The sequence below is a fragment of the Maniola hyperantus genome, chromosome 24 (assembly GCF_902806685.2).
Source record: "Maniola hyperantus chromosome 24, iAphHyp1.2, whole genome shotgun sequence".
Classification (NCBI taxonomy): domain Eukaryota; kingdom Metazoa; phylum Arthropoda; class Insecta; order Lepidoptera; family Nymphalidae; genus Maniola; species Maniola hyperantus.
Genome location: NC_048559.1, coordinates 4,391,640 through 4,501,523, shown reverse-complemented (window position 1 = coordinate 4,501,523; position 109,884 = coordinate 4,391,640). Strand labels below are relative to the sequence as shown.

At 37.5% G+C, this 109,884-nt stretch overlaps 4 protein-coding genes across 8 annotated transcripts; 2 read left to right on the top strand and 2 right to left on the bottom strand.

Moving 5' to 3' along the window:
* The first annotated feature begins 4,572 nt into the window (after positions 1–4,572).
* LOC117993406 (probable sodium/potassium/calcium exchanger CG1090) lies at positions 4,573–46,304 on the top strand. 2 transcript variants are annotated; one of them, XM_034981199.2, is made up of 16 exons: positions 4,573–4,942; positions 32,275–32,449; positions 32,896–33,029; positions 33,510–33,617; positions 34,427–34,568; positions 35,104–35,214; positions 35,295–35,472; positions 35,866–36,012; positions 36,731–36,825; positions 37,155–37,261; positions 37,972–38,088; positions 38,741–38,825; positions 39,253–39,417; positions 40,074–40,176; positions 40,518–40,648; positions 40,847–46,304. In XM_034981199.2, the coding sequence occupies exons 1-16, from the start codon at positions 4,928–4,930 to the stop codon at positions 41,044–41,046; spliced, it is 2,013 nt and encodes a 670-aa protein (XP_034837090.1). In that variant the 5' UTR covers positions 4,573–4,927; the 3' UTR covers positions 41,047–46,304. The 2 variants fall into 2 exon arrangements, with proteins under 2 accessions (XP_034837090.1, XP_069362985.1); XM_069506884.1 differs by lacking the exon at positions 4,573–4,942 and adding an exon at positions 31,478–31,629.
* An 887-nt stretch (positions 46,305–47,191) lies between these two features.
* LOC117993690 (casein kinase I-like) lies at positions 47,192–82,605 on the bottom strand. 4 transcript variants are annotated; one of them, XM_034981501.2, is made up of 9 exons: positions 82,126–82,603; positions 71,142–71,248; positions 61,620–61,741; positions 57,181–57,375; positions 56,628–56,727; positions 55,660–55,762; positions 55,230–55,316; positions 54,648–54,827; positions 47,192–50,935 (listed from the first exon to the last, which is right to left on the bottom strand). In XM_034981501.2, the coding sequence occupies exons 1-9, from the start codon at positions 82,255–82,257 to the stop codon at positions 50,933–50,935; spliced, it is 1,029 nt and encodes a 342-aa protein (XP_034837392.1). In that variant the 5' UTR covers positions 82,258–82,603; the 3' UTR covers positions 47,192–50,932. The 4 variants fall into 4 exon arrangements, with proteins under 4 accessions (XP_034837392.1, XP_034837395.1, XP_069363086.1 ...); XM_034981504.2 differs by lacking the exon at positions 47,192–50,935 and adding an exon at positions 52,025–53,384 and having other exon boundaries at positions 82,126–82,605; XM_069506985.1 differs by lacking the exons at positions 47,192–50,935; positions 82,126–82,603 and adding exons at positions 52,025–53,384; positions 77,653–77,910.
* Positions 82,606–82,924: 319 nt separating this feature from the next.
* On the bottom strand, positions 82,925–96,827 carry LOC117993685 (4-hydroxybutyrate coenzyme A transferase). The gene is made up of 10 exons (XM_034981494.2): positions 96,187–96,827; positions 91,774–91,936; positions 90,218–90,356; positions 89,551–89,641; positions 88,784–88,972; positions 88,307–88,433; positions 87,565–87,653; positions 87,208–87,327; positions 85,295–85,441; positions 82,925–84,491 (listed from the first exon to the last, which is right to left on the bottom strand). Exons 1-10 carry the CDS (start codon positions 96,374–96,376, stop codon positions 84,307–84,309), a joined length of 1,440 nt encoding a protein of 479 aa, XP_034837385.1. The 5' UTR covers positions 96,377–96,827; the 3' UTR covers positions 82,925–84,306.
* Positions 96,828–98,030: 1,203 nt separating this feature from the next.
* Vha55 (V-type proton ATPase subunit Vha55) lies at positions 98,031–108,567 on the top strand. Its single transcript, XM_034981493.2, has 11 exons — positions 98,031–98,211; positions 99,629–99,747; positions 100,016–100,145; positions 100,371–100,502; positions 101,233–101,357; positions 102,262–102,492; positions 102,866–102,968; positions 103,770–103,924; positions 104,296–104,433; positions 105,730–105,858; positions 106,474–108,567. The coding sequence occupies exons 1-11, from the start codon at positions 98,127–98,129 to the stop codon at positions 106,609–106,611; spliced, it is 1,485 nt and encodes a 494-aa protein (XP_034837384.1). The 5' UTR covers positions 98,031–98,126; the 3' UTR covers positions 106,612–108,567.
* Positions 108,568–109,884: the final 1,317 nt, after the last annotated feature.

The following is a 109,884-nucleotide window of genomic DNA, read 5'->3' as shown; positions in this document are numbered from 1 at the left end:
TAATACAGGTAAATGATGAGGAGGATGAAGATAGGAAGGAGGATGAGGAAATAAATGAATCAATAAAGACCGGCATAAATAAATTAGGCACTAGATACTTACCTACTTAATTTTAAATACATATTCAGTTCATTAGGATATCTGGTTTTTGGCATTTTATTGTTAAAAAGTACGCACCGAGGGTTCCGTACTACAGGCGTATTTTTCAGCATTTTGTACGATAAATCAAAACTATTTAGCATAAAAATAAAAGAAATCTATTTTAGAATATACAAGTAAAAAATCTCTTTCGAATGATACCACACTTGGTAAAGTAAAAATACTAATTATTTGTTCATGAACACATTTTAATGATCGGGTAGGGTATTAGATATAACATTGTGATGAAACCTGCATATTTGACAGTTCTCCATAATGTTTTCAAAGGTGTGTAAAGTCTGCCAATCCGACTATACTCAATAGCTCAACGATTAAAGGAGCGGACTGAAATCCGAAAGGTCGCTGGTTCAAACCCCACCCGTTGCACTATTGTCATGCCTACTCCTAGCACAAGCTTAGCGCTTAGTTGATGGGAAAAGGGGAATATTTGTCATCATGATGAACTTGTAATATTCTTTTAAAAAAATATAGGAGACTAAATGATGCCCGCGACTTCGTCCACGTGGATTTCGGTTTCTAAAAATCTCGTGGGAACTCTGTGATTTTCCGGCATAAAAAGTAGCCTATGTCCTTCCCCGGGATGCAAGCTATCTCTGTACCAAATTTCGTCAAAATCTGTTGAACGGATGGGGCGTGAAAAGCTAGCAGACAGACTGACAGACAGACGGATAGACAGACAGACACACTTGCGCATTTATGATATTAGAAGATGAATTTTGAGATTTTCTATAAAATCAGTTACACGAAGGGCTGTCAGTAGGGGCGGACGCGAAACCAACCCCAATAAATTAAATGACACCCAATAATAAAAATAACGCACACCACTAACCGCATCTGTTTCGGTACACCCATGCACTTATGGCGATATTCACTACTATTCACTAAACACCCAAATACTACAGCAAAATATGGTTAGAATATCTATCTGTGAGAACATTTTTTTAGTGGTTTGTCATGTTTCATTTTATAGGGTTCCGTACCTACCTCAAAATGAAAAAGGAACCCTTATAGGATCACTCAAACATCGTGAGGCAATCTGCATGCCTGAGAGTTCTTCATAATGTTTTGTTTGTAAAGGTGTGTGATGTCTGCCAATCCGCACATGGCCAGCGTGGTAGATTATGGCCAAACTCTGAGAGACCCGTGCTCTGCAGTGAGCCGGCAATGTGTTGATCATGATGATAGGATCACTTTGTTGTCCGTCTGTTCGTCTGTCTCGAAATGACAGATAAATATATCACAAAAAAATGTGTTCACGAAAAAATTAATTTACTAAAAATATTTTACATGGGTATATGTTGTACGATAGTACGGAACCCTTCGTGTGCGAATCCAACTCGCACTTGACTGTTTTTTTTGTACGTGACAACTGCGAACATTTTTCAATCAACCAAACATGCATTTTGCACATGACAACATTTTCATGTGCAGTTGAATACGATACAGTCCACTCTAACTTTGAATAAGTAATTGTAAAAAGTCCCGGGTTCGATTCCCAGCGGGGAAATTCGGAATTTGATAATTTCTAAATTTTCTCTAGTCTGGTCTGGCGGGAGGCTTCGCCCGTGGCTAGTTACCACTCCATAGAATGCCCGTGACTTCAAAGTCAAAGTCAAAGTCAAAACGTTTATTCAAGGTAGGTAAAAAATACGCTTTTTGATAGTCGGTTTACATTTGTAAGATGATGATATAGTGGTGATAGTTTTTACGCGAACTTAAAACTAAAGCTACGAGGGTTCCGAACGCGCCCAGGTCTGAGAAGAGCCCACAACAACTCAAATTCATCCGCGTGGATTTAGATTTTAAAACTCGTTCTTCGATTTTCCAGGATAAAATGTAGCCTATGTCACTGTCCTTGTGTTTGTTTGTAGGTTTGTTGGTGTGTCCTTCAATCGCGTAGGTACGTAACGGAGCAACAGATCGACGTAATTTTTTGCATGGATAGAGGTAGCTAAAGATAAGTCTTGTTTTTTAACTACCTATTTCCATGTAAAAAATCACGTCAGTCTGTTGCTCCGTTACCAGCGTGATTGAAGGACACACCAACAAACTTACAGAAAAGCACACTTTCACATTTATACTCCAGAGTATGGATAGTGATTGTTTACGTTTATATAATAAGCTCCCAGAACCCTCGACAAGTTCAAAGTTTTCATAAAACGAAAACTTATTGAAAAATCCTATTACAATGTAAAGGATTATTTAAATGATAAGAAAGATTGGGACTTGGGAATGAGTTACCTTTGACAGGTTTAAGTGATATTGTGAAATGGTGAAATTGAAATTGTCGTGGGCTTCTTCTCAGAACCGCTTAAGATTTTGCTTCAGTTTTAAGTTTACGTAATTTATTATCACCATTACATCATTCTCTAAAATCTTACAAATTCAACAATTGACTACCAAAAAGTGTACAATAATGGTAGTTACCAGGTGCCCATTTTGAATAAATATTTTGAGTTTGAGTTTAAATAAAATTTATTTATCACTGCAACCCAAGAGATGGCGTGTCTACTAATTCTTATAAGACGTGTTTAACGCAGTTAAAAACTTATCTTATTGGAAATCGAAATTCAAGGAAGGCATCAAGCCAGGATAAAAATCTGAATATGTAAAAAGAGTCACTTTTACTAACTGACAGACTGACATGACCGATTGACTGACTGATCTAGCATAGCACAGCTCATGCTACTGGATGGATCGGGCTGAAAGGCATGCAGATAGTCATCCGCTAACAAAAGATTTTTAAAAGTTCAAGCCCTAAGGGGGTAAAATAGTGGTTTAATCAAGTCGCAGGCATAACCTAGTATGATATAATTACAGTGGCTACCCCTACACTTTTTAGTATGTTTGAAATTGGAATACGAATATAATATTCTAGAATACAATAGATATGACAATAGAATATATTTCAGTTATTATTTTAGAGAGGGGGATTCCAACATCAATGATTTTAGTATTATACTAACTGTACCTTTCATCATACGGTGTAGTATTCTTTTGGAATTTACCCAGGGTCTTACAATTCTTTTACACATTCCTGTAAGTTTTTTCATCTCAAATTAATGTTCGTCATACCGCTATCTAAAGTATGGCAAGATGCCAGACGGCGTGACCTTCTGACCTTTGTGAGACATATGGGTCAAAAGGAATATTTACTTCTAATAGTCCAAAAATATAGATTATTATATTGGAACTTATTTTAATAAGTACCTACTTGCCTTTGCTCTCACTTTACGCGCGTATTTTGTTGTCTTTACTTATTTTATCAAACCTAAAGAGCTTTATTGGGAAGAAATACGAATTATTTTTATGCAAAAATCTCACAAAACTCAAGCCGGATAAATAAAATGAAAATAGAAAATAATATTCGCCGCAATGAATCCATGTAATCAAATAACGAAGCAGCAACACGCATGATGTAGCGAGGGGCTACGCGCGTAGCAATCCGACTACGATATAACGTAGCCCGTACGGCGTACGTAGCATGATTCAATTTCGTAACTTGGTTCCACTAACTTCATCGATTGCGTTATATCGGTTTAGGTAATTCGCTATTGATTTTATTGTTTAGACAAGATGTTTTTAAATCAATTGTTCTTACAGCTGTTTTTAACTACCAAAGCAAAATCAGGGTGTTTATATTTAAATTTTTAAAGAATAACTCCTCTCGGCGATCTCACCTGATAACAATGAGTGTGTAGATTATAGTCTAAGATGGAAGCGAGTTTTATTATTAAACCCACACCCATAATTATTTTGATAAGAATAATGAGAACTGGCCATTTGGACAGGAGATCTGTAGGGGAACTGGAGTAACTGACGTGGCTCAACCTGTTGTGAAGCTGAAGTCGCAATGGGCAGAGCACATAGAGCGATAGATGTTTGGGATCCTGAGCTGGAATAGCAGCCTCGCATCAGAAAACTCAGTGTTCTAAGACTCTCTGCTAGGTGGACAGACGATATCAAACGAGTCGCAGGAAGCCGCTGAATTGTGGCAGTACGAGACTGTAGCGTGTAGAACCCTATCGGTTGACAATGATGATGAAATCTAGTACTTATCTTTTACAAGGAATTCATATTAAAATAAAAGGGAAACAATTAATCACTATATTACTCGGGAGTCGGGACAAGTATGCCGACGCCAACATGTCTGTTTCATCAATTCTAGGACAATGGTGGCATCCAGTATCACCACATTATAAAACGTCATCTTTAACACAAATCTAACTCTAATTACCAATGCATAAGGTTTAGTGAAACTGCAGTTAAGTATTGCTAGTGACCGATATTTAGCAAAAATTGAATTTCAGCTGTACGATATTTAAATAAAGTTGGTAATCGAATGAATTCATATTTTTGTGTGGACGTGAAAAGCCGCGCAGTCGCCCGTTTTCCACCGTCAGTCGGCTTCGTGGCGCCACTGAGCACGGTTGTGTTTAGGGATATTTAATGTTAAGGCATTTCCCGTGATTCCCGTCAATTGTGCATTCAAATCTACCCAGTCAATTTTCGCCTTCCATTTAGACTATAGCTTCCATAATTCTTAATAAACTAGATATTTATTCGAGTCTTGTTAAAGTATAGGTTCGCTTTAGGTAGATATTATAGGGTTTGAACAATATCGAAATGTGCAAGATCTTATGAAAACCGGCAGCGTCAGGGGCGCCAAACTTTTGGTGTGTGTAAGTTACGTAACGGTTCCGGGGAAAATCGATAGCTGGGCGTAAATAGCGACCTAGGGTTGGAAACAGCTGGCCGGCAGCCAGCCATGATGCAGCCCGCGGTGAGTCGGAGTTTTTATTGAAACTGTTTCAAAATTAATAATATGTTTAACTTTAATTGCTAAAAGCCAAAGTCATTATCAAGTTACTGTTTTTTTTTAATCAAAGTGCAGTACTATTTACTGCACACTTAAACAATAGAATAGTCAACGTTTGAACAATTAAAGCGACCTTATAGCTAAAACAGTTATCTTTTCCAGACAACCTGAGAGGATTATAATTAAATATAGGGAACTATAACGTAAAAGAGGTACACAATAAATACTTCTATAGTTTATAAATCCCATTTAACCAATTAACAACGAAAAATCAAAATGTATTGAAAAGTGTCTCTAAGTTTTGCCATTTATGTAGGCACCTATTCGTTCAATACATATGAGGTCATCTATCGTTATAAACTACATAATATACTTAAACGTGGGTAGATTATATTTCTCGTTCCCTCTTTTATTACTTAGGTACTATCAATCTTATCAATACTTCATACATAAGAAGCTATAAAACCATAACATCTAAGGGTTTAATGATGAATATAAAAAGTAAATTTCTCCCACAAAATTAGTTTTAAGTTAACTATCCAAACAACAATTGTCTATCTTTTTACAAGGGCTGTCTGCTAATGACTAAGGTGCACTTACTAAACAATCAGGAGTACGAGTAAAGCACTAAAGCACGAATTACATATAAGGGGTTAAGCGAGAAGCATAATATCTTCAGGGCTCTGAGTATTTTTGATTGAAGATTGATATCCGGGAAAACCTAATGATTTAACATCTCCAGACTAACATGGAAAGTTACAATAAGTCCAAATTATTTATTACTACTTTGGATGACGTCTTTGCTACCTATTTTTCTTAGTTGGTAATTTGTATTTTTGACCGTGAACCTGTAGATTGTCATCGTTTCCATAATTAATATGAAACCTTGACCTCATGAAATGAAAAGGGCAAATTGGTCAAATTTGATAATAAAGAAGAAATAAAGCTTACAGGACTTATGTGACAAGTAGCGTAAATCTTTCATGTAGTATGTACCTACACGGAAATGGATATCAGCTCATTTAATTACAAAACAACACGTTAACTCAAAATAAATATATGTTATGTAATTTAATAGAGAAACTGACTGACTGATACAATATAACCGTACAGTTCAAATTGCTGGAACTAGAAACTTGTGTTTTTGCATGTAGGTACTTAGGTTTTTAAGCCTCCCAATATGAATGGATTTTCAAAGACTCCATCCAAGCAAAACCGATCTGTATTGGTGATATAATAAATCTGATCGCAGGTCTACAAACATTTTCAAATTATTTTGAAAAATCATTAATTAAAAAGTTAAATCCAAGCAACGAAGTCGCGGGTAAAAGCTGGTATCTTAATGAAAATCAATCGAAAATTCCATTTAAAAGGATGTGATTGTTATCAAAAGGCTTTCACGCAGATAGGATTACAAAAGGAGCCTTCGAACGCAGCCTGAAAATGAGATTTATTCAAGCGCTTTTCCTCTTTTTATATGCACTTATGAATCGACGAGATTCTTTCTCCTCGAATGTTGAATTTATCCAACTCGTTTTGAAGATGTCCTCATCCTATTTTATTTCCTTTTATTTGATTGTTGTGGGCTTTATAATCATGAAATCAAATTTAGTCTTTAGTACGTTTACTATGTGAATGACACCACGACGTTTAAAAAAATCCATATAGGTACCTGGACAAATATACAATCCTGGACAGAGAGGACATTTTCTAAAATACCCCTTAAAAGTACAAATAAATATAATGACCACCAAAAATACTTCGACACCGTAGCTAGGCTATCTTACCAAATATCTAAAATCTGATTATGAGTAGAAAGACGATGGCAATAGATATATTAATAATAGATATATTATAAATTTACCTGCTGGTCTACCAATAGTTTAACCCTCCTATTAGCATACAGCGTATTGTGTGTTGACAATAGTCCGATAATTGGGATTTCAACCAGCGCTCTTGAGAATTCTTGTCCCTTTCCCTATGCCTTCGAATACATGACTTACTCGAAACTTACAAGTAAATGCTTACTCATATAGGTATCAGAGACATTTAGATGTAGTCAATTGTCGTAGTCCTGTGCGTAGCTTCAATATTTCGTACCGTGTATCCGAGGAATTATCGAGGATCGATCTTGTTATTTCTAACTGTGCGCTTAGTATAAAAGTTTACGTCTCACCAAACGTTGCTAGAATTCGAGAGTCGAAACACAATACCGTGAAAGTAAAATGGACCTAAAGAGCCTTGAATTGTAGTCAAAAATTCATTGCCACTGATTCTAACTTCGCAACGTTTCAGCTTGGAGCGCTGGCTGTAGGTGTGTAGACAAACTTGAACTTTAAAACAAGGCTGCTAAGATCCAGTTTACTAAAATGCGGAAGTGTTTCGAAACTCGAATATTATCAACGTTGGTGAGACATAAAATCTTGTAATAAGCGTACTGATAGAGAATTTAAATTCTACTTAGACTAGCTAAAAATCTAGTGGGATTCCGCGATAATACTCGTATAACCACTAAGTACATTTATACACAGAGAAATGTAGGTAACATTTTCCTACAGCTACACTAAATCCTACCATTTCAATATTTTACTCTGTTCCAGTATTACAATGTGAAATAATTATTTCAATATATTTTATTCCCATTATAACTTCCAGTACGTGGTAGAAAATAATGTAGATTGACCTTTAGAAAGAGATGACATGATGATGAGTGAGAGAGACAACACTCTACAAAGCCGAAATCTCATTCAGGTCTGTGCATTATTTTCTGCCGCGTACCTAGATACCGGCATCTTTCCTTGCTCTTTATTTGCTTTAATTTTTTGCCTTGTCCTTTATATTTTACTCGATGATGCCCGCGACTTCATCCGCGTGGATTCAGGTTTTACAAATGCCGTGGGAATTCTTTAATTTTCCGGGATTAAAAGTAGCTTATGTCCTTCCCCGGTATGCTAGCTATCTCTGTACCAAATTTCATCAAAATCAGACAGACAGACGGACGGATAGACGGACGGACGGATAGACGGATGGACAGACGGGTGGACGGACAGACGGACAGACAGACAGATACACTTTCGCATTTATAATATCAGTGTGGATTTGTCGTGTTTGTCAGATAAAAGATATAAGTGAACTACAAACGACATCGCCAAAAGAAGCTTCATCAGATATTTATCATCCATAATATTATAAGCTTCACATTAAACATGGCGTAAAATCTCGCCACAAAGTCGCCCTCCCATTTACTGAGCCGGCGACCTCGTTTCCGAGAGACGTAAATATATACCCACTTAGTTCATGTGTAAACCTAATTCGACAATCCGTATTTAGGTCGTTTTATGATGCTTGACTTTATCCCACCTACTAAACCTTGAACCTTTTTTTAATTAAGCAAAAGCCAACGTAAGTTTTTTGTCCACTTACTGTATTGTGGGAAATTTTATTTTTACTTATATGTGTAATGTACTGTTATTAGTTATCTCTAGTCTCTTAGATGTATACCTATACTGCCAGGCCAGACTCACTTGTTCACGTGACCCAAGAAATATGCCTAGGGCGGGCGACGTGAACCTTCGACGGCTTATCTCATAAGAGAGATAGATAAAAGTTTACGTGATAGAAAGATAGTCGTTCGTTCAATTTTAGACTGCAGGGCTGTGCGAACTGAATTGCACTTTATTACATCGTAACAAGAGTAGCTATTTCCTCAAACGTCGTTTCGGAGAGAGCCTTCTATACCTGGAAAATTATACTATTAAATATTTGTCATAAACCTATGTATTTACAATACAGTATGGAAACCCCCAAACATTCGGAACTTCGCTCTCAGTCGAAGAGAACAGATGCGAAAGTGTGTCTGTCTGTTTGTCTGTCTGCTAACTTTTCATGGCCTAACAGTTTAACCGATTTTGATGAAATTTGGTACAAAGTCAGCTTACATCACGGGCAAGGCTAGGCTACTTTATATCCCGGAAAATTAAGGAGCTCCCACGGGATTCGTAAAAAAACCTAAATCCACGCGGACAAAGTCGCGGGCTTCATCTAGTTAAATATAAGTTAGGTTAAACGCAAAAAAAAATATCCGCTTGCGTTTTCCGCCAGATGTGTCCATAGTCCATACCCTTAGGTGGATAGCTGACGCGAACGGCATGATAACGAGCACGGGTTTATACTTATCTGCCATATCTAATAGGTACTTACTACGTACGGGCGTCTGCTAATGTGTGTTCACATCAAAAGTGCGGAAACATTTGTATTTAACTGCTCAACAGTCGCTTATGTCGCCTGACTCCATACAAAACAAATAAGCGCTTTGCACCAATATAACCCGAGAGACGGCGTCGTCGTCGCTGGGGGTGCAAGTCGCGCGGATTGCTGGTTCTCATATCTATGCGTTGTTAAAGCGGTTATGGTGCACTTAAAAATGTTACCGATCAGTTTATAGTCATTGTAGTGTTAGTACTTATGAGATTTTTGATCTCGTCAACTTTGGTAGAATTCGAGCGATGAAACCTTGAAACAAATGGATTTTGACAATCCATTGTATCCAAATGTATATGTTAATAACTCAAACATATACATTTTTCTTGCGCTTCGTATTCCGTGTTTAATTCATGATTCATCCAAGTAGGGAGTCAAGTTCGTCTATACATCGACAGCCAGTTTTCCAAGTGAATATCTTGCAAGATAATAATCGGTGGTGTGCCTGCTAAATCATCATCATCATCATGATCAACCCATCACCGGCTCACTACAGAGCACAGGTCTCCTCTCAGAGTGAGAAGGGTTTTTGGCCATAGTCTACCACGCTGGTCAGGTGCGAATTGGCAGACTTCACACACCTTTGAGAACATTATGGAGAACTCTCAGGCATGTAGGTTTCCTCACGATGTTTTCCTTCACCGTTAAAGCAAGTGATATTTTAATTACTTAAAAACGCACATGATTCCAAAAAGTTAGAGGTGCGTGCCCGGGATCGAAGCCGCGACCTCCTTTTGGAAGGCGGACGTCCTGACCACTATGCTACCACAGCTTCTAAATGTACGACTGTAAATCGAATGTGTGTATTTAATAACTCTGACATTAGTGTGGTTCGACGCTTCAAAACTATCTACGCTGGCGAGATGTAAATATCTCACGCGCACTTCTGCTGTTACCTACCGACTACTATTTGGACTATATATAGCTGTTCAAGCAATCAATCTAATGAAATAAATGTAGGTATGACGCGCAAAATTTTACTCCTCACGCGCCCATTTAACTTTTGGTCAAATTACATGTCAAAATTACGATTTTAGTCCTTATTTTGAAGTGAACCGTATTTTTGACATGACAGTTGGCCCATAGAATTAAGATGGCGCGTGATGAGTCATTTGGTACGAACTATATTCCATTAGATTGATTGGACCACATTCAGTTCGAAAAAACTTGGTAAGAAGTACAATAGAATAAACCAATGTAATACCAACTACAAGGATTTCTCAATCACACAACTACGACGCACGGCACATAATCGTATTTTCGGGACAATTCTATTCCCGACCCAAGGAGTACTCTCAAGATTGGATTGAAATACCTACTCGTACGTGTCTTATTTAAAAAATTCGAAACGCTACTTGACCACGTTCACATGGCATTTGCACAGCGCGTTTGTTGCAGTATAAATCTTACCGAATACATTTTAAAAATCCGTATCTAAATATAAAAAAGGAAAAGGTGACTGACCGACAGATTTATCAACGCACAGCTCAAACTTCTGGACGACTACAAAGAACACAGCCTCAAAATTTCATGTCTTTAGGTCCAGTGGTTTAGGCTGTGCGTTAGTCAGTCAGTCAGTCAGTAAGTCCGGACTTTGAATTTTATACTTATACAAAGGTAATTATATAAGCTTTATAAAATTGGCGACGAAATAAATAGAGACAATAAGTTTTTCCAAAGGCTTGGAAAAAATTAGTTTTCTTTGAGTTTCCGCCAGAATGTAGATGAACTGACGATGATGAACTGATTTTCTGACGTCAATTGTCAGGAAGTCACACTTCCTGGCTTAAGACAGAAAGTAAAAAGCTAAGCTATTTCCAACAAAATATAAAGAAAAGTAGTGTTGGAAACACACTTATTACTCGCTACTCGTACAGACGCCACGCAACGCGTGTTAAGTTAGAGTGAATTAAAGCGAGGAAACCCTCGGTTTAATCCTGAAATCGACATCTGTCAAATAGGCGAGAAATCAAAGAAATCTAGTCGTTTCATAGCCTACCTAGCGTCAAATGTACGTAACATTTGACGCCTGTCAGTGTAGTTGAAGCCTCGACGTTTTGTTAAAAGTTCTCCTCATAACGGGTTTCCGGCAGTGATCTAGGAAAGGCACCCAGTGACGTTAGGAATTTATGATTACTAAAAGGATGATAATAGGTACATATAATTGCGATATAGTCGCGATTGTCGTGATTGATTGGAATTGTGGAATTCTTCATTGATTCTTGACTTGTCCATGTCAACAAAGTGGGAAGATGAAGTTAATTGATTTGAAACTAGCTGATGCCCGCGACTTCTTACGCGAGGATTTAGATTTTTAAAAATCCCGTGGGTACTCTTTGATTTCCCGGGTAGTCTATGTCGCTCTCCAGGTCTTTAACTATACCCATGCGAAAAATTACGTCGATCCGTTGATCTGTTGCGAAGTGATTGAAGGGCAAACCAATTGTTAGAATTTCGGGGATAATTATTATTCTTATCACTTGCCAGTATACAACGTCATGAAACAACAGTGTAGCCACGTCAATATACCTTATTGAACATGTCATTATACTGTTGTCAATATACGTTTCATGACAAGACGTATATTGGCAAAAGTAATTATTATTGTCCGGAAGTGGATGTCATGAAAACTACAGTGTAGGCACGTCAATATACCTTATCAAATATGTCATTATCTTTTGTCAATATACGTTGCATAAAAAGACGTATATTGACAAAGGCAATTATTACTGTTTGGAAGTGGTAACGACTTGTATTTAATACAGATGTTTTGGATAACCAGGGCTCAGACTTTTGTCAATCATAGTTGTGTTCATACGTTAATTATGGTGCGAAAGTGTTTAAGTTATGAAGTTGTTATATTATGATTATGTGATTATATGATTATGAGATGAGATGAGAAGTAAAAGCATACAAAGAATAAAATATGAGTTTGATGTGATTCTCGAGTATTATTGCAAGGAAATATCCCCCTTAGCTTTCAGTTCAGAAGGTGGGATTCCGGGAAGGTACCTTTGTTATCATCCCGGTTAAGGACTACGCCCAAACAAAAAGGTGATGTGTTTTTTTTCTCTATTTATTTCTTATTGCTCGTTGTAAAGGTTTTCTTTTGTTTCAATGTGTTAATTTTTCTTTGTATCTGGGTGAAAATAATCTTAATAATTTTCCTATTGGTATTTTTCTGAATATGAGAATCACAATTATAAATTAAGGTTACCTACCTTGTTATTTAACTCAATAATATTCAATAACAGATTAAAAGCTTAGATGCATCAGTTTTAGTATTTAAAAGAATATATACCCTCTTCATTTTTGTTTTTCAGTGAAATATGGGCAACAAGCGATGGCGTAACAACCTCCTGGTCGGGGCAGAGACCGATGGGTCATCGCGCTCGCGTAGCAGTTAGTGAGGTATCAATGAAGGCGTCGCTAGGCAGTTCCTTGCGATGACGGGTCCGCAGCTGCTTGTACGTACTCGGTGCAAGTCAGGTACCACTACCGTCAACGATGAAGGTACTCAGGTGGTGTGTTTTAACGTTTGTCAAATTTATGCAAAGTAAGAATGATGGCTATAGTGAAAGTTGTTGTTGAAGGTAGCAATTTATTTTGATTTTGTGAGTCAGTGCACTAAGGTTTATGAAATTAATACGAAATTTAGAATTAATTTTGTTGACGGACAATTTGCCAGCCTTAGAGGATTAGGTAACTCGATATATTGTCTTGTTAAATGCCCTCTCGATAATTTGTTATACTACTACTCAATTAGACGTGCCTGTTGTGCCTCATAGCTATTTTTTTAAAGTCATTGCTAATCGGACAAAAGCAACTAAATATAAATTAATATTGGATAACTTAAGACAAATTAAAATGGCTAGACAAAATTACGCAACCTAAAGATCTAATCTTGCATATTATCCCAGGGTAATGTTCACTCTAAACCTGTTATTTGCACAGTTGAATTTTAATCCACAAAAATATTTAACATCGCATTAAATTGGGAAACAGAAAGGATAAAGTTGGTCAGGCATAAGGTACGTTTGGAATAATTACAGCTCAGTCATGAACAAAAATCAAGTTTATTTGTAAACCGAGATTCAAAGTAACAGTTAATCATTCAACCCCAATTATTTCTTGCAAATTTGGATTACATAGCGGTTTTATTCTAAACCTAGATGAAAATGAATCTTATGCTGCTTGGTTTAGCTTAGTGACAGACGGTGGTGTTAACATGTTTATTAGGTGAAGTCCATGTGAAGACTTAAGATGTTTTTTTTATGAACTGTATTTCATAAGAATTCTTATAACAGTATTATTTTCGAAATCTCCTATGCTATTTCTTAATTTAACGTACATGCATTTGTACCAACTTTCTTCCAACGGGATGCGTATGCAACCTACATTAATTTATTGAGGAATTGCATCTGTATGTTACTCTTAACGTGAACATGATACGTTCAAATCTCGACTCGTACATATGATAATAAAAATAAAAGAAAAACCCAAAATCCTAATAAATAAAAATACAAGTAATTATTTTTTTATGTAGGTAGATGTTGAAATTCAAACAAACAAATATATCGGCAATAAGAACTGATGAATAAGTTATATCAAAATATAGTGGTTAATGTGTAAATGTCTATACTAACTGAAACTCGTCTAGTAAATACTCTTTAATCAAATATCATTTTTTAGCAAAAATTCCGTAACTATTTCAGAGGCTATTACAGTTAAATGAATCATACAATAGAAAGTCTTGACAAGATTGAAAAGATAACTAATTTACTAAGAACTAAGTTTTGTGACCAGGGACAGAAATTGATATTTAGATTTGAGACTTCGCATCAGTAGGTTATCGCCCTTTCCATCTAGTTAACTTGGAACGAGAGCTACCACGAGAAATGGTTAATAAGTTGAATAAGTCTACTTAAGAATGACATCCCCTCTTTTATTAAATCGGAAATCACCGTCTATACATTGACAGCATAAATTTAAATCAGAAAATCGCTAATAAAATGATCTCTTCCCGCGAATAGATGACCAATTTTAGATAGTTCATCCGAGTAGCTAGTTAAAACGTTGGAACTAGTTCGTAAAGCCAGATGTTTGAGTGAAAATTCAGAAATTAGTTACCTTAGGCCTCTCATGTCGTTTTTTGAAATTGGAAACATAAACTTGGCAATAATATTACAATAGATAAACCCTACAATTATTCTATTCCTAATGCTCTGCATTCGTCCTATTCTCGCAGTAAGTTTTCTGAAGGTTTCGCTTCTACCACATGTGACATGCACTATATGTTTTTTAGTTATTTATAAGAAGCCAACGGTATACAAAACTGACTATACAATACCGCAGGTTCACTCAACATGCATAATCTAAATCAAATAAAATATAAAAAATAAGTACTTATAATAATTAAAAAAAATTATAATTACTAAAAGAAAAAGAAGTAAAATATTCGACAAACAACTTTTAACGTATTGCATTTATGTCAAAGATTATTAAAAGTTTGATAAAAGATACTTGAGATTAAATACAATCATCGAAGATTAACAATACTATACTCTGTGAAAGGTTACCAAGGTTAATTTAGCTCTGAAAACTTGCTAGTTCTTGTAAGGGATCTTGTGTTTTGCGTTGATACGCGATTAAATTTTGGACAGTCACTATCACCGTTAATAAATTTGTATTAGAAATAAATGTTTATCAGTTGACTTAAAGGGGTTTAAGCAATTTAACGAATCATTATGGCCATTCATTCCCAACAGTATACTTTCTTTGAAGGCTACGTGGCCTAGAAAACCTTCTTTGAGCTCTCTGTATCCTATCCTTATGCACTTGGTAGTACGGACTCCATGCAACAGGGTAATACTCTAATCTACTTTATATCGTTGAGATAAAAAGCGTAGTTTAGTCAGAGATCTTTTAAGTTATTTGGTATTTTCGTTTGTAACCAAATTATAAGTATAAAAGTGCTTTTTGATTCCCATCATATACTATATTTTGTATTTCTAAATCTGTGGTAACCATGATCCGGAGATCACTTATTAGTTCGACGTTTTCTATTATTTTGACTTCCATGCTGAAGTTGTTAATATTCTTTACTTTTCAAGTAACTTTAAGTTATTATTATCCTACCATGTGATATTAATAGTATTAATCTTACTAAACAATTCATGGTCATTCACACAAAGATGGAACTGACAGTATTAAAAGAAAACACTTGGCAATCTTGGTAATGAACATCCCAGATAACTCGAGGCCAATAACTGATCCCTACAGTATTCTTGATGTTGCAAAGAATGCATTAGATTATTCTCCTTCAATGACCATATTCATATGGCTCTTTGTTAAATATGATTCCGACCAATTAACAACACCTCGACAAAAGTGTCGCAAAGCGTTGCTAACACGATTTTGTCAGCCAAAATCGTAGTTATAGACTATATGTACTGTACCAACAGATTAACATAAAGGTAGGCAATTCTTCAGCTTGCTAGCTTTTGTTTATTAGTAAATTTTAAATGATTGCAGTCCGAAAAGTGAAATACTTCCCGAGTAATAGAAGTTTTAAAGACACTTCCCGATAGACAAAGTTCCTCAATGGTTAGTTTTTCTTTACGGTGAAGATTCTAATAACCAAATGCTATTCGCGCTAACCAATGCGCCGTCTACCGTTCAAGAGTAAAGAATCTATGATATTTTAGGTAACAATAGGTTTAAAGGAACCTTTGCATATTGTATGGATTAATTATTTATAATAGAGGAAGGTTTTCAGAAATTAGCTAATACATTATTTTGTTGATTAAGTGGGTTTTGAAGTTTTACTAGATCAAGTAAAATAAAATCGTCGTCGTAGATAATCTTACTGTACCAACTGACCAACAAAAGCAATTTCTTGGGCTTGCTAGTTTTTTTTTAAGAAAGTTCATTTAGAAGATTCTCTGCCTTTTGATTGAAAAGTTATGACATCTAAGTTTGATTACAGCGAGAATCATTTTGATTCTTTGATTGCTAAATTAATATTTCAATTGTTTAGATTGTTTTATAACATGAGTTAAGGAATGTAAATTAGATTTTATTGCAAATTTATTTGAATGGATTGTGCTTACATTAGAATTAAACGGTTATCAGTAAAAGTACATGATAGTGTAGAAGAATTAATTCTGGAGATATTCAAAGTTCCTTTAGTAAAGTGAACGTAAGGGATCACTTTGAAATCATGGGATTTTAATTTTAGTGACCAAAAGATTAAGTAAAGAGGTAAAATTGACTCAAGGTATTATTTTAGGTTGTGAACATAAAAGGGGTCACGCAAAGAAATATTTTAGTAGTCGTGAACAGGAAGGGGTCACTAAATGAATATTTTAGTTGGCGTGAACATGAATGGGTCACGCAATGAACTATTTAGTGTTGTGAACATAAGGGGTCACGCAACGAATGTTTTAGATGTTGGAACATGAAGGGGTCACTCAACCAGTATTCCAGAGATAATATTTTGCTAAGAGGAGCCACTCGATTGATACAATTATACCATGAATATGAAGAGTCACAGTTTATTTATTTAAGTTCAGAAAGTATAATGGAGAAGTAACTTTAAAGTATACCATGTAAGTCAAGTCAAAATCGAATCAGTTATGCAAGATGTTTTAAATTGTACCTACATGTAGATTGTAACGAAAATTCAAGTCAAATCATTATTCAAAATAAATGCAGTTGTACCCTTTAGATTTTACAACTAGATTGTACAAGATTAGAGAGATTTTAGTTTGTACAATTGTTGGATTTAAGTTAGATATAAAGATAATTGTTGAATTTTGTTAGAAAAGGGTTGTACCATACATGTAAATTGTGAAGTAAATTGAAGTAGAGTCGAATCATTTATTCAAATAAGTGCAAGTGTGCATTTTGATCATCATTGTTGATTTCAGGTTAAATATAATAAATAATTGTTGAAGTTTTGTTAGACAATATTGTACATGTAAATTGTAAGAGTAAATTTTAAGTAGATTCAAATAATTTATTCAAAATAAGTGCAATTGTATACTTTTGGTTATCAATTGTTGGATTTCAGTTACGATATAATTGATAATTACGGGATTTTGTGGACAAGGTTACTCGGTTGTTTCACGAGACGTGAAGACGGTCAGGAAAGGCCGACTGTTAGAATTTCGGGATAATTATTATTCTTATCACTTGCCAGTATACAACGTCATGAAACAACAGTGTAGCCACGTCAATATACCTTATTGAACATGTCATTATACTGTTGTCATATACGTTTCATGACAAGACGTATATTGGCAAAAGTAATTTTATTGTCCGGAAGTGGATGTCATGAAAACTACAGTGTAGGCACGTCAATATACCTTATCAAATATGTCATTATCTTTTGTCAATATACGTTGCATAAAAAGACGTATATTGACAAAGGCATTATTACTGTTTGGAAGTGGTAACGACTTGTATTTAATACAGATGTTTTGGATAACCAGGGCTCAGACTTTTGTCAATCATAGTTGTTCATACGTTAATTATGGTGCGAAAGTGTTTAAGTTATGAAGTTGTTATATTATGATTATGTGATTATATGATTATGAGATGAGATGAGAATAAAAGCATACAAAGAATAAAATATGAGTTTGATGTGATTCTCGAGTATTATTGCAAGGAATATCCCCCTGAGCTTTCACAATAAACCAACAAACCACAAAACCACAACAAACACACTTTCACATTAACAATTTAAGTGGCGTTTTAAAAGTATGAATCCATGTCAAAAGCCAGGCTTGAAGTGGAAAAGCAAAAAGCAATTTCAACAATAAGAAATATAAATTGTCTCATCTCATTAACGATTCCAAGCAACGCCGCGTCGCCTTTACACCTAAATTACAATGTTTCACAATGTTTAACGTTCAGTGTTTCATTCAATTTCTTTTCACTTCGTGTTTGCTTGTGGGGTATCTTCTTTGTAGGATCTACACACACAAATAAGTCAATTATGTTAAAAATAGCATGTTTGCCCTTGGTACCAAACGTACATGTTTGTTCACATTCTCTCTAAACTGTTTTTTAGAGAGATTGTGAATTTATCTCTATTCCAAATTTCAGCGAAATCCATCCAGTAGTTTTTTATTTTTTTATTATTATCTTTAATTTCAGAGGTTTTTTCCTATTGGAATATGCCACTCCGTAAGGCCTCACATATATTAACTACTTACTTACGTAATGCCTTCTTGGTACAACTGTAACAGAGCCCCAGCCTGATCCGACAGAGGTTGTGATAGGGCGCTGTTACAGCCGCAATCTGGCGAAGCATAGAAAATCGAGTAAATACCTCCCATCTCTCCCTCTCATAGTTCTTGTGTGAAAGAGTAACTAACATACACATACATATACAAACTTTCGCCTTTATAATAAGTTATAGCCAAGAATCGGCGACCTAAGTACGCATCGGATCGTAACAAACGAGTTGAGCCCGCCTTTACAGGGATAGTTAATTTAGATTCAAATCTTCCTAATGGGGGGCTGTCATTCTTTTGTTATGAAAAGGAAAATTTTCCATCAAAATAATAATGATTGCTGTAGACGTAAAGTATGTAAATAGGATCATATTCCTCCAAGTCCTCGAGACGTCAAACTGATCGCTAAAAGCCGCAAACGGCAGAGCATTGTGTGGACCGATGCCGAGTGACGTCCGAGAGCACTTGAGAAGACATCCGATCCTCCTAATAAAGGGGAGAGAGCGCTTTACCCCGACTACATTATTGCCGTTGATATTTTTATTTTTGCAAACTTTTACAAATATTTTACGAACGATTGTAACAAATATCCTATAATCAGAGTGACTAGAAGTAATTAAAAGTTTTGGTTTTGTACATTTTTGAAGTTAATCTTTAAAAAATGTTTTATTCCCGACAAGCCTGGGTAGATTAAAAAAATTGCTAAGTAGCTCCTGTTTGACTATAATATGGGGGATAAACATATTATTTTCTATTACTATGGAGCCCCTCCTCCCTTAGAACTTTTTTGACATTTTTACAAAAAAAAAATAAGAAAACAAGAACGAGTTAATGATTTTTAGATCATATTTAACATTTAAAACTTATTTCGCTTCATGTTTAGAATCCCAGAGTGGTTCTAAATGCAACTTTGTTATGCCTAAAGATTCTAAACAAGCATACCCATAGTCAATCATAAAATCAGACACGTTATCAACTAGCGGGACAGCGTGGAACAGAGCGACATAGATACCTACCCCTGAGCTATTGATCCGTTCTGAGTTTTCTATACAATACACGATATTGGGATATGAACTTTAAATACATGTATTTTAGAGTTTAAAATAACTTTGATTGTACAGTAACAGAGTATTATAGTATCTGTATTATTGTATGAAATAAAATGTTATGGTTAGCGATGAACACATGAACATTTAAAACTCTGCAGTTTGCATTGTAAAAACAGTAAGTGAAAAAATAGCTACGACTTTTGTGTAGAATGAAATCGCCATGATCAACCCATCGCCGACCTACTACAGAGCAAGGGTCACCTCTCAGAATGAGAAGGCTTTAGGCCACAGTCCACCACGCTAGCCCAGTTGGCAGACTTCATACAACTTTAAGAATATTTTGGAGAACTCTCAGGCATGCAGATTTCCTCTTAATTGCTTCATAATTCACATAGCTAGCTCCGAAAGTTAGAGGTACGTCTGCCCGGAATCGAACCTGCAGTACCTGAATATGAGGCCAACGTCTTAACCACTAGGCTCAGTGGCGAATTTTCAGTCTTGGCCGCCCTAGGCCCCAGGATTTCGTAAGTACCAGCCGCCCCTTTCTCAACCCCATTAATCATGTCGTAGCCATGAGTTGAGGGGGAAGGGGAGGGGGATTAAAAATTTACTTTTTGATTTGTCAGTAAAATACAATCCAATGACAAATAGGAGCTCGAGCGCAGCAGGCGCAATTTTTTTTGTTACTAAAAAAAAGTGATTTTTGTCATGATTGGCCGCCTCTAATATCTAGCCGCCCTAGGCCCGGGCCTACTGGGCCTTAGGGCAAATCCGCCACTGACTAGGCTATCATCGCTTTTGTATGCTGCAGTATGAGATTAGAATATCTAAATAGTCATTAGTCATACCAATATACTCGTAACGTCAAAATAAAGCTAGAAAAGCGTTTCATAGTTCAAACGACGCTCGCATCGTTCAAGCGACGGCCAAAATCCTTAATATGACCTTACAGCCCAATGAAGTCAAGGACGTATTCCGATTAAACTCGAAGGATCCGGCTCATAAAACAGTGTTTGTTGATTTCAACAGCGTTTTGACAAAGGAAAGAGTAATTCGTTACTACAGAAAAGCAAATAAAGACAAAAATCGTCCGACTACAGAGAAATTAAGATTGCCTGGGCCTTCTAAACCTATTTTCATATCTGAAAGTTTATCAACTAAAACAAAAAAACTGCTTTTCTTGGCCAAGGACTTGGCCAACACATATCAATATACCTATTGTTGGACATCAAGTGGTAAAGTATATTTACGTGAAAAAAGAAGGAGCTCCTGTCATTCTTATCAAGGCTGAATTAGATCTAGAAAATCTAAAAGTACAGATATGACTAGATATCGCAACTGCTCTTATTTGTAATAAATGTAGTCTTGAATTAGTAATTTTGACAGTATTTTTATATATTATTTTAGTCGATAAGATGTCTAATAAAAAATCATGACTTGTCCACTGTATACTTTAATACCTACATACCGACACCTTACACTAACACATTCTCACAACGATTACTACCAGTCACAATCAGCGTACATGGTCGCCAATTTTGCAATTTTCTTTAATTTTCCCCTGTCATATGTATTTGCGGATGATGACAAGAGATCCCTTTTCCGGTCAAATTAAAATAAAATGTTGGGTTAAAAATCTCTATTTTCAGTTAATGATGACACTTCCAAAATAAATAACGATATTGACGAACTATCAGTATCGGATTCTTTTGTTTATTCTCCTGATCAATGTGAACAATACCTAAAGAAGATAATCGGATTAAAGATTCTTCACGTCAATATACGCAGTATTAATTGTAATTTTAATAATCTTTTATCTTACTTCAACGATTGAACTATGAACTAGATGTGCTAATTCTATCAGAGTGTTGTTAAGCAAGATGTCTGTCATACCTGTATTAGCTGGTTTTTATTCTTATAAATCTGGTTACTCGAATCAAAATGATGGTGTTGTTGTGTATGTACGGGACTCACTAAACTGTTATGTAAAGGAACCTGACTTTTCTGAGGGAAACTGTTTAGTATTGAAATTTGGCCGTGATCTTGCGCTTGTTGCTGTATATCGATCGCCCTCGTATCCGAATATAACTTCCTTCATTAACAGTCTGGATGCAGTTCTAATTTCATTATCTAATGTTAAAACCACAGCTATCATTGGTGACATTAACATCAACCTACTTGCGTCTACTGATCGCCAAACTGAAGAATATCTTAATCTTGTTGCCAGTCATGGTATGCTACCTGCACACTATTTCCCACTAGGAAAAACAACTGTCATTGATCATGTAATAATGAGAGGTAATGTATCAGCCACCACTATATATTAGACTCTCTTATTACGGGACCATTCTCCAATCATATTATGCTGTAATTCAAAAACCTAAATATACAAAAGCAGTTCGTACTATCCAGCGTGTTGATGAGGCAGCTGTCATTCGAGACCTTGAAGAAACTGATTTTTCTGCCATCTTAATTTCAGAAGATGCAGAAGAAGCTGCTGAAAAACTTGTTACAACCTTATCCTCAGTCGTGGAGACCCACAACGTTTTGTGAATATACCTAGTAGAAAAAGAATAATTAAACCGTGGATTACCGCAGGTTTACTCCGCTGCATGCGTAACCGAGATAAAACTGTATAAAAAAATGAAGAATGACCCACAAACACTGATAAAAAAACTACTTACATGCGTTACAAAAATTTTTGTAATAACTTAATAAAAAAAGTAAAAACTGACTATGAACGTGAAGAATTTCGAAAGGCAAAAAATACGCTAAAAAACATGGGATCTTATCAATCTTTTCTCAAATATGCAAAAACATAGATCTAAGGATTTAAATGATCTGGTAACTCTTACAAGTGACCCAGTTCTTCGGCTAATAAGGTTAATGAATTTTTTGTAAATATAGGTAGGAACTTAGCATCTAATTTTAAAAAACGATCAACCAATGAATCTTCCCTTCGCAAAAAAGTCCTACTTTAGTCCCTAATTCGATGTTCTTAAATAGTGTTGACAACGAAGAGGTGGAAGCGCTCATAATTGGCCTAAAAAATAACTGTGCTGTGGGCTGGGATGGCATACCAACATCTATCATAAAATTAGCTAGAAAGGTTCTCTCACCTGTTTTAACTCACGTCTGCAATCTTTGTTTAACAACTGGTGTGTTTCCAAAAGTTTTTAAAAGAGCCATCGTACACCCTATTCACAAGAAGGGACCTAGAGACTGTGTCGATAATTATAGGCCAATTTCGTGCTAAGTGGTCTTTCTAAAATCCTTGAAAAGCTCCTTAATCGTAGACTGATATCATTCTTAAATAAAAACAACTTACTCGCAGACAATCAATACGGTTTCAGAGCAAATAAGTCGACTGAAGATGCAGTTATCAGTTTGTCCGAGACTGTGATACGGAATTTGGACGGCAGGAAAAAGACTATAGGTATATTCCTGGACCTTTCAAAAGCCTTCGACACTGTCTCTATTCCCAAAATATTAAATAAACTTGAAAGGCTAGGAGTGCGAGGTTTAGCTTTATCCTTTTCAAAAGTTACCCTCTCGGAGCGGACTCAATGCACTACCATGAATAATGTTACTAGTCAGGAAAGTACTCTCAACTTTGGGGTTTCCGCAAGGCAGTGTACTTGGGCCTACCTTATTTCTTGTGTATATCAACGAGCTTTGCCAACTTACATTGCCTAACTGCAAAATAATTACTTATGCCGATGACACTACTTTACTTGTTCATGGTGTTACATGGGATGATGCACGTAGGAATGCTGAGTTGGCTTTATCAAATGTCATAAATTGGCTGTCTAACAATTTACTAACAGTCAAGTTTGAAAAGACGAAATATATTGCATTTGGTTCAACGGGTTCCTTACCATCCGACTCTTTACAATTACTGCTCATTATTGCTCGGCCCCTCTTAACCCTGATTGTAGCTGTAGCCGTGTTGCTCGTGCGCAGAGTCTTAAATATCTTGGTGTCATTATTGACCAAAGCCTTACTTGGAACGAGCACATTGAATCTGTTATCTCTAGAGTTAGAAAGGTTTGTTTGTCTTTAGAAATCTCAGAATTCAGCTAGCTTTGAAACCTTGAAAACCATATACTTTGCGTTCGTGCAGTCTGTGCTGAGCTATTGCATCACAGTCTGGGGAGGTGCCGGCAAAACAATAATGCTGAGGCTGGAACGGGCTCAGCGAGCGGCTCTTAAAGTCATGTTGTCAAAACCTATCCTTTTTTCGACCACAGAATTATATAAACTGAGCAAGGTCTTAACTGTACGTCAGCTCTTCATACTTTTGTTAACCCTACGTAGGCATGCCAAAACCTTTTATGATCCTGAATTTGGCAAGAGTAAGCGTAGGTTTGACAAAGTCTGTCTAATTGAGCCGTGTAGAACCACTTTAGCGAGTCGTCACTCATACTACATCAGTTCATTAATCTACAACAAATTAACAAACTATTACACATCTACCCTCTCACATCAAGTAAATGTAAAGTGATACTGACTAATTGGCTACTCACCCTTAATTATGACCAGACTGAACTACTTCTAAAATCTCAAATATAAATTCTTACATTACACTCACACTTACAACACACACACCCATACACCTACACTTTTATATTATTAACTTACCTACTTGTCTTGCATGTAACTTGTAATTCAATTTTTAGCTCTTACTTTGATTAATCTAATGAATGTTATAGTTTAATGTTTTGTATTATTATCATTATTTTTTGTAATCTATAGCAAATAGTTATATTTAGACTTTTTTCAATTATGTGTTTCATTACTCGAGGGATGGGCGATAGAATTGCGACGCAGTGTTTCACTAATGCAGTTCTATCGTTTGTGTTGTTTTTGTTTACACATATTACTTTAATGATTATTAATTATTATAGTGGTTTTTGTAAATTAATTGATTGTGTACCAAGTTATTAATAAACAAATTCTAATTCTAATTCTAATTCTAATTCTAATAGTTCTTATTTTGTGTGCTAAAAATAATCGCATACGGAGACGATGTGTTCAAAAGAGTGGCTCGTCTGCAAAGTGAAGCTGAATAGGACGGTATCTTTATGACTGAATAGGTAGGTTTACCCGTATACTTAGGTACCTACGTTCTACATCCGTCGTCCGCGTTCTAATATAGGAGGTCGGGGGTTTGATACCTCTAACTTGAGTTATGTGCGTTTTAAGCTATTAAATATCACTTTAACGGTAAAGGAAAACATCGTGAAGAAACCTGCACGCCTGAGAGTTCTCCATAATGTTCTCAAAGGTGTATGAAGTCTACCAATCCGCAGATGGCCAGCGTGGTAGACTATGGCCAAAACCTTTCTCACTCTGAGAGGAGACCCGTGCTCTGTAGTGAGCCGGCGATGGGTTGATCATGATGATGATGATGATGGGTTGAGGATAATGATTCAAATAAGAATCGAACTTCATTTGTATGAAGCGCGCTCCATATATACCCTCCTCATAAGGCACACAGGGGTGAATCGTAATCGTTGTCCCTCGCCCCGTAACAAAAGGCCACGTCCGAGTCAACTTACAGTCAAACGGAACACTTTCAGGGCTTCAGTAAATGGAACGTCATGAAAAAATTTAAACACTTCTATATAATCCTTTAATCATACGACAGGCTCTACGCGACATATGGAGATGGCAATCAGGCCGGAGACGCCCCGCACACCCAAACAGCCCCTGCGCTGACCCGGCACGGGATAGCGTGGGTGACGTGCGAGTGTGCGGTGCGTCCCCCCGCCTCATACCCCGATTGCCATTTCGACCTGTCACGATATACATGGCTAATGCTTTGGTGCTATTGTAATATGTACGAATTGTCAGTTTAAGTAACATAAAAATGCAACTCCTCAATATATCGAATTAGGTTGCCTGCACATCGGATTGAAAGAGAGGTGATGCAAAATTATGTAGGTTAGGTAGTTAAGCAATAAGATTAAAACAATAGTATGTAAGATTTCTTTATTAGTATTGTTAGTCCATAAGCGAGAGTAGATCATAAGCCGGCTCTCAATAAACATCTTTCACCGTTGCCGCATTTAATTATTACCATACGGCCACAACATATCTCATGGCGACCCTTGCCAGTCGGTGCATGCCTAATCTAAGCGCGTGCACCGGCTGGGCACCGATCAAGAAGAAGACTACACAATTTTCAAAAGAATATTCAAGACTCAGCTAGAACAAAAAGAAGAACTTAATTCCACGTCCTGTATTAAAAATCAAGAAACACTAATATCAAGAAATAAGCCAAAAAAAAATGAATCCATAATGAACAGAAGACATCTCAAGCTTCATTGATCGGCCCAGCATCATCGTGCGTCCAGGGTTATCCCGGCCACAACTAGGAGGTGTCCAGGGTATTCCCGGCCCAGTTCGAGGAGTCCAGGGTTTTCCCGGCCCACCAAGAAGAAAGAAGAGGCGCAGACTCCAGACCTCCGGACCTGATGAGCGAAATCACCCCTGACGACGACGGCGATTACACGGCGGTCACGAAATTGATTAATAAAATGTGTCGCTAACAGTTAAAGTAAGTGCAATTTATCTCTCGTAATGGGCAAATAGGTAGAATGTGTAGGAATTGTAATTTTTTTGGGTAGATAATTTAATTTTGTACGTATAGGATAGGAGAATATTGGTAATTTTTTTAAATAATAAATGAAACTTGCTCCACTATCTACTAATAAGTTCCATTCGTACTTTATTTGTAAGATTTTATATAGTGTGTAGGATAGTTTAAACTAATAATAGATAATAATTAATAAATGAATAAGTAGGTACTTACTTCTTTCGTAAATATTCGGTGCTAAAATCGAAATATAATAATTCAGAGAATTATAACGGTGTCATCGCGTGGTCAACGACACACGCGTACCCGAACATTTTGTATTCTTATACGAGACAATGGTTTTGCTCGAGATGCAATTTGCAAATACAAGGAAATGAATATGAAATAAGGAGAATTTTTTCCTTACAGACGTTTTTCGTCTAGTTTCGTGCTAGTTTTGACGATATAAGACTATACCGGCTTTGACAAATTAGGACTCTGCAAACCAAAGGCTTGATCACCCTTCGGCTGTAGAAGTGCTAGGTATAAAATATACAATTATTTATTTTGGGATTGAGACATACTGACGTAGGAAGATGATTATTATTTATTTATTTGGACGCGATGTTTTGCGCATATTTAGTACCTCCTCATTCAACTATATATTTGTCTAGACTCTTGATCATTATCTACCGCGCTGGTGTTAGTGAAAGACCTAGAATTTTTATGAAAAGTTGAATGTTAATGAAATACTTATTGAAAGAAATAAGTTTGATGAAGATTATAAGTGTTATGAAAAATGCTCGCAAGCATGTTATGTTAAATATTAATTAGGAGAGTACGCGCCGCGTTTGTTGATTTGTTTATTTATTTGTATTATGTGAAGAAGTAACTTGAAAGGAAGATGAAGACTAGGAGAGATTTATTTTGACTGTCCAGGAAATATAAATACCTGAGATGTTTAATAATAGGTAATATTGTGGGTTATGGAATAGAAACCTTATATTTACTGTTTTACGACGATGCTATACGACAGCTGTATACTTATGATGACGACGATTTGATAGGTCAAAGAATCTTTTGAAGTCGATTTGTGAAATCGATACCTCAACTTATACATATCTAATACCTATGATGCTATTTTGAGATTATTTTATTATGATGAGATTTTTCGAAACTTTTGTAAAAGTTAAATCCTTGACTGCACTTAATAGATTACGATTTTTCTAGTTATAAGTAAGGTTGAAAGTATGCCCATACGTAGTAAGAGATAAGATAAATTGCACTTGAGCACAGGAAGTAATAATAAAAAAAAAATGTTTCCTTACATAATTTTAATTTTACTTAGCATTAGATTTTATTTTTGTGATTGTCATCATCTTTTCTTCTGATTCGATGTAGCGTCTAACATTTTTTTTCTTTTAAGGGGAGGGGTAACCGCATACATTTTCAGGGGAGTTGTAATATGTACGAATTGTCAGTTTAAGTAACATAAAAATGCAACTCCTCAATATATCGAATTAGGTTGCCTGCACATCGGATTGAAAGAGAGGTGATGCAAAATTATGTAGGTTAGGTAGTTAAGCAATAAGATTAAAACAATAGTATGTAAGATTTCTTTATTAGTATTGTTAGTCCATAAGCGAGAGTAGATCATAAGCCGGCTCTCAATAAACATCTTTCACCGTTGCCGCATTTAATTATTACCATACGGCCACAACATATCTCACTATAACAATCTCGTATACGTAAGTAAATAAGAGTTAGATTTAAAACAATCTGATTTTATGTAAGCAGGCTTGATTTGAAGGCTAAAAAATGTAATTTTTCACGCACTAAAGTGAGCGTATTATTTATAACTGTTTAGGCCTCGAAACCTGGTTTCGGTCCCGCGGGGCATGTTCGCGTTAACTTGCGCCCTGGGGCTACATAAGAGTCATTTCAGACGTGCCACAACCACAAACACATCACAGCGACAATATAACTTTAGAAACACGTGAACCTTATCTTCTATATATTATATATATATACATGGAAAAGCTGACTGATACTGACTAATTTATCAACGCACAGCTAGCAACGCCCAAATTATTGGACGGATCAGACTGAAATTTGGCATATATATAGATATTATGACGTGGACATCCGCTAAGAAAGGATTTTTGAAAAAGTAAAACAGGGGTTTGAAAGTGTAGTCCACGCGGGCGCAGTCGAGGGGATTTGCTAGTGTCATGTAAAAAGACTGGTCCTGACTGAGCGACTGATTTATCAACGCACAGCCTTAACCGCTGGCGTTATAAACTTGAAATTTTGGTAGTGTAGGTATAATACTTAGCTTTCTTTTATGACGTAGGCACTCACTAAAAAAGAAAGAAGAAGATGAGAGTTTGTATGAAAGTTTTATCTATGCAAATTGGTATTTGAGCTTTCAAAAACAAAGAAGTGCGTGTTTAAGGATTCTTAAAAAATCTACTCTCTTAAAGATTTCACTCGAGTGGGTTAGCTAGCTGGATATAAAATTGAATTCCAGATGGAATTGGATTGTGGCAATCAGCTTGGTTAGTCTTTAGAGAACTGTCAATTGTTAACGAACCCCAGTTTACAAGTTTCTAGTTGGAATTCAATATTAAGTCCAATAAATTATCATTTTATGTTTATCGTACCTATTTAAGTTATTTATAGCTACCCAGTTTCCATACCCGGCTGTCGCAAGCCTGCGCTACGTTATGGTTGTGATACGGTTCGTCTGAAGATACACTAATTTATAGGGTTATTCAAATATTTAGGTGGGGATCAAAGAGGCCACGAATTTAAACAGAATTATATTATGAGAACCTCTGAAAATGTGTTTCTAATAATAGCTTTTAATGATGCGGATATAAGACCTCTCAGACGCAGTGGTGAGCGCTGTGGGAATATACAGGGTGAAAAATAATTATGGGAACTACCTAAAATCCTAAAGTTAGATCATTTTGCTTAAAGGAAACATTCCCTTATTTTTAAAAATAAACTAAACTGCATTCAAAGCTTTTCTAAAATTCGCTTGTCTCACCCGGGGATCGAACCAGCTAATACCTAACACTATATTTTATGTACAGCGTACTTATATATTTGTAGAGGTGGCAACGTTAAATTGTGTTTATTTTATCGTACTCTCGGTAGGGAACGTAATTTTCTCGTTTACACTGTAACGAAACAGGCAGCGGGGCTGGAAAGCTCTCCAACTTGAAACTGTCCCCGGGGGCTACTATAGTACGGTCCGCAAATAAAATTAAACATGGTAAAATGGGTAACCGAAATTCTGGTTTATTTTAATGAAGATAACGAGTAACCGACATAGCTGAAGTGGTAATGGGCAGGGCACATAGTTCGTAAAACCGATAGACGTTGGGTTCTCAAGGTGCTAGAATGGTGACCTCGCACCGGAAGACGCAGCATTGGAAGACCCCCCACTAGGTGGACGGACGACATCAGACGACTCGCAGGGAGCCGCTGGATTCAGGTGGCGCAAGACCGTGGCGTGTGGAAATCCCTACAAGAGACTTATGTCCAGCAGTGGACGTCTATCGGTTGATGATGATGATGATGATGATGATGATGATTAATTTGATGGTTTTATATTTTGCAAACCAGGACAGCATCATACGACATCTAAAGTTAATAGTGACATTGTGAGTCGTGTATTTTGCGTGTATATAATTTCAATAGAATTCATTATTATTTCAAAACGTTGCTTGTCAATATTCACATGATATGATACCTACTGTCAATTTCTATGTCAAATTAAAGATCACTCGGCATAGCTGTTTCCAAAATAATACAATTAGAATATGGGTATCATGGGTACATGACAAATTCCAATTAAGGAATCTCAGGCAAATTAAAGTCTTTTCTCGTAGGTACAGGGTATGATCCTTTCTAAGCTGGCTAAAGGATAATCTGGTAAGATTTACTCGTACCTTGCCTAATCTCCCGCCAAAATCACAACCAGTGATGTATAAAGAATCTATTATAGTGGTCCCATCACAACAAACCCTCGAGCGGTGCACCTGCGGAAACGTATATAATTCAGTGACTCTATAGAATACCTAGTCATTCCATGAAACGGCCTTGTTTTGGCAAAGTATAAAACATGCAATCTGCCGTTGACCATTTCATTGAATTTTTTTTTTTGAAAGGGTATACTTTCAAGGTGGTCCCTTGACCCTTATAGATTTGGTGAAGATCTGATGAACATCTTCGAAGATAGATAGTGGAACTCCTCAACGGATAAGAGTAATTTGCTCACGATCAGTGTAATAGCTTAGTAAACAGTGGATTTTCTAACTAGGCATAGCATATTTTAATACTTGGGGCCACTAGAAATTATTGTGATTTTTTTTTTAATAGAATGAACATAACAGTAGGTAAGTAAATTTTGTGCTAAGAACTTATCAACATTCTTTAATTATGTCATAATTAATTATAATAGTTTATCTTTTGTTATTCCAGACATTTGATCTTATTTTGAACTAGCTTATGCTCGCGACTTCGTCCGCGTGGACTACAAAATTTCAAACCCCTATTTCACCCCCTTAGGAGTTGAATTTTCAAAAATCCTTTCTTAGCGGATGCCTACGTCATAATAGCTATCTGCATGCCAAATTTCAGCCAGATCCGTCCAGTAGTTTGAGCTGTGCGTTGATAGATCAGTCAGTCAGTCAGTCACCTTTTCCTTTTATATATATAGATGAATAGCAATATCGTCGTAGTATCGTATCGTAGTACGATAAACCCAAAAGAGATTTTTATAATAATTAATTATCTTGTTTTGTGAATATTTAAATGATATTTAATTATCATAATGTAAAGTACCTACGTTGTAAATACTAAGCTAATAACAAGATTGTTTTTACATGAATTAAGTAGGACATATATTATTCTAAGCAGACCAGGCTATTCAGTGACGTGGAAATGTCGATATCACTACCAGTATACCTTATCAGTAGACCCCTGGACCCCATTATCTTGTTGTATTCACAATCGTCATAACAGGCATGGGGTAGGTGGGACAAGATTACCATCCCACCTACCCGGCAGGATAAAAAGTAGCCCATGTTTGTCCACGTGATGCAAGCTATGAAAAAAAAATCACCAGTATCGGTTAAGGGCGTGAAAAATTAGCAGACTGACAGACAGATACATTTTCGCATTTATAATATTCAGTGTGGATGGATTTTTATTCCAAAACGCCACAAAGTCCAAGGTGTTTCATCTTATCCCCTTCCTTCCCTATCGAAATGTCAATGAGACAAGATAACGGGGTCTCCTATAATCAGGAACACAAAAAGCATCCGGCCGACCGGCGCGCGGCGCGGCTACGCACTTGTATTTGACGACACCTCATAACGGTCGCGAATTATTAATTCTTATAATTATTAATAATTAAGTTTAATAATTTAAATTAAATGGAATAAGTTTCAGTAGTTTAATCTGCACTGCAGGCTTCGTAATTATTGCAAGAAGTATTAGGCAATTTAGGTATGATATCTCTTTGCTTAAGACAAAAGAAAGGTGCTTTATAATTAGTAAATATATTCATAATTTATCATTGCTTCATTGTCACTTAACCATTGTGGATATGGTGGTATGCACATGACGTCTATCAATACACGCTGGACCATAAGACGTAGTGATTATATTATACTCTTTGATAAGGATGTACCCGTCTGCCTGGATTGCGAACCTTTTTTGAAGCAACTTGTTAATTTTGATTCCCGGTACGCTCGGTGGAGTGCTTTGAATCAACACGAAAAAATAACTGTCACTTTGTATGGTAGGTACACTTCTTCCAGCGTACTAGGGCTATCTACTCATGTGGTCGGGGATTCTAGGACTCACCTCTAATTTTTCGAAGTTATGTGCTTTTAAGCAAGTAACTTATAATATAATATATCACTTGCTTTAACGGTGAAGCAAAACTTCTTGAGGAAACCATCACGCCTGAGTGTTCTCCATTATGTTTTAATAGAGGTGTCTGCCAAACTGCACTAGGCCAGCGTGGTAGACTAAAGCCAAACCCTGTCTCATTTTGAAAGGAGACCCATGCTCAGTTGTGAGGCTGCAATGGGTTAAGGATGGTGATGATGTTGATTGTTCTAATTATTTCTTTATTTATTGTTGCAGAGAATGCGGAAGCCTCGTCGGCACCGCTGGTTGACTCTGTCGATCATCATGATCGCTTACTCCATATTCCAAGCGGTGATGAGCAACCCCTCCGAGCCGGCAGAGAGCCCGGACAAGCCCGAGCCCCCCGTACCGCACGTCCCTGAAGACACTAAAAATATTGAATCAATTAAAGGTAATATAATATTCTTAAAGATGACCTACTGAAACCAATATTGACCTATATATGGGCCTCATAAGCAAGCTCAGAGTCACTGCAAGCAATTGAGGGAGTTATGCTTTGAGTTTCTATACCTGCCCCCCAATTGTGTAAGAATAACCATCGGCTATCGCAATCGTCAAGAAATTCTGCCCTTTGATTGGTTGATTCGCTGTTTACATTTTTTCACAGCCAATCAAAGCGCAGAATTCTTGACGATTGCGATAGTCATGAAATGGTTATTCTTATACAATTGGGGGGCTGATCAAATCAGAAATGAGTATGAATTATAGGAGAACCAGCGGGTTGCGAAGTAGCCGCGCTATGCCACAAATGTTTAAGCCAGTCAGTTTTGTTTTGTGTTATGAGCCTCAGGAGCTCTCAATTTTTAAAAAAATCTACTCAGTAATACTATTTTCTAGAACCTGATGCCCCTCCAATCGGCCCTAAAGAAGAAAACGCTCATGCAGCAGATGGCAAGAAAGCTATGAAAGGAATAGAAATAGAACCAGAAGAGGGAGAGAAAAAGAAACAAAAAGATGCTGGATATGAAGAGGTAAAAGTTCAGAGTACACATTTTAATGTCAGAGTAGTTATGTTTAGTGTAGTATATTAAATCTGAATTAAATAAGGCACGAAGATATCTACTAAAATTATTCCACTCAAATAGGTAGGTACGAATAGGAAAACAATAATAATGCGCACATTTCGAGATCTCAGTCGTCATTTTAACTTTATGTGTCAACTGTCATGTCAAAAGTACGATTTTAGGATTTTAGTCATTTAGTCCTTATTTGGCATTACCAAAGAAATTGTATGTACTACTACATGTCGATGGGCATTACAGTTTACAAATGGAGTTAAAATGGCAAATGAGTTCTTACATTGTACGGACTATATGTGGTAGTTATAATAATCTATATTTAACTGTATCAAATTCAAATTGAACGTGTTCTTTTTAGGGCACTCTTATATTATTATATATACAAGTTAGTTCAGTTTTACTTGAAAATGTATGTATCTGTTTGCTTGAAAGGGAGAAGAAGCGGTAGTTGTCCGTGAAAATGAGAAGATAGAGGAAGAAGAAGATGCCATTCCCACCGTGCACCCTCTCCGCAACTGTACGCCACCGGCCATTGAACAGGTAAAACTCAAAACATTTTTTTTTATTAAGTTTACGTAAATGTTCTATTCATCTCAGCGGTGGAGAGAGCTATGTTTGGAGTTTCTCTACGTGATCAAATCAGAAATGAGGAGATCCGTAGGAGAACTAGAGTAATCGACATAGTAACTCAACGGATTGCGAAGCTGAAGTGGCAATGGGCAGGGCACATAGTTCGTAAAACCGATAGACGTTGGGGTCTCAAGGTGCTGGCATGGCGACCTCGCACCGGAAAACGCAGCGTTGGAAGACCCCCAGCTACTAGGTGGACGGACGACATCAGACGAGTCGCAGGAAGCCGCTGGATTCAGGCGGCGCAACCATGGCGTGTGGAAGTCTCTACAAGAGACCTATGTCCAGCAGTGGACGTCTATCGGTTGATGATTATGATGAAGATGATGATGAAATGTTCTATGTCTGATTCAAATTCCTCAGTTTTATGACTTTCCATCATCCTCTATCCATCATTTCATTTATTCCTTCCATCTTCTTTCTATTTAATTTATAAAACACAAAAAATGTTTCTACCTATGACCGTTATAGACTTTGAAACCATCCAACCGATGTGCCCGAAACCGGTCTCATTACAAAGGCAATAATGCGAAGATGGATTTAGAATTTAGACCCAAAAAAGCAATACACATTCTTTTTTATGATAGTAATTTTTTTTTGTGGATATCCGGTGTGCACTATAAGGTATACGCCGTGCTGGCTAAGCACATATTGGTGATACTTTTTTGGAGTGACGAAGCGGTGGGCTCCCAGATCCCAGCTTGACCTGTCAATTGCAGTTCCCGCGTCCACTGATGGGCCAAACTGCAAGGAAGCACGGAGGCTTGATCATCCACATCCTGGTAGCGGTGTTCACTTTCATCGGCCTGGCGATCGTGTGCGACGAATATTTTGTCTGCAGCTTAGACAGGATTTGTGAAGGTGAGATTATAATTTCTGCAGATAACCTGATTGGAAATCAAAATGCGACGCAACATCGCATTGCAATCTCAAAAAACCCGGTCGGAAAAAACTTTGACTTTGACTTTAAACTATGGTAATAACAAGGAAAGTTCCTGGCCCTCAAACTAGGATTCACTGCGCTATGGGAAGCCAGTCTTACTTATTAAGTACTAGCTGATGCCCGCGACTTCATCCGCGTGAAGTTAGGTTTTTTAAAAATCTTGTGGGAACTCTTTGATTTTCCGGGATAAAAAGTAGCCTATGTCACTCTCCAGGTCTTTATGCAAAAAATCACATCAAACCGTTGCACTGTTGCGACGTGATTGAAGGACAAACCAACAAACCAACAAACAAACACACTTTCGCATTTATAATAAGAGTAGGTACTTGATTAAAGTATACTTACTTACTTAAGTGTAATAGAAGAAAATAGTACGTTTTCTAAGGCTATGGTATTGACTGTGGCTGACTAGTTACTAAGGAATACAAGTTGTAACTATTCTTTTTTTTTCAGAATTAAAACTGGCGCCAGACGTGGCGGGTGCCACGTTCATGGCTGCAGGCAGTTCCGCCCCCGAGCTCGCCACTGTAGTCATCGGCGTCTTCTGTGCCCAGGACGATATTGGTTAGTATTTTGTGGTAGTCAAAACTGACAGCAAAATTTATCGTCTAATGGACGCCTAACACAATGTTGCCTTCTTCCAGGTGTATCCGGAGTGATTGGTTCGGCGGTATTCAACATAATGTTCGTGATATCGGTGTGCGCGCTGTGTGCCGGCACAGTGTCACACCTCAACTGGTGGCCGCTCTGTCGCGACTGCTTCTTCTATGCCATCTCTATACTCGTCATGCTGTGCACTATTGCCAATGGCTACGTGTCCTGGTAAGTTGGTGCATGGTAGTGTTCAACTAAATGCTACTGTTTGGTGGTGAGGACATGTGCCATACGGTCATACCCGATAGCCACAGTTTGAAAATGTACTTAAGTGTCTATTCAGGACGTTTGGAATGTTACTCGATTGACAAATCGAGTACCTAGCATTCGATTAACAGTACGTAGGATACCTCATAAAAACACTCTTATACAGTGCGACATGGCTCTCTTGGCACTTGAATGACATTGAATATTCTAAGCCTTTGTTCTCCAACAGCAGTTGGAGAACAAAGGCTAGAATATTCAAACAAGAACAAAGGGGACACTTGGCGACAACGTTAGTTCCGATTTTCGTCACGCGCCAAGAAAGCCTTGTCGCTCTGTAATGTATTTTGTCTACAGGCCAGAAGCGCTGTTCATGCTGATCATGTACGGAGTGTACTGCGTGGCGCTGCGCTTCAACAGCACGCTGGAGCGGTGGGCCTTGACGATTCCCCTGCCGTTCAAGCTGCCGTCCAGGGAAGAACAGGCTGCGCTCGTTACTTACAAGTTAGTATTATTGGCAGTATTTTTATAGCTTGACTAGCTTATGCTCGCGACGCGACGCGCGCGGACGAACCGCGTGGACTAAGTACACAAATTTCATATCCCTATTTTATCGCTTTAGGGGTGGAATTTGCAAAAATCCTTTCTTTGCGGATGCCTACGTCATAATAGCTATCTGCATGCAAAATCCCTCCAGTAGTTTAAGCTGTACGTTGATAGATCAGTCAGTCAGTCAGTGAGTCAGTCAGTCACCTTTTCCTTTTATATATTTAGATTTTAATTTTTAAGTTGCGGATTTTGTCTCTTGTTGTCACCTAATTTTTTTAACTAAGTTCAATTTGTTATGAAACCTGGTAGTTAAGTCATCCGCCTCCTAATCGCAAGTCGGGAGTTCGATCCCGGGCACGCACCTCTAACTTTTTGGAGTAATGTGAGTTCTAAGCAATTCAATATATCACTTGCTTTAGCTGTGAAGGAAAATATCGTGAGGAAACCTGTACATCTGAGAGTTCTCCATAATGATCTCAAAAGTGTGTGAAGTTTGCCAATCCGCACTTGGCTAGCGTGGTAGACTATAACCCTTCTCATTCTGAGAGGAGACCAGGTGCTCTATAGTGAGCCGGCCATAGGTAAGCTGGGATGTAGAAACCTATATATCCATACATACGTAATACTTACTCTTTTTGTCAATTTTCATTGTAATTCTGTTACCTACCAACAGAAGCAGCGGTGGTCAACCAGTTACGGCGCCGGCAGCTGAGGGACAGTACACGCAAATGGAGGGACAGAACAACGACCTTCCACAGAAAGATGCGGGTAAATCAATGACTCATATATAAAAGAAAAAGTTGATTGACTGACTGATCTATCAACGCGCTGCTCAAACTACTGGACGGATCGGGCCGAAAGGCATGCAGATGCAGAGCTGTATTACGACTTAGACATTCGCTAAGACAGTATTTTTCAAAATTTAACCCCTGAGGGATTTAGAGTAAGTCAATCAATCAGTTTCTTCTTTTATTTAGTTGTGTGGTGGTACTTTTAAGCCTGAAGTTTGGAGATATATTTTACTATGAAAGCTGTTATTTAGTGTAAGTATTAAAGAAACAGTGCGTAATAAAAATAATTATAATAATTTCCTACAGAATACAACCCGGACGGAGCCTACGTGAACGCGGCGTACAATGCGGAGTCAGCTTGGAACCCCAACACGACCTGGGACCCCATCAACGCCTGGGATGAAACCTCATTGGTAAGCTTTTCTTTGGTTTATCATAATGTTCCTTAAGTTCTTTGGCTTATCATAATGTTCCTTTCCATAACATCGGGACGTGTGGCCTGGTTGTGACAACGGATATCAATCGATTGCGACTGTTAAGCAACGTTGTCCCAAGTCGTTAATGGATGGGTAGCCGACTTTAGACTTTGCCTCGGAAAGCACGTTAAGCCGCCAGTCCCGGTTATTATCAATAAAATCTCACAATAACTGAAAAACCTAAGACGAATCTCGTTCTCTTAGGGAGTTGTATATGTGGAAGGATCTGGGAACCCACCGCATTACTATCCCAAAGCGAACTGCTGCTATTATGTGATTAATGGAACGGAGTCATGACCCTCAGCAATGAGGAATACGACTATAAAGAAAGAATGTTCCTTTTGACGATCTTCCTGACGCAATCATATGATATGCCGAGCTTTCTGGTTTGATTCCCGATATGATTAATTACATTTTCGAACATTTTCGAAAAGACGTGTTCCTGCGCTTTGCTAATAATACTACTATTTGGTATGTGCTAGATATCATACCTAAATTGCTTGGTAAAAAAATCATAAATACGTTCAAACCAAGCCGGGAATCACTATCCGGGAAAAAATTGCCCTTCCTTAGCTTACTGACCTTGTAGATACTATATAGTATACTTATTTTTACTTTGGAAGCATTAAATATTCGTGATTTTTCAGCAACAACCACCGACTGCCCCTGCACAGAGCTGGGGCGAGCCGGAGCCAGCACAACAAGTACAAACCCCCAACCAGAGCGAGCCCAAGCAAGAGGGACAGGCACCGCCTGCGGTGCAGGTATCATAATAAAAATATGAATCAATTGCTTAATTTTATGTAAAGTCAATATTATTATTACCTAATAAAAAAAAACCGGCCAAGCGCGAGTCAGGCTCGCGCAATAAGGATTCCGTACTTATATTCGTATTTTTTCGACATTTTGCAGGATAATCCAAAAACTATGATAGGTACATAAAAATAAATAAAAATCTGTTTGATTGTTTGAATCTGATGTACCACAAATTCACGGTTTTCAGATTTTTCCCCAAATGTCAGCTATAAGATCCTACCTACCTGCCAAATTTCATGATTCTAGGTCTACGGGAAGAACTCTGTGGGTTTCTTGACAGACCGACAGACAGACAGACAGACAAACAGACAGACAGACAGACAACAAAGTGATCCTATAAGGTTTCCATTTTTCCCTTTGAGGTACGGAACCCTAAAAATGAAAAAAAAATATTAAGTAGGTTGACCTGATTATGTTGTCATTAGGAATTACTTAGTTACCACTTTTATAAGTTGCATCGGTAAAACCTAAAGCCGACTGAAACCGAATATATACTGCGTAAAAAATGAGTCCCCACGCGCCATTTTAACTTTTTGTGTCAAATTTCATGTCAAAAGTTCATGTTAAATGTGAAATAAAAATAGTCACAAAAAATTTCAGGTTCCCGCAATGCCGGCCTATTACAAAGCCAAAGAATACAACCCAGAGACCGCAGTTGACCCCCTTGTCAAGCCAATTGGAGCAAGTGAGTTGTGCTAATTACTTACAATCTCCTCTCAAAATGAGAAGGGCTTAGGCCGTACACCAATACGCTGGCCAAGAGTGGTTAGACAGACTTCACACATTTTTTTTTTTAAATATTTTTTTGTTTATTTGAAAGTAATCAACAGCGAAATTACATAATTATTATTTAAATCTAAATCTAGTTTTAACAGAAGGCCACAAGAGATTACTTAAAATTATAATGAAAAGTATTTTAACAGAATAGATTTAGCATTTTTAAAAAAAATGTAAAACGCCCCGCACACCCGCACGCCCCTCGCGCTAACCCGGTGCGGGATAGCGCGGGTGACATGGAGGTGTGCGGGGCGTCCTCCCGCCTCATATCCCGATTGCCATCTCAACTTGTCGCGGACCATACCGCTTACTATAATTAATGATATTGTTTTCAGACCTCGTTCAGCTGGCGTGCTGGTACGTCGCGTACCCGGTGCACTGGTCGTGCCGCCACACAATGCCCGACTGCCGCGGCCGCTGGTACCCTGTCGCCTTCATCATCTCCATGCTGTGGATCTCCTTCTACTCCTACTTCATGGTCTGGATGATCACCATTATTGGTGAGCGTAACACCATTTATCAATAATATTAGTTTCTTTTAAAGTAAGTAATGGGACTTAGGGGCGACGTGTGACCTATTTGTGACAACGCATATCAATCAATTGCGATTGTCAAGCACGTTAATCCAAGTCGTTAACTGGATGGGTGACCAACTTCAGTGGTTCACATTTGGCCTTTTCATTTCCTCCGTGCCTCGGAGAGTACGTCAAGTACCTACTATTGCATCGCGTATCCCTTTTCAGAAACTATCTCAGAATTTACGAGCATAAACTGTCTAAATATATTTATCAAATAAAAGTACATTAAATCGTCAGCTATTAATGTCTCAAAGAGCAGAAGTCTTTTTTATTGAGTCATAGCAAATATAATATTGAGATAAAGTTTTTTGTGTTGGAATTAAAATGAAAACGAATATGTGCCCATTTTGCCTACGACCCAATTCTACGGATCTACGTACAGAATGTTAATTTCTATTGCCACTATAACAACAAATTAAAAATTTAAATATAAAATTTAAAAATTTCGATATGATAAAACTATGAAAATAGAAAAACAAAAATGTGTTTTTCTTGTACAACGGTACGGAACCCCTCGTGTGCGAGTCCGGCACGCTTTTGACAGATTTTTAAACTTAAGAAATTGTGTTGTATTCCAGGCTATACCCTGGGTATCCCGGACACCGTGATGGGGCTCACGTTTGTGGCGGCGGGCGTGTCGGTGCCTGACGCGCTGTCATCACTTGCAGTCATCAAGGAAGGGTAGGGAACTTTTCGATCTTGTCCCCCCTTCACCTTTTTACCACCGAACCGCAAGACCTCGGGCGAGTTTTCATCCTTATGTCGTCAACATTCCATCTACACGCGCGAAACGTTTTGCGTCATCATTCCTCATGCGCATGGCTACGGTTTGGAATACTCTTCCACGATATGTGTTTCCTACCAATTACAACCCGGGTATCTTTAACACAATTGTGAATAGGCATCTTCTAGGTAAACGCGTACCATCTTAGGCCACATCATCACTTTCCATCAGGTGTGATTGTGGTCAAGCTTTTACCTATACCTAATGAATAAATAAATAAAAATCATTTATTTGACAGGTATGGAGACATGGCAGTATCCAACGCGGTCGGATCCAATGTGTTTGACATCCTGGTGTGCCTGGGCCTGCCGTGGTTCATACAGACCGCCATCATCCAGCCCGGCAGCCACGTCAATGTCATCAGCAAGGGTATGATTTTTTATCAGTATCCTCCTCCAATATTAATATGGGTACCTTCAAGTCAAGAGTGAATGGGTATCTTCTAAGGCTGCATCATCACTTGGCAGAAGGTCTGATTGCAGCCAAGCGCTAGTCTATAACATTACCTGAACATTTTTATCGTCATCAAATCGTCGGCTCACCTATTGAAAGTGATTATTATTCCAGGTTTAATCTACTCAACCCTGTCTCTGTTCTCGACGGTCGTGTTCCTGGTGGTGGCGACGCACGCCAACGGCTGGAAGCTGGACCGCAAGTACGGCGCCGTGCTGATGGTGTGGTACCTGCTCTTCATCACGCTGGCCAGCCTCTACGAGCTCAACGTGTTCGGGAACATCCATCCTCCTGACTGCGAATCTAGTTATTAGAATGGACGGGCTTTTCTTTGAATGTGTGAAAGGACTTTGCTTCGAAAGGTAACCTGCCTACTAGGTAGTACCTAGAATAGGTACATTATACTTAGTTGGTAGTAATTTTTCTGTTCATATTTTAAACAATTTACAAAAATCAGTCAAGTGCGAGTCGGATTCGCACACGAAGGTTTCCGTACCATCGTACAAGAAATAACACTTGTTAATTTTTAAATTTTTATGGCAGCCATTTTGTTTTTTTTTATTAAGTATAGGTACCTACTAGCTGATGCTCGCGACTTCATCCGCGTGGATTTAGGTTTGAAAAAATCCCGTGGGAACTCTCTAATTTTCTGGGATAAAAAGTGGCCTATGTTACTCTCCAGGTCCTTAAATATACCCATGCAAAAATCACGTCAATTCGTTGCTCTGTTGCGACGTGATTAAAGGACAAACCAACCAACCAACAAACCAACAAACAAACACACTTTCGCATTTATAATATTATGGGTAGTGATTTGTTGTTATAGCGGCAATAGAAATATATAATATTCTGTGAAATGTGAACTCTTTGCCTACTACGGTTCACGACTCACACGAGATAGCAGCCCGCTGATAAACAGACGGACGGACGGATAGGCGGACGGACAGCGGAGGCTTAGTTATAGGGCCCCAATGGCACCGTACGGGTACGGAACCCTAAAAGTAAGCAATCCAAGAAAACATTTTAAAGGTTATATAAAATATTGGCGTTGAAAGACCTACCTGAAAGCTTTACCTACTAAATGTGACGGGGCAAAGTTTCTTTTCCATATAAAACCAAGTTTATAGAATTCTTATTCACCCGTTAAGTATATTTACAACTGTTGACGAGTCACTTACTCATTAGTTTAGATCTTGTGCTCTCTCGTTAATGTGTGAACATTTATGTAAAACTGTGCACCCACTACGTTCGCGCACCAACCGTGCTACTAGCATCTTTAACTTCAATGTTGATTATTGACGCTACTTACGTGCGTATTGACTAGAAACTTGGATTGTTTCTTATCAAAGCACGTTTCACACTCCACACGCACGTATTCATCTGTTAGAGCAGCGGGTTTATTGCGTATTTCAGTGGACATGTAATTTATTTAGTAATGTACACTACGCCATGTCCAATAAAAAACTAATTGTCCATACCATCATCATTATCTATGTGTATCACTGAGATTTAATGATTGCTAGCTAATGCCCTTAAATTTACCTGTGTGGATTTAGTTTTTTTTAAACACGAGACAAAAAGTAACATCTTCTTATCACTCATCAAGTGTTTAACTATGTCCATGCAGAAAATCACGTCTATCCATGGCTCTGTTATGGCGTCATTGAAGGACACACCAACAAACAAACAAACACACTATTGCATTTATAATAAGAGAAGTGATACAGTCATCTCGAGTGGTCAAAAAATTGAAAATAAGGTCAATAAAAAGTAAAATAAGGATTTTTGGACAATTTCATGTTTACTTATACAGCATTTGAATGCAGCTACACGTAGCACAGTTGATGCGCAAACATAGTGGATACACAGTATTACAACTTGATGATTGTATGTTTGAAAACTAACAAAAAGTGTAGTAACAATAAATTAATACTCAGTATTCTGGCCTTTCTACTTACGAGTAATTTAACTTTATTTTTAGTTTTACATTCGGACTATCATGTGACTGTTTTTTCAGTTTTGTACTGAAAAGTTTTCTTCAGTCTTTTTTAATTTAAAAATTCCTGCGCCACCGTATTTTAGTTTACTATTTACTTGTCTACTAAAATAAGGTCCAGCAATTGTAACCTTATATAAATTGACATAAAGTCATAAGTTGTAGATATTATTCATTCCATTTTACATGAAGGTACTTATATAAAAAGGGGTGATAGTTTAGTAGTCAAAGACTTCAGCCTCCTGTTTAGGGGTTTAGGCTTCGATACCGGGTACGCACTTTTCTGTAACTTTTCGCAGTTATATGCTATTTAAGCAATTAAATATCACTTATTGGTTTTATCGGTGTATTGAACCTCTATGCCAGTGATTTTTACATAATTTTTGCAGAGGTGTATTAAGTCTGCCAATCTACATGTGATCAACTTGCTAGACTATGGCTTATGCCCTCCTCATTCTAAGAGGAGACGCATATACTCAGTAATGGGCTAGAAACAGATTGTGATCATGATGAATATCGAGGCACACCCATTTTGTCTTTGCCTAGTTTGATTAAGTAACCAATAATGTGAAACAAAATCAGTCACATGATATTCTGAACGCATTCTTAGGCTTTTCATAAAGAATTACTTAATTAAGAAAATTTTAGTAGTAGGTATATGAAACTGTTTATATCGCCTATAGAGTTAAATAAATGCCACAATCTTATGATTGAATGAAACATCGATTGTAGCTTATTTACGAGTACATGTTTACATTAGAGTAGATTTTTTCTGTGAGTTTAGTTATTACTCTTGTAGATAAATAGATGATTTTATTTTTGTAAATAAACTATTTAAATAATTCGTTGTTAAATCGTGCCATTTTATTTTTTCTAAGTTATCTAGTTTAAAAGTTGCTAAATGTTTTATTAGTTAACCTTTTTAATTACCTACTTACTTAAATAAGTAGTTACCTATGCAAAGATCTCAATAAATGTACTTTAAGTACATAAATTATCGATATATTTTGCGCACAAACCCAATATTATGAATGATGGCGATCTATTTTTTAGGAAAAATTAAAGTTATTGAGAATGTCCTATTTTGTATAAGTACCTAATTACTAATATCAATATTGAGCACATAAAATGGGTAGGTACCTCATATAAAATTGCAAGTTTTCTAAGTACCTATGGCTATTTTTATTGAATTTTATAATTAGTATTTTTTTAGAAAAAGTACTATCTAATAGATGATAGATTCATTAGTAAACGGGGACTTGTATCATATTCTTCTAACACCAAAATCACATTTAGTTAAGTTGGTAAGGAACGGGAGGACAAGAAGAATACTCATTTAAATAAAAAGTACCAGATACTAATTTTAAAAGAACACCATAATTATGACTACATATGTTAAATAAAACAGGACATTCTTAATAAATACCCTACTTAAAACAAAAATCTATAAATATCTACTTATGTTAATTATAAAATTCGAAATAATATATTTAATTAAGGCGACCAATAATATAAAAAGAAAAGAAAAATATCGAAATAAATGTTTCTTTATTCTAGTCATTCCAAACCCAATATCAATTAAGTTTCAAGAAAACGTCAGCAAAGGCTTGCTGAGTCTTCCGTAAAAACCATATAATCACAAAGTTTTATTGTTAAGTTATAAGTTTTTTTAAGCTATTGTCGAATCCCTTTCACAAGTCCATCAACTATCGATTTACTATTAAAATGTAAATTCAAAACTATGCCCAGCGCACGGCGCCGTGTATGTGAGACCCAAGCCAAACAGCAAATTACATCAAGATCGCCCTAAGCTATCCTCAGAAACGCCTAGGACACTTAGTCTGAAGCCAAAATTTCATCTGTTAGTGGCTTCTACCAAATGAGTTTTCAGGCTAATCTAGAAGTTCCAAGTCCTAGACCGAACCCAAATTGGTAAAGAAATATTTGACTTTAAGCATTATTTTGTTAACAAAGTTAATTTTTAAAGACTTTCTGACTCTGACTTGACAATCTGATTTGATCAAATCTAATCGCGTAAATATGAAAAAGCGGGTTAACAAAATGGTGTGATGTGATAGGCTGAAATATAGTTATTCTTGCTTCAATTGCTGCGTGAGTGACAACAACAACAGTGTCAGCAATGTTATTGTGCGCTGGTAGCATACCAACACTTGCCATAGGCAGAAGTTTTATTGACGCGTTCCGTGCGTGCGGTTCGTGCGTCACGTGCTAATTGGTGTGCGATCATTATAGCGTACAAAATACATACGTCGCGCATGTTGTGTGTGATTTTTTCATTCTATCTGCATATTTCTTTACTTGTAGGGGTAGAACATGTCTTATTTTGACAATGCAGTGTTTTATTAGCTGTTAATTAATAGGTAAGTAAATAGTTATTATTTGTACCTTTCGGTTACATTTAAATACCATAATAAAAAATATTATATAACAAATGAATAAGTACCTAACCAATATGATTGTTATACCTATTATTATTTTACTGTACCGACAATGAAATGTATTTATGATTATTTCAAAGTACCTACCTATTTATGAATGTTTGTCTAGGTTCATAAGCATTAATTTTAAAATGTAAAATTGTTTGTAGTGTAACTACCTACCTACCTATCTACATAGCGTCCTATCACATAATAATGTCTAAAAAGTGTGAATGAAAGTACGTAGGTATAAGAATACCTACTTAAGCAATATACTCATTTAATTAAAAAAAATGTGTAAAAACACTACTTTGTCATAGTAGTTTTTGTTTAAATACCTAGGTAATTCAAGTATAGGAACTTATAAAGTCTCATTACACACTCCGATTAGGTAAAAAAATTATTTTTCAAATCTATTTCAAATTATTAATTTATAACCACGATCGCACATTGTAAGTTCAGTCGAGCCAAAATATAGGTAGGTAGGTACTAAGGTTTTTTAAAATTGTACCTATCCACCATATTATTGCATCGAAATTTGCCAAAAAATGCGCACGTAGCACGTATTGTTTGACCCGCATCTATCTTAGATAGCATCATCACTTACCACCAGGTGAGATTACAGTCAAGGGCTTACTGTATCTGAATAAAAAATAAATTAAAAAAAACACAACTTAAAAATTCAAGCAACTCCTCTCATAATGTGCGATCGACTTTTTTCCAAAAAAATTGATTTATACATTCGGCGCCAATTAGGTACCTATTATTTTTATTTCAAGCGCAGATCCAGATATACCTACTTATTATTATATTTAGACGAATTATGACTATATAGGTACTCAGTTATTTTTTGAGGATAGTGCGAAGTGTGACTTCTATCTAATAGCTGCAGGTTATACCTATTATTATGTTATAGCTTTAGTTAGAACCAACTTTTGTACAAACTTACGATTACGAGATTTCTCTTGCCTTCAATCTTCCGTATGTACCTACCTACCTTAAAATATTCTCCGTTGTGTCATTTATTTATATTACTATCAAAATTGTATTTGTTACTTACCTACCTAATTAAGTATTTTGTGTGCAATAATTAAGTGTATCATTTATAAAATTAATAAAGAGTCATTCGTTAAATGTTTATATATTTTTTATTTTAGGGGATGAAAGAAAGTACTAGTTTACCTACTTACAACGCTCCTAGAGTTGACGTGTCAAAATAACAACTCCTAAATCTCATAGAAAGGCTGGTGAACGTCAGGATGGCTGGACCACCACAGAATTACGCGCGAATTGTAGCGCCAAATATAAGTAGTTTATCTCCTATCCTCACTTTTCCTTCTTTTTTAAAGAAATGATGGTATAGGAATACTGAAACTCAGATTCAACTGAACTGCCCCCCAATTGTGTAAGAATAACCATTTCATGGCTATCGTAATCGTCAAGAATTCTGCCCTTTGATTGGCTGTGAAAAAATGTAAACAGCGAATGAACCAATCAAAGGGCAGAATTTCTTGACGATTGCGATAGCCATGAAATGGTTATTCTTACACAATTGGGGGGCAGATATACAACTTGGGTCTGCCCTTTGATAATTATCTTTAAACTCGTATGGAATGCGGGACAGGTATATTACCTACCTACTCGTTTATATGACTCATAATGTACTCTGTGATATGACTGAACCAACCACTTCTCTATACTTAACTGGCAAGGGCCCATTTTTTAGAAACACTCGTAGGTGTCGTGCAGGTGGCGCTAATACCTATGTAGGTACGTGTAACTCACACGCATTTTGTACCTATCTTCTGTGCAATCGGTGTATGAGGCGGGGCGACGCCCCGCACACCCGCGCTCGCCCGCACCGGGTTAGCGCGGGGACTGTGCGGGTGTACGGGGCGTTCCCTCCCCGATTGCTATCTCGGCCTGTCGCGTACTATACCTACGAAGTTTATTAAGGTCGTGCGCAAGTTAGCGGAATTTAAACTTGGACCCTAGAAGTCAAGAAGCAAAAATAAAACAAGAAAGCACGTTTATTATTATTTATTAATTTAGAGTAAGTGCGTTAAACATGTTCTATGGAGACAAAATAACCGCTGTCGACTGCGTCGCGGAGAATAAACTCACCGCCATTTCGAAGAGGAATATTGAGATCCATGTTATCACAAGGTAAAAAAAGTTACGATCCATAATATATTCCAGTCACTGTTCTATGGGCTTCTACACGTTGCTTTTGTCCCCATTCAATCACTCTTATCAGTCGTACATACACTTTTATATCCCATACTATGTACCGCGATTCGTGATAACAGTCGTGTGAATTGTGAAGTTCCTATGGAAGCATTAGTAAATGTAGCTATACTAAGTTCATTTAAATATAAAAATATGCTGACGGCAGAGGGCAGTATGTCATAATATAGACTAGTATCACGACTCGCCGTAGAGGACAAACCGAAATTAGCGTGTTCTTAAAAAAAATAACAGTTAAAATGAACACTTGATATATTTACATTTTTTTTCTTGTAGTACTTAAAATATACGATACATATGCATGTACCAAATTCCTTTAGAACGACTCGCGCGCACCGAACTATTTACAAATTTTAGAGTAGGTATGATTGTCACAAACGTTAAAAATATAGTTAAAACAAAGGAGCTTACATCTACGAGGGCGCATGCGTTCGAGCCGTTCTAAAGGAACAGATTAAATTTTTCTCATTAACCTATAATTATTTTTCATCTTTTTTTTTACATTTTTACGTTTTTCAATACAGAGAAACCTATTATATTAGTAATCAGTAAATTTTAGTAGATTTTAACTAATAGTGTTGGCGTAATATTTATTTGATTTTTATAAACTGACTCAAAAAACTCAAAAGCGAGTTTACACATTCATATAATATTTCCTCAATAAAAGAAATGTGCACACTTTAGGGAGGTTCATAACTCATAAGCAAAGGTGCACACTAGGAAAACTATGTATAACGTAAAAACTAATTAAATTCAGTAACGCTAGCTAATTAGGAAGAAACTAACATTGACAACTAAGTAAATATTGAGAGAAGTAACAACTAAAATTCAATGATTATAATATCCAGAAGTGTTATCCCGCATTAAATCTATACTTGTAATAAAACTGTAACATGTAAGATTAATATTTTGTGGATTTCAGGTAAAACACACTCTTCTTTCACTGTTTTACAGATCACCGCGGTCAAGAGCTAACTTGTAACAAAAAACGGGTCAAGTGCGAGTTGGACTCACACACGAAGGGTTCCGTACAATCTACAAGATGTAACACTATGGACTTTTGATTTATTTTTAAATTTGCATCGCGGTCATTTTGAAATTCGCCATCTTGGTTCTTCATTATATTTTGTTGTTATAGCGGCCGCGGCAATGAAAATTAAACACTGAAATTTTCAAATCTCTACCTATTACGGTACATGAAATACAGCCCGCTGACAGACAGACGGACGCATAGCGGATTAGTAATAGGGTATTGTTGTCACCCTTCTAGTACAGAAACCCCTAAAAAATATTAGTACCTGCCTAAACTTTTACATACAATTATTAGTCTCATTTTCATTCAGCAATTTCACGAGGAAGGTTAAGATTCTAATATAACAAAATCATATTTGTTAATGGAACCCCCGTGCGAAGCCAGGGCGGGTCAACTAGTATGTAATATTACAATATTTCTTTATAAAAATAAAGAAAAACTATACACGTCCAAATAATATTAACAATTCTTGCATGCGTAAAGCTGCAACCAAACTGATTTAATCACACTAAACAAAATTCTCTGTTCTGTGATTAATCATACAAAGAAAATATTATATATTACATAAATAATTATATTCTTTTACAGAACCACATAATATAATATGAGTACTCAGAAAAGTTAGTTACCGAAGTTTTTTATTACTTAAAGGGGCAACCAAACGGGTAAGTCCCATTTGGTCTATGGACAAAATGAGAACCATTTCATCCTAATTTGTTCCATAGAACATGTAGTTATATTAACAGTACACGGCAGAAAGTATTGTACATCGGCATTTCGGCTTTGTAGAGCGTTGTCTCTGTCAATCATACCTATATGACGTTGTGTCAGTCTCAATGACAGGGACAACATTACTTTCGGCCGCGTACTGTAAGCATTTATCTCGAACTTTATTTTCTTTGGTCATCATTTTGGACCATTTTTAAAGTCCCGTTGGCACCCTTCGGGTACAGAACCCCAAGAATGATCCTGATGACATTCCGCCACAAAAAAAAATTGTTTACTTTGTTCTATAGAACAATTAAAGAAAGAAAAATCTCAATTGTTCTATGGAAAAAATCAGCTGCGCGATTGCGGCAGAATGCCAGCTACAATGTCACGATCGCAATCATCTCTGATTGGTTGACGCTGGCTCACTATTGGCTACAATGCATTGTTGCAACAAGAATCGCACAAATTCAGCCAATCAGAACAATTGAGATTGTAATAATGATTGATGCAGGTTTTAGACAATCGCCCTACAGGATAAAATTGGGGCCGATTCTCTTGTACACAATCTCTAAACTAAATTAACAGGTCTAAATCTAGCAAGCAACATTATGAAATGCAAAGCAATAGATTTAGACATGTCATTATAGTTTAGTTTAGAGATTGTGTACAACGGAATTAGCCACATTGTATCATTTTGTCCGATGACGTAAAGTTCTATAGAACAAATGGGATTTGGATTTACCCAACCAAACGGCTGCAATGCTTTACTCTGACGTTAACTTAAAAGGCCTCTGTAATAGAAAAAGAATGTCTATACAATATGTCGCGTACGACGCGACGCCGCCGCGAACAGATTTTTGGCTCGTTTTGTCACCTGACACGAATTTGAACATCCAGACCACAGATATGTCCAGATTTGCAACTAGCGTGGCCCCCTCAGTCCCTCTCGCTCAAGCAGATTTTCTTACTTGTGAAATGTCATTCCTTCTACACTTCACGTTGTTTGTCAAATACTCACGTACAAATACATTTTGACAAACAAAAAAAGTGGCCACGGTGATAAGGACAAAGCATAATCATTTTGTCACGTTCTAACAAGAGCTTAAATGTATTTAGCTATCTCGCTCTAACAGTAAGTGTCACAATAGAGCTACTTCTAACAGTCCTTATTCTGAGATCCCGACGAACAATTGCATTTATTTGATAGTAAGTAGTTTGCTCTTCTAACCTTCATCATCATCTCTCTCATTATCACCGGCTCACTACAGAGCACGGGTCTCTTCTCAGTAGATTTAGATTAGATTAGATTTATTCATTCAATGCATGATTGAGCAGCAGCTTAGAAAAGCTCATAGTGACGGGCAACACTGAGGGCAAAACACCGAGAGGCCGCTCACCAACTAGGTGATGACCAGCTAAAAGAATCCAGCAGGTGAGGATTTTATCACATTGTAAAAATGGCCACCAACAACCGACAGAAGCCGATGGAAACAGATAATCCATTCGGGGGCAGTTTGCCAGGACCACGATCTTCAGCAATAAAGGAACGACCGGAGAGAGAGAGAGAGAGAATAAATTAGACGGAGAAATCGTCGGATGAGTATATAACCGGTCAAGTGACGTCACGAGCCAACGTCGGCAGCGGTGATGGGGACGAGCGTCCGACGCACACACACTCGCACCAGTGTCCACTCTACACACGCACACTCACACACACAACGTTATCGCGCTCGCTTCTTCGCCGGTGCGCCCGTGGCTGCCGAACAATATCTCTTTCACTGGAAAAATAAAAATATACATGTTAATTTTTCACGGAAACATCAAGAAAAAGTAATGACACTAGTTAATTCTAACATCGCCAAAATCAGCGAAACGTGGTTTAGCATTTAAACTATCGTGAGTGATGGACGCGACGAGGTTGCGAATGCAGTCTCAACCACGACGCGTGCGCGAACTGAAGGTGAGATCTATAGAGCGCACTCTGACTTAGCGAGTTAAAACAGGACAGAGCTATATCTCTCACATAAATCTGTCTCGTTTTAACTCAATCTTAAGTCTGAGCAAAGTCAAAGTGCGCTCTATAGATCTCAGCCTTAGTCCCTGTGAAAAACGACCGCGGGTTCGAAATTACGTGAGTAAAGCAGTTTTATCATACATGTATAGCGAAACGTAATTTAAAAGAGCTAGAAGACTTGTTATCCGTGGATAACAAGTCACATCATCTATGTAGTGTAAAGGCGGTAACAAACTATGGGCCGTGTCCGTATGCTGTAGCCGACAGAAGCGACAGATACATGGTCCCAGTCGTTTGGGACGCGGCTTGAGAGATATCTCTCGGACGTTCGCGACACGTCTACTACACGACTACACAAATTTCAAAGCCCTAATTCCCTTAGACTGGGGGCACACGATGCGTTGCGGCGCCGCACCGCAAAGATTTCACCGTATCAGCGGGCACACGAGCGGTGCGGCGCCGCAACGTTATGTCGCAGTGGCGCCGTAGCAGCGTTGAGCAGACTGTTAATAAAACAACTGAGCGGTGCCGCTCCGACATCGCAACGCATTCACCCCTGCCCGCCTCGTCTCGGTGGTTGCAAGTCCGGTGCGGCGCCGGAGCGCATCGTGTGACATGCCACAGATATTTCTGAGACGACGCAGCCACACCGCTCCGGCGCCGCAACGCATCGTGTGCCCCCGCTCTAAGGAGTTGAATTTTCGAAAATCCTTTCTTAACAGATGCCTACGTCATAATATCTACCTGCATGCCAAATTTCAGCCTGATCCATTCAGTAGTTTGAGCTTTGTGTTGCAATCAGTCAGTCAGTCGTCAGCTTTTTCTTATATATAATATTAATTAATTAAAGTCATTGATTTACTTTCAGTATTTATTCCATATATACAAAATTACACAACAATCTAGCTAAAATAAGTGGCCTTCGTACAGTTTGTTTTAAAACAAAATAATATCACCTCCGTCCATTTTCACAATTTGTGCAATTTTTAATGACTTTTCACGTAAAAACCATATTTTTTTTAAGATTTAACAATACCAATTAAATAAAACATTACTTTCGTAAATTAATCGCTTTATACCTTATTAGAAAAAATTTACATAACATTTACAAAACGTTCAACAAACATAATTGTAAGGTGTAAACTCTATCATAAGTTATTTTTTTACTGTTTAATTTATGTCAAAAAAAGAGATTTAGGCACATTTATTTATTTATAAAATTATTTACTGTTTTTTAATGAATTGGTCCGTGTATGAGGCTTCAATAAATAGTAATACTTTTTTAAATTTCAAACACCCATTTTAAGTAGATTTATAAAGAAAGCCAATTTCTTTTGAAAAACCTTACTAAAGCTTATTTCACACTACAGGATATACAGTACGCAGCCGAAAGTTATGTACATCGACCTCTAGAAGATGATAGCAGATTTGTAGAGCGTTGTCCCTATCGTTGAGATCGACAAAACGTCACATAGGCATGAGTGACAGAGACAACGCTCTACAAAGCCGAAATGTCATTCTAAAGACCGATGCACATTACTTTCGGCCGCGTACTAAATTATATTATAGTCCGGTCAATATTGGCGTTCCCAACACTGACTATAATATCCATACTATCCATACTAATATTATAAATGCGAAAGCTGCTGTCTGTTCTGTCTGTTTGCTAGATTTTCACGGCCCAACGGTTAAACAGATTTTAATGAAAGGTACAGAGTTAACTTACATCCGAGAAAGGACATAGGCTACTTTTTAACTTTTTTGCGATCACTGGGGCCGATTCTCTTGTATACAATCTCTAAACTAAATTAACAGGTCTAAATCTAGTGCTATCCTTTTCGGCAAGCGACATTATGAAAGGAATAGCAATAGATTTAGACGTGTCACTTTAGTTTAGTATAAAAGATTGTGTACATCGGAATTAGCCACATTGTATCAACACTAAAACAGTTTTAAGTCAAGTAGGAGCCAAGCCAGTTGGTGAGGATAGGATAATACACATAGACAGGTAATTTAAACAAAACTGTTACAAAATGTTCTGACTACCAAATTTTCTTAAACATGTCATGAAATGAAGGACAGGACAGGACAGGACTGGACTGGACTGGACTGGACCGCTAAGCTTGGGTCTTTAGCTTCGACTGACTGGCGGACAGCTGTCCCTTTACAGCTTGTCGTGTGGCTGCGTCGGCGGTTGCGTTCACCGACTTTACCTACGGGATTCGAGAAAGGAAACTTCAGGATATGGATTATTATTGGCTAAATGCATAACTCCAAATGGGAAAATGATTGTAAATGCCAAAGTTTATAATTTTCCTACCGTATAAACCCGATAGCGAAATTATTACCGATTTAGGGCCAATTTTGCAATCGTCTAATAACTTTTGAGGAACAAATTTGAGTTTTGACAGATTTCCTATATAAAAATTGTCAAACCTCAAATTATTCCTCAGAAACGAATTATTTCTACGATTGAAAAACCGGCCCTTAATAGAGAAATAAAGCCTAAGGAATAAAGACTAATCGTTTCAGTACCGCGTGCAACTGGGTCGATAAGCTAAAGGCGTAAGGGTTCGACTGTCTATAGACTTTAAGAGCCATACATGCTTGTGGAGTTTTTATTTTAATTCATAGAGTATGGCTGCAATCAGACCTCCTGGCAAGTAATGATGCGGCCTAAGATGAAGCGCACTTGCCTAGATGTATTCAAGCTGTCTATGTGGCTTAGACCAGAGACTTGGAATAGCTAGATGCTTCATGTTCATTAAATAGATAAATGTAATATGAAAACTAGCCGAGCTTATATTTTACTACCTACGATAACGTCACACGAGTCACAGTGGTGATCACAAGTTTTAATCGAGCTGAGCTACTCCAAGTCCGTGCCTAAGGTCGCGTTCACTTTGCATGAGCTTTCGTACGAAATGCGGTCGTGCGAACACTTATTATGTTACACACACACGTACGTACACACAAGTATTATGGATTCTCAACATACCGTTCAATATAACTTGACCCTCTGACGTTATGTTGGCACCATTGCAAATCACACAATAATAAACGCTAAGTTCTGAGGATAAAAGCAAACAAAGCAATAGTGCTAATATGACGTCAGGGGGCAAGTTATAGTGAACGGTCTGTAAGCTGCGACGCGCAGTGACGCGCTGTGCAGCGGCGCTCTAGTGCGATATACATCATACTCTGATATACATAACTGATATCTGTACGGAATTTGCATGCAGTGTTTACTTTTAAATGATTTAACATAGTTGTGCATGATAGAAAAATCTATGTATTTTAAGTTTTATGTTAAAATAGCTAGTAAACCATTCAATAAAAAAAATAAAAAAAAAAAAATAAAAAAAAAATACGAAATGTTTGAAATAAAACGACCGAATTTTGTAGGAAAACGCATACAAAAAGAGCGAGGCCCGAGTAAGCGACAGTGTGGTGCGGTTGCGGTGCGGTATAGTCACCTCGTTGTTGGGCGGCGGCTGCGCCGGCTGCTGCGCGGCGCGGCGCTGCACGGACGGCGAGCGGCGGTCGGCGGGCGCCGCGCCTGCCTCCATGGACTGCTGCTTGCGTTGGCGCAGGATCGTCCAGTCGAACGTGTAGTCGTACTGGTAGTTCATCGTGCGGAACAAGATGCGGAACAACTGGAACACCACACATCAGTAAGGGCCTTAAGAGTAAAAATAAGGTATAGGGCGCGCCTTAAAGAATATGAACCCGTGCTTTCGTGATTCCTAAGGAAGAGATTGCTTTAGCGATAAGGTCGCCTTTGCATGTTACAGCTATTAGTTTAATATCCTTGTATGTTTTTATTTTGTTTACTTGTGTTGTGTGCAATAAAGTATAAATAAATAAATGGCTTGGCGTGTGGAAGTCCCTACAAGAGACCTATGTCCAGCATCGGACGTCTATCGGTTGATGATTGATGATGATGATGATGATGATGATGATGATGATGATGATGATGATGATGATGATGATGATGATGAAATAATGAAGTAAATGAAGCACCGCACGAGTACTACGGTCGTAATCACAAAGCTCACCTGTCTGAGATACATGTAATCTGGGGGTTCGTCGAAGCTAAGACCACGGCAGTAATTTAGGTACATCGCAAACTCAGCCGGGAATCCCTGCAATAGAACAATAAACTTATTTCTATAAACAACACAATAGATATCCACATATTTCATATCAATAGACATCCCTTTTATATTACTACTATCCCTTTTATTTATACCTAACTATCGTGAACTGTGATGAGGCCCGGTATCCACCTAAGTGGATAGGATAGGAGATGCGTTCAATCGACCAATCAGATTCAAAATAGATGACGTGAAAAAATTATCACGTAATTTTTTAAAAATCCGATTGGTTTACAGCACACATCTCCTCTCCGCTCCGCTTAGGTGGATACCAGGCCTTAGAGTCAGGACAAGTTATAACCAAATTATTTTTATTTATTAGAATATTTACCTTGCAAAGCACTTCAACTGGAGTGGACATCTTTTTCTCGCTAATTCGTTCATACTTCTGCTTCTTAGTTATCGCTTTCAGTCCTTGCCATGGCAGCGATCCTCTACAAATATAAAACAAAGTAAGAATATCATCACAATTTTACAGTTTCAACCGTTTTAGCTGACTCTGACTTCGCTCAAGTGGGACTTTTAAAAATTCTGGGTTAGGAGGTGGAAGTTTTGAAAATTGAGGGTTAGAGTGGAACTTGAAAAATGACTGAATTTCATATGAGTCAGTCAATATTTCCAACATGATAAAAACCATTTTTGATTTGTTTTTTGACATCTTTACATTTATTGGTTCATAAATCATAACTGACTTTTCATTTCTATAATTGGTTTTGACATATTTTTTTATTTTGTATTGTATTATATGATTCTTTTGTATTTTGTATATATATAAACTCTCAGTTTAACTATAATTTAATTATATCCCAACTGTTATTTTATGAACTGCATGAAAATTTACAAAAATAATTAGTTTCTAAAATTGTATACCTGTATAAATGTTGAACTTTATAATAGTTGTCGTCTTTTGTAACACACATGCAAATAAAGAATTTCTATTTCAAGTTTCAATTCCTATCTAACCCACTTAGGAGAGGACATTGCAAAAAAAATATTATTTGTGAGTGCCCACATTTTAAAAGAAAACCTATGGTAAAAATTTTCATGTTTGAAAAAATTTAAAGGGTGTTTGTTTGATGATTTCTTGGTTTATTGGTTTGTCCTTCAATCACGTCGCAACGGAACAACAGATTGACGTGATTTTTGCATGGTTATGGTTAAAGACCTGGAGACTGACATATGCTACTTTTTAATAAAGTGTTTTTACCAAAAATTAAGAGTTCCCATGTAATTTTTACAAATCTAAATCCACGGGGACAAAGTTGCGGGCATCAGCTAGTTCAAGTTTGTAACACTTACCTATTGAAATACATAAGTACGTAGCCGAGTGATTCCATGTCATCTCGCCGAGACTGCTCGATGCCGAGGTGCGCGTTGATCGACGCGTAGCGGGCAGTGCCTGGGGAAAAACGCCCAGTTAGTAAAAAATCGGCCAAGTGCGACTCGAACTCGCACAATATAATGGGCTAATACTTGTATGTTCATATAAATATAGCAGGCGAAACCACCTACGATACAATACGCGGCCGAAAGTAATGTACATCGACATTTAGAAGGATATAGCAAATTTATAGAGCGTTGTCCCGGTCATTGAGACCGACAAAACGTACTATAGGTATGAGTGACAGAGACAACGCTCTACGCCGAAATGTGATTCTAAAGGCCGATGTACATTACTTTCTGCGGCGTACTGTATTTAGGTATATGAACATACAAATGTTGCAATTCCTGACTCACCACTAGTGGGCCAAAAGTGGAAGTTAAATAAAAAGCAATATTGCTTTTTATTAAACTTCCACTTGTGGCCGGCTAGATACTGCCTAAAATAAGAGTGGAGAATAATAATAGTTACCAGTCAGGTTCTTGTCCTCGCGGTAGCTGATGTGCGCGCGCGTGCGGATGTCGCGGAACTTCTTGGCGAGGCCAAAGTCGATCATGTAGAGCTTGTTGCAGTGGCGGCCGATGCCCATGAGGAAGTTGTCCGGCTTGATGTCGCGGTGGATGAAGCACTTGCAGTGGATGAACTCCACACGCCCCATCATTTGATCTGCGTTCATGATACACTTATTCTCAATTCAGGAATCATAAAGCAAACAGAAATGTTTTGAACTGGGCGCTTCTTTCATGGTGTATCTGTATATTTTTGTATAGTAAGGTGCCTGAGGCGGGCAAGTCATACATAAGTTCTTCCCGTAGGTAATTGTATTCTGTACTAGTGATGTAACGAATGTCATACTTTGGACATTCGCAGATGCGAATGCGAATGTCTGCTGCCAAGATTCGCAAATGCGAATACTTATTCAGTTTTGTCTAAATTTGGCGCCATTTGTCTATGGCTTGGTGACATTGGCGGCAGTCCCGTTCCCAAATGATAAAGAAAAGATTGATAATGTGATAACGAGGTTAAGTTACTTTTTGTTACATTAAAAAACATACCAACTATTACATCAAAAAACATATTTTTTTATATTCGCAAAACATTCGCAGTAATTTCGCGGAGTGCGAATGCGACTATGAAAAATATGCAAATATTCGTTACATCACTATTCTGTACCATTAGAACACCAGACATACAAGTCCGAATAATTGATAAGATTCTCATTCTGCCAGGAGACTCATGCTCAGTAGTGGGTCAGCAACGAGTTGAGATAATGAAGATGATTACATTTTGACTTGTTAATTTAGTTCAGACATAATGGCACCGATTCTAAGCACAACCTAATTTTAGAGTATTCGCACCCTCTTCTTACTATTGTAATATGAAAAGGACAGATGCAGTTTGACATTTCTAAATTTAATTTTTAGATGGTAAAACCCGTGATTTTAGCACGCACTTGCGAACCTACTGTTTAAATTTGTATTGTGCACTAAAATTTAGAGTCTTTAAATGTGAAAGTCATGTTCCGTTCCTTTTTTAGCATTAGTAAAAAGAAAAGGATGCAGATACTCTAAATTTAGTTTAGAGAGAGACTAGAGAATCGGGGCCATTGTACAACCGAATTAGCAGTGTGTTGTCCTATAAAATATACATCTTCAATTTAAGTTTACCGTAATAAAGCATATTTCGACACAACGACGCCGGCATAGGAAACGTGAACCCTCGCCCGCTGCCTCGTGTCTCTAAAGTTCGTGCAACTTTGTTTCACAATATAACTTTGCTTTGCTGTAGAAATATTTCTTAAATCCTATCAACCCCATAAAACATCAAGTACCCCCCCAATTAATGTTAAACGTGGGGGAATAGGATAGGATAGGAGTACGACATTAGCCGTTTATAAATATATTCAAGAAGTATATAACACCCTAAATGACAAAAAATATGCAATAGGGATAATGTTGGACATGTCAAAGGCGTATGACAAAGTCCAATATGACATATTATTGAATAAACTATACGGCATAGGTATACGAGGTACACCACACGAATGGTTTAAATCGTATTTAGAAAACCGCGAACAGTACGTTGACGTTGAAAATTGTGACCAAAAAACAGGACTAGTAAGCTACATCAGATCTGACATAACAACCATGACTAACTCAATACCCCAAGGAAGTGTCCTTGGGTGTATTTTGTTTTTAATTTATATAAACGACTTGCCGAAAACGTTTGACGAATATTGTGTATTATTTGCGGATGACATCTCTTTATTATTTCCTTTATCCAAAAATTATAATTTTAATGAAAAAATTACTAGACTATTAAGTGACATTACTGACTGGATGAATGACCATAAATTAGAAATAAATTATAATAAAACAAAAATAATCCAATTTCGACCGTACCAAAAGGAATCATTAAATATTAAATATACTTTTAATGACACGGACATCGAATGTACTGACAGGCTAACATTTTTAGGCATTGAAATTGACAGCAATTTAAATTGGAAGAGCCATATCGAAAAAACAAAAACAAAGCTATCTAAATTTATATATGGACTCAGAGAACTAAAAAGAACTACCAACTTAAAAACCGCACTAGCCGCGTATTACGCTTATGGCTACGCATTTTTGAGATACGGTGTTATTCTCTGGGGAAACAGCACAAATGCCCATGATCTGTTTATACTACAAAAAAAGTGCATACGCATACTAGTCAATATAAAAATTACAGACTCATGTTCACCACATTTCAAAAAATTAAAAATTCTTACCCTACCTTCCATATATATCCTCGAAATATGCAAATTTGTAAAAAGAAATATACACTTATACACAAAAAAAGAAATCAAATCCCGTCGATTTCCCGAAAGACATGCAAATAAATTAAACCTTCCGCAATCAAAATTAGTACTGCATACCTCGAGTCCCTACGTAATGTCTATAAAGATATATAATAATTTACCAGACAAAATTCGTAACATAAACAATGAAAATAAATTCAACAAAATATTAAAAAACTTTTTATTAGAAAAGGGTTACTATGCCGTAAATGATTTCCTAAACGACGAACATAAAAATAAATAATAATATCGGTCTCCCTACCAAGGTCTAAGGACCAAATTGCGACACCCAAACTGGGTATCCATAATACTTTATACATGCTTAATATGGTGTAATGAGTTATGGAAATGCAATAAATAAAAATTGAAATTGAAATTGGATTGATAATAAGTAATAACTAATAACTTGATAAAAAAGATAAAAAGGGAAGTGTCAATAAATAGTTGACATTTTATCGACTTGTTAGTTATTAGAACTTGAGTCCACAAATATAAATTTTGTCACATAAAGCTGATTCCACACTACGGGATATAAATTATATTATAGTCCGGTCAAAATAGACAATCGAGGTTACAATCATTCTTATCGATTAATAAGTTCTTATCGATCCATCGATAAAAACTTATCACAATTCATTTACATTGGTGTTCCCAACGAATACTTGTAACCTTGAGCTATTTTAACCGTACTGTAATATAATTTATATCCCGTAGTGTGAAATAAGCTTAACATGTGATTAAACCTTCATTTACGTAGTAAAATAGTGTGTCATTGCGGCATACTACAGCTGTTGCTCTAGCAAACGGAAAAGCACTGTAAAACAACCTTTATACTATAACATCGTAGGTCCTTTTGACAGCACGATCCAATTTCACGTTCTACAACTGATTTCTACTAAAATTCTTTGCACTCACTTTACAGGAATAAGAGGAAAAACCCGAAAATGGAAATAAACAAAGTGATAAACCCGAGGGAATGGACGAAATAAACAGAGGGTCGTTTATAAATATAATTTTTTAAAGTTGATAGAAATAAAGACAATTTTGACGATGTGAGTAGTGCCATATCTCAGGTAACTCACTGGTTTACCGTAAATAATTTACTTTTAAATTCAAAAAAAACTAAGTGTGTTGAATTCGCACTGCCCAATACCAAGAACACAAGTAACATTAATTTAATGATAAATAACGATACATTAAAAATAGAAGAGACTACAACATTTTTGGGGATAACCTTAGATGCGAAGCTTCAATGGGGCACCCATATATCAACTCTTGCTAGCAAATTAAGCTCTGCCGCTTACGCTGTTAGAAAGATTCGGCGGTTAACTGACGTGGAAACCGCAAAGATAGTATATTTTGCTTACTTCCATAGTATTATGTCTTATGGAATCTTAATATGGGGTAAAGCGGCAGATATTGGGAGAATTTTTGTATTACAAAAAAGGGCAATACGCGCAATTTATAACTTAAGACCACGCGATTCCCTTCGAGAGAAATTTAAGGAAATAGATATCCTTACTGTAGCCTCTCAATATATTTATAATAACATAATTTTTGTAAGACAAAATATTCTTAGTTACAAGAAAATTGGTGATCTACACAATAGGCTAACTAGAAACAGAGACAAACTTGCAGCTCCTGCCTTCCGCCTCAGGAAAGTCCAAAAGTCATTTGTGGGTATTGGTATTACCTTTTATAATAAAATCCCGCAAACTATTTTGGACTTACCTTTGCACAAGTTTAAAAAATCTATTAAAAATATGCTCCTGAAAAAAGCATATTACACAATTGAAGATTATCTAAATGATAAAAGAGCGTGGATTTGACCTGCAGCTCGTTCCAGCAACGCACAAGACTGCAAATACTATTTTATACATGGCATAATTTTGTACCTATATCAAATATTTGAAAAGAGCAACCGCTGAGTTTCTTGCTGGTTCTTCTCGGCAGGAAAGGCATTCCGAACCAGTGGTAGATGCATCCGACTATTCGTAAGCACTTGTAAAAGTTTATACGAATAAAAAAGATTTTCATTTTCATTTTCATAATATGGGAGTCCACAGACCTGCAAGCATGAGCACAGTCTTGATGGTGAACTGGCGCGAGCAGAAGTTGAACAGGTCCTCCAGCGACGGACCCAGCAGGTCCATCACGAGGATGTTGTGGTCCTTTTCGTAGCCATACCATCTGCAACAATCGCAATGTTACAAAAGCTATCAGATGAAAAGAACGCCGAATCCCTGTGTTATTGTCATCTCGCTTCTACACGGCACACACTGGAGTGATCAAGGATCAAGGATCAAGGAGGAACAACAGTTTTTGCAAGCTGACTGCTAAACAGCAGTTTACTGCTAAACTGCAATTTAGCAGTTGGCTTGTAGTCCAAATGCAGTGCATGCACTTTAGGCTCAGGCGCGCAGTATATATCTCAGCGTTATATCAAACTATTATAGTACGCGACAGGTTGCGATTGCGCTGGCGTCCCCCCTGTTCATACCCCGATTGCCATTTCGACCTGTCGCGGACTATAGGAGGTACAGTACACGGCAGAAAATAATCAACCTTTAGAAAGAGAATAGCGGTTTTGTAGAGTATTGTCTCTGTCGTTGAGACCGACAAAACGTCACAAAGCCGAAATCTCTTTCTAAAGGTTGATGTACATTATTTTCTGCCGCGTACGATATGCGCTTCAATACAAAACTTGCCGCGCCCGCCACCGCACCCACGCGCGGGATTACACGTGAAGACGCACAACGACTGATGAACCGTGAACGCATGTGCATTAGCAATACGTGATGAATTATTATCATTATTTATTAAGATGCTTTCTGTACAGTGCTCCTGGATGCACAGCAATAAAAATTAAACCATTAGGGCCTGCGCGTGTCATATCACGATTAAAAATATAGCCATGATTATTATGCTAAAATTTATCTAATCATAAACTTGGAGTCTAAAATAAATATTTGTAGTAATATTTTGAACAGAATCGTTATGCCGTGACAGGATACAACGTCAATGTTACCCAACTCAAAAGGCTATGATTTAATAGTATCTTATTGTAATGTAAATCATCAATTATATTATGTCCTTAATTAATGTAGTAAAACAATAATAGGTAAACCGTCAATACATGTTGCAAATAATATTATTTAAGTAAATTAATAATAATGTCAACAATCTCAATGTTGGTACAATGGTACCTACCATTGTACCAACATAAATAATTATTAAAAATATCATGTGATGGTCGACGTCCGCCTGTTTTGCGATGGGAAGATATAAAAGTAGCTACCTCGACAGAGGAGCCACAGTATCGTACAGTCTCCAAGTGAAATTGATTCGGTGTTAGTTCAATCCTTGTGTTAACAACAATGACGGTTTAATTATTATAATTGAATGGTGAGGTTCTCCAGCCCAGAGCAAACGAGGCCGGCGGTTTATCTAAAGTTAAGTATTCTTATATTTTATTGTAAATTGTAATGTATGTAATCACTTGCCTTTTAATGTTTATTTGTTATAACCATGTACCAAATATGTTTTAAATATAATGTAATGTTGTAATGCTTTTAAAAGATGTGTGTTGTGTAGTTTGTTTGCCCTTTCTTCTACACAACTAAACACCTTTGGAAACGGGTGGTAGATTCATTTTAATATGAAATAGACCTATGCTGAGAAATACAACAAAATACAGATAGGTCTATAAAGATTAAAGTATTAAAGATATTTCAATAAAGGATTAATTATTATTCGACTTGGTTGGTTTTACTTCTGTATTTATAACCTACCCTCTTTTGCTATTTATTTTATACATTGAGATAAAAGTAAACACTAGGTTATTAGCTACAACTTTAAAATAACACAGCAGATGCTTTGCTTGAATTTAGTTACTTGGCATTACCTGACAAAATTTACAACTACCTACATTTCAAATAATTGATAGATGATAACTTTTATTAGTCGTCATTACATTCTATTGATCATCACTATTAAAGCCCACTGTTTTAACTCTTCTTTTTATCGAAATCTCTCATCAGAAGTGGGATACGATAATTCTTTTCTTGTCGCAATACTAATACTTTTCAAATGCTTTCAGCAATCGTGGATGCGGCTTCTCCTCGAAGCGACAGGCTACCGCCTGTCGTCAGCGCCACTTGGTGTTGGTGTCCAATGATCCCAAAACGAGAGGCAACTCTGTTGTCAGCGGCACTTGGTGCTGGTGTGGCACCGCCGGTTGAAACGTCGCGTCGTTTGATCAAGCTAAGTACAATTTTGTGCGTTGTGTGTGAAGAAAAGTGTAAATTTAAAACCACGATTTTGTGGTGTTGTTTCTATGAAAAAGTTTTTGTGAGGGTAATCATAAAAGATTTTTAATTAGTTAGATAAACCACGTGTTGTGGTATAATTTATTTAGATAAGAATAAGTCTAGTTAGGCGTCAGATTGACCGAGCGGTTTATAATAAAGTATATAACAATGTGAAATCATTTAGAAGGTTATGATATACCGAAACTAAATAACGAATAAATCAGTAGGTTTGCTTTAGAGACATTGCATCGTACCGTTTGCTTACAACTCAAAACAAGAAGAAATCACTATTTTGATTTATGTAACTTAAACGTAAACTATATTAATTATTCATTCTCCTTCTTAAAATAATTCAACTATTTTTCTTTTCTAAAAAGAGATGCTCAAGTAACTTTTGTTAATCAACTAACTTCTTTTTCTTAAAACAACGTAAAGCAGATTGCCTACTCAAGTATTTCTTTTCTGTTTAGTGATGCTATCAGAACATTTAATTTTATAACTACCTACGTTACAACGCGTTTTAATTTATTCTTGTTTTGAGTTGGTTTGAGATACATACACTACACTTGTTTATAAAACACTAGCTGATCCCCGCGGCTTCGCCCGCGTAGATTTAGGTTTTTAAAGATCCCGTATAGCCTATGTCACTCAGGAATAATGTAGCTTTCTACTGGTGAAAGAATTTTTAAAATCGGTTCAGTAGTTCTAAAGATTACCCCCTACAAACAAACTTAACGACATTACCTCTTTATATAATATAGCTGATCCCCGCGGCTTCGCCCGCGTAGATTTAGGTTTTTAAAGATCCCGTATAGCCTATGTCACTCAGGAATAATGTAGCTTTCTACTGGTGAAAGAATTTTTAAAATCGGTTCAGTAGTTCTAAAGATTACCCCCTACAAACAAACTTAACGACATTACCTCTTTATATAATACAACGGGCCGTGCAGCAGAAATCGTAATATTTTAATTTCGCCATAACTTCAAAACCAAACGTCCAATTTTAATCATTCAAAGACCAAATATTATCTCCATAAACTGTTCTTAGTGATGAAATCATTTATTTTGATAAGGATTAATAGCATGAGTAAAATAAACGCGTTTAAATGTAGTCCAAAAAAAATTCAAGATTTTTAAATAAAAAAATGGTTGCTGTGCCTCACTCGACATAGATGGGTATAGTGTGTCGCGGACTTTTTTGTAGATATTTATAAGATCTACAATTAATTAGAACATTTTATGGTTCTATCTTTTATAGTTTAGGCAGCGTACGCAAAATAAGTAACTTTTCTGGTTGATTTTTTACACCTTGTGTCCGAAAAACCCAAATATCTTACGGAACCCTATTTTTTTCCAAAATAAAATATAGCCTATGTTACTCGTGGATAATGTAGCTTTCGAATGGTGAAAGAATTTTTAAAATCGGTCCAGTAGTTTTTGAGCCTATTCAGTACAAACAAACAAACAAACAAACAAACAAACAAACAAACAAACAAACAAACAAAGTTTTCCTCTTTATAATATTAGTGTAGATAATCAACAAAGAAAACATTCTCTTCTACTCTAATTTCGGTCTGACGTCTAGCTACCCTAGTTTTTATGACAATAACATTGACGTTGAATCATTGAATATCGTTTTGTGGATGGAGCAATCTTACTTTTTTTTTATGTCGGTACTTTTGTTGCCACTGTTCACTGGCTGCAGTTTTTTTATTTTCCTATGTACTTCGGGAACGAAGTACTTATCAAGATGGCCGAATGGCCGTCATTTATATTAAATGACGGAAAGAAAACAAAAATATTATCTTAAAGGGGAACCAAAACAAAACAAACAAAAAAAAAAGAAAAAAAAAAAAAAAAAAAAAATTGTGATTCTCAAGTGGAACAAAGGGGATTAGGTTAGTTAGGTCTGTCTGGAGCTAATCATTACCTTGTACTATGTGGAAAACGGAAAATAATGATATTATATTATCTTCTTTTTTTTTGGTCTGGTAATGTTAGACGCCTTGTTCGGACGGTGCTAGCGTACAGTATTTACTAGACAAGAGTCTTGTACAAGACCCATTTATGGGCGGACAGACAGTTAGGCAGGGTAGTTAGGCTGCCTGGAGCTAATCATTACTAGTACTAACGCAAAAAAATAATAAATTATTAGGCTAGTAATGTTAGACGCCTTGTTCGGACGGTGCTAGCGTACAGTATTTACTAGACAAGAGTCTAGTACAAGACCCATTTATGGGCGGGCAGCGGTTAGGCCAGTTAGTTAGGGCTGCTCAAGCTAATCATTACTAATACTAATGCTAAAAAAAAATATATATTTTTGGTTTAGTAATGTTAGGTGACTTGTTCGGACGGCGCTAGCGTACAGTCTTTACTAGGCAAGAGTCTAGTACAAGACCCTATTTATGGGGTGCAGCCAGTTAGGGAGTTAGGCTGCTGGTGTCCTGCCCTGTTGCTTTGCCGTTATGTCCCACCAGCAGGGGAATAGGTACCCTGCAATAAAGGACGGAGGCAAAAAGTCTGCTGGGGTTGCTGACCCTCTCAGTCTAGATCTACACGCACAGCAGGTGGGAGGACCGAGAGGGGGTAGCAACTGGTTAGTTAGCTGTAGCTTATAGATATTTTTTTTAGCTTACAGATATATTTTTTTGTAGCTTTTAGCTAGATCTTTCTTCTTCTTTTTTTTTCTCCCCTTCTGTTTTTCCCTATGTACTTCGGGAGCGAAGTACTTATCAGCATGGCCGTGTCATATCACGATTAAAAATATAGCCATGATTATTATGCTAAAATTTATCTAATCATAAACTTGGAGTCTAAAATAAATATTTGTAGTAATATTTTGAACAGAATCGTTATGCCGTGACAGGATACAACGTCAATGTTACCCAACTCAAAAGGCTATGATTTAATAGTATCTTATTGTAATGTAAATCATCAATTATATTATGTCCTTAATTAATGTAGTAAAACAATAATAGGTAAACCGTCAATACATGTTGCAAATAATATTATTTAAGTAAATTAATAATAATGTCAACAATCTCAATGTTGGTACAATGGTACCTACTATTGTACCAACATAAATAATTATTAAAAATATCATGTGATGGTCGACGTCCGCCTGTTTTGCGATGGGAAGATATAAAAGTAGCTACCTCGACAGAGGAGCCACAGTATCGTACAGTCTCCAAGTGAAATTGATTCGGTGTTAGTTCAATCCTTGTGTTAACAACAATGACGGTTTAATTATTATAATTGAATGGTGAGGTTCTCCAGCCCAGAGCAAACGAGGCCGGCGGTTTATCTAAAGTTAAGTATTCTTATATTTTATTGTAAATTGTAATGTATGTAATCACTTGCCTTTTAATGTTTATTTGTTATAACCATGTACCAAATATGTTTTAAATATAATGTAATGTTGTAATGCTTTTAAAAGATGTGTGTTGTGTAGTTTGTTTGCCCTTTCTTCTACACAACTAAACACCTTTGGAAACGGGTGGTAGATTCATTTTAATATGAAATAGACCTATGCTGAGAAATACAACAAAATACAGATAGGTCTATAAAGATTAAAGTATTAAAGATCTTTCAATAAAGGATTAATTATTATTCGACTTGGTTGGTTTTACTTCTGTATTTATAACCTACCCTCTTTTGCTATTTATTTTATACATTGAGATAAAAGTAAACACTAGGTTATTAGCTACTAATTATTATAGAAACCAGTTAGATGATTAGGATTCTAACTTTAAAATAACACAGCAGATGCTTTGCTTGAATTTAGTTACTTGGCATTACCTGACAAAATTTACAACTACCTACATTTCAAATAATTGATAGATGATAACTTTTATTAGCCATCACTATTAAAGCCCACTGTCTTAACTTCTCTCTCTCTTTATCTAAATCTCTCACGCGCATACGTGGGATTATCTGCGGAGGACAATAGTCCGACATCTTTTACTACGGGTTTTCGCCGCACTATTGTGCATAGTGTGCGTTATGCGATTAGTGTATGCGATGCAGTTCTTAGGTGACCAATTTTTGTCCTACGCGGACAATATAAATCCTTAACTGCACATGTCTTTAATGAACAGTCCTAGAATAGAATAGAATATGTTTTTATTCATGTAAACTTTTTACAAGTGCTTATGAATAGTCAGGTAGTTTTAATTTAATTTACCTAGATAGCTAGAACCATACAATCCTAGCCCAATCCTAAAGGTCCAGACGTGGCAGGGCCTTGCTCCATACAAACACATAAACTATAATTGCCGCGCGGCGTCGCTCAACTGTGCTTTGTTCCATACAAACTCATATAAACTATATTTGACGTGCCGCGTCGCGTCATGCAGCGCAGCGTGTGCGTTTGGACTTTTAGTCCGCTTTAGGTTACACTAAATTGAAACATAAGTTTTCATGTACATGAAGGTTTAATAATAGGAAGTGACTGAAAAACAGAAATGTGATTTAATCACAAGGCGTTAAGTCCCACTTTCCAGCGACTAACTTCAAATAGTTGTTGCTACAGTAACTATTTAAATATATTATCATGCGTGTAGTAAAAATTGAGCCCTATTATGTATTATGTATATTAAGAGACATTTTAAATGCTACTAAAAAACTTCTGACTGGATAATTTTGTTAACAAACAACCGTTTGAGGCTGTTTGGACACTTCCTTAATTACAATATCACTTGCTTATTAATAACATGACTCATTCTCCTTTCCACTCACTACTAAGTACGACTAACTCGCACCCAGTCGGCACGCTCCCATTGTACTCGGAAGGTCGGGATTATTTGTGCGTGTTCGTACGTCGTTCGTTCGTTCGCACAAGTCAAATCAATTAGTACGAAAACGAATCCAAAGTGCGGTCGGCCTTAGACTAGTGCTAGTAGGTTCGACAATATGCAATGGTTGGGCTTAGATTTTGGAACCATTCGACCTTTCCGATTTCAGTCCTATCCTTGACCGTAGAGTTATCAAGGCTCTTACACAAGTTACTATAATAATAAAATGTTTCTTGTATCTAAATATATAAAAGCAAAAGGTGACTGACTGACTGACTGACTGATCTATCAACGCACACTTAAACTACTGGACGGATCGGGCTAAAATTTGGCATGCAGATAGCTAGTATGACGTAGGCATCCGCTAAGAAAGGATTTTTGAAAATTCAACCCATAGGGGGGTGAAATAGGGGTTTAAAAAATGTGTGTCGTGCACGCGGACGAAGTCGCGAGCATAAGCTAGTCATTATTAATATATGTAATTGGATTGCGCTCACCGCAAAGTTGTTATTTGTGCCAGATTTGGTCACTTCAAGGACAAGATGGTGTATGAATAGGACATTTAGTCAGAAGACGACGTGAATTTTTGATAGATCCATAGTTAATATTCGGATAAAGTTAATGCAGGCGTAGCTAATTAGGAACGACCTTGAAACACTTGCTAAATGTGTACTAAGGCCGCTCGGCGATTTACATAATATGGTTGTGAAAATCTCTTTCAATCAAGGATTTTAGATGCTTTGTTTTATTATTTAAAGATGCAATTGTCTTTTTATTTTATGTTTAAAAACCGGCCAAGTGTGAGTCAGGCTCGCGCAACGAGGGTTCCATACTACAGTCGTATTTTTTCGACATTTTGCACGATAAATCAAAAACTATGATGCATAGAAATAAATAAACTGTTTTAGAATGCACAAGGGAAGCCATTTCATATGATACCCCACTTGATATAGTTATTTTACTTTGAAAATTGAAAACACTAATTATTACTTCATGACTACAATTTAATTTTTTTTTGTATGATGTAACCACAAATTCCAAGGGTTTCAGATTTTCCCCCTTATGTCTGCTATAAGACCTACCTACCTGCCAAATTTCATGATTCTAGGTCAACGGGAAGTACCGTGTAGGTTTCTTGACAGACCGACAGACAGATAACAAAGTGATCCTATAAGGGTTCCGTTTTTCCTTTTGAGGTACGGAATCCTAAAAACAGTTGAACTTTGAATCATGGATTGACCTGTCAATTAAACATTGTGCCCTACTACATACAGTACAGTATGGAAGAATAGGCAGTGTGATTTATGTAGGCCGCAACAGCGAAAGCCGAAAAGTGTTTAACCTTTCAGAAGCTTTTCTTATCTTTTGCCACAAACTTTGTCCGTGTGGAATTAAGCTTTTTTAAAACCCCTATTACTTCTCTAATTTCAATCATATAAGTATTGTCTCCTATATTGTATATATTGTATTGTATGTATTGTATAATATTGAAGTATTGTCGCCAAGCGCTTGCGAGCACGAAGAAACCAGTATTGTGTTTTTTTTTGTGGAAATAAATTAAAAAAAAACGGAAATTAACTATGGAATGAATAGTTAATATTGTGATGATCCGATGAGCTTCGAATAGATAATCCATGACAGGTGATGCTACAGGTACAGTACCCGGCAGGAAATATTGGACACCTAACTTTAGAAAGAGAATTGTGCTTTGTAGATCGTCGTTTCACTGCTACGTATAGTCCGCGCCAGGTAAAAATGGCAATCGGAGTATGAGGCGGGAGAGGCCCCGCACACCGGCTGCGTCATCCGGCTGTGCAGGGAGTTACCTCCCCGATTGCCATCTTGACCTGTCGCGTACTATACGTGACGTTTTGTCGGTCTCAACTACAGAGACAACGCTCTACAAAACCATTATCTCTTTTTAAGTGTGATGTACAATATTTCCTGCTGGCTACTATACGTCCTTGAATTTACGACCTAATAAAGTATTTCTCCTGAGAATGCTCTACTGGACCCCTACTATGATCAAGAAATTGTTGGAATGCATATTACAATGATAAAATGCATGAATTCCATATAACACAGTGGTGATGTAATGGTAGGAAATAGCTGTCATTCTCTGGTTGTCCCTTCATTGCTGAAGACACTGTACATGGCGAGATCATACTGGCTTGTGTTGGTGATTATTTTTACGATGTTACAGGAACCAGCTAAGGAAGGTGGTGGGACTCATAACAGGGCAAAGCCCACTAAACAAACACCTTTTTGCTATAGGTGTCACTGACAGTCCTCTGTGCAAGTGTGCAGTGCATGGAGGTAAATAAAACACCGACGCACGTGCTGCTAGAGTGCACGGGCGTGGCAGAACAACGCGGCGAGGAGGAATAATGCACGCGCAACAGACGGCAACATTTAGGTGCGGAAAGCAGTCCACAGAAAAGAAACAAGGCACCAACTAGCATCAAAATAAACAGAAAAGTTGCTTACCTTATGTGTGGTATTCCGATGCCCCCTTGGAGCATTTTATACACTCTGCTTTCATAGAGAAGCTGCGGATGTCGCGCTTTTATAGATTCTACCTTTACGGCTACCTCCTGCAACAAACAAAATTATGTTAAGCTAAGACGGGCAGTCCAGGATATTAGTCTATCAGAATAGGAATGACTTCCCCAATGCTGAAATATATTTTTGATATTAAATAGTAAATATTAAACCCCAACCACACCCGTTGCACTATTGTCATACCTACTCCTAGCACAAGCTTTACGCTTAGTTAGAGAGGAAACGGGAATATTAGGCCTGATTAGCATTTGAATATAAAAAAATTAAAAGGTTGCCTGTAAGAGATTGCTTTAGCAATAAGGCAGCCTTTATATTCTTTTGTATTGTTTCTTCTGTATCTGGTATTTTCTGTGTATGCAATAAAGATTACTAAATAAATAAATGTATACGAAGCATTCTTGCAAATATTAATTTTCAAGTGACAGTTTGGACAGATAGAAGCCTCACTTTCCTGAATGCATTATACAACTTTTTTGAGCCATATTTGTATCTTGGGCTGAGATCTATAGCACACTTTGATTAATGGTACGATTACACCTACCGAGTAGTGAAGCGAGACAGTAAAATGTCACTCGGCCGAGACAGTGCTGTGGCTGAGAAATTGCACTCGTTAAAGTGTTTATTACCAACCGAGTACTCGGCCGAGGACACTGACTCGCCACTGTACTCGTTAGTTGTAATCGTACCATTAGCTCAGACTTAAGATTGAATTAAAAAGAGATATAGCTCTGACTAATTTTAACTCTGTCCTAAGTCTAAGCTAAGTCGGAGTGTGCTCTATAGATCTCACCCTTAGTCTTCCTGAAATAAGGCAAGGCTGTGAATGCACATTGCTGATAATGTACTCTACTTACTATCTTAGCTAGATTGTTGTTAATCTTTTAGACAACCTCCCTGGCGCAGTGGTCAGTGCTGTGGTCTATTAGTGGGAGTTCCTGGGTTTGATTCCCACTAAATAATTATTATGATAACCCAAATTTTGAGAGCATGTTTCTGAGAAAGAGCAATCCTAGACTAAGAGGACATGATATGAAGCTACAGTATAAACTGACATTGTCAAATCCATTAAAACACGTTCTGACCAGCTGTTCATATAATGAAATATATTAGTGGATGTAGTTATTGTGAGTGGAGTCAAGCTCTGTTAACCAGTTCAAGAATAGATTGGACAAACATTTGGAAAACTTGAAGCACTTATGATATAGATGCATCAGGGAGAGCTACTTGGTCTATTATAAATAATATTAATGTTCTGGTCCTCTTGTAATAATGTAATAACTTTATCTTCATGTACTCTGACTTATGATAACATGAGCTATGTAAGCAGTCTGGGCAGTTTTGACATTTGAAATGTAAATAAATATCAGATAACAAAGTAATTTGAAATGGCATGGATGCCCTAGATATTTAATTTTGTTAGGGTATGTTTAACATCCATTTTCTATATTCAATCTATCAATAACTGATTAGCAACATTGTAAGGGACTTAATATAGCAAGTGTCCCAGGCGAGATGGAACAATACTGTGAAGCCAGTTTAAAAAAAAAAATAGAAATGGCAAGTTTTTTTTAAATCAGATACAAGTTAGCCCTTGACTGCAATCTCACCTGATGGTAAGTGATGATGCAGTCTAAGATGATAGCGGGCTAACCTGGAAGGCGTACGGCAGTTTTTATTAAACCCATTTGGTTTCTACACGGCATCGTACCGGAACGCTAATTCGCTTGGCGGCACGGCTTTGCCGGTAGGGTGGTAACTAGCCACGGCCAAAGCCTCCCACCAGACCAGACCAGAAATTTAGAAATTATAAAATTCCAAACCCCTGCCAGGAATCGAACCCGGGACCTCCCACTAATAAGACCACAGCGCTCACCACTGCGCCAGGGAGGTTGTCAAAAGTAAACGAGCAGGCGCTGATGTTAAGTGATTACCGCCGCCCATGAACAATTTGCAGTACCAGAGGAACTACCAATGCATTGCCAGCCTTTCAGGAATTTTTTGGTCCACCCCTTGACCATGTTGTAATCTAATGGGAACACCGCCGAAGGGAGTTGATTCCACAGTTTGCATGTGCATGGAAAAAAGGATCTGGCACAACGTGTGGTGGAAGTGCTCCAGGCACCCAGGTAGTGAGGGTGGAATTGTTTGTGGTGGCGTGCGGTGCGGTTGTAGAAAGAGGAGGGTGGAATGAGATCAAACAACTCTTCAGAATACTCGCCATTATCAAGGCGATAGAAGATATTGTGAATGTATGGCACTTTATGGAACTTTTGTATGCCAGTTTCATTTCTGCTTTTAGTGCTTTTTGGACATAAGCATTCCTAATTATGTACTATGCATGGATTAAATACAGATAAATTAAATATAGAAATTAGACAAAAGTATTCAAAATGAGAATAAGGAAGTTATAAAATTTAAACTAATAATAGTGAAGTTTATAATATTATTACATGAGCAGCAGCAGTATCATCACCTCTGCTCTGATTAAATAAATCTCTCTAAAGTGGCTAAAATGTACAATTGCAGCAAGAAGAACAGTTGTACAGTTGAGAATAAATTAAAAATCGATAAATCTATCTTGTTCTAACTGAAACTAACTCTACACAGAGTTAAAGTAGGCTCTATAGATCTCATCCTAACACACAGGACTCCTAGCGGGAGAAGCTAACATAGAAATATTAGTTTTGGTTAAATTGTAATGGTCCATGTACGTGTTGGGCAACACACTCAACCAAAAATAAGGACACTGCGTCACTGTGCATGGAAAATCACGAGTTTGCAGAAGGCTTTATTAAATCTTAATTTTTTGAAAAAAATTGCTGTACATTTAGATCAAAATCATATAGCAAAAAAAGTTATCTCACAATAAAGAACCGGTTTATGTATGCATGCACATGCATCTTTTAAAACCAAACAAAATGACATCAAAAAAGAAAATTCTAAAAACTAAATAGCCGCCTACAGCAGCAAAACACTGTTTTCTTGTTGATTTTCATTGTCTACCAACAATTTGCTCATCATGTTAGGCCAAGATATACTAGGCTTTTTAAACTTAACCTAATTAAGTACTTAAATGCATAATGCTTATTATAAGCAAAATAAAAGTAGGTGTATCAATGTCCCACAAGTGGGCAAAGTCTATTATAACAGTAATATAGACTGGAAACCCACAACATAACTAAAGTAACTTGGGGAGACCTTCTTGCATTCATTTAAAATAAATAGATCAACAATGAGTCACTATTCACAAAAGTTAACTAGCAATATTTTAATTACCTACTCAGAAAACATACATACAAATACTCATAAATTATGAGAACTCTTATGATTTTTACCTACATTAAGATATAGAATGATTAAAACGTCGGAAAAGATTCATCACGACATATCTACAGCTAAATCAAGTGTAGGGAGAAGCGTAAAACACAAAGGGTCTAGGACTTCGAATCCGATTATTAAATTACGTAAAGCCAACTCTTATTTTTGAATGATACTGTATGAAAACGCTATATTACTGTTTAAGTTGACTCTGACGACAAGAAAACTTGTGAAAACAAATCGAATGCACAGTGAACGCCATTTTATACTAAAAAATACCCAGTAACATTGTGGCGAGATCGTCTTTCAACATCAGTTTTTGTAAATTGGAATCGTATGTATTCACCTGCAAGTTATGTGTCACAGCTAAATAGATATCGCCGAAACTTCCACCGCCTATTTTGCGGACGAGTTTATAAGTCTCATTTAGATATATATTTTGTTTCCTTGCTAACATGCGCTCGAAGGAAGCCATTTTCTTTTGCCTTCATCACTTGCTGTCACTAAAGCTAAATGTTGACCATTGCACTGAGCGTAACAAACACGACACTTTCATAATTTTGTGTTTACACTTATTTTAAAACACTACACTTCACAGTAATGCTACGTAAAACTACGTAAAATCATTTTAAAATACGAAGTGGCCTTCGTCAGCTTCTACTCAGTGACGTCACAATGGCGGTGATGCCAGCTGCGACGCACCAATTACCACTATTAAATTCAAAATCCTACCATCGTATAGTAGCTTTTAGAAATTCCACAAATTATGTAGGTAATACTGAATATACTGTAATACTGATATGTTTATTTGAAAAAACACTTAGATAATATTTTTCTCTGTAAAATTTTGGGACTTAAATCCTGATCCTGGAGAATTTTACATTTTATGAGCATATTTTATTCTCCGATCCGATCCGATATCGGATCCGATTCGAATTTTACAAGGAACGAGATTCTTATTTGTCAACGTGTAAGCGGCTAAAGTTACACCAAAGTACAAGTACAACTTTATTATTTTTATTATGTACATTGGGAATATTTTAGTTTTAGCACTTAAATGAAATAACAAAGTCTGACTAAGTATATGAATGCACCGCGGTACACAGTTACACCATGGTTACATCAATGCATATAAATGAATCAGTGGGATCAATAAAGACTTGGTACCAATAATTTTACAATGAAAATGAATAACTTTAGACACAATCATTAACATTTTCAATGGATACAGAAGAATTACAACTAGAAACTTTCCAACTATGGGGTTTGTGGATAGCCAGATTATTAATTACTGATTTCCAAATTACCCATTTTCACTGTACCTATAGTACGCGACAGGTCGAGATGGCAATCGGGGTAGGGACGCCCCGCACACCCGCACAGCTCCCGCGCTAACCCAGTGTGGGCGAGTCCGGGTGACGTGCGGGTGTGTGGGGCGTCCGCCTCATACCCCGGTTGCCATCTCAACCTGTTGCGTACTATACAACCGCAAAGGCTTATTAAGCACTAGCTTATGCTCGCGACTTCATCCGCGTGGACTACACAAATTTTAAACCCCTGTTTCACCTTACGGGTTAAATTTTGGAAAATCCTTTCTTAGTGGATGCCTACATCATAATAGCTATCTGCATGCCAAATTTCAGCCCAATCAGTCCAGTAGTTTGGGCTGTGCGTTGATAGATCGGTCAGTCAGTGAGTCACCTTTTCCTTTTATATATTTAGAAGATTTAAAAATATAAGCATTGTTTTGCAACCTGGTTTGTTCTGAAGATACAATCAAACTTTTGCAAAACCTTAGAGCAAACAGATTGCAAGATTTATGTGGTAAAAGGAAACGGTAAAGACTAACAATTTTGAATATGGGGCATCATGTGACTATTAATTTTATTATGATTGATTGATATGAAGAGCTGGCCAACAAAATTGCGTAATTGCATGAAATAAAATTTCACAGGAGGAGCAAAAAAACTGAATGGAAGCTGTTGAAACTTTACTGTATTTTTTTCTTTTTAAAAAAATAAGAATAGCAAACAAACAAGCAGGCGGGTCACCTGATGTTAAGTGATTACCGCCTCTAATGTGTTGCTGGCAGCTGGCCTTTCATGAATTTGTTGGCCTGCCCCTTTAATAACCCCATGTAATGTAAGTAATAATTGTGCTGTCAACTTTAGCACAGTTTTAGGCTTGTTTGCTTGAAAGTTTAACTTTGTATTCAATGATCAACATCATGAACTTGGACTCAATTTCAGAAGATTTAGGCTATTTTGCTTGAAAATAAGTTCAGTTTTGTATTCAGTGGGCCAAAAACGTCCTGATAAATCAAAAATATTTTGTATTATCAGGACATGATATTATGAGGACATATGTACATGAAAGCAGTTAAATTAATGAACAAAATGTTCGCATTGTTAAACTGGCCTTAATAACCTTGTGACATAAATATTATATTGTAGGTGTTTTTGACGAAAGTTTGTACAGCAATAGCTTGTATCTGGAGAAGGACATAGGCTACTTTTTATTCTGGAAAACAAGAGTTCCCACAGGATTTTTAAAACCTAAATCTACCCGGACAAAGTCGCAGGCATCACCTAGTCTGTAATACTTAGGTATTTTCTAGAAACGCTAAAATAGTATGTATATTTCTAAATCTGTACTAATATTATAAATGCAAAAGTGTGTTTGTTTATTTGTACACCATAACTAAGAAACCAATCAACTTGACTTTTGGCATAGAGAGAAACCAGCCCAGAATGAAGAAGTTGAAACGAAAAAGAGTAACATAGGTTACTTTTTATACCGAAAAACCTAGGATTTTTAAAAACCTGAATCTGCATGGATTCAGGTTACAAAGTCACGGGTATTAGCAAGTTATATTATAATTTTGTACTATGGTTACACACAATTATTTCCTAATATTTATACTTACGAGTCCTCTAACGAAAATACATGTTCCATGGCAAAATACGTGTTCCAGTTAGCACATCCGTAAAATCTAGATAGGTGTACTGAATGAAATGTATCATTATCTAATGTGTGAACTGTCTCTATAAACAAAATATCTTTCCATATGTCCTTGAAATAAATATAAACATGTAGGTAATTAGGAAGTGTATTTTACCTCGCCGCAAGCTATATTGATCGCCAAATATATGTCACCAAACGAGCCGCCTCCGATTTTTCTCACGATCTTGTATTTGCCCGTAATCAATAATTCCACCTTTCGGGAGAGCCGAAAGGTCGACATGATTGTTATATTTATGCACTGGCAGTCAAATTCAATTCAAAACTCACAAAAATTCATACAAAAATGCACAGACGAGCGAAAATAATAAATCTCCGGCTACATTTTACAAAAATACGCCAACCACAGATAAAGAGTAGTAGGTAATAACTGCGTAGATAAAAATACAATAGACCGTGTAATATCTATGGAAGTTGGACGTTCCGCATCCGGAGTCTGTATTCGATGCATGGAAATAAGATTGCGTACACACTATCAACTTCGTGTTGGTGCCTGCAACTTCGAAATTAGAATAACTTCGTTTGCAGCTAGCTTTTAAGCTACTAATTGATTTTATTACTAACAAAATGGATGTAATATCTGAAATAAAGATGATTATTATTATTACTATCGCGTATTACACCTTAGGCGTGTTCGACATCTGATACGCATTTGATAGAATACTAGATGATGCCCGCGACTTCGTCCGCGTGGATTTAGGTTTATAAAAATCCCGTGGGAACTCTTTCATTTTCCGGGATCAAAAGTAGCATTTGTCCTTTCCCGGGATGCAAGCTATATCTGTAGGTACTAATTTCAGCAAAATCGGTTAAACGGATGGGCCGTGAAAAGCTATCAAACAGATAGATAGACAGACAGACACTTTCGCATTTATAATATTAGTATGGATTTGTCCAGTCCACCAGGCTGGCCAAGTGCGGATTGGCAGACTTTTGAGAACATTATGGAGAACTCTCAGGCATGCAGGTTTCTTCGCGATGTTTTCCTTCATCGTATCTATCTATCACGCTTGCAGCATCAATCTCTATACATACCTAATATAATAAATAGTAATTTTATATGTATAGATTTAAGTTCGAGGACGTAGGACAAAATTACGTCAGTACCCCCACTGGTGTGACGTTACTATTTACCCACGCTGGCGTCGCGTTACGGCGAATTTGCATGTACACTAGGTAGGTATCGGAAACTACCTTCATTGAGTATGCTTTTACCACAGTGTAACGAGACACAGTAGTCTGTAGTGACGCCTTTGATCTTGTGGTAAATGATGATCAAAGTGAAAAGAGTGTATAATTCGGTCATAAGAACCATTTTGTGTTTTTGCCCTTGCTTAAATATCTGCCCTCGGCTTCGGCTCGGGTGGATAAACGTCTCTTCGTCCCTTGTTGTACAATCTACTGTTTTTGTAGATTCTCTTATAATATCTCGTACTTTTCTTAACTGCCTAGTTGAGAAAAGTTGTTTAAACTTTAGTTGGTTTCCAAAATTCATATTCAATAAGGGTACCATCAATAGAACTTATATTTTACATGATGTCACATACCCTATTGTGCGGTAAGCTGCACGATTGCTCTGCCTAGACTCTAGAGGTTCAACGAAGCTGTCTATAGTATAGTCTAGTCTGTCTATAGACAGACCTCAAACCTTCGTCGAACCTCTGTATGTAATATCATATCCTTACTCTCTATTTTTATCATAGTGTTGTGTTGTTTGCTTAGTTTATACGAGACATACATACTTTACTATCCCGACTAATATTATAAAGGCGAAAGTTTGTATGTTTGTGTGTGTGTTTGTTTGTTACTCCTAAACGCAAAAACTACTGGACGGATTTGGCTGAAATTTGGAATGGAGATACATTATACCCTGGATTAAGACAGGCTTTTTTTTGTCCCGCAATATCAAAGAGTTCCCGCGGGATTTTGAAAAACGTAAATCCACGCGGACGAAGTTGCGGGCATCAGCTAGTGTATACATATACAATACCAGGGGTTGAGCCTTGAGACAGAGGTGTGGGAAAAATCTATATTTTAGATGACTTTGTTATTTATAAACCTGGCTATTTTCGAATAGAGGGCGCAAACTGATTGTCTTGTAGGTATACCTTTCACAATAAAACCTCTTCTTTCAAAACACAGCCCACTGACAGACAGACGGACGGGCGGACTGACTGACGGATATATGGATGGATGGACAGTGAGCAGTCTTAGCAATAGGGTCCCATTGACATCATTCCGGTACAGAACCCTAAAAAGGAGAAACTAGCAATCTATGTACAACTTGAACCCCTGAGTCTAACAGACCTTTATGATTTTATCATACTGCAGCTGCTATTTAATATTATTCTTATGAAATGAATAAGTTTCATAAGTTTAGCCTAGCATAGTGGTTAGGATATCCCCCTTCTAATCGGAGGTCGGGGGTTCAATCCTGGGCACGCACCTCTAACTTGCTTTAAAGGTGATGGAAAACATCGTGAGGAAACCTGCATGCCTGAGAGTTCTCCATAATGTTCTCAACGGTGTGTGAAGTCTACCAATCCGCTCATGGCCAGCATGGTAGACTACAGCCAAAACCCTTCTCACTCTGAGAGGAGACCCGTTCTCTGTAGTGAGCCGGCGATGGGTTGATCATGATGATGATGATGAAATTAATAAGACAAGTATACAATTTTATGTCAAACTTGATCACATTTTATACTGTAAGAACATACCTTATCTCGTTCTGTTGTCTGTAATGTGGTTCTGCATCTTTCACTGGGAACAAAACCTTGACACTACCTACTTCTATGGATTCCAAAATGACGTCATATTTAGTATCTTATATATATAAATAACTAGCTGATGCCCGCGACTTCGTTCGCGTGGATTTAGGTTTTCAAAATTCCCGTGGGAACTCTTTGATTTTTTGGGATAATAAGTAGACTATGTCACTTTCCAGGCCTTTAACTATACCCATACAAAAAATGACGTCGATCCGTTGCTCCGTTGCGACGAGATTGAAGGACAAACCAATACACTTTCGCATTTATAATAAGGGTACTGATATCCCCAGGTAACTATGATCAGGGCCACATAAAATTTTGAAAATATAAACTGCTACCTACCTGATACTTGTCTTGTCTGAACTTGTCCGCGTGGATTTGGTTTTAAAAATGCAGTGGGATCTCTTTGATTTTTCGGGATATAAAGTGGCCTAGGCCACTCTCCAGGTCTTTAACTATATTCATACCCATGCAAAAAATCACGCTAATCCGTTTCTCCATTACAACGTGATTGAAGGACAAACCAACAAACGTTCAAGAAAAAGTGTTTCAGTTAATAGTGGAAGTGTTAGCCATTCAGTAATCATATTTTTTTGAGTTTTTTGAAAGGCAAGCAATGTAATTTGTATTTTCTATTTTATTTAACACTTGTCTACCACAATTTCATCATGTGGTGTTTGAATTTTTACCCTAAATATCAGTACCCACTTCTACTATAATAAAACTTCTTTACTATGTCTAGGAAAAGCTGTGATAGCCTAGTGGTTAGGACGTCCACCTTCTAATCGGTGGTCGGGGGTTCGATCCCGGGCACGCACCTCTAACTTTTCGGATTTATGTGTGTTTTAATTAATTAAATATCACTTGCTTTAACGGTGAAGGAAAACATCGTGAGGAAACCTGCATGCCTGAGAGTTCTCCATAATGTTCTTAAAGGTGTCTGAAGTCCACCAATCCGCACATGGCCAGCGTGGTAGACTATGGCCAAAACCCTGACTCTGAGAGGAGACCCGATGCTCTGTAGTGAGCAGGTGATGGGTTGATTATGATGATTATGATGATGACTATGTCTAGGTAGTCCAAAATTAGGTGGTCTGCAATCTAGAAGGAAACCCGATCATTTAATTTATTTTTGTCACAATATTCCTAACAATGATAGATCATTATGACTTTGAAAGTCCTCCATCCATCCATCTATCATTGTTTAGATCTCAAATGACAAATTATAGAATAGAACCTGCTCATACAACTTCTGAATCTCTAGTAGTTAATTACAGATTATTGAATCATTAACACAAATATAATTTCTTATTTCATTAGTAACAGCTATAATGAATAGGATCTTTGGTTTTTGGTTGTAAATAGTAACACCCATCCCAATAAAATTTAGTCAACATTGCTTAAACCGATGCAATCTTATGATTTATGCTTTCACAACTAAGCCAGCCCACTTTCACGATTTTACCACAGTTTAATTAATTACTTACCGGCTTTGGATTGACATTATGAATATTAGTAAATAAGTAGATCCCTTGATGTTATTAGGATCATGTTAATTTTATTAGGTTATATGCTTAGGATAATGATTTTACTCTACAACTTTTATGTTAATGAATTGGTGTGTAAATAATTTTAGAATTTATCAAGATCAAAAGTATTCGGTTCTGTAATATAAATGAATCCAACGAACGCGTATAATCAAAAATACGCACAAAAAATCTGACTCATCTTTCGATCCTGGGGTTTACGACATTTGAGTAAGTGACGTAAATTATGTATATAAGCGAAAAATAATCACTTACCTCGCCATTGACGATGTTAATGCCGAGATAGATGTCACCAAACGAGCCACCTCCGATCCTCCGTATGATCCTGTATTTCTCCGCGACAAGAATCTCTTTTCGAAAAGCCAGTATCTGCTGGAACGATGACATCTTGTTGGACTGCGTAGTTCTTTCCTCAAATTACAAGTACAGCTGTAGTATCACTTATACGGAGCTACTCTCGAATGGAACCAAGGACCATTATAATGTATTCGCTGAAGAATATAGACACTTGGCACGTACACAGATGTTCGTCCCTTGATTTAAACAAAACACTCAAAATGCTCTGCAATTAAAATAACTATTGATACGCCAACACTGCTAACTATTTCTAGAATTGAATGAAATTTAAAAGGTTTGTCGAATAGAAAGAAATAAAATGATACGACTTGTAACAATGGCCTCCGCCCTCGGTGCGTTCCAATTTTCTCAAAGAATTTGCTTTTCATTTGTACACCATAGACAAGTGTTGTATTATTTTTTCTACATACAGGCACAGATTGTGAAAGCCAATGAAAGCTGTAGCAAAGAATTTCTAAGTATTCCTATGTCGATGGCTGTAAGTTTTTTTTATTTGTATTTTATTCTGTAATGCCACAGGTTAGAACAGTTCACAGACTACACCATAAAAATTGCGGTGTATTATTGCAGCCCGCAGCCTAATAAAAATATGAGACAGAGGCCTGTAGCGGCTGTAGCTGCCGCCTGACTCCTGAGCCTATTCGTTTACCTATACTTTTAAAAATATGTATGATTAAAACAAAAAAAAATACACAAGTATGGTAATAATACGTTTTATTTAGATATTAAGACTAAAGTATAATTATAAAATTAAAACAAATATATTGACCAAAGGTTTTACTAAAAATAAGACTTAGCAAGAAAAAGTTAATGCTTAAATCTATTCAGTGGTGTACAAATAATGCATGTATAACAACAATATTTATATAATTAACTTCGACAAATAACATACACTTCTATTTCATTATAAGGCCATGATAATTCCTAATTCATCTATAGCTTACAAAAAATTCCTTACCAGCAACAGTCAAATGCATCTTTAAATTCGAATTCCAAAATAAAACAGTGCTCGTAGTTTTCTAATATCGTTACTCCTATTAGTAACTAATGAAACTACTAAATGGTAGATAAATTTCTACACTGGTAACACTTAAGCAAGGTCTTAGGCCCAGAACACGTTAGCAACTTTTTATCACGGTTAATTCCTATAGTTGAACTTTGTTTTAAAATTGCAACATTATATTCTTATAATAATAATAGTTGTACACTACACACTGTGTAATTATATGGTGTAATTATATGGTAATTATTGTCAACTCTAGTCGAAAAACAATACATAGTTCGCGACAGGTCGAGATAGCAATCGGGGTGGGGACGCCCCGCACACCTCCCACGCGAACTCGGTGCGGGATACCGCGGGTGACGTGGGGTGTGCGGGGCACCCCCCCGCGACATACCCCGATTGCTATCTCGACCTGTCGCGTACTATACCTGAATAAACAATAATCAAAATGGCCTTCACATCGATAATAATAAAACTATCCAAAATTCAGACAAATAAGTGTAAGAGCCTTGCCTATTTTTATCAGGCAGGGATACCATTCTAAAGCTTTCTAAAGCTATTTCTTAACAAGCATTAAAAAGCGTCTAGAACGAGAGCTAAAATTCCGCAATAGGGTTTTAGACAGCATGTAAAATGTAGGAACTATTGGAACTATAGATGGCATCCGTATTGAATAATATGAATTTTGGAAACCAACTATTAGAGAAAATCGACGAAGAAAATGATTTTTCTGTCTACTTTAGTCGTGTGATCGTAAAAGGCTGTGATTGGCCGAGTGGTTGATGACGTCATCTGCTCGTAAATAGTTGCGTGTATAGTATAGTCAACATCCAAAGTTACCACGACGTATGAGGCGCCATATTGTCAGGAAAGCGTTTTAGCAGGATATTTAAATAATATTTTCGTTTTTTCTTGCACCATATGTAACGGAAAGTAAAATACACATTTTCTACAGAGTCCTTAGACATCAGTGATTAACGTAGAACAGTTTGTATAAACCTGTCAAATACCCTACAGTGACCTTGCCAATAAACGTGACAAAAAGCTACCAATCCTCTGCAATGTCCATGGTCCGCTTAAGGCGCGGGCATACACTTGAGACGTTCGAAGGCTGCCTTCTCGAGGGCCTCGCGGTGGTCGGGATGCGAGACCTTGATGAGTTCGTATGCGCGTTGTCGGAGTGTTTTTCCGAATAGATTGGCGATGCCTTGCTCGGTTACCACATAGTTGACGTGTGCTCGGGTTGTTACTACGCCAGCACCTGCGTGAATTAAATACATTTTTTTAAGAGCCGTGTTCGTTTGCTGTTTTTGTGCACAAGTGCGCGATTCGCGCGCCAATTTCAAACGTGAAGAAAAGTCACTTGTCAAGTCACTGGTCAGAGATAAGGAAGTACTTTCTTTTAACAACAATAAAACCGGCCAAGTGCGAGTCAGGCTCGCGCAATGAGAGTTCCGTACTACAGTCGTATTTTTTCGACATTTTGCAGGATAATTCAAAAACTATGATGTATATAAAAATAAATAAAAATCTGTTTTAGAAAGCACAGGTGAGGCCTTTTCATATGATACCCCACTGGATATAGTTATCTAACTTCGAAAATTGAAAATACTAATTATTAGTTCATGACAATTTCCGTACCTCAAAAGGAAAAACGGAACCCTTATAGGATCACTTTGTTGTCTGTCTGTCGGTCTGTCAAGAAACCTACACGGTACTTCCCGTTGACCTAGAATAATGAAATTTGGCAGGTAGGTAGGTCTTATAGCAGACATTAGGGAGAAAATCTGAAAACCGTGAATTTGTGGTTACGTCACACAAAAAATATTAAATTGTGGTCATTAACTAAAAATTAGTATTTTCAATTTTCGAAGTAAGATAACTATATCAAGTGGGGTATCATATGAAAGGTCTTCATCTGTGCATTCTGAAACAGATTTTTATTTATTTTTATGTATCATAGTTTTTGAATTATCCTGCAAAATTTCGAAAAAATACGACTGTAGTATGGAACCCTCATTGCGCGAGCCTGAGTCGCACTTGGCCGGTTTTTTTAATACTCACCGACTTTAAGCGTAGGCACGATCTTGGACTCGTTGCGTTTAGTTGTGGATACCAATGCAATGATTGGTTTGCCGCGCCCGTCCACTGATTCCGCCGCGCCTCTGATGAAGTCCACTTGGCCACCGAAGCCAGAGAACATTCGAGTTCCTAATAAAAAGAGTTCATCGTCATCATCTTCAATCATAACCGCCGCACTACTGAGTACGGGCCCTCAGCATAACGTCAGCACTAGACTTAAGTATCGAGTCGAGCTACCAGTCATCACAATCATCATCATTATCCACCAATAGACGTCCACTGCTGGACATAGGTCTCTTGTAGAGATTTCCACACGCCACAGTCTTGCGCCGCCTGGATCCAGCGGCTCCCTGCGACTCGTCTGATGTCGTCCGTCCACCTAGTGGGGGGTCTTCCAACGCTGTGTCTTCCGGTGCGAGGTCGCCATTCCAGCACCTTGGGACCCCAACGTCTATCAGTTGTACGAACTATGTGGTATGCCCATTGCCACTTCAGCTTCGCAACCCGTTGAGCTATGTCGCTTACTCTAGTTCTCCTACGGATCTCCCTCATTACCAATACCGTTGCAACCAGTACCATTGACTAATTGCAAATTCACACATTTTGTTTCGTTCTTGTTTGTTATTGTTGTTAAGTTTTTTGTTAATTTGTTTTAGTTGTTATTTCCTTTTTTGGGTAAATATGAGTAGGAAAATAATTAATAGTCGTGCCCGTGAGATTATTATTAAAGTAGACAGTTATTTTTCAAAAGAGCATTCATAAATATTACTTCAGAATATCACTCAATAGGCTACTTGACAATTTTTTTAAGTTGGTCTTAAATGGTTAATATTTGTCCTATTATATCAAAAAAATTAACACTATATTTTTTTGCGCCCTAAAAACCGTAAAACTTTAATTTAAAAAAATATTTTTCTTAGACAGGTGAAAACACTGTCGGCCATGTTTGGCCGATAGATTATCTGTGCTCTGACGTCATGCATTTGTAAACAACAGTATAACCACAGTGGTTATACTGTTGTTTACAAATGCATGACGTCAGAGCACAGATAATCTATCGGCCAAACATGGCCGACAGTGTTTTCACCTGTCTAAGAAAAATATTTTTTTTAATTAAAGTTTTACGGTTTTTAGGGCGCAAAAAAATATAGTGTTAATTTTTTTGATATAATAGGACAAATATTAACCATTTAAGACCAACTTAAAAAAATTGTCAAGTAGCCTATTGCTTAAAAAATAAAAATGCCTCTGACACCATTCAAGACGTAGTTATGTCGAAGCAAATTTTAATGTTATAACTACTTCAAAATAAAACCAAGGTCACACAGCGTGTACTGAGTGCCACAGGGGTAGCTAAAATACGGTACAAAGGTACACAAATATTTACTACTTAATATGAATTGTTTTAAAAGGAAAATATTAATAAAACTGATATACATATCAAAAATCACTACCCCTATTATAAATGCGAAAGTGTGTTTGTTTGTTGGTTTGTCCTTAAATCACGTCGCAACGCAGCATTACATCGACGTGATTTTTTGCATGAGTATAGTTTAAGACCTGGAGAGTGACATAGGCTACTTTTTATGCCGGAAAATCAAAGAGTTCCCACGGGATTTTTAAAAACTTAAATAAACGCGTACGAAGTCGCGGGCATCAGCTAGTAAGTAATAAATTGTACTTAATAATAAACTTTACTATTACTGCTAGGTTTATAAATTATTATAATTATACTAAGATATTTTTTTTGCTGACGGTATATTTTTATTTCGGCTGACGTCACGCCGATGTTAATGAGACATGGTTCCAGCGCAATAGCAATTTGCGGGACTTATACAACGCCCTTTAATTTTATCTAATTACTGTTTTACTCTAATATGTAAGGTAACGCTTACCAATAGAGTCTGCACACACTTGGCCAGTGATGTCCACTTCGATGCAGGAGTTGATGGCCGTCATGTTGGGCAGAAGCGAAACTACGTGCGTGTTGTTTACGTAGTCTATCTCCAACATTTCTGAATGGGATAAAAATGAAAAAATCAGTAAATGTATCCGCGACAGGGCGAAATGGCAATTGAAGTATGAGGCGGGGGGACGCCCCGAACACCCACACGTCACCCGCGCTCGCCCGCACCCGTATTAGCGCGCGGGCTATGCGGGGCGTTCCCTCTCCGATTGCCATCTCAATACTGTCGCGTACTATACCTATACCCTATCCGCGGAATGAATGTAAAGGAACGTATATAACTTACCAATGAAAGGATTATTGTCTACGAAATCGTACAATTCCTTGTTTCCGACCAAAAAGCTGCCTACAATCCTTCCTTTATGGAATTTCTTTCTGAAAAAGAAAAGACAGTAGTATTAGTAGAAGTATTTTTCTGTGGCTATTTATAGCCTGGAATATGTTTTTCAATCTATGGACCTGCATTTAGCTGCAACCAGAGATGCTGACAAGCAGTGGCGTGCCCAGGGTTTGAAGCCAGGGTAGGCACTAGTTAAGTAGGAGCCTGTACAGTGTACACTGACAGATTATAATGAAAAATATGCATTGAGCTATTGACAACTGCGGTAAGCAGTGCATTTATGCCTCTATGTCCTGCACGCGACTGCTGACAAGTGATTATGCAGTCTAAGATGGAACACTCTTACTTCTCATGACGGATCCGTCAAATACAAATCAAATGAGTGCACAAGCGTACGTACGTTTTGTATGAGGCCACTTCGAATTGTCACGAATCACGAAAACGAATCGAATACGAAGAATACGAATTAGTGCACAAACGCCCTTTACAGTACGCGGCCGAAAGTAATGTACATCGACCTTTAGAAGGAGATAGCAGATTTGTAGAGTCTCTGACGTTGAGATCGCAGTCACGGGCTAACTTGTAATGAGATGAAAATACAACTAGCGCCATCTATCGGCAGTGCTCGGGTAGTAGTCGGGTCTTAGTGCTGTTTAACTGTATCTTGTTCGGTCTGCAGTGTACACACCTGTTGTTAGTGACACATCCTCGTTTGACCAGGTCGATGATACCAACGCTGAACATCTCCGAATGGATGCCCAAGTCTTTGTGATTCTTTAGCGCCGATAGCACCGCGTCTGGTATACTGCCGATACCTGCCATCAAAGTACAACAATCAAACACTTCAATGGATAACTTATTCCAACACCTATACTCTATCCGCCGAAAGAAGTTAGTATAGGTTGGTGACTCAAAATGGTTAACTCCCACTGAGATTTTTGTATATGAGTTGTCCTGGCAGTGTGGAGGAGACCAAGTCCTCCACACTGCCAGGTTTGCCTCCGTATTCAGAAAGGGAGGTGTTGTCCTCCACCGCATGGACCAAAGATACGATGACAAAGCGAGCTCGCGATACAATTTACTGGTGGCGCCATCTCTTATCGCCGACTGGTACTACACGCCATACTTCGATGTTCTATAATATGTATTTTATTAGCAGTGTTACCCATCTGCAGAGTAGCGCCGTCTTCTACCAAGTGCTCTCCAATGAGTTGTCCGATCTTGGTCTCCTCCGCACTGGCAGGCTTGCCCCCGTGTTCAGGAAGGGGCGTGTTGTCCTCCACCGCGTAGTCCACGTGCGACACGTGGATGATCGCGTCACCGAATGTACGGGGCATGTTGACGTTTATTTGGGCTGGAATATAAATAGGGAATATAATTTTAGTTCTAAGCTTGAGAAACCGTGAATTAGTGGTTACATCACAAAAAAGTTATTTTTTGGACAACGGTACAGAACCCTTTGTATGCGGGTCTGATTTTTTAAGCTTTGGAATATCTCTCATTTTTAATTCTTTCAACTTGACTTGAATTAAAGCCTTTTAGCGTTTAGATCTAAATATATAAAAGGAAAAGGTGACTGACTGACTGACTGACTGACTGACTGACTGACTGACTTACTGACTGACTGACTGACTGATCTATCAACGCACAGCGCAAACTACTGGACGGATCTGGCTGAAATTTGGCATGCAGATAGCTATTATGACGTAGGCATCCGCTAAGAAAGGATTTTTGAAAATTCAACGCCCTAAGAGGGTGAAACAGGGATTTGAAATTTGTGTAGTCCACGAGGACGAAGTCGCGAGCATAAGCTAGTATTATATATAATAATTAAAGCCTTATCAATTACCACATGCCATTATCCATTTTAAGCGTGAAATAACTATGACAAAAACTGACAAATTAAGAAAATAATTAATCTACTAAGCTCACCGATTATAATCGACGAGTTGACAAGAGCAGCCCTGACGCAGTCCACTGATGTACCCAAGCTGCAGTAACCGTGCTGGTCGGGGGGCGACACCTGAAAACGAATTATGAATCTAAATCTATACTGTCCATATTAATATTATAAATGCGAAAGTGTGCCTGTCTGTCTGTCTGTCTGCTAGCCTTTCCCGGCCCAACCGTTCAACCGATTTTGACGAATTTTGATACAGAGAGAGCTTGCATCCCGCGGAAGGACATAGGCTACTTTTTATCCCGGCAAATCAAAGACTTCCTACGGGATTTTTAAAAACCGAAATTCACGCGGACGAAGTTGCGGGCATCATCTAGTATTATATAATAGGAAAAGCTAACTGACTGATCTATCAATGCACAGCTCAAACTACTGGACGGATCCTGCTGAAATTTGGCATGCAGATAGCTATTATGACGTAAACATCTGCGAAGACAGGATTTTTGACAATTCAATCTATAAAGGGGTAAAACGGGTATTTGTTCGTGTAATCCGAAAGGGTTCGTATCGGATGAGTGCGTGATCGCTCTAAAGGCAGATTTTCTACACAAAAACTGTCAAAACATCAAATATAATCTCTAAAGTAATATTATTATTTCAGTAATTGAAAAATCGGTCTTGAATATAATTTTTTCAAACCTGAATAAGGGCGATGTCGGGCCTGATGATCTTCCTATGGAACAGCTTAGGTATGTCTTGTAGGAAAATCGGAATTGCATCCGATCGGCCTTCCGCAACCGATTTCCGTACGTTGGCTGCCATGAACAGTGATACAGATCTGAAAAAAGAAAAATGAATACAATCTTCTTTCTTTGTAACCGTATTCCTCATTGCTGAGGGTAGTGACTCCTTTCCATTAATCACATAATGGCAGGCAGCTTTTAGGCGCTGCTTTAAAAATGCAAAATTATTACCGTTAAGCGCTAATCTGTATTGCATTTAAAAAGTTGTGATCATCGCAATATTGTTGTAACTCATCTTCTTATTTAGTCCTGCTCATAAGATAAGTAAAAAATTGGCGTCGTTGAATGCTTGGATCAATGTAAATCAACCAACGGGCCGATTGATTCCGCTATCTTACTTGACAATAATGATAAAATTAAGAGATATTCAACGTCAATTCTCCATGTCAACATCACAGTGCAATTCAAGGCTCATAAAATCTAATAAAACACCAACCCTAGTAGATAACGTCATTTATATCGCACGAAATTGTTATCAAGTATTTAGATAAACCATCGATATGAGAAAAAATCTTATCCATATATTGGTTTCGCTGCTGGATTATATTATGTCATTATATTCGAAGTTGAACATAAAAGTTTTATACCTACCTACTTATATTATAATACTGCATTTATTTGATGATATAATGTGCCTTTACTATGCTGCTTATTATAGATTAGCATTTTGATGAAAATTTATGTTGTAGGATTTCGTACCCGAAGGGTGCCAACGGGACCCTATTACTAAAACTCCGCTGTCTGTCCGTCCGTCTATCTGTCAGCGGTTTGTACCTATCTCGTGAACTGTAATAAATAGGTAGAAAGTTGAAATTTTCACAGAATACATATTTCTATTGTCGCCCTGAAAATTAGGTACAAGTTAGGTAGGTATCACAATTATGTCTATAAACATCTTTGCAACTAGTATTTGGTTTCTAACACAATACAGACCTATTTTCTGAGGTTCGAGCTTGAAGATCTGAAGTGGGGATTTGCCAGCCCGTTTGTTATCATTATAAGATTACATTCCTATATCTGCTTACATACAACCTTGAATCATTAGTCGTTCGTCAATGTTCGACTTGTGTTCTAGTTAATTAATCAGAAAGAATACTGTTTACAAGTTACAAGTAAGTCTTAAATACGGGTGTTTGAAGGTCTGAAAGTTTGAAATAAATTATATCAATCTTCTTTACTTTTACCACGTCTATCATATTCTGCATGTCTTAGTTAACACACTCAAGCACCCTAGAGACTTTGTTATACATGTGGTCACGAGGAATGTATTTATGTCAACAAGTTAGTGACATAAGAGCTCTAGATTTATCTAAATAATATAAAAGGAAAAGGTGACTGACTGACTGATTGATCTATCAACGCACAGCTCAAACTACTACCAGATTTATTTCAACGTTTATTTAGTTTTAGCTTTATCTTTTTGAAACAAAATTTATTTAAAAACTACTATACCTGAATATATCCTTGTATTCCGGAGCGACGTACTTCGCTTCCTTCTCAGTATGCATATGCACCACTTTGATGTCGCGTAGATTTCCTGCCTTTCCGACATCGGTCATGGCGTCCAGAAGTGGGACCGGGGTGGCCGCAGCACCCTGAGCGTATACCGTTTGTCCTGGAATATACATAAAGAATTTCAATATCTTAGCTTAAACTATTTGGGCATAGATACTTTGGGATATTGGATATAGACCGTGAGTTAAGCTGCTTTTGTATGTATTTGTCGGGATAAATAGCCCTGCTGCCTTCATAAAGATGGTGATGATTATGATTGACCGAAACAAGTCAACAAGACAACATATTAGATTAACCGAGCCTTCGTGGGCGTACTAACAATATTCTCGCACTATGTCGTAGTGACAACATAGACTACCCTCAACAATAAGTATAGCAACCCCCATTTATTTAATCCCAAAATCTGAGTTCTCGGGAAAAGTTATTCCTATAATGCAAAAGTGTTTATAATCTAGAAGAAAAGCTAATGTAAATGAAGAATATGTATTAATTTGAGCTGGACTTGTAGAGAGAGGCAATTTAAATACCTATTTGTTTATGCTGAGCGGTTGATAAAATGTATCAGAAGTATATAATGTTTCATTCCACAGAATGAAACATTTAGCAGAAATTGGGGTAGACCCATTCCTACACATTCCACAGTCCACCTAATTCTCGCCGATAAGCAAATTCGATTCAGCGACCAAGGTCGCCGATCGATGATGAAACTTTGCCAGGATTTCGTTGTTGTTTGTAAAAATCAAAGTAACTATAATCTAAAGTTTTGGCAACTTCTCTTATAAATACTGATGTAGTTACATAGGTACTTTACTAACTGCGTTTTTAATGTTCGTAGGAAAAAACTGACCAGTAGAAAGTAGGAATTGGGTCAAGGTGTCATTTTTAATATCTTTGGCCTTTGTAAATTTGGATTATATATAGGGAAGATATAGTAAGGAATGTAAAAGGAAAATGAATTCAATAACGTACAGCCAGCATACGAAGTAGGTAGTTAAACCTTAACCCACTTTTAGCCGGTACTGCACAATGAATATCGTTTATCACTGCAATTAGTTTCAAAGTTAAAGACATGAAACTCTTTAAGGACTTTAAACATTGAGACGAAAATTTTATTTGAATATTAAAAAAATCTTTCTTAGTAGGCCCAGTGTTTTCTTCGTACATATATTTTGGAGACTGTGCTCAGGGACTTCACAAGCTTGTTCCTCATTCATCGTTCTGCTACAGAACAGTGAGTGACTGTGAGCGTTGGCATCCTTATGGGGGCAGGGTCGACATCCAATCTACTAGCACGAAACGTTTTTGCTCAACGTTTCTTCTAAGGTTTGGAACGCCCTTTCGGCAGCCGTGTTTCCTATAACTTGAGTACCTTGAAAGACAAGAGTGAATAGGCGTCTTCTAGGGGCGCTTCAACTTAGACCTCATCATTGATTTTCAAGCGCAAGCCTACTTTGTAATCTATACCATAACAACATAAAATCCCCCAAAAAATTGATGAAACGTATGAGGACTATTAATTTATTCTTTCAAAAGGTAGGAATGATATAAGCGCCAGTCAGATTTCTACTAGCACCATCTAGTAAAAAATAAAAAGCTATATTATATTATGTTGATATGTCAGGCAAAAGGAAATGTTTGTAAATAGGTATTTTGTGAAAAGATTAACGAAATCTCGGTGCGATACATTGACCTCATTTAAGGCATTGATAAGTTAATGTATTTACGAGTATGTTACTACTAATAGCTACATTTATTATTAACACAAATGTAATCTAAATTTGTCTTGGTGGACTTGAGATATGTGTAATCCTCTCTCTTTGAGTCTTTAAAGAGATTTTTGCAGTACTGTACGAAATAAATTGCATTTTATTGCGTCGTAACTACAGTCGCTATTTATTTAAATGTCTTTGCCGAGTGGGCCTCCTGTACAAGGTACTATTAAGTATTGTGGTATTATGTTGTTGTAGTATATTAAATTATGTAGGCATTTGCATCATAGGCAAATAAGACAATTTTATGTACAACGCACTTCTGAATCAAACTGTTATCTAAACTCTGATAAGGTACGTAAATATGTAATAGATTATTACTTAACTAATCAAAAGCACTTTAAGTTAAGCACTATTAGTTGTATTGGCATTTATTTTTACCTACTTGGGAAATCTTTTCAATGAAGAGGTCAGAAGTGGGATCAGAGTGGTTTAAACAGTATTTTTTTAAATCAATTGAGTGAATGCTGTCAGCAACCCTGATGAAACTAATTAATGATGTAGCTTCAAGATTTTCTGTACGGTGATAGAACCCGAGTCAAGTGATGATTAAGCTGCTGGTAAATAACGCTTATACAGAAGATGGCGATTGGCGCTGTTGTTAGATCATTGTTTAAATAGCAAAACTCATAGCCAACGCTGAAAGTCAAGCAGGACAGAAATACAATAAGCACTTAGTTCTCTACACTGTCTGTCTGCTAGCCTTACATGGTCTATCCATTCAACCGATTTTGACGAAATTTGGTACAGAGATAGCTTGCATCCCGGGGAAGGACATCTACTTTTCATCCCGGAAAATCACAGAGTTCCCACAGGATTTTTAAAAGTCTAAATCCACGCGGACATTATCTAGTTTTTTTATAATTTTTGTGACAGTATTTTTAGTTGCACTTCAATTGTCCAGTCGATTCCGCAATTTTTTATGTAACTATGTAGGTATTTAAAAATTGTTTTATTGTTGTTAAAATCTTTTCAACGCAACAGGAAAACATACAGATTCTCGATTCGTTATTTTTGGAAACATTAATAAAAAGGATATTATATATCCGAATTTAAAACATTTAAGCAACATACAACATAAGCCAAACGTGAATTTTTTCGGGTCAAACAAGATTAAAGTGTGTATGGTGTCATGAGCCATTAAAATGCTAATTTTGGTTTTCGCGGGACATAAGGCAATGACTTCTTTTTAAAGCAGCTAAAAATATTTGTTTAGTAAGTAAGGTTTAAATTTTTTCATGGATGCACTGCAGATGATTTGATTAGGTAAGGGTTTACTAACCTTCAGTATGTATTTTTTTAGGCATGCTTATGATAATATAGCTGATATACTTGTGACATGCAGAGATAGATTCTTCAGCAGAAATATAATATTAATAAATATGACATGATTTTACAAGCTTTTTCAGTCTACTGTTTTAAATTGATAGGCAAATAATATTTCTTCAGTTGTATCTATTGCATTAAATTAAATAATTTAGATTGTACCTACTTTAGGCTACATACCAAGAATAACAAAGGCTACTTTTTGGCCCAGATAATCAAACATTCCCATAGGATATTTAAAAACCTAAATCCATGGATGAAGTTGCGGATATCATCTATTTAGTAGGTACAGTACATCCTAGAGATAGACGTAGAAAATCAAAGAACTCCTACAAGATTTTTAAAAACCTATATCAACACAGATAAAGTTATGGGCATCATCTATTCAAAATAATAGTTGAAGTGTAATATAAAGTTAAATGAAGAGAAAAGGTTGGGTTTTTAGTCTTTGCTATCAGTCCAACAACACTGCTATTTTGTAAACATAGTGATTGCTAGTCTCTCTATTCTCACTAGTCACGAAGATCATTTATCAATAAACAAGCAAAGTACAAAGTACAGAGCATTTGACCCCACGCTGTAACTATTATTGTATTTCCTCTATTAGGTCTCTAATGGTTGGAATTACTGAGCAAACTGCCATATAATTGATAGATAGTTTTCAACAATTGGATGGTACATAATCTTTATTCTATAGGTACAGTAAACAGGTATAAATTGTTTAAAGTGTATTTGCAATGTTTAATTGAATATAAATTGGCCAGTATAATTTGGTCCCTTGGTAACATACAGTTCTATACTGATCAGAGATCCATCTATCTATCAGACTAGTTTCCAAGTCAGAGAACCTGATATAATTTTTACCCTATCATGGATAATTTAAGGTGCTTGTTATTATACTTAAGTAAAAGGGAAAAAATACGGTAGATTAAAATATAATGAAGGATCATAAGGGTTTGCTTTCTCTAAACAGTAAACTGTCCTAACACAAAGTGCTTACTTATTCTCAATAATCAAGCTCTTTATAATTCATTTTTAATTAGGTAGGTATAGTCAGTACCTAATTAAATAGTACTTAATTGTGGTAGATATACAGTAGGTGTGCATGTTTTACCTTTGCCCTGGGAGTCTGATCTTTGATTTTAACTCTACAATAATTATGCTGACATACTTTCTCCACCAACCAGAATCAATTGATAATGTTACTCAGAAACTAAATTTAGATTTCAATAACAAGGATATTAATAATTCTTACCAGATTTCAAACATTTTTCGAATGCCTGTTTCGCAGATAAAAACTCCGGCTTACGGTCCAATGGTTGAGATAGTTCTTGAGTATACGTAAAATAGTTTCTATTTGATTTAGCGGCTTGCAACGCGGCGCTTATTTTCGCAAAATTCCGTACTGATACGTTGGGCACAACAAATTTCCCCATCACAGACATATTTGTGCTATTATTTTATTGTTATTAAAAATGCACAAATGGAACACTTGTTTATATGGGTGGAGACTAGGCAATGACGTAAAAAATATAAATACCTAATTTAGTAGGTAATTTATATAACCAGAACCACTACAAAGTAGGATCGAGACGCCCGCGGCCGGCACGGTCGGAACTTCGAGCGTTCGCAGTTCACTGGCTCACACAACAACACCACAACGGAATCAAACAAGCCGACCGAACCGAAGTACCCAACGCCCCGCGCAAGCCCCTCGCTTTACCGCTGTCCGGCACTTCGCCTCATCTTCGGCTTCGGCCTTCGGCACTTTGCTTGTTTATCTACTTTGCATCACTGACATTAGGCACCACCACGTCAATCGTCATACTTGCAGATCATTAGAAGTACGGTTATTTTGTAATTAATTCCGTATTGTACTAGAAAAAGATTCAGATTTCTAAGATATAAAAAAAATAGTACTTATCTATATTAAAATATTATTTTTTCGTTTAAATTACGTTTTAAATTTAAATATTGGCGCGGTGGCGCCTGGCAGCAGCTATGACATTTTGTTATTTGTCACTTTCTAAGAACTAACGATGACATGACGAGCACAGACCAATAACATAGATGACGAGGTTTTTTTCTTATTGCCAATAAATATGCACACGTATATGCACAGTAAATATTATGGAATATAAAACAAGCAACAAAAAATAATGCATAAAAACATGATAGGTATTAAAATATCCTTATTTTTTTATATTATACGTTTAAATAATTTATAATACGAATATTTGATGAATATTTAGTTAGTTTAATAATATTTTTAATCTGAGATTTTTTAATAAAACCATAGATAGTAAATATTTTTTTATTTTCATTATTGCCACTATGACTACATTCCCAAAATATAAGCAGATTGAATATTTTGAATCTTGCAAAAACTAGATTTTTTAATAAAACCAAAATAGCGGCCTTATTATTGTGTTTTTAAATTGTTTAGTTCTGAAAAATGGTATTAGCTAATGTCAAATTGTAAAAATAATGATACCATATTTAAGATAATAGTGATGTAGTTATGTGGTTCAGTTTCAGTTGTGTCATATTAAATGAATCAATGTACCAATTTCTCTACTTCAATTTGAGCTGACAGAAGCACAGTAAAAAGGAAGCATTTTAAAACTAGTAAACACCTAATTACTAAATTTCTTTGGGGTCAATTCTTATGAAAAATCTCAAAAATTGGACTGTTCCTTAGGTTGACCACCAGTTAGCCAATTAGTTAAGTACTGTCCGAGATTGAGGCAGTTGTTGACCAACATAGAATAGAATAGAAAAGTAATGTAACTATATTTTGTTCTTTACGACACATACAATTACGTTCTTTATGTAACTAACTACATATAACAGAATCTTATGAAATGAAATTCCAAAGTTAGCAACACTGTACTCTGAGAATATCATATGTACATTGTACATAGCGTACAGTGTTGTTGACTCTCTCATTTATTTCAGTAAGTAAGGTAATATTTAAGGTTGTCGGCTAGCTAATAATGTATAACAGTAAAACAAAAAAGACTGTTTGAGATTATTGAGGTAATTGGAATCACAAACTGGCAATGATTATCTTGTGATAGGTCACGTGACAGCACGTGAAGTGCCATAGACAAAACGTCCATTCGCCAGTTTTCGGGCGAGAAGGCAGCGCAGTTTGGTATTTTATTGAGCGGCCTGCCAAAAGAAAACTGAAACATGGCAAAATCTATGTCAGCTACCCAGGCAAATAAAGAACATGCCCTGGTGGTATCCAGGGATTTCATATCCCAGCCCCGTCTGAGTAAGTACGCTATTAATTATAACGTCATCTGATTGTACGTATTTAGAACTGGCAAATCGGTGATGTCAAGTTATTGATTTTGCTATCAGAATCCCTGTAATGGACTGTTTTCCCATATTCTACCTTACTGTTGCTGTTTGCTCCGTTAAAACTGTAAAAGAAAAGCTATTTCAATGGAAACTTTCGATTGCAGAAATTATGAAAATCAAGAATGATTTTGTCAATCGACTTCGGTTCTAATGTTGAATTTTTTTGGTGACAATAAGGCTTATCGGATTTACTCTTAGTAAATTGTAAAACCACAGTAAAACTTTAGTGTATTTATATATCTAGCCTAGGGTTTTAATACTTATCGGAAAAATAGGCAGGTCAGGCGCCGCCCTACATTTTTGTTTTCGCCTTGAATATGTTCTAAAATGTATTCTATTTTTCCAGTTTTACGTAATCTATTTTATTCTAGTCTTAAACTAGGACAAGTTTGTTTTTATAAGAAATAAAATAGTGTCTATCAACTCTTGAACTCTAGTTCAATTTGTGGCTGGGCCCTAGGCTGTAGTTTGCAGTTTATATTTGCAGAAATATAATTTAACACTTTAGGTAGGCCTAGCTTGCAAACTTTGATTCCAGGTAGTCTGTTTATATTGCCTTTTTCACCATCAGTTCAAAAAGCAGATTTTATTGAATCCATACTAATATTGTAAATGCGAAAGTGTGTCTGTCTGTCTGCTAGTCTTTCACGGCCCAACCGTACAACCGATTTAGATAAAATTTGGTACAGAGATAGCTTGAATCCCGGGGAAGGACATAGGCTACTTTAAATCCTGGAAAATCAAAGAGTTCCCACAAGATATACTTGTTGGTAAGTCATCACTAACCAACAAGTGCAGTCTAAGATGGAACCAGACTAACCCAGAAAGGGGTATGGTTGTTTTTTAAACCAATTAGGGATTATCGGTGACATACACAATGTTGTACAGAAATGCTAAATTGCTAGGTGGTACATACAGGTTTTCCAGTAAGGATTAACTAGCCAAAGCCAATTTAGACACAAGAGACAATTTAGAAATTATAAATTCCTAAATTGCTCATGCCAGGAATCAAACCCAGGACCTCCCACTTGTAAGACTACAGCACTCAACAACTGCTTGTGAAATTATCAAGGTAGCCATAACCGCTAATTCTCAATACTGTACTATAGACTCGTTAGCTCAATGGTTGAGGAGTAGACTGAATTCTGAAAGGTCTGTGGTTCAAACCCCACCCGTTGCACTATTGTTGTACCTACTTTACGCAAGCTTGTGCTTAGTTGGAGGAGAAAGGGGAATATTAGTCATGATTAGATTAGATTGGCTACTATTCTCTTTTTTTTTTAAATAACAGTTGAAAGAGTTTTAACTTATTTTTTTCTTATCTACAGCTTATAAGACTGTGTCTGGTGTGAACGGGCCCCTTGTCATCTTAGATGAAGTAAAGTTCCCCAAGTTCTCGGAAATTGTCCAGCTAAGACTTGCAGATGGCACCCTACGATCTGGCCAGGTAAATATAATGACTACTAGTTGAAGCCCGCAACTTTGTCGGTGTGGATTTAGTTTACAATCCTATGGGAACTCTTTCTTATAAAATGGTATAACAGATGGAGTATACTTACAAGACTGTTTACATTAGTAAATTTGTCGTAAGTTAATCATGTAAGCTACCACTACGTGAGTAAAACTTACAGGTGTATCCGCAGCCTTATAGTTACACTTATTACTAGCAAAAATCCTTCTGTAAATGCCATCTGTCAGTCTGTAAATGGTCATAGGTTCTGGAAGTCAGCGGCACCAAAGCTGTTGTACAAGTATTTGAAGGCACATCAGGGATTGACGCCAAAAACACACTCTGCGAGTTCACGGGCGATATCTTGCGTACCCCTGTATCTGAAGACATGTTGGGTGAGTGGAATTCATCATTTTGTAATGAAAATTATGGTTTTATACCTACATACTTTGTGGATATATATAATACGCGAAAGGTTCAGATTGCGGTATAACCCGGCGCGGGTGGTGTGCAGGGCTTCCCCACCCCGATTGCCATCTCGACCTGTCGCATACTATAGATGTATTTAAAAAAAAGGATTTTTGAGCGTTTGAATTTATTTGATTATCTTATGCAACCAGGTCGTGTTTTCAACGGATCTGGTAAGCCCATCGACAAGGGACCCCCAATCTTGGCAGAGGACTTCCTCGATATTCAGGGCCAGCCCATCAACCCCTGGTCCCGTATATACCCAGAGGAAATGATCCAAACTGGTAAGTACTATACGTCTTCATCATTAGATGCCAGTTTGAGTTTTCCAAAATATAAATGTTCATCTTCAACATTAGAAAATCAGTTTCCCTACTAGGGCTCTATCTCCACAGACGATAGTCTTGCCGTGCCACCTGACACAACTCATATGTGCTAATCTACACAGGGCGATATTATCGCGGCGATACGACGAGTGATTTTGGAGGAGTATAGCGTCACGGACTCGTCGCGTCTCGCGGCTATACCATTGACCCTGAGATCTATAGAGCGCACTTTGACTTTGCTCAGACTCAAGATTGAGTTAAAACGAGATAGATTTATGTGAGAGATATAGCTCTGTCTCGTTTTAACTCTGTCTTAAGTGCGCTCTATAGATCTCACCCTAGGGTAAGTGAGCTTAAGATAGAGTCGATCGTCGATCACGAGTTAAAACAGTCTCGCGACCATACTGTCGAATTTCGCGGCGCTACCGCCACGTTACGCGACAGTTGAGAGGCCCAACGAGGCGTTGCGGCCACGTCACGCGGCGATCCGTTGCGATCTCGTGGCGAGTCATTGCGAGTCCACGCTGGCAGAATTATCATTGTACCGTGGAGATTAGATAGTAGAACGGACTTGTAGCTATTCTCTCGTCTGTGGAGACGGTGGCTTTGTCACAGCGGTGACAAGATTAAAAAGATTAGGGACCTCTAATTTACAAGTTATTCAGATATTTTTGAATTTCTTCCTAAGGTATTTCCGCTATTGATGTGATGAACTCCATCGCCCGTGGACAGAAGATCCCCATCTTCTCTGCCGCTGGTTTGCCCCACAACGAAATCGCCGCCCAGATTTGTAGACAAGCTGGTCTCGTCAAGGTACCTATAAAAAACTTCTTTTCTTTAGTTGTATCATTGTCAATAAAAACATCTCTTTTTAAGAATCTCTTGAACGTCCCAATAATAATATATTTTATGTAAAAAATAAAAATAGACAGGCATGCATATATTTAAGTAATGACATTAAAATACAACACATTTCTAGAGTGCTATTTTTTCTACTCTCTGGCATTTCGTATCTTCTGTTCGACCACGAATTTTATACGGCACGTAATATTAACATAATATTATGTCTGTGGTATTTATAATGTCATTGCCTAGGCCTCACACCTCTCGCATGACCACGGCCGTCAAGCTGGCATGAAAATTATATATCCATCTAATTTTTGCACGTGAGTGTAGACCTTCTGGAAGCGTTGGAGTACTTATCTCAATGTTTAAGTGGCTCGCTGAACTACAGGGCTGAATGCTGTATGTCAATGTATATAGGAACTTATAGCTTCTGCCTTGTTGGTCTAGTGGTTAGCATGTTCGACTGCAAATGAGGAGGTCCCGTGTTTGATTTCCGGGTTGGGCCAAAAAATAGTTAGGTATTCAGTTTTTTGTTAAGAAATTCTCAGTAACTACTAGCTCGGAGTTAGGAAGTTGGTGCTGTTCCACCTCCGTGCCTTGGAGAGCACGTAAAGGTGTCTGTCCTGCACCTAATCTCTCTCCAGTCTTGTTGGATTTCTGACCCATCAGGCTATGAGAGTGAGGGAATAAAGTGTGCACCTGTGTTTGTGCACTATAATATCTCCTCACGGCGGCCAATTTGGTTAATCGCTATGGAGATTGGCCAGATTGGCCGCCGTGGCTGAAATTCGGACGGGAGGATAATAGTAATCTTACATTCCATGCTTAATGACGACTCAGAAAATAAATAAATTTCTTTTTAATTTAACAGGTCCCAGGCAAATCGGTCCTCGACGATCACGAAGACAACTTCGCCATCGTGTTCGCCGCTATGGGTGTAAACATGGAAACCGCGCGATTCTTCAAACAGGACTTCGAAGAGAACGGTTCCATGGAAAACGTGTGCCTGTTCTTAAACTTGGCCAATGACCCCACTATTGAGAGAATCATCACTCCCCGCTTGGCGCTTACTGCTGCCGAGTTCTTGGCCTACCAGTGTGAGGTAAGCCAAGTTACACTTTAGTCTCAGGATATAGTCAAAAACAATTTTTTAGAGAATGGATTTATGATAAAAATGGATGGCATAATAAAAAATGTGCTCCTGTTCTCGAACTTGGCCAATGATTGGAAGGATTCATCACACTTAACTTTGCGAATAATAATGTATATCAAAATAATAATAATCTTCAAGAAACTTTTTAAGAGAATGGTTAGTTATTATCTATTTTTCCCATCACACCATTGTTTAGATCTGAGTGAATCATTTTATTCTTATTTCTTAGATTCTTGTTTATAATATTGTTTTGTGTAGGTAATATGATGCGATAATTTGTTCCTATATCATTTCTAATATAATATGGTAATGTTGTCAACAGAAACACGTGCTGGTCATCCTAACAGACATGTCCTCATACGCTGAGGCTCTGCGTGAGGTGTCCGCCGCCCGCGAGGAGGTGCCCGGCCGACGTGGTTTCCCCGGTACGTATTCTGAACTGTTGTCGACAGAAACACGTGCTGATCGCCACACGCCACAAACGTCGCTGCTCGCTTCTTGTGGTCGGCACCGACCGCTATACGCCGACACAAAACGCCGCCACACGCCACGCCGCGCGAAACTCCATCCGTCTCTCCCGTCGCGTCAGTTAACCTGTACGAATCGAAGGCAACTCAAGTGTGTACGACGACGTTTTATCATTACACATTCTTCGTCAGTGTCCATTATGATACTGCAAGTTAAGGGTTAAAAAAGTAGCGGCCAGCGACCGCAAGTGTCTACCATCGACCACAAGTGGCTGTCACGCGCGTCAGCCACCTTTGTAGCCACTTCGAGCTTCAGGTCGCGGCGTTTGTGGCTGTGGCGTGTAGCTCGTGTGCGGTGAGGCTTAATTTCTCCGCGTTGAAACCGACAAAACGTCATATAGGTATGAGTGACAGAGACAACGCTCTACAAGCCGAAATGTCATTCTAATCATTGTCATTTTTGTCGTGTATTGATAAGGTAATAGAAAAATATATCGGCGACAAAATTAAAAACTTCTTAGAGGATAACAATATTATAAACAAAAAACAATTTGGCTTTCAAAAAAATCGAAACACGTCTCAACTTCTATGTCAGTTTACCAATGAAATCAACGAGTACATGAATGATAAGAAGCATGTGCTCGTGGTTTACAATAAATAAATAAATAAAATAAAAAATCGCTGATGTACATTCCTTTTTGCCGCGTACTGTAAAAATCTTTAAATGCTATCACTAAAGAGTTTATATTCTGGCCACAGGTTACATGTACACGGATTTGGCCACGATCTACGAGCGCGCCGGGCGCGTGGAGGGCCGCAACGGCTCCATCACACAAATCCCCATCCTCACTATGCCCAACGACGATATCACTCATCCCATCCCCGATTTGACCGGTTACATCACTGAGGGACAGGTGAGAGCATTAGCAAGATCGATCATGATTTCAGTTGCTGTGATTGGCTGAATTAATGGTATTCCTGCTGCAACAATTAAAGCCAATAGTGCGATTCAGCCAATCAGAGGTGATTGTGATCATCATTTTACCCAATGTGTTAATGCAAACGTGGGCATTGTTGTATATGGTGGTGGACATTCTAGCTGAAACTGCATATATAAATTTGTCTGTGATAAAATATTGCGATTATTTTGTCGATTTTTGTTCAAGCTAAATGTTATGATTAGACCACTTATAAAGTGCATGTTAAATTAAGAATAAAATACTCTTTGTAAGATAATGATAGCCAGTAGAAAGAGATTATATTTATAGTTTGGTCCTTCTTTCAGATTTACGTAGACCGTCAACTCCACAACAGACAGATCTACCCTCCAGTCAACGTGCTGCCATCTCTGTCCCGTCTCATGAAGTCCGCCATTGGCGAGGGTATGACCCGCAAGGACCACTCTGATGTCTCTAACCAGCTGGTGAGTTCTCTACCTGGTAATAAGTAATCTGATCCGGTTCGAAGGACCATTGATGTAGGGGGTGGAAGCGATCAAACTACCAACCACTGTGCAGCCGTATCTGTCCCGACTCATGAAGTCCGCCATTGGCGAGGGTTTTACCCGCAAGGACCACGCTGATGTCTCTAACCAGCTGGTGAGTTCTCTACCTGGTAATAAGTAGTCTGATCCGGTTCGAAGGACCATTAATGTAGGGGGTAGAAGTGATCAAACTACCAACCATTGTGCAGCCGTATCTGTCCCGACTCATGAAGTCCGCCATTGGCGAGGGTATTACCCGCAAGGATCACTCTGATGTCTCTAACCAGCTGGTGAGTTCTCTACCTGGTAATAAGTAGTCTGATCCGGTTCGAAGGACCATTAATGTAGGAGGTAGAAGTGATCATACTACCAACCATTGTGCAGCCTTATCTGTCCCGACTCATGAAGTCCGCTATTGGCGAGGGTATGACCCGCATAAGGACCACTTTAATATCTCTAACCAGCTGGTGAGTTCTCCACTGGGTAATAATTAATCTGATGCGGTTCGAAGGACTATCAAGGCTTTCCCAATTTTTCTTTCAGTTAAAATTAGATAAAACCTACTCGATTTTCGGCTTTGACATTTTCAATATATTTCCTAAAAGTGAGATTTTATTTGCCTTTGTTTTACAACTGTGCCCCCCTGTTATAGTCATTCAAATGCCAAAAGAGCCTTGTCGTACTGTAGTATCGTCTGTGGAACCAGTGGCCCTACCGCGGTTGTTTGACAGCTACAATGTCACGATCGCAATCATCTCTGATTGGTTAATTCTCGCTCACTATTGGCCACAATGCATTGTTGCAACAAGAATCGCACAAATTCAGCCAATCAGAACAATTGAGATTTGATGCAGGTTTTAGACAATCGCCCTACAGCTATACTGAGCTGTCAAGCGTCATAATAAAATAAAAAATTGTCATGTAAACATGACACCTCCTTAATCTAAGTAAGAAACTATGAAGCTGAGAGCATGCATTGACCGGCGGCGGGGTGATTACGTAAAACGTTGCAGTAGCGACAGCAGCAGTAGCAATGCGACAGACGACAGTTCATTTGCTGTCTCTCTTCTTCTTTTTGTGGCTATTGCTGTCTCTCTCTAGCCGCTGTTACGTGTGACGTTTGACAGCAATGATCGCGAGATTTACGCCTGTCGCGAGATACGCAGACCTCTTGTACCGCCCTCTGAGATAATTTTGGCTGTAGATCCCCATTATTACAATGTTATGTTTCCACAGTACGCGTGTTACGCCATCGGCAAGGACGTGCAGGCGATGAAGGCCGTGGTGGGCGAAGAGGCGCTGACGCCTGATGACTTGCTGTACCTGGAATTCCTCGGAAAGTTCGAGAAGAACTTCATCACACAGGTCAGTTTCATCATCCTTATCCTAGCACTTTACACCATAAATCTCGCCTTAAATCTCTTTGATGTGCTGTTTCCCGTTAGTGTGGCCCGAACATCCTTACTAATATTATTAATGCGAAATTGTGTCTGTCTGTCTGCTAGCTTTTCACGGCTCAACTGTTCAACCGATTTTGACGAAATTTGGTACAGAGATAGCTTTGATCCTGGGGAAGGACATAGGCTATCTCGGAAAATCAAAGAGTTCCCGCGGGATTTTAAAAAACGAAAATCTACGCGGACGAAGTCGCGGGCATCAGCTAGTTATCCATACTTTCATACTTACTAATATTCTGCTAGCCTTTTACGTTCCAACCGTTCAGCCGATTTTGACAAAATTTGGTACAAAGATAGCTTGCATCCCGGGGAAGGACATAGGCTACGTTTTATCCCGGAAAATCAAAGAGTTCCCACGGGATTTTTAAAAGACCTCCACGCGAACGAAGTTGCGGGCGCGATATCTAGTAATAATATAATGTACATGTTATGACAGTTGACCCATAGCGCGTGAGAAGTATATTGTACAGATTAGGTATACCTTCATTTACATTATTGTTCACATTTTAAATGTTTTCTACAGAGCAACTACGAGAACCGCACCGTATTCGAATCCCTGGACATCGGCTGGCAGCTGCTCCGTATCTTCCCCAAGGAGATGCTGAAACGTATCCCGGCGTCGGTCCTCGCGGAGTTCTATCCCAGGGACTCGCGCCACTAGACTTCTATCCCGACACACGGCCCGACATTCTATCCCTAATACTTTTTCATAAAGCTATTTATCACATCTTACTGTCGAGACTAACAGCAGGCAGCGTTTTCATACTGGATTCGCTAGAATTCGTTAAAAAAAACAAGTGACGTATCAAAGCAAACCGACCCACGATCATAACGGTATTGGCGTCGGTTTGTGTATTGTCTGATCAAAAATTCTGGGTGGTCTGGTGTCGGCCGTTGGCTAGTTACCACCAAGCGATTCAGCATTTCGGTATGATGCCGTGTATAAACCAAAAAGGGTATGGATTTAATAAAAACTGCCATACCCATTCCAGGTTAGCCCGCTTCCATCTTAGATTGCGTCACCACTTACCACCAAGTGAGATTGCAGTCAAGGGCTAACTTTTATCTGAATAAAAAAATTGTTATCTGTAAATTATTGCTGCAGTATTTTTGTGTATAGCAACCCAGACGTCACATTGCTCTTTATATACAACGATTTTTATTATGGATTTAAGCGAACGATTTTACTTATGTAATGTCTATTATTTATTTATTTATTCCCTCGTATGGTTAGAATGTCGGACCGCGATATTTTGTAAGATATTATAACTAATGTTTATTAGTAAGTTGTTAATAGTATAATAATGTGTATTACATGTATTACAATCAAGTTACAAAATTATAACAATCGCGTTGCTAGTAATAAATAATAATTTGGTAAAAAAAGATAATAAATCGTTTACATGTTTGTGTTGCATAAACAGTGGAAAAAGAAATGTTGCCATTTGTATATATTTTCTTCTGTAATAGTAGTTTTTGCTGGACAAATTAAAAATTGTAAGTATTTTAAATATTTGACACCTGCAAGGAAAAACATCGTAAGTCACTTTTTGCGATTTTGAGTTACAATCATAGTGAATAAAAACGCTCTTTTTTTGAGCTCACCCTTGTATCTAAATTAAGTCTCGTTGCGATTGCGATTTTAGCTAGTGGAAAAACATTGTAAAGTGAGGTTTAGATTAGCAACAAAACTTGCAGAAGTTGACTTCCGCAAGCTATTTCTACCGTGTAAACAATCACTTCCGCAAGTTTTGTAACTTGCTGGACTTGCCGCAAGTCACAAATGTATGCACATGTACAATATTGCTCGTAGTGTAAACAAGTCTGCATGTACTTGCTTAATAACTTGCAAGAAGTTCTTGCTAGTCTAAACCTCGCTTTAGTCCGCATCCATTGAAGATGATAAAATGCTATATTTAGTTTCATATACTTGTCTAAAGGCGGCAATCAATAAGATACCATCTTGTTTTTGGCAAGTAATTTTCTTATTAAGCTAATTTTCATCGTAACTTTTTTTTCTGAATAAAGAAAATATTAACACAATATTGAATTGTATGTCTAATTACAATATCATTTTGTAAGTGTTGCATACTGTGGAAAATAATTGTAACTCACAAATAATAAAGTTCCTACTTGCAATAATAACATATATAAACTATATGAAAGTGGAGATTTTACGTTGTGGTCTTAACAGAAATTAATAAAAAAAAATTAAATCTTTGACGAGCTCTCCTGTAAAGTTACGAAAAATGAGATACGATGTTTTTCCTTGCAGGTGTCGAATTGTTCTGCATGCTGGTGCTTTGGGCACTATAAATAATTTTGTGAGTTGTTTTTCGTGCACAAATTGTTGATGGCTTGTTATATATTTAAACATTAAAATACAAATTATTATATATTCTTATATGCGTCCACGTGTGGTATTCTTGGATTTGTAACAACTTGTGTCAGATTTTATTTATGTAAATAGCAATAATAAATAAAGAAATAGCCCCGTAACAACATGTTACATTCCAAATCGATTCCTCTTTCACTCTATAGCTTGAAATTCTGTATTTGATGAGTAAAGTGAATAAGGACATTGTTGTTTTATGGAAATAAAAAATATAGAAGTTAACTATTGATTTTATTTGTCGACATACATCCATTCATTACTTGATGATGCCCGCGACTTCGTCCGCGTGGATTTAGGTTTTTAAAAGTCCCGTGGGAACTCTTTGATTTTCCGAGTTAAAAAGTAGCCTATGTCCTACATTCATTCGGATAGCCAAGCAGCTCTTTCAGCTTTGTCTTCAGAGGTTGTTAACTCGAGACTGGTTGAAAACTGCAGAGTAAACTTAAACACCCTTTTTTTTTTTTTTTCCGTGGGGAAATCCTCATGGATGCCACCGCACCCGGGGAGGTGCGGAGGTTGTGTCGGACTCTTACCGACTAAAACCCCACGATGTTCCACGCATCGCCTGGTGGCTGGGCTACGGGGCCAAACACGTTCGCGCAACCCAGCCAGCGGCGCCTGCTGAGGACCCACCTCAGGGGACCAATGAAGTCCCTAAACACCGTCTGAGGCGCACCAGGAACACAAAGGTGCGCCTTCCGACTCGAGGACTGGTTTCTTTACGGACGATAGACTCAAACTTAAACACCCTGGCCCAACACAACAGGGTGGTTCTACGATGGGTGCCAGGGCACGCTGGAAGAGTAGGCAACGAAAATGCGGACATTCTGGCAAAATCAGGCGCAAAGGCACGTCAGATAGGCCCAGAGCCGGTCTGCGGTATACCTAAAAGCCTGGTTCAACTTACCCTTCTAACCTATTGCTACTATGACACACTCAACCGCTGGAGAAACCTGCCAGGGCTAAACCACTCGAAAGCGCTGGTTAAATCCTTCAGCAAGAAGGTAGCATCTGAGGTGCTGTCGCTTAACAGAAGTAATATGTGCATCCTGGTGCGAGCTTTAACGGGTCACTGTGGCCTGAAAAGGCACATGTATAACCTTAAGCTCCAGGGCTCGGACATCTGCAGACTGTGCCACGAGTCTCCCGAGACTCCGATGCACATTATCTGCTTCTGCCCCGCTCTGATGCACAAACGTAGCGTCCACCTAGGGAGACACATCATTTATCCGGAGGATGTTACTTCAATTCCAGTCAAGAAGGTGCTGCTGTATCTGGCGGCCACAGGATTTGATAAGGAAGTGTGAAGTGGAGGCAAACACAATAGATCAGAGACGGTCGCAGTGATTCAGGGATAGTAAGGACCTGTATAGCCCCAAAGAAGAAAGAAGAAGAAGAAGAAGCCTATGTCCTTCCCCGGATGCAAGCTATCTCTGTACCAAATTTCGTCAAAATCGGTTGTACGGATGGGCCGTGGGCTAGCAGATAGACACTTTGGCATTTATAAGGATGTATTATTCTCTAATCATGCAACATCTT

Excerpts from the sequence above, each read along its gene's own strand:
- LOC117993406 (XM_034981199.2), top strand. Across the intron at positions 38,826-39,252 it reads TGTCAAGCCAATTGGAGCAA|ACCTCGTTCAGCTGGCGTGC; the intron begins GTGAGTTGTGCT and ends TATTGTTTTCAG. Across the intron at positions 40,177-40,517 it reads CTTGCAGTCATCAAGGAAGG|GTATGGAGACATGGCAGTAT; the intron begins GTAGGGAACTTT and ends TTTATTTGACAG.
- LOC117993690 (XM_034981504.2), bottom strand. The coding sequence starts at position 82,257 with ATGTCATCGTTCCAGCAGATACTGGCTTTTCGAAAAGAGATTCTTGTC. Across the intron at positions 71,249-82,125 it reads TTAACATCGTCAATGGCGAG|GAGGTAGCCGTAAAGGTAGA; the intron begins GTAAGTGATTAT and ends TGTTTGTTGCAG. Across the intron at positions 53,385-54,647 it reads AGCCGCCGCCCAACAACGAG|GTAAAGTCGGTGAACGCAAC; the intron begins GTGACTATACCG and ends CGAATCCCGTAG.
- LOC117993685 (XM_034981494.2), bottom strand. The coding sequence starts at position 96,376 with ATGTCTGTGATGGGGAAATTTGTTGTGCCCAACGTATCAGTACGGAAT. Across the intron at positions 87,328-87,564 it reads AGACAATAATCCTTTCATTG|AAATGTTGGAGATAGACTAC; the intron begins GTAAGTTATATA and ends TATCCCATTCAG. Across the intron at positions 85,442-87,207 it reads AGTGTGTGCAGACTCTATTG|GAACTCGAATGTTCTCTGGC; the intron begins GTAAGCGTTACC and ends TCTTTTTATTAG.
- Vha55 (XM_034981493.2), top strand. The coding sequence starts at position 98,127 with ATGGCAAAATCTATGTCAGCTACCCAGGCAAATAAAGAACATGCCCTG. Across the intron at positions 98,212-99,628 it reads CATATCCCAGCCCCGTCTGA|CTTATAAGACTGTGTCTGGT; the intron begins GTAAGTACGCTA and ends TCTTATCTACAG. Across the intron at positions 100,503-101,232 it reads AGAGGAAATGATCCAAACTG|GTATTTCCGCTATTGATGTG; the intron begins GTAAGTACTATA and ends TTTCTTCCTAAG.